The sequence below is a fragment of the Cupressus sempervirens genome, chromosome 8, assembly GCF_028749045.1.
Source record: "Cupressus sempervirens isolate cs-2001-9-10 chromosome 8, ASM2874904v1, whole genome shotgun sequence".
Taxonomy (NCBI): domain Eukaryota; kingdom Viridiplantae; phylum Streptophyta; class Pinopsida; order Cupressales; family Cupressaceae; genus Cupressus; species Cupressus sempervirens.
The window spans coordinates 579230738-579374916 of NC_143125.1; the positions used below are offsets into that span (position 1 = coordinate 579230738).

Sequence of the window (144179 nt, forward strand, 5' to 3'; positions counted from 1 at the left end):
CTCGATTGAGACCATGGAGAGCAAGTAGGCCTGCTCTCCTATACAAGCCGAAGTTGACACTGCTGCCGAGTACTCTCCTCTGAATGTAGGACTTACCAGAAGCTTCGAGAACCAATCTGACGTTATTTTTTAGTAATTTTATGAGAAAGGAAAAACTTTTAACCCCTGGGAAAATGTGTTCTGACCAATAACAATTTAGTATTTAATGCACATAAAATATTTTTAAAATAAATCATTGTAAACCTTAGAATATTACAAATCGATTTCTGAAAAAATTAATTGGGGCACGCCAGTAGGAACATTAGTTCCGCCTATATAATAGGTAGGGACTAATAATAAATGTATTAATTTCAAAAATGAATGATTGTAAAAAACAAAAACATTTGACCATGTCTCCATGTCTCCTCTATATATATATATATATATATATATATATATATGTATGTATCGAGTGGTAAGATTTAATCTAAGTGTTCAATTTGATGTTGGCACCAAGGTCATCATTTAGAGTACTAGAGAGAATGGTCAAGCATGGTGCAAATCAGGATTAGGATATCATTTGACTTCAACATTGCCATCAAAAATGACTAAGAAGATATCAATAGACCCCCCTTCCCCTCTAAGATCCTAATAGGGAACCTATGCTACCTCAGTCACACTTAGCCAAATTCTAGTCGATACTTATTAGTTCTTCGTATCCATGTGACCGTGGATCATAACCATATCGCACCCCACTTTCCTGGTGATATATCCTCCACCTTTCTTACGAGCTGAACCGTTCATCCGTCCATTTGTCCAAAACAAAAGCAGTCAATCTAAAACCATGGCATTATAATAACATTAAGTATATATAAATGCAAGATAAACAATTACATCATTTTTTGATAAGAATGAAATCATTATACTATGCCATCCATGATATCTGAACTAAGCAAATGGAAGCGGGAAATAAAAGCAATTACCATCTAGGGCATCATTTGAATCAAAACCATTGCTTTTAACATCTAAAATCATCTAGGGTACCAATAAAGCAAAACCATAGTTAGCATAAACGGGACATCACTGGGGCATCAATACATAAAAAATCAATTGTTATACGAAAACCATATACTACTTAGGATATCAACATAACCAAAGCATCAAAAGTACTAGTAATCCACATGGTTGCATCAAAAGTACAAAGTTCAATAATTCTATTACCAAAGGCATTGTTTCACATTATTCAGCTTAGAGTGAAATTATTCCTTTTAAGTACCTGACATTAAAATTCAAAAATTATTAAACACAAGCAACTTTCCCAACATAGCATCTTGTTGGGTGTCCAACATTTTGTAATATACAAAAAGGCTTGTGAGATCAAGATACACATACATTTCATGATTTGAATCAACTCTAATTTAACAATAATTGTTATCTTAGCATCATAGGTCATAATTCCAATAATTAAAAGGTTTGATAATGTATTAGATTTTTCTTCAAAAGAGATATTATAAGTTTGGTCCAAAATGGGATAACTTTATCTCACTCGTCAAATTATTAGTTGTAAGGTGGTGAGTCTTCCAATAGGGGAATATTAAAACAGTCATTCAAAAATTGGTAGGCAATAATCAACAAGGAGTTGTATGACACCTTGTGGGTAAACTTCATCATTTCTACGAGGTTCGTTGCTTCTTCATTGTTCATAATTATATACCGTACAAAAGTGTGAAATTGGCATCACCAATTACCCTTGATCTTTCATCTTTATTACTTGCATTGGTGGGTGAGGTTGTCCAGTTCAAAGAGCCAAAAGAAAAAAGAATTATGTATCTAGCAAAGCTTGAGAAAACAAAAAAAGTTGCAATCAAGGTCAAAAAAAATCTAAGATGTAAAGAGATTTTTGATACCAAAGCTCATCAAAGAGATTTTGATGTGGATGATAAATTTTACTTTTGGGACATGTATCATTTAATGCTTTGTGGGTTGGACTTTGAAAACTCAATCATTTCCTAGGTTGATAGTATTTTTCCCTACCATCAATCATTTCTATTGTCCCAAACCGGTATTGAGAGGGAGGTGAATCGATACAAACTTTTAAACAAGTTCGCTAAGCTCCTAACTAAATAAACTTTTAACACAAGTAATCTAAACAGTAGTAAAACAATGAATGCAACATAGTAAACCCATGTAAACTAACACATAGACACATACACCAATAAAACGTGAGTTTTATACATGGAAACCCTCGACGTGAAGATGAAAACCACAATGGGAGTAATATACCCTCTAGCTTTTTACTGTATATAATAGGGTTTCCAATTAAAGGCTATAGTTCTTCCTTTTAAGAAGACGTTATGTAAGGAATGTTCATAACCTATGAGGATTTAAAAACTTGTGAATTTTATCAGGTGAGAGGATTTACAAACACTCTTAGGAGGTACATTGTGAGAGGATTTACAAAAGCTTAATAAAGAAGCTTGCTTGATTAAGAGTTTACAAATAAATGCAATGGTAAGAAAGCAATCTAAGTGCTAAATCTAAGAATGGCATAACTTGCCTAGTAGATCTCCTTCATAAATCCTTGAAGATTCTTTGATCTTCTCCCTTTATGAACTGCACTAGTTCACCTCTTCCTCACTATGCTTAATAGTCAGTCTGTTGTTTAGCTCTCTAATTTGCAACTCTAATATCTTCTTCTCTTCTCCCAATCGCAACAATATCAACAACCTAAATGAAGTGTACAAAAGTATTTTTGCACTTCCCAAACCTCAGGCACCAAAACCAATTTCAAAATCCCACTTATACTCAAACTTGAATAGTCCATGTACTTGACACGTAACACCCATGACTACCTATAAGCAAGTGCCTAGCCTCGTAAGCCTACATGTCTTCCTGTGAGTCTGTGATATAACTTCTTGTCCTTTTCATCTACAAGACTCCACCCTTGGATGTCTTTCTTATCATGCTACCTTGTTGTACGACAGTCATGTCACATCAATGGGGGCTCATCGGTACTGATCATTGTTCATGACTACATCACTTCACATGTTTACCATGTCATGACTACTCAGACACATTCCTTCCACCTGGTGTAAGGTCCTACCAATGGCTTGCTTGAACCTTTCCGTCTCTTCCTTTATTGATTGGCAATCACTACTAATCACCTTTCTCTTAGTCATCCTACCAAGTTGACTAATAAGTCCAACAATTTATATTAACATTGCATATTAGTGTTGTTTTTCCTCATCTGTGAGGTGATTATTATGTAATCTTGTATTTCCCCATTTGCGAGGTGATTGTGTTATGTAATCTTGTATTCCCCATGAGTATACCATGTTTATTTTGTCATTGTTTAGATAATCTAGGATATCCTCCTTTTACATTATCTACGACTGTTGACTCTACACCCACCTAACATGGCACCATATCCACCCCTAAATTAAATTACCAAACCATTGGTTTTAATTGTAACTGATAAAACTCTCAATTGACGAGATGCAACTCCAATGTCATCCAACTTCTCAGTCATTGAACATTATCCTCTTAATGGTCAAATCAAATTTCTATCAAAGTTCTACGACCAAGTTATTTGTCCAGCATCTTATGTTAGAAAGACTATTATGATTAAATTAGATAGCAAAAAAATATAACATTGTACTCGGAAGTTACTCAAAACATATAAGTTAGAAACACATTGCACATAAAGTTAGTGACAACAAAATTTCATATATTATTGGGGCTTGGGGTATAAATAGAATAAAGAGCTTACAGCTTAAATATTATATACCACAAAAAGATGTCAGAAATATATAGATCAACGCAAACTTGAAGTACTCATGGGGTATGTTTGAGCTTGAGATATAGTGCCAACAATATGAATAAGCCAAGGAAAATATATAATTCCAAAGAATTCACTAGGAACTTTCAAAGCATAGTGCATATCAAGTGCATACACTTGCCCATAAAATATTTAGTTTGGCATGCCAGCTGAAAGACCACCCAAATACTAAATCATTAGCACCAAATAAAGAAGCATTCTGCCATGTTGAACAATCAATCTTCCGCACTACTACAATTCAATTATCAACCATGCAGGTAAAATGAATAGCATCTCAACACCTTTCAAGACAATTATTTTAAAATGAATAATGCACCTTGTTGAAATCAATTTATACGACTATGAACTTGATGTGTAGTCTGCAAATTACAGTCAAATTTAATGGAAGTTTTAATTGACGGTATAAATTTCAGTGGAAGATTATACAAACTCGCATATCAGGAAATTATATGATCGCCTGAACAAATAAAACAGATGCTTGTACATCTTAGAAAACATGAGTTCTCATGTGCGTGGAAGGTGCCGCGTCACCAAGGAATCCAAGTGATCCACAGTTCGCCTCAATGATTTTCTTTTCTTTGTCAAGAAAAGCACTGTATGTCTAAAAAATCATATTGCATCTTTGAGTACTGTCTATATATATGAAATAACCTGCAACCTAACTTCAGCAGGAAATTATACTCAAAACTGAAAACAGGTAATGCAGTAATATAATATTAAAATAGACCACCATTATGTTTCAAGTATTTGGAGTTTAATAAAGCTCATTTGCCACAGCTTTCAATGATTTATGCTCCATAACTTATAATGCCTCAAAAATTACACGTTTTTCCCACTAATACGATTTTGAATTTCTAGTACCAGTTATAATTCAAGTATTGTTTTCAGTCCTACTTATACAGACTACTGATATATTTTGAATTTCTGCATTTAGAAAGAGTTGAAGAACTTTATTACCCAGCTGAAACTTCTGCTAAATATTATACACAAACTTAGTTTTCTGAACACGTGGTAGCCATCAGAGAAGGCAAAAAAAATAGTTGTTGGCACTTCGTACACAATGGTCAGATGCAATGTACACATTCTCAAAATATCCAGAAATTTTTGGTTTAGAACTTTATTGTTTCATGGAGTGATATGGTGCAGGGCAGAAGGAAGGATATTGGAAAGCATTTAATGCTTACTTTTAGTGACTAAATAGGGAACAGGTAAACAAAATTGTCAAGATAAAAGAATACTCACACTATCATAACTACCCTTAATAGTGTTGCTGAAAGCATGCTGTATTTTGCAAACCGAAAACACTGCCTATGATGCCACATGGCTTCCTAAATATACATCTTATGCACAACAACACAAAACCCTGTCTCGCCTTACATCATCATGGGAAATGTTCTCCCATAGTTATCCAGTTACTATCTTGGGTTCACTTCATTGGATGCCATGTGCAAAGAGGTATTTTAATCTTAGTTGCCGATTCAGGTTTGGGTTTGGATTCGGGTTTGAGTATCTGAATCCTGGATTCATGAAAAAAAAGTTCCTGTTATGATTTGTATGAACTCTTGAGTATATGTGTGTGCGTGTGTGTACGTACTATGTATGTATATGGATTCGTGTATACTTATACAACCATGCCTACGTTCATGTATATGTTCCTTAATTTGCATGCCCTTTTTCAATCTCAGATACTTTCTTATTCACATTCAGATAATATTTGTTCTCCTTCATGCACTACGTGGCGACACACAATTGACTTGTTTCTTTCTATTTTCAACATTGTAGGGGGGTTCCATACTGCTGGTCTTAAATCTTTCTTCACACTGCTGGTGGTAAATCTTGATTTTGCTTTGGATTATGTAGTTATCATTTGGTCCTATGTAAGAAGCGAATGCAACGCCTGGTTACCCCTGTATTTTGATGAGACAGAACACTAACCATATAGACACTCTTGCATTCATGTCTTGTGCAGGCACCTTGCAAGTGTAGTTGATCAGTTTCTTCAGACTATTGGCACTTGTATTTTTGACTTGCAGTTTATTTTGCATTAAGTAGTGTCATTGGGGTCACTTGTGCAAATTCATGTGCCACCTTATTTTCAAGAGTCCGATACTTGCCTTTGTTTGCCATCCCTATTTTGTTTGAGTACAGTTGATAGGGACAATCATGGAAATATTTTGTCTTCTTGATGTTGATCTTGATTTTCATCCTGATTCCAGAGGAGGTTCTTCAGTTTCAACATTATAATAGTCATATTTCGACAAATATTTGTAGCTTCTAGTGCTTCAATGGTGTCCTTCATGTTCTTACTTTTATAAGATATTGTTTTGGAGGCATCTTGTTTCTCTCTCTATTCATGAGGATTTTTCCATAGTTCGACAAAGTTTCCTAATGGGGGAACACATTGCCATCAGGATGGGTCTTCGGAACGAGGGTACCAAGGACCTGAATTTGGGGACAGCGAGGGGGCAACAGTTACAATCACTAGCAAAGTGTTATTCGGAAAGGCGGGTTACAAGGAGAATCATTATAAATGCATTTTCTCCTCCACACATAGGCATCATAACAAGGTATCTAACTTGTCAGGGTCCAGATCCATCACTTTAACATCCTCATTTGTCAGCTCAACTTCCTTGTCCCCTACAATGCAAAGATAGCATTTCTTACTGGGTCCCTAGGCCCAATACATAAGGATGTCAAGCCATTAGATCTTCTGCACATGTGCCAAAACTCCATGCCATCCTCTACAACTCCAGAATATTAAACTACATGCTCAGATAGACCATTCCACCAAGTTTGGGCCCTTTTCACTGGTGGAATGGAGGGATGCACATTGTTTAAGTTCACTGGATACCCTACCTAGGGTTTAGACCAGTTTTCACGAAAACAGCAATAACTCCCTTGAAACTCAATGAAATGACACCAAACCAATCAAAAATGGAACATTATTCGGTCTTCCATCGATCTTAATCAGTTTCATACAATTTGGTGACCGTATGCATCCGTACAAAATGCTGAAACACAAAAAACGTGATGAAAAGAGCAGAAAATGACAGATATATTGCTCCCACTTCAGCATTGCATCATCCAACCTTTTTCTCATGTAAATGACGCTTATTTATGCCTATACAATCAGTTGTGGTCATCCAACCAACCCCAACTACCTTCTAAACATGTTTTCAAAAATTGTCAACAATATGCAAAAAGTTGTCAGCAATAATGACAACATTTCACAACTTTTGCATTTTTGAATCAAATGACCCCAAACTTACACAAATGGGTTCAAATGAACAATAATGGGCCAAAATGGACTTATTAACATGAAACATGAAAATAAGCAATCACCAATGCTTGACTACATTTCACCATCAGGTACTCTTGCACCATTTTTTCATGTTGAATCTCTAAATTTTGCAAATAAAATCTACCGTAAATTGGAAAAATAATGTTTGGGACTCAATATTCAATGAGGCCATCAATTGGAAAACAAGCTCATCAATTGTAACCAACGCAATTTGACATTATTCTAAATTTCTCCACAAAAAATTAAAATCACTAAGATTACAATTGAAACAATGTGGAACTGAAAAGAAAGATGAGCAATTAGTTCTCAATATTCTTTCTAAACTTGCTTCTATCTATTCAATTTTGTTTCTACCTTCTACACCACTAGAAGTTATCTTTGGTAATTACGTTTCTACATGCCACCATGAGTAGTCTTTGATAATTTTAAATTTTAGAGGGCCATATAAAATATTTTGGTTGTTCATTATTTTTGGGCATTCAAACATTACATTGTTATAGGAAGAAATGTTCCTTAAATTTCTCGTGTAGCTTCACCTATTCCTAGAATCGACAAGTTATTAAAACAACTTGTAAACAACACAACATTATTTTTCTAACATTCTCCAATAGTGCAAATATGGTAAAAACTTACACTTTCGACTATCATAAACCCAACTTTTGGCTCATGATCTTGATTCAAATGAAAGGCACCCCTCTTCAACCTTTTATACTTTTCACACAAATTTACCACAAACCTTGACAAGAACTAGAACACACTCATTTGTTCAAATCATACACTTTCTAGATTACAACTAACCTTTTCAAGATCTATGACACTAGTGTTTTGTTCAATTCCCATATTTTACACTAGTAGATTAGAAAAGGAAACTCGCACATGAATATAAATGTATAGTGTCATTGATCGTATGAAATTTCAATTATTAGAAACATAAAAAAGACAAATGCACACCATAATAGAAAACAAAACGCCACCAAAACTAATGAGTGGCCCCTTCATTGGTCATTGACAAGAGGAAGTGTCACCCCATCACAATTACACTTTTGTTAGGGACATCTTTCCAAGATGTTGGGACAAAGGGCATTAATTTGGGGACAGCACGAGGGGGTGTTGTTCTATATATACAATACATACGGTACTTAAAATACTAGTTATGAAAAGATGTATAAGACTATTAAGAAGTAAAATAGAAAAATTGAAAATGTCAAATGCCAAATACTAAATACTTGAACATTGAATAATGAACATTAAAGTTTTAAATATCAAACTACTAATTAGAAATTAGAATACTCGATACTAAATAAAATTTTAAATTGTCAATCAGCAAATGAAAGATTTATATTATATCAAAATAGGTATAAAATATCAAAATGTAGTGAAGGGAAGCCTCTAATCATCCCTCGGGAGGTCAAGCCTCAAGGAAAGCTCCTCTTCTTGCTCCTTGCCACCCCTCTTTTACTCACAATCAATCCTTTCACTCGTCGAATCACTCTTTTCTTAGCTCTTCAATCTTCTTTCTATAGCAAACAATTAGAAATGAAAATGTGAACCAAAATGGAGCTTGGAGGACCTTTTGTATCCTTGGAAGGCCTTAGGTGGACCCCACATCCACTTAGGGTTCAAATAAAACAAAAAATGAAATTAAAAAATATTATATTTTTAAAAGTCCTGACAAAAAGCATCCATCGACGAGGGACATCCTAGTGTCCCCACAATGCTCAAGCATCCCCCTCAATGCCCTAACAAGAGATAGGCGACAAAGTTGGGGACTCACAAATGACGCCCTCACGTCTCAAGCACATCCTTGTTTTGGGAATGATAGGGTTGGGGAGTGGGGGGGAGCACACACACCCATGTAACACTTCCCTGCATTAACTCCTACCTCCAAGATTGAATTTATTTAAAACATATATTCTTCACCACTGGGAAAAGATAGCTCTTCATCATTAGCATATTCTTTTCAATTGGTCTCTTCAGCTAATGAAGCACATTGATCTAGTTTATCACATTATGATCATGTGACCTTATGTGACCTCTTCTTGCAATTCAAAATTGCAACTCTTGTTTCATACAATAGAAAACAATTATTTTTTCTTTTTAAGGAGCATTATCTATTTTATACTTTCCCTTTCTTGGAAATGAACTCTATTGGTAATGTACATATAAAACTTCTTTAGGTTTTGAGTGTTTATTATGGTCTAGTAGGGTGGAGATTACTCCTTCAAGACTACTTTTAATCTTGCTTACTATGAACACCATGCTTAACATATTCATGGGCAAACTATTCAAAAGCGTTGCTTTAGAGTTGTCTTCCTTTACTTCCTCATTAATACCAGCTAGCTGATTTGGGAGAGAGTGAAAATTACTTATATGATCTATAATTTTTGCACCTTTATCCGTATTCAATCCATACAATCTTTGTTTAAAATGTCATCTTGCCGATTTGCACTTCAAATCCAAAAAAACTTAATTGCTGACACCCAAAACACTTTTGTAGACTTTATGAAATCCATATGGTGTAAGCATGTTTTTGACAAGTCTTCGATTATATTAAGCAACTTCATTTGCATCATTTGGTGTGACTGGTTGGTTTGACAACAACTCAAAGATCAAGTCTATCAAATTTCCATAATCCATATTGATGTTATTTTCTCTTATGGGATTTGATTAACAGTTTTTAGCATCAACGTTTCAGATCATACTACATGATCCATCATCAAGATGCAAGAGACAAAAGGAATTGAAAATACCAAAAGTGTTGATGCTAAAAACTGTTTCACAATCAAGTCTCAAAAGGGAAAATAACACAAAGATCTTTAGGTTTATTTGTGTAGGTGTTAATGAATCAAAGTTTTGGATCACACTTTGTGATCCATCATCCTTCTCTTCTTATGCTCTTTATCATTCACCCTAATGATGGATCACAAAGTGTGATCCAAAACATTAATGTAAAAACACCTACATAATCGAATCCAAAAGCAATTTGAAGATTATCTATGGATTGTGGAAATCTACTTCTTCTCAGCTCAAAAATTGATTTCTATTGAATGGAGTCGCATTAGTATTGTCCATGTATGAAAATCTCCACCTTGAAATTTCTTGACCAAACTTGCTTTATCCATGCTTGCCTCTTATTCGAGTGAAAATCAAAGGGGTTGGGCTCCAACAATAATGCACCTTGATTATTAGAGTTTTAACAAAGACGCACTACACTTGTGAGTTAAACTCACCTATTGAAAAACCTAGTGTATCTCATTGCTTGTAGAAATTCAAAAAAGAATTCTCACAAGTTCCAAATTTGAGAACTCATTCCCAAACCTATACAAGGAAGTCATAATGAACAATTTATAATCAATTTATGGGTGTTTTTCTCTTATTATTCAGCTTTCGAACACAGTTTGAATGGTCAAATTTAGTCGAAAGAAATGAGAACAACATGCTCATTTTCATGAGGCTGTTCCAAAGCTTTTGTTAGTAGCAAAAAAAAAAAAAAAGCATTGTCGGATAGTGTTTTGCTTCGCCCAAAAAGTTATCAAAAGTATTTGTAGCCCAATGTTATCTGATGCAGCAGAATCCTTTAACATTCAACATGAGCTTGCTCTTGTTGGACATGTAGGAGCATTCCTCCTACAATCATGGATAAGACGGCCACAGTTTCAAGAATCTCAGAACATGTTCAAGGTTTTGAAGACTACCTTAAAATTTATGGTTGTAAGTTAGAAAATGCAGCTAGTAAACTTGCTCTAATACCATGATAATTTTTAGAGCAGCGCACAAAAAGATTTTCCTCGTCTTCATTATTTCAAACAATTCAGAATATTATATTGTTACAGAAAAGTTTTCTTTAAAATTCTCTCATCACTTTTAAATCCGATTAATCCACCTTCAAAAAATTTAGAAATATGCGCATGCAGATATTAAAATGGCAGTTTTTTTATAGTTTGCAGTCTCTACAATGGGAAACATCTTTAGTACAACCACTAGTTGAACATCGTTTGGACATTTTCCTAGCATCTCAAATGGTTTATGAGAATCAAACAACATCAAGTGTATAAAACTACTTCCTAAAAACATGGGAAAAGAAAAGGACATTTACTGTGCACCGAGGAGAGCAACCCTACAACACAAATGAAAATGATTCAAGCCCTACCAAATATGTCCCCAGCAACCAAATTGACATTCTAAGTAGAAAAAAAGGGTTTATTAGTCACTTTTGGAAACGAGATGTCACTACTTATTATATTCAATACTTCTGTCTTTAACGATTCTCTCAAAACACCCATCATGTTTGGGTCTAGTACTGGGGATCAAAGAGCTTTAGACATAGACCTAGATTCAATTCCAACTAGCACTAGTAAGAGTTATAGTCATATGGTAAGAGAATAGTTAAATTTAATGAGTAAGAGTTTAAATTGTAAAAGTATTCATGAAAAAGAGACTAGAGATAGCAATTGTAGGATACAACTGAGCAGCTAGATTTCCTGTGCCTTTCATTTCATCATTCAACCTGAAATTAAAACAAAGTTGGTTTCATAAATTCCTATCCAGATGCCATATATTATGTGTGATTTTTTTTTCGAAAGTCTGAAAGACCTTAAAATGATAAATTGCATTGGAGCTTAAAAGGATAAAAAACAAAATCAAAATTAAAAACCTTCTAAAAATTTAAACCTTCTATGAGGAAGGAAAATGGAACCAATTTTGATTTTTAAAGCATTTCAAAGATTACACAATTAATCATATCCTATCTGTTTGTGAGATGGAATAATTAAAATAATCTCAAATAGTTATATCCCATCTATTTGTGAGACAAAGCAATTCAAAGAGTTCCAAACAACCAAAGATTACAAAAATCAAATCCTAGGGTAAGAAGCATTTACTTGTTGAAGTTGAATGCAAATGGTAGGGGGTCTCCAGCATTCTTTACCCTAGGGTTCACATTCTTTATTTTTATGGTCCTTATGGCAACCATATATTCACGCTGATTCACTTGGGCTTTTGTTTTTGGAATACAGTCTCCCTATTCTGCTTTGTATTTGATTTTAGAAAACTTACTATTTAAAATCTTCATGCAGTTTTCCAATGTTGCAGTCTACCATCTAAACCTACAATTTCATTTCTCTACTTGAAAAAAAAAATGTGTGTGTATGTCTATACATATATAGGGTGGAGGGAGGCACGGAGGGAGAGAGAGAGAGAGAGAGATGCAACATGCTGCTCATCTTTATTTAGAAATTTTTCACTGAAATATTTTTTTCTTTTTCATATTATGAACTATTTTCTTCTCACATAGTTTTTCTATGGTGTAATATATTTAAAAGTTTCTCATGTTTGCATCAAATCCTGAAACCAATTATTACTCATCCCCATTATCATTCATACATATTCATGAAATATAGATGGATCCAACTTGATTCTATTCCCAGCTCTCATTTTCTCTCCTAAAAAAAATTTTTGGGTACAGAAGGGTTATCATAATCTGCTTGGGATTGAAAAAAATATGAACTGTGTATGTTCATATTATTTGTTTCAAAATGAAGGAAAATTTATTATAGAGATTTTATTGTAGAAACGTTTATTATAGAGATTTTAAGCATCGGTTTTATCTATGGACTCAAATTGCACCTACCTATGACTCAAATGTTATAATGTTAATTGTTGATGTAAATATGGCATCCCTGGTTTAACACGCAGTTGTACACCTCATTTGAATGATTTGGTTTTTATTTATTTTTATGTTTGACAATTGACAATAAATTATCAATCCTATCAAAATTATTTTGTAGTTCATTTAATATAATTTCGACTAATAATGTATCAATCTATATCATAGCAGTCAAACGAAGCTCGTCCATACTAAACCTAAACCTAGATCTGAACCAGAAACATTGAGTGTATGAGATTCTTCTTATCCATTAACACTCTATAACACCATATCCCAACAAAGGTGAAATTGATATCAATATGCAATGACGCTAGTTCAATCTTAACTATCTAAGCCAAGCCCTGCTTGAAATTCTTCAAATTACCTACAATGTATGGGAAAATGTCACACTAAGAAATTTCTGTGCATGTAGTTCTCCACAAAAAATTAGTTCCAAGTATTTGGATAATTAATCAAGATTCTCGATTTTGCCTCACCTTCTATACATCTCTATGTATGGCATTTCCAGCCCAAGATGGTAGAGGACAATAGAACATATTTCCAAAAGAGAAGTTCAGAATATTGGTGTATTACCACACCTTTTAAAAAGTTTAATTTGCATTTTAAAAATATATAATTATCCTCACCTCCATAGCTAATAATGACTATAGTCAACTTGAGGTACACAAATGCCTGTAGTTAGGTCACCTATTTCCAATCACAGCCAACTCTATCCCAATTAGACTGAACCAGCTCGGCTACTAATTGGAAGTGATTGAGAGTTAACTCATACCACTCGGACATATCTAATTATTTTCTGGATCCAATCTATATATATATATATATATATATAACTTACTCCAACATATTAAATATTGAATTTTTGCCCCCTAATATGGAATTGTTCCTAGCATATCCAATCTATATATATATATATATATAAAACTTACTCCAACATATTAAATATTGAATTTTTGCCCCCTAATATGGAATTGTTCCTAGCATATAAGCATTAGGTTTTGAATAAACTTATTATTTATGAAAAAATTTGACACGGTTACAAAGCCACGATGTCACAAGGCTAGGCTTTTTAGGTAGTGGGGACAAATTGACCCAAGTTTCAAGCACATGTGGTGAGTAGTGGAATTATTTTGAGGTAACCATTTTGCCTACACCAGCTGAGTTTGCTAGAATCCATTTTTATTTTGTTCAAATCAAACAACCTAAAGCTAGCCAAATAGAGGGTGAGTTTTCTTTTTTCTGCAACCAGCAAGCTGCTCAAAGACAAACCATGCAATTGCATCAAGGGAAAAAAGCCTACATAAAAATCAATATAAATGTTTGATTGGTGCAAAAACAAGAATAAGGCAATTTTTCTTTACCCAAGCACACATGTTATGGCTGCATAACCTAAGCATGAATCTATGTCAACAATTTTTTTCAAAATACTATCATTTATTAGCTTAAAATGTTTGTTTTTTAATTCACCCCCTAAATTGTAATCATTGGAGGTTTGGAGAGCGTAGTCAAGTGTACCTTCAAGTACGTTTACTTAGCTAATTATGAATATTCAATAATTCTCGCCTACGTAGTTAATAATGATGCACCATCATCAGCTACATAAGTGCTGCCACTGCCTCATCAATCCTTACTTAATGATAGTTAACTGCCACCTCTCTCTGGTCAAGGCCATCTTTATCTCAATTAAACCAAATTAACCCACCTCCTAATTGGGTTAATTTGGTATGTCATCTGCTTGATTTATGCAGCCAAGGGGTCTGTATATTTATAATTTACTTCATTATATTGAATATTGAATATCTTATTCCATTCAAATAGAATTACAATTAGTTTATATGCATTAGGTCTTAGGTAGATGTGTTATTTACAGTATTACTTCAAATTGTATATTTTTTATTGTAGTGCCATAATGAAATCCTATGGCATGAGAAAGGATAAGCCTGAGGTTCAATGTGAAACTGAATCTTTTTATGCACCTGAGGCAGAGTATCAAAGAGGTGACCATGATGGTGGAACTCACACCACTAATTCTATGGGTGTAGCTGCAACTATAGATTGTCCCACCAGAATACTGGTAGATTTTGCTAAAGTCCCTTTTGAAACAAATTGCAACAGAATTACAAAGCAGGCCTACGACATCTATGGTCACAAGGTTGTGGTTGCCACTTTTTAGTCTTGAATTTCAAGGCAGCATTACCAATGTAAATGCCCACCTTCTGCATATTTGAGGAAATGTTGTGATGTAGGTGTGTTTTTGGGATCACAAGGTTGTGGGTGCCACTTTTTAGTCTTGAATTTCAAGGCAGCATTACCAATGTAAATGCCCACCTTCTTCATATTCGAGGAAATGTTGTGATGTATGTGAGCTTTTGGAATCACCAGAAGACTTGTATAATACTGAATAGACTTATCAATTAGGAACATAAGATAGTGGTTGTTGCTATGTCTCAAATCCACTGTAAAATAATGATAATGTGACTGTGTCTAATCAGTTAAACAAAAATATAGTGAAATAATGATACAGTGATTCTGAAATAAAAGAGAACCTTTTATACTTCCCCTGTTTAAGCCTGAACATAAATGGATACTCAACAAGGGGAATGATTCACTTCATAACTGAAAATATAATTATTTATATGTTGTGTGAGAGCATGCTGAAAAAACAACTCCCCAAGGAGATGTGAGAGCATACTGGAAATTGATCTATAATATGAATCTTGTTCACCATCAAATTCAGTTGTCTGAGTTGTCTGACTGTGGACACAGTTTTGTCTTTCAGGGCAAAAACAGTACTTTGATGGCAATAAAAGGAATAAACTTAAATATTGATGTTTCTCTCAAAAAGTTGATGCAGTTTTTAAAAAGCACATTTTTTATGTCCGTACTCAAAACTTAAACCTTCCATATGTTTAACATTGACAGTTTCAGGGTTGCCTCCTGCTGAAAAGCAACGGTTTCATAATTGCTTCCCTGTTAGTGTGCTTCCTTCATGCCTTACATTATGAAAGATAAAATAAAGACAATTCACTTCCAGTTCCACTTTTGGACACTTCTTTAGCATGGGGAAGACAATTTAAAATCTATTTTGGGACTATAGGAGGATGAAGAACACAATTTCCAGCTAAAACATTAAGAGCAAACATGGCAATTGCAATCAGCAGCCAGGTGGCATAATTTCTGATCATTGTACTTGTTTGTTTGAGTAATAATACTCAGGTAGATGGGTGATTGCCCTTATCCACTGATCTCTGTCCCACTTTTAAGGGTTTCAATGATGAAATTTGTTTCTTGCTTTGTTTATTTTCCTTACTTTTTTGTCTTCAGCAACAATTTCACACCTCTAGGTGAATCTCATTTGTTAAATACAAGTACCACAACAGACTAATTGTTTGGTCCTCAATTTCTACTTCAATTTGAGGAAAATTTGAATGAGAAATGCTCTGAATCTGAAATTTATTTGCAATATTTATGCCTTTGCAAAGGAGATGATAATTGAAGTAAAGAGACAACGTGGATTGTCAAAAATAAAACGTCATGCATTCTCATATCATTTTCACTCCCTTTGACCAAGGGATTATATGCTAGGATTGAAGTGTGAGAAAATAAATGTGTGCAAAAGCACCTATTGCAAATTCTGTAAGAGAGAGAAAGATACCTCAGACTTGCATTAATGAAGCGGTTTCCTTTTGATGCTGCATCAAGTGCTGTGACATAGCCATAGAATCAAAATACACAATTTACTCAGAGAAACAACAAAACATAAATTACTTATGTCACATGCACCTTGTTGAAGCCAACATGATGTATTAAAACCTCAAAAGCAATTTGATAAAAACCTTTTTAGCCCTACATTTTCAAGAACATACAGATTTATAGGAAACACAAAAGTATGGTTGGTTAAGTGTGAGATACAACCTGATTTCAAGTAGTAGTATCTATTTCTTATAGGAGTTCCACATTTAAATAAATAAGATGTCATTTATTGTATGAGATATATGGTTGTTGCAGAGGTACACCGAAGTTGATCCTTAATTTATGGTACACTGCAAAACAAATCACTTGTAGCACCTGATATCCAAAGCCACACCTCACACCCATAGGTTTAACAAAAGCATGCTGCTTTGTTGCACGTAATACACTCAGCATCAAGGGAAAATTGAAAGTCCCTTTCTGTAGGCTCTGTGACCTCTGATTTGCTGCACGTTATCCTATAACTACTCAGTTCTGTTATTAAGTGCTCTTATGTAGCTTACCTTTTACTGAAGGTAAATGACAGTATTCTCCGACACGAATGGGTATACAATAAGCACTCACATGCCACAGCACACAAACACATGGAAATAACAATCCCCATATGAAATAGTATTTGCATGAGGCAACTAAAATGCAGGTAAGCGCACAACAGAAATTTGAAAACCAACATCACACAGACACCAACACACTGTAATGAGCAGCTTTAAAAGGAACCCCTATTCATTCAATTAACAGAAAAATGATCCATAGTTCATGTTGGCTTCCAAAATGTATTACAGTAACTAGTGAAGATTCAACTGGTTCTTATGCTCAAAATTGTTGGAAGAAAGGCCAACGAACAGGAAATACTTTCCATTATGTTTTTCTTGTCACTTCAAGCTGCGCAAAACCTAGGTGGGTTTCTCTTTATGACACTGAGTGAAAGTATGCAACGAATCTGCAACTCAGCATCAACAATCGTATGCATATGACAAGGATTTGTGAATTAGATCTTAAAATACACTCCTTATGATCAATAGGTCTGACTCAAAAAACTACACAGTTGAATCCTGATAGCAATATCACAAGAAAGATTTCAAACAATTACACAAATATAAAATGGTTCCAAGTCTCAGTTTATGATCAATTTTGAGGCTACGAGAGAAGCCAGCCTGATTGGCACCTATTCAGGGTGACAGAGTCAATATGACATACTCATTCATTCACAACAATCAATACAGTCCAATGGTCAATCTAGAATTATAAACTGTAATTAGTAAACTTGGAAAGGGATCACACAGTGTTCCTATTTTGTTCTCTAACAGCAGTATCATTTTTTATTTTCAATGAAAAAACTTATGTTGTTTGAGTAACAATATCAATCAAAATAACAGAAGAGCAGAAAATGTGCACTGATCAACATCAAAATACTCAATTATTTTGCTCAAAAGAATACTGAGTCAGAAACTGGGATGACACACGCTAAACGCATGTATTCATATATGCTTCGATCAGAATATGTACAGTTATGACAGAAAATTGTATTCATCGACTGTACCCAAAAAAATAAAACAAAAAAAGCAATCAAATCGCTGCACAAAGTCTTCTCGGATTCCTCAAACATTTATTCCAGACACCTCAAATGTTGCCTTAAATCCCAATTTAAAGACGAGGGAATCCAAATTCAGGTTGCTGCGAGGAGAAGTTGTCTTCAAATTGAGCCAATAGCACTAGTTACACAAAATGGATGTTCTTATCATTACAACATGCTACAATGAAGTTTTGAGACTTTTCTGTTAATCCACTCATTGATGGCCATATGTTCCCACAAATGATGCCAAATGATTGATGTCAATGGCAACAGGAACTCAAAGTAGTAACATTAACACGTGTAAGTGACAGGAACTTTTCGACTTAACAGGGCAACAACCAATACAAGGCAGAAAAAAAATAGACAATCAATAAATCAGACAACAAACACAAATGTTCATTTTTTATTTCTGCAATATATAGTAAAGATGATTACAATAAACTGACATCTGTCTCTATTCAGACAACAGGAACTCAAAATAGTAACATTAACATGTGTAAGTGACAGGAACTTTGCAACTTAAGAGGGCAACAACCAATACGTGGCAGAAAAAAATAGAAAATCAATAAATCAGACAACAAACACAAATGTTCATTTTTAATTTCTGCAATATATAGTAAAAATGATTACAATAAACTGACATCTGTCTCTATTCAGACAAACTTAAACAGAATAGAGTTCATCCAATCCTCTATCTGACAATTTTGGCTCGGCTTCTTCAGGAATCAATGACATCTTCAGCAGAAAACAAAAATCATGTTCCCCTTCTTGTGCTCTAACAGACATCTTTCAATCATTTGTTCTATTTACAGTACTTGACACCACATCAACAAAGAACAAAATACCAAAATGTCATATCCTCCCTTGAACAAAATCTTATGTATGCTAAGATTGTGAAAGATCGTACATGTAATTCCAAGGTTCCAGTTTTATACGTGGATAATCTGAATGGTCGTTGTGATATGCTTGTAACACAAAGGGACTAAGTAATTCTCTTGAGACAACAAAAACAATACTGGGTTTTTGGGAGCTCTTGAATGATATCGCAAGAAAGTACTTCAAAGTATTTTCACAAGATATGTTCAAAGAAAACAAGAATAAGAGTTAAGATATCTATTCCAAAGGATGAATTAAAAGAGATTATGGATATGCTAAAGGACATAAAGATAAAGCAAAACAGAAATGACAGACCAAGGATACATGATATGTCATATGATACAAATTGGAAAGATGGAAAACCAGAGAGACCAAATCATGTTAAGGATACTCTTGATCTGTTGAAGAAAGTTAACATAGTTGAAGATGGGCCGTGGTGCAAAATTTGCAGATTACCTCATGCATCTGATCATTGTGTTGTAGCAGAGTCTATTTTAGACAAAGAGAATCAAGAAACAGAGGGTCAACATACAGTTAATGCTTTGTCATCCGAACCTTTGTGGGGTAGAGATGATGAAGAGTATTCCAATGAGGACCATGCTTCAGATTTGTATTTAAGAAGACTTGATCAGCTACATCATGTTTGTTGAGTTTGTAGCTTCAGTCGGATTGATTCAATCATGAGATACAATTGTTAATGGTAATCATCATTTAGACAAATATTCTTATATATATATAAAAATATTATATATATATATATATATATATATATATATATGGTTATTTTTATTATTGTTAATATATTATTATTGTCTAATGATGATTAACTGTTCTCATATTTATAAGTCTTCCAATCTGCATTTGGAATACACCTATAACAATGGCAGTGTTACTACTTTTGCAGAAAATAATCTCTGTTACTCAACATGACATCAGAGCAGGGTAAAGGAAAAGAATACAAAAAATAAATGATTTTACACAAGGAACCAGAAAAGCATTCAATGAATAAGGAGATAATATCATATTATACACTCTTGAACAGCATTAAATCAAATCTGGGAAGAGAACTGAGTCCAAATAAAAAGACCGTGGTTTCATAAAAGGAGATCATAGTTTATAATGTAGACTACAATTTATGTGAGCGTACAATATATGACTAGGAGAGAACACATAATGGATAAATTATATTGACCATGAAATTATCCAGAGCTTACGCAAGCAAGCGAACAACTCAAAAGGACAAACACACAATGAATTCCACCCATTCCATTTAATAATCTGATACGCATTGACCGATTCAACCCTGACCATTGTCAGATATTCACCAGAGATACATCGGATTAGACATCCACTCACCAAGGTAGTTCTCTGCAACACGTTTGAGAGAAAACTAGGCAATAGAGTAAGCAGGAAGATCATTGCATCAGCAATCAGAAAAGAACATGGTTCACACCAAAATAAAAAGGAAATATAATAAACATAATGAACAGGTCCTACACCAGCAAATCATATAATAAGCATAGCACGGGCAGACAAAACTACACGTCACTCCCAAGCATGTACATGAAAGAATCATGACATCACGAGAGGGATAAAATAAGGACCATAAAAGGATATTAAAATAGAATAAAATAAAGATTTAAAAGGGGCCAATACTAAATTATATGAAGATATAAAATGGGTGGCATATTGGATGCAAGAAAAGAGCCTAACCCATAGAAAAAGGAATAGAGAGCGAAACAAATATAATATAAATCATCGATGGCTAATACAAAAGACAAGGAGCGCTAATCAGCGGAGGCCACTGTGGATATATCTGGCTTCAGTCACAGAAATGCATGACCAAAGAATACACCAAGTCAGCAACATAAAACAATTTGGCACAATACTGGGGTGGACACTTGACATCTATGTTCTTGACCATGTCGACAAGCTATTGCCCATGTCGTTATGCTGGTTTGACAAATTCTTAATGCATCATAAGAGGAGTAACACATATTCCACATACCACTAATGCAAACCCTAGATCAAGAAGATTAGCACAAACTTGATGTGGTGGATCAGAAATTCCATATTACATACCATCACAGATATACACGAGAATAAACCTCAAGATAAGGCCTGGGGATCAAAAAGAATTGCCTTCAATGCAACGTCAGGGAATGGAAAAGAGTAAGAGTAATCATTGTCGACTTGTACTAAATTCTTCAGCGTATCAGGATATTATTGTGCAAACCTCTAAAGAGCTTCAAATTCCTTGTTTATGCTTGGTGAAACATCAGTGCAAGGGCTCTACCATTCTCCATGTGCAGTGGCTTCATCGATGAGTGTCGTTGTGTAGAAGCCACAATGGTGGGCATTGAGCCACCAGTTGGCAGAAACAAAATACCACGGACGGAAGGAATGTTGTCATGGACTTATTCTAAGACTTGACACCAATCTCAGTGTTGGATGTGATGCGAGTTCTGCTGAGTGTATCAAACTGCTGGAAAAGAGTGTCGTTTAAATTGTAAAATGAAGCATGCGATGCAAATGAACCTGCCTCACTGCAAATGGTAAATATGTATTGTGGAAAACACTGGAAACTACGAGTGAGGATATGAGTTGCTATGTGAACAAAAGAAATGATAAGTATATTCAATCTAAAGTCATAAGTATATGAAGTCACAAGAATATGCGATCAAAAATAAGGTGAATAGACTATCAGGATAGGAGAATGACAAACAAATGGTAAGTATAGTAAGCATCTTATATTTCTATAGGTACTTTGAGAATGGGAACATCAATCGGGTAGAATCTAAGACAGTCCATAGTTTAATCACCATCAAGGCTGTATAATGGAGACTCAAAATAATATATACAGCCAATATTAAGAGGAGAATTTGACACAAGGTAAAAGTAAGAGCAAAAAAGTAAGGATGTATAATTTCCATGTCTGAAATAACAGAAATGTCTATTGGAGGGGAATCCTAATGCTTAATAGTTGTAGTCCTTGGAGTTGGGATATTTTACTAAGAAAATATATCTATGGGAATGTTGTTGCCATGACATGATATTGAGCATACAAGTGTATGTTTGTTATCCACTACAATTGGCTTACTATATACCTTGGAAATTCATAAGCGGAAATTAAATAGTATATAAGACTATGCATATTCATGACACAATTCTCATATTTGTCAAAATAGAATATATGCACATACATAGTTGGCAAACAAATTTGAGTTAATTATTGAATGGTATATTTAAGGAGACATAAATCAGACAAGTAGAGAAGTGGAAAAATGGGAAAGAAGTATTTGAAATTGAATTTCTGAGAGCAATGTCTTTCTATTTCAAGGTATCCAAGCAAGGAACATTACAATGGAATTTCAAGAGTAAGAATTTTACATTGTTTGGGGGGGGGGGGATAATAATCAATGTTTCATTCCTATTGTTTGACAAATGCTTCTATCAAGGCACTTTCAGATTTGATGCATATGTGTTGAGATAATGGGTGTTGCACACATTGCATAATATTATTATATTGTATTATTTTATTTTATTATATAATGTTGCACCTAGGAGCACCTATATGGACGTGCAACATGTAAAGATTTCCATGGGATATACTTGATGAGTTGTATTGTAACATTGTAATAATATTTGATGTAATTACTTAATATTGAGGAAAAGAATTAAATTTCTCATATTAAATATGGAGTCAATGGGTTAGGTAGCACATGGTTTATGTTATACCATTTGGTGGTTTTGTGAAACTTGCTACTATATAAGCAGCCACAAGGGTAGTTGTAAAGATAGAATGAAAAAGCAAAAAAGCAAGAGTCGAGCGAGACAAGGCTTGACAGGTTAGTCAATGGATCATTTGTGAAGATTGAAAGCATGGCATGGGATGTGTGGATTCATGCTTGTTCATATAGATTGTTTGGTTATGGCTATGGCTTTGAAGGCTTCCTTGGTTGTAATACAATGGTGTTTTTGTTGAATAATACATAATGATGGATGCTTTTAGAGGCTAGGTTTTTTCCCTCAATGAGGGTTTCCCAAGGTATATCTTGTGTCACATTTTTGTGAGCATGTTGTCTATTCTCTTGCATGTGGATTTTAGTTGCATATTTATTTCAGATCTAATATGGGTTATGTGGAAACGGTTATATATTTTCTTGCAAGTTTCTTTGCAAGTGCTATCAGAGCTATGGTTTTGCTGTTGTAACTCTAGATTGAATCCATGGGAATGCATGAGAGGATAAAAGAAAAGGCAAGATATATGGGTTTTGTAGGTTGTTTATTACAGATTTGAGGGTTTTGGATTTATTGTTCTGATGGGATGTGGGCAACTTTTGGGCATGTGGAATTGTTGGTCAAAAGGATTTTTTGAATGTTTCATTTAAAAGAAGGTTTTATGGGGGAGCTTGCCAAAATGACCTCCTAGGTAAAAACAGAGCTCACCATTGGATCCGGGTCGATGTTTCTATAAATTTTGATATATATTATGTCCTAGTTTGGCTATGTGAAGAGAAAATGCAACGCTTTTTTAGTTTCAGCTTGTGATGGCCGTCAAATATAATACTGTAGATATTTTCGTCACAAAAAAAAATGCAGTGAAAAATGGTAAAAAGACTGTCTTGGTAAAACGGCCATAACTTTCTCTCAGGATATCGGATTTCAAAATTCTTACAGTCATTGGAAAACAAATTCAAAGCACTACAACTTGGTACAAGTTTGATTTTGTGACTTTGACATTTTGTCATATTTTAGGAGCCTGAAAATTAGATGTTTTTATTTCGAGTACAGATTAGGCCATAACTTGGGCATATGGAGTCGGATTTTGGACTTCGAGTAGTCAACGGAAAGCTCTTGGAGAGCTCTATACATTGGTTCAGATTTGATGTAAGTTTGGGATAATTTATTTAGTTATATATTGATCTGAATGGTTTATGATGTATATTGATTATGGTAACATTGTGAGTTTATGACATTGTATATTTTGGAGATTTGGATTTGATGTCATTGTATACTCAGTTCATATTTCAAATTGGCCTCATAATGACATAGTTATTAGTATTTATTTTGGATATGTATGATCACTTGTTGAATCTACAAGTTGTGCAATGGTATAAGTGGTTTATACTTACAAATTGCATTTATGATTTGGTCATGGGTTGTTTTTGCCCATTGATCTTATTACAAGGTAATTGGTAAATACTTTCTTATTAATAACAGAGACCGAAAGGTCAATTTATACAAAAGGAAGAGATGATGTTTCCTTAGGAAACGATCGTAAAGAATAGAAACATTCTATTCCAGAGAAAGCAAAAAACGAAAGCAAACTAAAGCTAAAGATATTTACAAGATAACCATTAACTAATAATAGACGTCTTATCTATTATTGTAATACCCTCTCTTAATGGTTAATCTATCTAACACACCAAGCTGTCCTCTGAATTTGACAAACTTATCAGGACCAAGAGGCTTGGTGAGAATGTCTGCAGTCTGATCTGAGGTAGGAACATACTACAGATCTATAGTCCCGTCTTCAACCAGCTGTCGTATGTAATGACAATGAACATCCACATGCTTGGTTCGTTCATGGAAGACTGGATTCCGTGCTAACTTGATAACGCCTTCGTTATCAACAAACAGAGTAGTCGGTCTTGCTGGTGACATCTACATATCCCCAAGCATCCGACGAAGCCAGACAGCTTCACATCCTGCCTTAACAGTCCCTCTATATTCAGCCTCTATAGAAGAGAGAGAAACTGCCTACTGCTTCTTGTTGGTCCATGTGACTGCACCGGATCCCAAACTGAACACATATCCAGATGTTGACTTTTTATCATCAACAGAGCCTGCCCAATCTGAATCTGTGAACCCACTAAGTTTAGGATTAGAACTGTGAGAATACAGAAGTCCATAATCAGAAGTGCCTTTCACATAACGAAGCACACGCTTTGCTGCCATCCAATGATCAGCCTTAGGAGCTGTCATAAAGCGTGAAATATAGCTTACTGCGAAGCTGATATCAGGCCTAGTAGCAGATAGGTAGATGAGGCTGCCTACTAGTTGCCTATACGTAGTATCATCAACGGAAGGAGAATCAGACTTGGCTGATAACTTGAGACCTTTCTCCATAGGTGTAGATGCAGGTTTGCAATCCTGCATTCGGAATTTGTCTAACAAGGCTCTGGCATATTTGGACTGAGAGATGAATATACCAGAAGACTGTTGCCAAACTTCAACACCTAAGCAATAATGCATGAGCCCAAGGTCAGTCATATCAAAAGACTGGCATAAGTGTTGTTTGATTCCCTGAATCAAAGATGCCGAACTGCCAGTGATGATCAGATCATCCACATAGATAACCAGAAGGATGATGTCACTGTCAGTAGTCTTGATGTACAGATTTGAGTCTGAAGAACTCCTCTTGAAGCCTTGATCACTGAGGTACGTATCAATCTTGATGTACCATGCCCGAGGGGCCTGCTTCAAACCATAGAGAGCTTTTACCAATCTGAGAACCTATGGTCTTTACCAGCAACCTTGAAATCAGGAGGTTGCGTCATGTAGACCTCTTCATGGAGATCACCATTCAGGAAAGCACTCTTTACGTCCATCTGATAGACCTTCCAGCCAAACTGTGCTGTCATGGCTAGGACTAATCTGATGGTGCTCATCTTTGCAGTAGGAGCAAAGGTCTCCTCATAATCAATGCCCTGACGCTGAGAAAAGCCCTTTGCCACTAAACGAGCTTTGTACTTATCCAAAGTACCATCTGATTTGTATTTGATTTTGTAGACCCATTTGCAGCTAATGGGTTTCTTCCCTAGGGGAAGATCAGAAAGGACCCAAGTGTTGTTCTTCAGCAGGCTCTGGTGTTCAGATTGCATGGCCTGTTCCCACTCTGGAATTCCTTTAGCCTCGGAATATGTTTGAGGTTCAAACACATTGTGAATGTTGGCCATAAGAGCAAAGTTAACAGAATCTATAGTTTTGCTCTTTTTCCGAGTAGTTCTCCCATCGATGAGCTCATCATCATGAAAATCAGCAAGTGTCTTAGCCCACCACTTAGGCCGGAGAGGAGAATAACCAACAGTAGTACTAGGAGATGCTTGATCAGCAGGATCCTGATCAGAAGAATCTGGATCAAACTCAGGTGAAGCATCTTCAAAACGAGGTGATCCTGCAGGAGAAGCCGGAGCTGATACCATATTACGAGGTATCACTGGCAGGACTGGAGCTGTAGGAGCTACTGGAGCCCTCCCATCAGGTGGACCTAATGGAAGCCGAACTCCCAAATCATGAACCTGCATAGGCTGGTCTGCTGGATCAGGAACAGGAGAAACAGGCATGAATGGTCCTCGATGCTCATCAAAGACTACATCGCGGCTGTATATGAGACGAGATGTCTCAACATCAATAAGGCGGTAGGCTTTGTGAAGACTGCTATATCCAGCAAGCATCAGTTTCTGACTCTTGGCATCCAACTTGGTGCGTGAAGCATCAGGGATCCAAACAAAAGCAAGAGAGCCAAAAACCTTCAGGTGACTGATTCTGGGCTTGCGACCTGACCAGGCCTCTTCCGGAGTTTTACCTTTGACCGCCACTGTGGGTGACCGGTTCAACAAATAAACTGCAGTGTTAACTGCTTCTGCCCAAAAACGCTTCGAAACATGTCTGTGTTCGAGCATGGAACGAGCCATCTCGGTGATTGTCCTGTTCCGACGTTCAACTACACTGTTCTGTTGTGGCGTGTGGGGTGTGGTGAACTGGCGTTGGATGCCATGTGTATCCAGGAAGCTAGAGAAAACATTAGAACAAAATTCCCCCCCCCCCCCATTGTCTGATCTAAGAGTAATAATAGATTTCCCAGACTCTTTTTCAACTAAGGGTTTAAACTTCTGAAATACAATAAATGCATCGGATTTCTTTTTAAGGACATACACCCACATTTTTCTACTGAAATCATCTACAAACAACAGAAAATACCTGTACCCAAGAACAGAAGGAGTGGCCATAGGGCCACAGATATCAGCATGAACAAGCTGAAGTACTTGAGAAGCTCGCCAAGAATCGCCACTGGGGAAAGGTGTGCGATGTTGCTTCCCAGCCTGACATGTGTCACAAACTCCAAGGTGTTGGGTTTGAATCTATGGCAAACCAAGAACAAGCTCATCCCGAGCAAGTTGTGAGAGATGATGCACATTTAAGTGCCCATATCGCTGATGCCAAAGTGTGTTGATGGAAGATCGCCGAGCAGCCATAGCTAAGTCCTGAGAATCAGTAAGTCTGAAAAGACCATGATCCTCAAGACCAACTGCAATAGTAGACTTAGTCGCCCGATCAGTGATGGTGCACTGATGTGAACTGAAGGTGACTGCCAAGTGTGGAGAATGTCGCGGCAACTGACTGACCGAGAGCAGATTTAGTTCCATCCCTGGAACGTAGTACACATCAAGGAATATGAGCTTCCTCCCAACAGACTGAATTTGAATGTTGCCTTTACCAACAACCGTGTACTCTTCTCCACCACCAAAGATAACAGAATCTGAATAAGGCTGGTAGTCAGTAAACCAGTCTCTGTGGTGAGTGAAATGTCGAGAGGCACCTGAATCAATGTACCATGCAGATGACTGTACATGATCTGCAGGTCTTTTAGCCATGAAGGCATAAAAGGCAGATTCCACCTGCTTAGTGTGCTCTGCACTGTTCGCTTTGGGTTGCGAACCTGATTGCTTAGACTGGGCAGCTAAGCGTTTCCGACATGCAACCTTCATGTGACCATACATGTGGCAATAGTTGCATTGAATGTTCTTCTTTTTGGTACCATCGGATGCTGGAGCAGAAGACTTCTGCTGAGATGGTTGCTGAAACTTGCCCTTATCCTTCTGAAAGGATTTCGCAGCAAAGGCTTGCTCAATGGAGGTGGAACTGGAGCTGCTACCGAACTGTTGTTTCCACCGATCTTGCTGAAGTAGCAGGGTGCAGAGATCAGTGAACTTTAGATCGACACCAGTAGATGTGATGTTGAGAGTCTCGATAAAATGCTCATAGGAATTTGGTAAACTCCGAAGAGTGATTACCACAATATCCTCTTCCTCCATCTTGCGACCGATGACAAGTAACTGATCACAGATTTCCTGAATCCGATTCAGGTGTGCCTGGAGCGAGGTGCGCTCATCCATGACAATAGAAAACAGAGTGTTTTTCAAAAAGAAGGCTCTGCTCTTGTCGGAAGTCTCATGAAGACCTTTGAGATGTGTCCAGATTTCGGCCGTTGTCTTGCCGGATGGAATCTGAGAAAGCTGGTCATTAGCTACGGAGAGTTTGAGAAGCATTACTGCCTCTCGATTGTTCAGATCCCATGTATCTTGATCAGGACCCAGAGAAGTCGGACGCTGCTTAACACCCAGAACAAGTTGATCAGTGTTTCGATATTCGAAGATTGCAATGATGTGTTGCTTCCAGGTTCCATAATTGCGACCATTGAATTTGGAATTATGCTCGAGCAGAATATTTGTCAGAGATGCCATGGCACGTTTTTCAATGAAAAACTGTGAAAATCTGTGAAGGCACGTTCTTCGAGGCAAAAATACGGAAGACCCAGAAGAATCAGAGAATGACCCAAAAGAGAGCTCGAAAAACCCAAAAGGAATCTGTTGTTTTCTGAATCCGCTGGCTCAAAAATCGAGGCACCCAGAAAAAACAGACGACAACCTAGTTGAGCTCTCGAAAAACCCACCAAGAATCTGCAAACAAAAAAAAATTTCGACCCCAAAAATTAGGGTTTCGAAAAAAAACGGCCCTAGCTGAAAAAAGCTTGAAAAAACTTCAGATTTCTTGATGAAAAATGGTCGACTCTGCTTCCCAGAGCACGATGACAGACTGAGACGGCTAAGAGCATGAAGATTTGATACAGAAACATGCAGATTTTCACCCCAAAAACGCGAGTCTTCAAAAAATGGCCACGATTTCCACGCGATTTGCAGACCCGTAATTCGGGAATTTCTCCAAACAGAAAAACCCTAGGTGGGTTTTGGAGAAATTAGCTGAAATAATTTTGAAAAAATTTAAACAAATAATTTCAAGAAGAAATTATAAATTTTTCTGAAAAAATTTAAGTATTTAGCTCTGATACCATATTACAAGGTAATTGGTAAATACTTGCTTATTAATAACAGAGACCGAAAGGTCAATTTATACAAAAGGAAGAGGCGATGTTTCCTTAGGAAACGATCGTAAAGAATAGAAACATTCTATTCCAGAGAAAGCAAAAAACGAAAGCAAACTAAAGCTAAAGATATTTACAAGATAACCATTAACTAATAATAGACGTCTTATCTATTATTGTAATAGATCTTTCATTATTGATGCATATTCAGATTGGTGGCTTGGATTTGGATTGTCTATGTCCTAAGTCACATGATTTGTTGATTTTTCTTCATGTAGAAGGGATGAGATGTTACTAGGTATAATCATGGTGGAGGATTGTGGTTGACTATTTTACGCTGACAGGTTGGACACATTGAGAGTTGGTTGCTCGATTCATGGATGTGATCATAGTGCCATGGATTTTTGGCATGACATGATTGAATATAAAGGTACATCCTTGATGTTCATTAGTTTGGATTCCTGATTTGATTATGGTGGTATATCTTCTTGGTTGATGATCATGGTTATGTGGTTTCTTTTAAGGAGCTCATGATGTGCACTTTGAGTTCTTTGATCATTTGATGCCTTGGTTGATTCTCATGGTTAGAGGATGATTTTTCATCATGATGTCATGGATAGCTTGGATACATGGTTTAGTAAGAGCTTGTGACAGTGATGAGGTGGCAATATGGGGATTAGTTCCTGGTTTGATTTGTATCTTCTTGGTTTGCAGATCTTGGTTTCACTAGGTACTGACACTTTGATTTTGTGCGAGTGTAGATTGGGAGGATCTTCATTTAGGAGATGGATGTTATGATGTCATGGTTGACTCGGTACCATGGTTGAGTGGGAGGTTTTGGCATATATATATATATATATATATATATATATATATTGGGTGTTTGCAGATGTTGGAGGTTTGTCTTAGATCTTGTGGTTACAGAAGCATCTTTGACATTTGCAAGGTACACTTGTTCTCTTGATGGTGTGTGAAGATGGTTAGATCTTGAGGACTCGTGGGGTTTTTGGTTATCTTCATGGTGTGTAGAGATGGTTTTCTTTATGGTGTGTAGAGATGGCTCCATCTTAAAATCTCATGGAGTTCTTGGTAAAGGTGTGGTTTATGCTTTCATTTGGCATGTACTCCTTGGTGTGAGGATGGTTTCATTATTATGTCATGGTATACTCTTGATACACATTTAGAGTTTTAACATGTTATGGTGTGTTCAAATGGAGCATGTTATCTCTTTAGTTGAGATGGTTAGATCATGGTGTCATGTTTATGTTTCTAAGGCCATGGTTGGAACTTTGACATTGATCTTGGTTTAGTTTCTTGGTATTGAGTACATTGATCATTTGTTGGATACTTCATGATATTGCTATGTTGCATTTAGAGTTGGCGTGTATTAATTGGTTAGAGGTGCTCATGGATACTTAGAGACGATGGTAATACTGATTTCTCTTGTGATTAGAGAAGTATTTGTTGGGACGATTGATGGTTTCAGCAGGAAGTCTAAGGGACATTCACCTGATATGGACTTGAGAGGAGATTGTTCTTAAATGAGTCTTGGTTGGAGACTTGGATATCTTGATGAGCATTTTCATTCCCCACTCTTAGTCTACTTAGCAGTTTGCTACTTGAGAGATCTAACTCATTGTTTCTTTCAAGTGCATTATGTTTATGCTTGTCTTTCATGGATATGGATCTTGAGCTATGGTATATGAGTTAGTCCTGGAGGGTTCATTTGAGGGATGGTTTAGCATTGGTTATCTCCTTGTGCATATGTTGTTATGCTGGTTGAGTTTGGGAGATGGTTTTATATTGGGCATATTCCTTGAATTAGGAATGGTTATTCCTTGATTTAGAAATGGTTTGTGAGTTTGATCTTCTTGTGAGAGGCTTATATCCATGATTAGTTATATGGTATGGTTTGGGTGTTGTTGTAGCTTATTGTTGAAGTTATATGGAGAAGATCATACTTGCACAATTTACATCTAGAGGTGTGTGAGGAAGGACAATGATACAGTTTATTATTTGCATAGTTTCTCTTTAGTCTTGGTTATCTTCCTAAATGTTCAGTTTCACTTACATTGGATTTGAGATTGGTTGGAGATTGTGATCACTGGTTTGTGCTCATTTATGTCATGTGAGAGATGGCATGGTTATTCCTTTATCTCTTTCCTTTGTTGATTGTGGAGAACTTGGGGGAGCATTGGAGACTTGTTATGAGAATAGTTCTTGCAAGTTATTGGTTTATGTATTGTGGGCGTCCTTGATACTACATCGATTTACTTCTTTGAGATGTGTGTGGATTGGTTATAGATTTGACATTATCGTTTGCAGTGGGAATTTCTTGTTATATATGTGGCAAGTATTGCTCTTAAGGCTTATGATTGCATATTATAGATTGGATATGTTGATTATGCGAGATTCACTTGGTATACCTTAGGAGGTATGGATAGTTGGATGGGTTTGGCATTTGTAGTGTGGGTGTTATTTCAGATATGGATATTTGACAACTATGGATATATGTGATTACCTTTGGATCAAGTTTTTTGTGCTTGGTATCTCAATTGGTACAGGATTTCATGATCTTCTAATATGACAAGTTGAGTGGCTTTCTCTTTGGATGGCTTTTATGTATGTTCAGTGGCAGTGGCATAATAGGTGACATCATTTATGTTTGAGATGCTGGATACTTTGATTTTGTTGTGGGTACCAGGGTGGAGCACATGGTTTACTTTGATCTATGATGGTGGATGTGCTAGGAGGGATTATTCCCTTGTTCATATATGTGGCTACAAATTGACCCTATGCAATGTATACAAGTGGGAGGTTGTTCAAATAATGGGTGTTGCACACAATGCATAATATTTTATATTGTATTATTTTATTTTATTATGTAATGTTGCACCTAGGAGCACCTAGATGGACGTCCAACATGCAAAGATTATCATGTGATACACTTGATGTCATATTGTAATGTTGTGATAATATTTGATGTAATTATTTAATATTGGGGAAAAGAATTAAACTTCCAATATTAAATGTGGGGTCAATGGATTAGGTACCACATGGTGGCTTTGTGGGACTTACTACTATATAAGTAGCCAGAAGGGTAGTTGTAGAGACGTTACGAAAAGGCGAGCAGGACAAGGCTTGACAAGTTAGCCAAGAAAGCATTTGTGAAGGTTGAAAGCATGGCATGAGATGTGTGGATTCATGCTTGTTCACATGGATTGTTTGGTTGTGGCTATGGCTTTATCCCGGAGTGTCAGAGATCAGATAATGCACATATTTCTAAGATATAACATATTATTTTGGTAGGCGTCAAGGATTTGATGCCAGTGCACATACCAAAAGAATATGAGTACGATGAGTATCATATGATTGCTAGTTTTTGTTGAATCATACTTTGGATTATATTGAAAGATAACATCTAAATTGATGGATATATGTTGATACGTCATTCCATGAATATCATATCGAGATGATATCTCTCCATATACTTGAGAGCATAATGTGTTCTATAACAATTCTCCCTAGCTAAGAGGGAGTGTAGTTTGTAGCTTCAGTCGGACTGATTTAATCATGACATACAATTGTTGATGGTAACCATCATTTAGACAAATGTTCTTATCTATATATATATATGGTTATTTATATTATTGTTAATATATTACTATTGTCTAATGATGATTAACTGTAGAGACATGTCTCTTCATGAGATATGTCTCTTCTCATACTTATAAGTCCTCAAATCTGCATTTGGAATACACCTATAACAATGGCAGTGTTATTACATTTACAGAAAACGATCTTTGTTACTCAACAATGTTCAGCAAGTTTTTTCTGATGAAGAAGAAATACCTACTCTTCGAAGGTTGACAAGTGCGGAAAGAAAAGCCTATACTACAATAGTCGTTGAGTAGGCCAAACATTCATATCAACGAAGGAGCAAACCCACAAGTACAGATGAAGGTAGTCCTACAAGCATGTTTGTAAAGCCCCCACATTGAGAAGATACGTCAAGAAAGATCAATAACCAAGGTAAACAAGTAGATACCTCTCAACCTCCTAGATTAACAAAGCAATCGACCAAGCAAAATACTAGTAAGCAGGTTTCTAACTATCACTTTTTTATGAATCACGCATTGTCTCAATTAAAAATAAATGTCCCACTGATGGAAATGATGAAATTTCTTGATTACAGGATAGAGACCGTAAAGATCATCTAGCATAGAAGAAGTAAATGATGAAAATGATAATAGATTGTATATTTAGGGACTACATTAAATAAAAACCCTAATCAAGTGAACCCTTTTTTTAACATTGTTAATCAATAATAGAATAGTTAAGAACTGGATGATTGATTCTAGAACAGCAGTTAACATTATGTTTCCTGATGTTATGAAAGAAATTGGTTTCAAAGTGGATACTCCTTGTGCAAAATGTTATCCTATGGATAATAAATCTGTTCTGTAATCGGTATCATGAAAAATGTTAAATTTAGGTTTCTTGCATTTCCTCATATTTCATATAAGACTGATATTACTATTGTAGAAATTCCAGCAAATTATGGCATGTTACTATCTCGACAATGGTCAAACCTAGTCAGAGGACACGTTCAACTAGATTTATCTTATGCTACTATTCCAGTAGGTGGTAAAGAAATCAGAATTGAAAGAGAGCGAAGATCGTGTTTTTAGTTGAAGATTTTAATCCTATTGTTGATGTTAAAGTATGTCAATCTGATATGGATAACTTTTAAGTAAATATAACTAAACTAGTTTTAAGTATTGTTGACCCAATTAAAGTACATGTGCAGGAGAATCATGGTAACATATGGCGAATGTACTTTAATGGGGCATGCAACAAAGAAGGTAATGAGGTTGGTGTCATTTTTGTTTCACTGTCAAGTAAAACCTTTAAATATTCATTCTTGCTAAATATTTACGATAATAGATAGTTTCTATTATCTTTGTTTAGTATCTAATTGTTAATCTTCTATAAATATTAGAATGTTTCTAATTTTTAGTTTTCTATTTCTAGAATAGAATGTTTCTAATCTTTATGATTGTTTCTCTAGAAAACATCGTTCGGTCTCTTGTATAAATTGATGACTTGATCATTGTTCATAATAAGCAAGTATTTTACGAATTACTTTGTAATTCTCCTCGGAGGTCTTATGTCTGTGCCAAAATGCCCTTGGTTTGACTAATGCAAGGGCTACATTTCAAAGAGCAATGGATGTTACATTTGAAGAATTGATTGATTTCATTTTAGTGCTCTATCAAGATGATTGTACTACTTACTCTAAGAAAGATGAATACCATTGCAAGTGTTTAGAGAAGAAAATTATAAGAGCCCTTTAATATGGAATTTCCCTCGATCCTAAAAAATGTCACTTCGGAGTCGCAAAAGGAAAGCTTTTAGGGCATATTGTATCCAAGGATGGGGTAAAAATAGATCCTAAGAGGGTGGCAGCTATTGATAATATTCAAATACCAAAAACAATTTAGGTTATCCAATCATTTTTTCGGCAAATCAATTTCATAAGAAGGTTCGTGTCCAGCTTTGCTGAAATTATGAAACTGAGGGCTAAGATATCATGGAACAATGAGGCCATAGATGCTTTTACAGCAATAAAAAAGACAATAAAAGAAGCTCTAGTTCTTAAATCTCCTGATTCTAAGAAACCTTTTCAAATCTTTTCCTTTGCATCTTACCATGCTATAGAAACAGTGATGCTACAGAAGAATGAAGAGGTTGATGAACAACCGATTGCTTTCTTTAGCAAGAGTTTGCAGGCTGTCGAGCTTAATTATGACATCGACAAAAAATAGGCCTATGCTCTTGTCAAAGCAGTCAAATCTTTTAGGCCTTAGTGGGAGCAAAGAAAGATGTTTCTATACCTAATGTTGAGATCAAAGACATCTTCTAGACAATCTGAAACTACTAGAAGAAGATATAGATGGATAAATCAGATTCAAGAATTTAACATCGATATTCAAATTACAAAATTGATCAGAGGAGAGGCTTTAGCTAAACTTATGGCTAAGACAAATTTGGAAGATATGCAGATCAACTAGGTTGATCATGAGCATATTGAAGTTAGCATTGAAATGTGTCATTGGTACAACAATATAGTTTACTACTTAAAGCACATGAACTATAATGATAATTTGAATAACAACCAAGAAAGGACCATTAAACTTCAGGCCGGAAAATTTGTCTTGATTCAAGGTGACTTATACTAAAAAAATAACAGGGATGTTTTACTTTTTTGTTTAGATACGTATCAATCTAAAGTTATTCTCAAAGAAATGCCCGGAGTTTGTGATGGTCACTTTTCAGCAAAGACTACAGCACATAAAATTTTACGTGCAAGCTACTATCGGCCACAACTCTTTAAGGATTGCCATGTGTATGTAAGAAAATGTGAAAGCTTGCCAGAAGTTTTCTGGAAAGTTATACTATGATGGTGCTTTACCCTTTAGAACCTTGCAAGTTGAGGAACCCTTCCAAATGTGGGGGATTGATTTCATCGGAGAAATCAGCGATAAGTCAAGTGGTGGTCATAGCTGGATTTTGGTGGGAACCGATTACTTCACCAAATGGGTAGAAGTCATACCTCCCCAACAATCAACAGGTAAGGTTGTGATTAAGTTTCTCACAAAAAATATCTTAACCAGGTTTGGAGTTCCCCAAAAGATAATTGCAGACAATGGTATGTGTTTCAGGTCTATTGAATTTTATGATATTTGTTGGAAGTATGGCATAATTGTGTCGTATCCATCTCTCTACCATCCCCAGGGAAACAAACAAGATGAATCCTGCAACAATAATATTTTGAAGATTATTAGAAGGATGTTGTGTAATAATAAGTGTGCTTGCGATTCTAAATTACACTTGGCATTATGGGTTGATAGAATTACATTTAAGAAGTCTACTAGCTTCTCTCCTTTCAACTTAGTTTATGGCAAGGAAGCAAGACTTCCTCTAAACAATTTGTTCCCAATATATAAGTTCATCATTGAAGAACAATTAGAAGATGTTGATTTTATGGAAGAAAGGTTGAATGCGCTTGTTGAGCTTGATGAAGCCAAGAGACGTGCGGAAGAAAAAATATTAACAAACAAAAACAAGTCAAATTTCTCCACAACAAAAAGAATCAAAACAGATCTTTTAAGGTAGGTGATTGGGTTTCAAAATGGAATGAGAAAGATCAAGATAATGGTAAGCATGGTAAATTTGAGGCTTTATGGTTAGGGCCATTCATTATTTTAGAAAAGGCGGGACAACACTCTTAATTTTTGCAGGAGACAGATGGACACATGCAGGACTTTCCTGTCCATCGATAGTACTTGAAGCCATTTTTCTCATGAGGACATTCAAGGGGTTCTTTTTCCCTTTTCTCCTTACTTTTCCATGCTTTTATTTGAAGTTTTGTATATTATTGCATAACTAATTCTCGTTTTGTTTTGTCTTTTGTAGGTCTACTTATATAGCAATGGTTGGAATCTCATCATGCTCATAAGGGGCACATGTCCCCAACAAGAGCCATTGATGGAGCCCTAATTTATAAATTAAGACCTCCATTTATGATACCTTTTCTCACCTACTATACTTGTCATTTTTATAGATCTTCAGCATCATCGCCATCTGAACAAGATTTTATTATCCTTACGCATGATTGATCAAAACAAGTTCTTTCCCTTATCCTCAAACAATAATATTGGAGATCTACATATTAAATTCCAATCATGGTGAAGGTTGTCTATCTCAAGTAAAAGCCAGGAGTTATATAGAAATGAGACATCTTGAAACAAACATATCTAGCTCTTGGGCGCTCTTCTGGAACAGATGCTACACTGCTATTATGGACGATGTATTTGTTAGATCGCAAGTAATAAGTTATGTGCTTGGCCCCCAAACTTTGGAGGACTTTGGTGTTGAATGGATAATACGTCTTCAGCATACTATTATTCCACAAAACAAATCTGCTTCAGAAAAGTGCAGTGAACATATAGCACAAGGCAATTCAGAAAGTTCATCCAAAATATCATTACTGGTGGAAGCTCCATTTGTGCATAATTTTGTGGCTTTACTCAACAAGATTGTGAACAAATAATGTGATGTAGATAACCTTGGTGCTGAAATTAATGAAGTAAATAATAGGTTGTTGGGAGTTTTTGTTTTAAAAATATGTTTAAAATAATAAATTGTGTCCATCTTTGTTAAATGTTTGAAAGAATTTTGTACATCAAATTTTGGAGCCTATGCGGTTATCTGATCAGCACAGTATAATAACTATGTCATAAAGGATTTGTCCTAATGTATAAGCATCATTTGAAAGGAATAAGAAGTAATAACGATACAGACCTATTTACTTCAGCATGATATGAAGTTGAAGGCAGTAACTAAGTCATTGTCTTGTAATCTGGAAGGTCACATGAGCAGGATCACCATTCAATTCCAGGAATATTCCCAAAATTGAACAAACCAGGGATGGGAATATTGCAATCTTTCAAATAGTAGTTTGATATCCATCCTCTATGCATAAAAGAAGAAAGGTCCAGCAATCCATTGAACCTTCGAGTCATTGGCGGAGAGTTTTCCATAGGAGACGACGAGATTTTCGAATGGAAGGGAAAATGCACTAAGCAACAACAACGAAGATAATCGAGATGATTGTTCTGTTAAATCATTCATATCTGCATTTTTCTATGTCGTAATTGAAGGATATTGGGCATTCACACCTTCTTAATCTCCCAAACATGTCCATATTGCCGATAGCATTTAGGGGATTCCACCAAGTTTGATGTGTATCGTATTTACAAAGTTAGTGCCATTGGTTGGCAAAATAAGGTTGTTTAGACATAGTTTTAGATTGCTAAATATGCGTAAGGCTGCGCACATCAGAAGTGTATAAAACGACAAATGGCCTACAATCGGGTTGAAGTTTGATTGTTTAATACATATATCACATCAATGATAAAGTTCCGATATCAAATGAAAAATTGGCAATATCTTTCAACGACCAATGATGAAAGCAAAATATAAAGGAGTTCAAATCAACCATTTATTTAAATCTTATTTGATAATTAACATCTAATATTTCTTTGAATTTATCCAGCATTTTGTTGTGAGGTTTTCACACCATCACCCCAAAATTTTTGGGGACCCCCTTTTTTTTGGTCACCTTAGCAAATTTGCAATTGCCCAGGGATTTGCGATTTGAAAATTTTACACCTTGGATGCCTTCGGGCCAGGAGGGATTTGAAGTGATTTGTTTTCACCCGGTGCGAAACTTGATTTTCCAGAACATAAAATTTTATCCTTAGGCCAAACAGGTTTCAAAAACAACATTTTTCGATGGTTAGAACAAATACCTAGCAGGATAAAATTTGCAAATTTTGGACTTAGATGGATTTTGGAAAATTTGAGATATAATTGTATAAGCTTGAGCATTTTCAAAATGAATTTGTTAGATTTAGTCGTTTTGAAAAATTTTGAATTTTTTGGAGAAAAAGGAAATTTTTGATAGTGAAATTGAAATGGAAATTTTCTGATTTTTTCCAGCTTGGGCGATTTTTTTGAAGACTGATTTTCTCCATCTTTAGCAGCGATTTCTCCTTCTAGAATTTGGCAATTTTATTTGGTGAAAGGACAATGTGATTTACGGTCTGATTTTTGGCAATTGTGGGCAAATTTGGAGAACCAAAATTCTGATTTAGAGCAAATTTTCTGCCCTAGGACAGCGATTTCCTTCAAATCAGGTGATTTTGGCAATTTTAGGTGAAAATTCAATGGCATGGGCAGATTTTTACAAGCAATTCATTGGCTAGGGCATCACATTTTGAAGAAGGATTGAAATTTCTGAGATCAGATCTAAACTTGAAAAAGGCCCAATTATTGGTAAAGATAGATTTCAGGTAAAATTCTATTCATTTTTAAAGGTAACGATTGGTTTTAAAGGCAGATTCTATTCCTTGTTCTTACTTGGTTCGTTTCCCTTATTTTCTTCTTGCACTCATCGTCCACCACTTCATCATTTCCATTGATAGGCTGAAATTGGGAGATATAAGCATAGATTTCATGATAGGACACTTGGAAAGGCAGAAATAAGCTAGACCACCCTAAGATTGAAGTTGGGAGATATAAATGTAGTCCGTCCTAAGATAATGAAGAGGAAAAAATAAGTAGTAGTCCCACCCCTAGGATTGAAGTTTGGAGATTGATAAGTGTAGAGATAGGACTTGGAGCGGCAAAAATAAGCTAGATTTCATCGATAGAAAGAAGGTTGGAGATTGATGAGTGTAGTCCATATCATTTAGAATGAAGGGGCAGAAATAAGTGTTTAGGTTGGTAGATGTTAGTGCAAGCAAGAACCCAAAGGGAACGAATACCAAAAAAAACAAAGAAGACATGATGCCTAAGACCACCTTCTTCTCGAAAGTGAGGTGAATAAGTAATACCAATATTGAGACAGTTAACATGGTACAGTTGAAGGATAGATTGAAGGAAGGACAATCCCCCATGGTGAAGAAAATCTACAAGAAAGGAATTATACATGCGGCGGCTTTCCCTCCTACCTTGCCTTGTCCGGAATTGGTAATAGAATGTCAATCCCGATTTCATATTGTGACCAAGTCCATCATTTTCGATGAAAGGAAGAGAGCGTTGGCTAACATCAACGGACAAGTGGTCGAAGAAGTATTCAATATTCCCCAGCATAAAAGCATGACAGTAGTAATGATGGATCAAGCGGACAAGTTATTTCAGGATAATCAAGTGGCTTACTTCATTCATCTAAAGCAAAATTGATTACATGAAGGCAAGAAGGGAGTTACCAAGTCATCAAAGCTCACCAAGTCAAATTTCAAACCGAAGTACAGCAATCTTATTGTGCTTCTTAGCCGAATCATAGGCATGGCTCAAGGTATGCAATTCGAGAACTAGATGTACTACTTTATTGATGAAATTGAAAATGGAAAAAGAAAATTTGATTGGGCTAGGATTATGAGTGAAAATTTAGAGTTGCAACTTAGGATAGTGCAAAATCAAAAGCAATTATATATGGGATCCTATCTTTTCTATCTGATTGCGAGACTATATGACAACCTTGGACTTAAGGCCTTAGGAGTGATTGGCAATGGGTCGGGGCAATGTTTGGTGCATGAGTGTTATCCATAGCTTCATTTGCACAACACCAAAGATTATAAGATATTTTATGACGCCTTTGTCATGAAGACAGTAAGAATATTACAAGGGACACCTGCGAGGAGGCTCTCATCGGAAGCAAAAGCAAAAGTTAAGAAGTATGAGAGTTAGTTCATCCAATTTTCGCATTCACATATATTAGAGTAGCAAGAAGTACAATTTGTCCCAAGAGACTTCCAAGGTACCCACCCAACAAGATAGTTTTGATGGAGTTGGCTAAGCAACTTGAGCATTATGACAAAATGATGAAACTCAAAGGTGAGATAGGATTACCTTCTCATTTAGAATAGAAAATGATACTTGCCCCAATCTTGTCGCCTTTGTAGTTGCGGAGAAAGAGTTAGAGCGGTATCATCTAGGATGGTATATAGCAAGACAAGGATTTGATCCTAATGGTCTTATCAAGGCATCTCATGAAAACACATTCAAACATATTCCTACTATAGAAGATTTTTGGGCCAATGCACAGGATGACTTTCATGTGAGAAAGCTAGCTTTCTCAAGATTGTTAGTGAGCATGATGAGGGCAATCAGATGGAGAGGCCTTGATATTCCCGATCAATTGGAAGATGATGAAAATGTGCTAAGGGAAGATTATGATATAGTGGATGGAACAGAATTGGGTCCAGTGGATTAGGATGATCATCAGGATTTTTCCTTAGAGGTAGTTACAAGGACAGTTGATTTACACACTGAGTCATAGTACAATGGGAAGTTAAGACAATTACAAAGTCGAAAGGTGCACCCTACTTACGAGAAGATGAAATCGGAGGAAGAAGGTCCAGCGGAGTCAATCAAACAAAAAGGTGGGGCCAATAGCCAGCAACAAAGAGCAAGAAGAGAATTTTGGAGGTTGAGAAAAGTAAAGAACATCAAGAACCTCCAGCAAAGAAACGGAATGCAGCACTATCAAGGGAGAGAATAATTGAGGCTAGAGGACAAGAGGATAATACAAGTGGACAAGGGGTCGCGATAGAGGTGAGCTCTAATTCGGAATCAAGCGGTTACAGTAACAGTACTGAGTATTCTCCTCTCTTAGAAAACCAACATGGAGATAATGTGACAGTCACTAGTGAAGAAGAGGATAGGTCAATTGATATTGAGGAAATAAGCTAGGTGCCCGAGGCTATTGGTGATGCTTTGCTAATCGAACCAAATCCAAATTTGGGGATATGCACTGCACCGCTATGGTTAAGGCAAATGCTTATGCCAAGAGGCGAAGTGGTGACTATCCGAACAATTGAAGATATTCAAGGGTTAGTGGAAAAGGATGATAGCGAGAAACAAAAAAAAATTGCAAAAACAGTGGCAAAGGTAATCAGGAGTGATGATGAAGGTCACCGAAAAGTTCGGATTGCTATACCAAAAGTTAGCAAGGCAATGGATGAGATTGTATCTCAAGAGTATGAGATAGTAGAGCATAACTTAAGAAGAATCACAAGATGACATGGAATGTGAGGAGATCCGAGAAGGCATGGTTTCAATTAGAGAAATGTTAAGGAAGGCAAACAAGAGGATTGTAAAGTTGGAGGCCGAAAACAAGTATTGGAGAAATTGTCAGCCTATCCAACAATTGCACCAGGCAGCCCTTCCGCAAGACAGCGGGACCAACATTGAAGAGATATCGGCTCAGTTGCGCGAAGTTAAGGATTGGATCAATGATATAATTCAAGATGGGTGAAATTTCTTGCCTTCCTTTATCTCGGCATTCAGGTCATTGATGGCTATTAGAGACAAATGCAGAACATTTGAAGGGGAGTGGAAGGATTTCCTTCCAATCAAGGACTTAGCCATTCCCAGTCTACAAGCATTTATCAAGCTACCGAAGAGATATTTGGTGAAAACCAAGTTGGTCGATGGAGGAATGAGTACGGTGGAGTCTTGGTTTGTTGCCTTGACCATCAGATTGAGGATACTTGAAGAGATACGGAATGAGATTGCACAGCACAGACCAGGCATTGACACTTCCATTTCAACCATGATGAACGATGTTGGGGCTGCACTTGATTCTGAAGATATCAAAGAGGAGAACATCAATGAGACAGAGTCTGGATAGAGATTGGATGAGTTGGGGAAAGTTGTCATCGAGAAGAAGCATTTGGGCACCCTTGCCTCCCTCAATGCCTTTATTGGATATGCGAAAGAATATGAGAAGGATCATGAGAAGACACTGCAAGCAGCAAGCAACATGATGAATTCAGCTGAGCTCAAGACGAAGCACACGCTTTGCCTTCCCATGAAGGAAGTCAATGACAGGCTAGCCAAGTTCATTGCTTTGGCTAAGAAGATGAAAGAAAAGGGTAGAATTATATTAGAAGATCATTTGATGTAAGCCCAAGTGACAAATTCTCCTTCTTGGGTAGGATAGGTGTCTGATTCTGATTGGCTACCATTTTGGTGCCTTCTCATTGGTTTCCACTTTTCCTTTGTTTTCAATGGTGCATTGATGAGGTGGCATCTGCTCATTGGTCGATGGGGTGGCAAGCCTAATTAGAGTTTCTGGAATTTGATCTAGATTGTTGATTTTGCCTCTTAATCTCTACCGTTGGTTGTATTTTTGGCCCCTATATAAGGCCATTTGCTCTCATTTGTAAAGGATTGAAGAAAATTGTTGCTTAAGATAATATCAAAATTGCTTCTCTTTATCATTGTTGTGACTTGCATGGTGATTAAGAACACTTGGTGTTATTGCATGGTTTCTACTTCCAATAATTAAAGTTAAAAAGGGTTGAAGAAAATTGTTGCTTAAGATAATACCAAAATTGCTTCTCTTTATCAGTGTTGTGACTTGCATGGTGATTAAGAACAGTTGGTGTTATTGTATGGTTTCTACTTCCAATAGTTAGAGTTAAATTTCATTGACGTTGTTAAAGTAGATTTTATTTCAAGAAAGTCATCAAGAGTAATAAGAGTAGATGGACAGTTGTATGGTGATATTAGTGCATGTTTGATAGGGATCTATAAACTAGGCCACTAGCATCCTAGTGGCTGATTAAGAAGCCTTGCTTGGTAATCTAGTCTTTTTCCCTTGAATCATTGCATCTATGGAGGTAGAGCCGCTGGTAAGCTTTCAAAAAATTCGATCCCCGTCCATTTGCTAATCTTTCCATCCATAAGAGTAGAGGTAAAGTAGCAAGTAGTTGAGTAGTTGGAGTTCATTTAAGAAGAAAGTTAGAGAGGTATAAGTCATTTGAACACACACCCTCCATCATCACCATCAACATCAATTGGCACTCATATACAGTGCAACACTAGATTCATCACCATCACAAAAAAAGTCCAATTTATCTTCGAATGAATAACATAAGCCCGCCTACATGATTAACCAGCAAATCACATTAATATAACTGAGTAAGTATCCACAGGTGTAAGGAACATTGGAGGTTTTCTCATGTCTTTTTGAGGATTTAACTTTCAAGAGAGGAATTGAGTGTTTAATATTCCATATCAAGTATTTAATTGCTATATGTTATGTAGTGGTACAAAACTGACATCAACACGTTTGAATGGTGGAATCTACATTGCATCTCCTAAATATTGTTAAGTCTTTGATCATGGATGAAAGAGCAACACTCAACATAATTTGTTTAGACAATTCCAATACTATTCTCCTATGCGGCTCACTAGAAAAATTTCAAATATTTTATCGAGATCTTGGTTGAAGTGCATTGGAGACCCCTGCCAAAATTCTGAAATTTGTCAAAATCAGAGATTGCGATCGTATCTAGGCAGATTTGGAAAGCGCAGAAGTATTCCACTCAATGGAAGCATTACTGAAGCATATGAAAACATATCACATCTGCATATAACTTTGGAAAAGCGAGAGCATCAAAATAATAGGCTATGTACAACAACAGCACCTTCGTATGGTCACGATCAATAGAGCTTGCGATCATATCACTAGGGAGGATATTGTGAAACAGGATTCCAAAGGGCATCATTCTTATGTGATGAATTTATTTATAGTGATTTTGGAAGTCTCCAATCACCCAATACCATAAACTAGCTCCTCGCTTAATCCCGCAGAGTCATTGCATATTTTAAAATAATTACAAAATTTTAATAACTCATGCGGTTATAGTTATTAAGCTAAGATTAGATATTTGAAAAGGTGACATGGTCTGGGATTAGTTTCCATGCTTCGTTAAGCACTTACCAATATTGATTCAAAGGTTCAACTAAGACACCATGAATTTCTATGAGATATACTTTGAAGGAAACATTGTTATTGCAATCTTTTGTAAATGTGATTCTATGAACAAAAAAATAAAACACCCTTGTTATTTGTTTCTTCAATTCGAATATTAAAATCTGGTGACTGACATAAAATTTTACGCTTTTATTTGCGAAGTATCAGAGGATTAAAGTTACTGGATAGGCTGCAACCTTGTAGTTGCCAAGGGAATTGGCAAATTGCTCTTGAAGATGATGGAAATCCAAACCATTTTGCAGCACTCAGAATTCAAAAATCATGGTTATTGTAAAGTATTTGTATGTTTTCTTGACCTTGTTTTGATTGATCTTCACTTTCAAAGTTAAAATTCTATCAGACTAATTCTGAATTGCATATGCACTTAAGTGTCTACATTTTGGATACTGGAGCAATTGATGATATTTAGATATCATCTATGTTCCCCCGAGTTTTTGGTATGGGAACGGCGGGACGGGGAGGACGGCTATATATATAGGGAAATTTTAAAATATACATTGAAATTTGCAAATATACATGTCATTCATATGAGCATGTCATTTAAACATTATAGAACCATAACATACAACATTTGAATGCCATCTAGGAAATAATATCTGATTTTAGTATCCAATTGTCAAAATGCATATCAATATCAGTGAACATTGAACAATGAACATTAACAATTGTCAATATCATAATGTCATAATGATAAACATGATAAATCTGAAAATCAAAATCAAAATATGCTCAAAGCTATAGGCCCAAAGGGTAGAGGGCTGCCATAACGTAATAAGTATCAATGTATCATAATCATGTTCATGTTCAACATAAAAAACAAAACATAGAAAAATGAAGCAACCTGCTGCTCCTATTCTACCTCTACTACCTTTTAGGGCATTTGGAGGGGTGGGGCCAACCTGGCCGACCAAGTTGGAGGCTTTAAAATATGTTTTTATGTTAAACTTTTTTAATTTTATGCAAACAAAAAAGGGGCACGGCCAGCCGTATCCGGTACGGAAAGGGGATGTCTGGACGTCCCCTTTTCGTACTGGGTACAGCTGGCCGTCCCCCTTTTTTCCCTCTACCGTCCCCAAGTTTTCGAGACGTCCCCTACATTTTTTCACTTTTTGGGGACGGTTGGGTAACATCCCCTACCCGTCCCCCCATCCCCGTCTTTGAAACGCCGGGTTTTAGGCCGGGTACGCGTCCCCGAGGAACATAGGATATCATCCTACAAGGTTATATTTAAGAAGTCTGCACTACATTCAACCCTGCTGCCCAAGAAATAAGGCATTGGTTTTATTTGTCATCCAATTATAAATATTTGAGTTGAGATCTTAAGCAAGTGGTTTATCCTTTTACTTTTTCATTTTCAGACCAAATCACTTATTGATTGTAGTTTATGAGTATTCTTGTATAAGAGCATTTCCTTTCAAAGCATTTACATTTATAATCATCCTAATTTTAAAACACTCATATTTATTACAATTCTAGAATATTGAAGAATTCTATTTGAAGTAATTATATTCTTAAGTTATTGGTGAAATTTTGAAGTCGTCATTTTTTCAGTATATTTCACAAATTTAAAGAGTAGTGCGAGTTAAAAGTTTTCCAAAAAAATCTTGCCATTTGAAGGACTATTGTTGCATTTATAATCATAGTCTCCTATAAACATTCTTGGATTTTAGTGATTGGTCTAGGATTAGGTGCACCCACCTTGGCTATGTAGAGCCAGAAGTGCAAAGGACTTGGATTGAAAGTCAATCAGTCATGTCAAGTTGGCCTTCAAGCCATTGGAATCCCAGCATTGAGTTGGTAAGGCTCATAGGATTCCAATCTATGGTTTTGGGAACCAACACGCGCGTCTATCTGTATCCCGCAAAAAAAAGAGTGCTTCCTTGCATTTTCTGGAATGATGAATGACTCTAACCACAAGGTCTCAAATTTACCGTGCTTACCATTGCCTTGATCCTTCACGTTCCATTTTAAAACCTTAAACCCCCTTTGAAAGACTTGTTTTGAGCTTTCTTGTCATGGAGAAATTTTACCTGCTTCTGCTTGTTAATATTTTGTTCTTGCACACACATCATGTTTTCATCAACCGTAACCAGCACATTTAACCTCTCCTCCATTAAGTCAATATCTTTCAATTGCTCTTCATTCGTAAATTTATATATCGGTAATAAGTTAGTGAGAGAAAGTCTTGCTTCCTTACTGTAAACTATGTTTTAAGGCAACAAGCCAGTAGACTTCTTAACTGTAATTATGTCTGCCCATAACGCCAAGCTTAATTTAAAATCCCAAGCACGCTTATTATTATCCAGCATCCTTCTAATAATCTTCAGGATATTCTTGTTGTTGGATTCGGCTTGTCTGTCTCCTTGGGGGTGATAAGGAGATGAATACGACACAGTTATGCCACCAATCTAAAACACATACCATTAAGATATTCTCTGTAAGAAACTTAATCACAACCTTACTTGTGGATTGTCATGTAGGTATGGCTTTTACCCATTTGGTGAAGTAATTAGTTGCCGCCAAGGATCCAATTTTGACCACCAGGTGACTTATCGCTGATTTATCCAACGAAATCAATCCCTCGCATCTAAAAAGGTTCCTCTACTTGCAAAGTTCTTGAAAGGGGGGCAGGGCGGACACTATTGTATTTAAGCTTCCTGGAGAACTTCTCACAAGCTTCACATTTTCTTACATAGACGTGACAATCTTTAAAAAGGTTTGGCCAATAGTACCCTGCATGTAAGATTTTGCACATTGTAGTCTTTGCTGAAAAATGGCCACCGCAGACTCCTCCACGCATTTCTATGAGAATAATTTCAGACTGATACATATCTAAACAAAAAAGTAAAACTTCATCTTGATTTTTCCAATATAAATCACCTTGAATCAAGTCATATTCTGCAACTTAAGGTTTAATGGTCCTTATTCGGTTGTCATTCAAACTATCATTACATTTCATGTGCCTTAAGTAGTAAACTATATTGTTGTACCAAGGACACATTTCAATGCTTACTTCAGTGTGCTTAGGATCCACCTAGTTAACCTGCGCTACTTCCAAGTTCGCCTCCACCATAGGTTTAGCTAGACCCTATCCTCTGACTAATTTTGAAATCTAAATATCAATGCTAAAGTCTTGAATCTGATTTATCCACTTGCATCTTCTTCCACTAGTCTCTCATTGTCTAAAAATGTCTTTGATAGCTATGTTGCGCACATAAGCAACTATTTTTGCTCGAACTAAGTAAGGCCTAAGAGATTTGACCACTTTGGCACGAGCATAGCCCTGTTTCTCATTGATGGCATAATTAAGCTCAGCAGCATGCAAACTCTTGTTGAAGAAAGCAATTGGTTGTTCATGACCCTCTTCATTATTTTGTAGCATTATTGCTACTATAGTGTGGTAAGATGCAAAGGAAAAGATCAGAAAGGGTTTCTTAAATTCAAGAGATTTAAGAATTGAAGCTTCTTTTATTGCTGCGAAAGCATCTGTGGCTTCGTTGTTCCATCATCTATGGCTTCATTGTTCCATGATATCTTAGCCCCTTTCTTCAACATTTTGGCTATCGGTTTAATGATTTCAGCAAAGTTGAAATCGAACCCTCTTACAAAATTGATCTGCCCAAAAAATGATTGGATAGCCTTAATTGTTTTGGGTATCTAAATATTATCAATAGCGGCCACCCTCTCAAGATCTATTCTTACCCCCTCCATATTCAAGGGCTCTTATAAAAACTCTCTAAGTGCCCACAATGGTATTTTGCTTTCTTAGAGTAAGTGGTCAAATCATCTTGATAGACCACTAAAATGAAATCAATCAATCCTTCAAATGCAATATCCATTGCTCTCTGAAAAGTAGCTCCTACGTTAGTCAAACCAAAGGGCATTCTGGCAAAGATATAAGTTCCCCAAGGAGTAGTAAATGTTGTTTTGTATTGTTCAGACTCCTTGACTTTAACTTGGTTATACCCTGAGAAACAATCCATCATGGATAGTAACTCATTTCCAGTTACTTTCTGCAATAAGATTTCCATATTAGGCAGAGCATAATTATCTTTTACGAATGAAATATTTAAGTTTCTAAAATCCACACAATCTAATATCAATATTTTTCTTGCTGATTGGAACAAGATTGGAGACCCACATTAAATGGCTGATAGGTTTAATAATTTCAGCATCTCTTAATTAATTCTTCCTTCCTTTTGGGGGTTAAAGTTCGGTTGATAGGTCGTTGTCTTTGTCTAAAGGGTTTAGCGTCAGGTTTTAAAGGTATTCCATTTTGGAACAAATCCTCTCTATAGGCTTTCAACTCGTCGTAACTCCAAGCAAATACATGCAAATACTTTCTTAACAATGAAATCAAGTCAGACCTTATTTTAGAAGATAATTATTTACCAATAAAAGCATTCTTAGGAGCATGTTCAGTTCCAAGATTAATTTCCTCAATATCATTCTGAATTTTGTTAGACTTGTTTTTAAAACTTTCTTGCTCATCAAAGATTCTTTCCAAAACTACTAAGCCTTTAGGGATCTTATTTGTTTTAAGTTGAACTATCTCTTTAACAAATAAGACTTCCTTACCATCTTGTTCTTCTATGTACCCATTCCAATCAATGTTTTGATCTTCATAATTTTCCTCGCAAGTCAAGAACCGGAGGAGATCTTTACTGTCCTCAAATACCTACCAGTTTTGCACATTATCAGCTATCGATGGCCTATTCTTCATCTCCACCTACACAATTTCATCAAGTGGAAAATCCATTTGTCTGATAGTGATGTTAGCGATTATGTCAGCAAGGAAATTACTAGATCTGTCAATCCATTCAATGGAAAATGCATCAAAAAATTCTATTAATCCTAAGCATAATTTCTATACTATTTTAACCTAGGATTTCTAGTTGTAAACTTGTTTATGATTTGAGATACAATCAGGTTTGAATCTCCTAGAATGGAAAGCAATTTTATCCCATAAATTGTTGCAAAAGATTTAGACCAATGATTAATGCTTCATATTCCGATGATACATTTATGCATTCAAAATTTAGTAAGAACCAAAATTTAAAGGTGTTACCTAATGGTGAAACAAAAATAACACCACCTCCATTACCTTCTTTTTTGCATGCCCCATCAAACTACATTCGCCATATGTTACCATGATTCTCTGACACATGTACTTTAATTGGGTCAACAATACTTAAAACTGGTTTAGTTATATTCACCTGAAAATTAACCATATTATACTGGCAAAATAAACATCGGAATCAGGATTAAAATCTTCAACTAAGTAATACGATCTTGGCTCTCTTTCAATTCTGATTTCTTTACCACCTGTTGAAATAGTAGCTTAAAATAAATCCAATTGAACATGTCCTCCTACCAGGTTGGACCATTGTCAAGATGGTAACATGCCATAATTTGCTGAAATTTCTACAACAGTAATATCAAGCAATGCAGGAAATCTAAATTTGATGTTCTTCATAATACCAACTATAGGAACACGTTTATTATCCATAGCATAATATTTTCCATAAGGTGTATCCACTTTTTGACTAATTTCTTTCATAACATCAGCAGACATAATGTTAACTGTTGCTCCAAAATCAATCATGCAGTTTTTAACTAATCTGTTATTAATCAACAATGTTAAGTAAAAAGGATCCACTTGACTAGGGTTTTTATTTAATCTAGTCCCTAAATATACAATAGGAGTTTCTTCATTATCTCTTTTATCATTTTCATCATTTACTTCTTCTATGCTAGATATGATGTTCACGGTCTCCTTCCTGTAATCAAGAAATTTCATCATTTCCATTAGCGGGACATTAATTTTTAATTGAGACAATGTGTGATTCATAAAAGAGTGACAGTTACAACCCTTCTTACCAGTATCCTGCTTGGTTGATTGCTTGGTTAATTTAGGAAGCTGAGAAGTGTTTATCTGATTACCTTGGTTGTGGTCTCTGAACTGCTTGTTAATTCATGTCAAGAAAACTATGTATCATTGTGGTCTCTAAACTGCTCTGTAAATTGATTGACAAAATCACACCATCCAATTATGTACCTATTAGGAAGACTCCTATACCATTCTGTTGCGTCTTTTGTTAAAGATTGCTCAAAAAGTTTCATGAAAACATCCTCGTCATCCTCCTCTTCTAACTCCTCAATCGAGTGTTCTTTATATTAATGACATGTTGCACAACAGATTCAACTCCATTGTCGGAAAACTTCGGAATGGTTGTTCTTAGATCGTTAGAAATAGGGTTGGGGTACCCTCTTATCCCATCAAAATCAAGTTGTCTATATCATTCAATAACTATAGGTTGAGTCATAATATGATTTCTCATTCCTTGATTTTGCATTCCATAACCTTGGTTGTTTTGATTGATAACTCTATTATTTTGATTGCCACCATAAGGCTGCCTGGAGTTTGCATTATTGTGGGGAATGCTTCCAGCATGCTGCCCTGAATTTCCAGCATGTTGGTTGTTGCTATAACATCTTCCAAAACCCTGATTTCTATTTTGCCCATTATCATACAAAGGATTAACATGGCTAGTGGCAAAAGGTGTGTCCAAGTTTTTTTCTGTGAGAAGGGTTGTACTTGACATTCTATTTACCTCTTCTTGAACATGTTCTCTCCTTTCTTCCCTTCACCTTTCTTGCCTTGGCTTTTCTACATTGTTTGCTTTATTTCACGAAGAGATAATATCCATTCTTGATATTCCCATTTTCTCTAGGATATCATTAGGCTGTATCTTTAGTATTCTTGCTAATTTTGCTTTGTTATCTCTAGATGCTTCAACCATTTTTTTTTAAGACTGCATCCCACTGTTGTAACTCTTCCTCATCTACATCATTATCTACTTGAGTTACTTCACATTGTGGTTCCTCATCAACTCTAGGAATTCAAAAGAATGGATTAAAATTTTCATCTTCCTTCTCGGGATTATTATGATTTGAGCTACTTCTTTCACTGTGCCTAATAGTCCTCTCATGGAAATCCCTGTGTCCTGAATAAATCATTTTTTTAGTTTTTAGTTTGACTTTTATTCTTTCTCAGCTTTCATTCAAAGGTTAATTCTGTGAATTTATCTTGCCCTTGATTACTGATCTCCTTCCCCACAAAAACTTCAAAGATAGATATCTAATTCCATTATCTTTTCTTATACAAAAAAACTGATCATTCATGAACAGTGTATATATGATAGAGTCGCCACCCTTCAAGGGAAATGAAATTAATATTTAGGTCCTTACTCAACAGAGTATATGCCACAAAATGCTTGAATTTAATATAAAGATTCTTGAAATGTATAATTCTGAAAACAAAAATCAAAGCTTTAACAGGAAATAGAATCTCTATAGTTTCAGATTTTAAAAACTTAAAAATTTATATGCTCAATTATATATGCTGAAGTGAAAAATCAGAACTTTAAAAATGTGAAAAATATCAAATGCTGAATTAAAAAATATTCAAATTTTTTCCAAGATCTGAATTTTATTTTAACGTTTTGATAAACAGGAAAAGATTGAATGCTGAAAAAATAAACAAAATCTGAAACTCACCACAATGTCTTTGATTGAATGGACCTTCATGCTGGTCTGAAAACAAAAAACTGATAGAACTTACTTGCAACTCTCCCCAGCCCTAATTTTGTAAGCAGCAAAAAGCTTGCATAAAATGGATTAGGGTTGGGGAATTTAAGATAGATGATGATTTAGTAGCTTCTTCTGGTGGTATTGAGTCGCAAGGGATTGCAAATAGTAATCAAGTTGTAATCACTAGATAATAGAATATCGAACTCACTATTGGGTGAACCACATTAAATCTTTGTCTCTTGTTTTCTCTTTTGTGTGGATTATTATTTTTTGATATTGGTTATATTTGCATATAATTGTTATTTCTGTCCCTTTAATCCTAACAAGTGTTATTAGAGCGAGGTTATTTCATTTATCCTCTACAAGGAAGGTCTCACGGTTTAGTGGGAGTCTCATGGTTGAGTGGGAGCAATAGAAGATGAGGGTAAGCTGAAGATTGAGAAGTTTAATGGGTAGAACTTTCAATTATGGAAAATGTAAATGGAGGACTATCTTATCAAAAGGATTTATGGTGGCCATTGCGAGGAAAGTCCAAGAAAGAGGCAACTATGACAAATGAGGACTGGAATATTTTGGACAAGAAGGCACTTGGAAGTATTTGTTTATGCCTGTCACAATCGGTGGTATTTAATATTATGAAAGCAAAGATGACTAAAGAGTTGATGGAAACCTTAGCAAAGTTATACAAAAAGCCCTCTGCTTCAAACAAGGTATTTCTCAAAAGCGTTTATTTAAAATGAAAATGGCAAAAGCTACATCTAACCATTTAAATAAGTTTAATATAGTTACCAGTCAATTATCTTTTGTAAATGTTAATTTTTCAATATATAGAAATTAAATCTCTCTTGATTTTGTGTTCTTTGTTTGAAAGTTGGAATGGCTTAGTCATGGTTGTAAGTAACTCTATTTCTAGTTCTTATACACTAAAATTTGATGATGTGGTTGGTGTTATTTTGAGCGAGAAAACTCGTAGAAAAAGCTCAGGTGGATCTACATCAGAAAGTGTCTTGAACATACAGAGCAAAGAAACAACAAATGAAAGAGGAAACAATTCTGGAAATCTTGGGAAATCAAGAGAAAAATCAAAGGGAAAGAGGTCTCAATCCAAAACACCAAGAGATTGTTGGTACTGTGGGAAAACGGATTATAAGAAGAAAGATTGATGGACTCGGAAGAACACTAAAGGACACAAACAAGGAGGCAAATGTGGGGAGTAATAAATCCGAAGAGGATGTTTTTCTTCTTTCTTTAGAAAATGTTGATGATTCATGGGTTTTAAATTCAAGGGCTTCATTTCATGCTACACCCCATAAAAGTTATTTTCTTGATTATGGCCAAGGGGATTTTGACTACAAGAGGTAAGACATGTTCCAAGGTTGAGTAGGAATTTAATTTCAATAGGGCAACTAGGTGGTGAGGGTGGCACAGTTACTTTTAATGATAAAAAATAGGACAATTTCAAATGGTTCCTTAGTAGAAGCAAAAGTGTGAAAGTAGGCACCTAATATCTTTGTTCATGTCATATTGTTCTTTTTATTTTAATTGTTTCAGAGAAAAATCGGTGTTCAGGTTCAGTTATTGCAATTAAGCAGGAAGAACATCAAATAGGTGTTGGAGATTCTAAAACAACAATATGGCACAATAGACTTGGGCACATGAGTGAAAAAGGCATGACATTACTTCAATCAAAGAAAATTTTACCATGTCTAAAATGTGTCAATATGGATTTCTCTAAAAAGTTGTGTACGGAAAACAAAAGAAAGTTTTGTGAAGAGTGTAAAGGAAAAGAAAATTGAGATATTGGAGCTTGTGGATACAGATGTATGGGGACCAGCTCAAGTATCTTCTCTTGGTGGCTCTCATTATTATTGTTACATTTATTGATGATGCAAGTAGAAAAGTATGGGTTTATTTCCTTAAACATATATCTAATATATTTCAAACTTGTAAGAAATGGAAATACTTGGTTGAGAATGAGACTGGTAAAAGGCTAAAATGTCTCAGATCTGATAATGGTAGTGAGCATTGTAGCAAAGAATTTGAAGATTTTCCACTAATGGTACTCGAAAGCAAAAAATTGTTCCAAGAACTCCACAAGAAAATGGAATGATTAAACACATGAACAGGACAATGATGGAGTGTGCAAAGAGTATGAGGTTGCATGTTAGGCTACTTTTAAACATGTTGGCACAAGCTATCAATATTGTTGTATATTTGATCAATAGAAATCTCTCTACTCCTTTCGGTTGTGGTATTCTAGAGGAAGCATGGATTGGTAAGAAAGTGAATTATTTTTTTCTCAAAACCTTCGGTTGTGAAGCATTTACACATATAGATTCTAAAAATAGAATCAAGATGGAAGCAAAATCTAAGAAATGTGTATTTGTTGGATATGGCATTGATAAAGTTGGCTATAAACTTTGCGATTTTGAAAATAATAACATTGTAAGAAGCAGGGATGTCATATTCAATGAGAAAGTGTTGTACAAAAATTTGTTGCAACAACATGAGAAGAAGAAAAAAGATTATGTAGTGTCAGATGATACTCAAAACGATGGTGTTCCAGCAATCCCTCATGCCCAGCAACAACAAATACCACAAACCCTAGTGAATGTTAGATGGTCAACAAGGTTAAGTAGACCTCCAAAAAGATTTCCTTCCTCATTGTACACTATTTTATTAACAGATGCAGGTGAATCAGAATGTTATGATGAAGTTGCGCAAGTGGATACAACGCTTTAGAGGGAGTCTGTCATGACAGAAGAAATGGACTCCTTGCTAAAAAATCAGACTTAGCATTTATGTAGGTTGTCTGCAAGTAAAAGGGTTTTGCAGACTAAATGGGTTTTCAGATTGAAAGAAAAAATAAATAAATTCAAATTAGCTACAAAAGGATTTGCATAAAAAATGGGCATTGATTTCGATGAGATATTTCCTCCTGTTTCTCAAATGACTTCTATTTGTATTGTTTTAAGTATTGTGGTCATTGAAGATTTGCATTTGGAGCAACTTGATGTTAAAACAAGCTTTCTTCATGGAGATTTGGATGAAGAAATATATATGGAACAACCACAAGGATTTGAGGTCAAAGATAAGGAGAATATAGCATGCAAATTGAAGAAAAGTTTATATGGCTTGAAGCAAGCACCTCGATAATGGTATCTTAAATTCGACAATTTTATGAATGAGCATGGTTACACTCGGTATCATTCAGACCATTGTGTTTATTTTAAAAGGTTGGATGATGAAAGTTGTATTATTTTAGTTTATATGTTGATGATATGTTGTCACTAAGTCAACATGGATCACATCAAGGGATTGAAACAACAATTAGCACACTCATTCCTATGAAGGATTTGGGGACATAAAAACAAATCCTTGGTATGAAAATTTGCAGAGATAAGAAAAACAAAACTTGACTCTATCTCAAGCCGATTATATTGAGTAGGTGTTGCAGCGTTTCTCAAAATTACTTTATGCTTCAGTTGTAGGAAGTTTAATGTCTGCTATGGTATGTACTAGACCAAATATTGCACATGCAATAAGAGTTGTTAGCAGGCATATGAGTCACCATGGGATTGAGCATTGGAATGCAATTAGATGGGTTCTCAAATATTTGAGAGGAACATCTAGTAAATGTTTATATTTTGGGGGCTCTACTACTGATTTACAAGGCTATGGTGACTGAGATTTGGCAAGGGATCTAGATACCAGGTGGACTACTACAGGACATGTATTTATTGTTGGTGGGACAGCATTGAGTTGGGTTTCTCAATTACAAGAGGTGAATGTTTTATCCACTACAAAGCCACAGAGTATGTTGTTGTTACAAAGGCAACCAAGGAGATGATATGGCTTCAATTGTTCCATTGGGACACTCACATATGGCCTATTATCTATACACAGATAGCCAGAAAGTCATTCATCTTACAAAGAATTGTGCTTCACACTCGAAGACAAAACAAATACAATTATGGTACCATTTCACTTAGTCAGTTTTAGATGACGGACAACTAAAGCTGGAAAAGATACGTATAGATGATAATCCAACAGATATGTTTACAAAGGTAGTGACAAGGGAGAAGATGAACTCAGCTTCAATTGGTCTTCTAGAGTAATTATAATAAAGGAAAATCTGAGTCCAAGGTGCATCATTCCAATGGGAGCTTTAAGGGTAGCAATGTGGCTACAAGTTCAATCTCCAAGTGGGAGGTGGTTTAGAGTGGAGCTTGATCAATCCCCAAGTGGGAGATTGTTGATATGTGGTGACTGAATAGGAAAGTATTGTACACTAATTGGTTGACTCGGCAAGAATTTTTGAGTTGACTTGTCAACCATTTTTCAGGGTTGACTCAAGTTTTAGGGTTAACTTGTTAAAACATAATAATCTAGCCCTAATTTTGTAAGCAGCAAAAAGCTTGTATAAAATGGCTTAGAGTTAGGGATTTTAAGATAGATAATGATTTAGTAGCTTCTTGCGGCGGTGTTGAGTTGCAAGCGATTGCATATTGTAATCAAGTTGTAATCACTGGAAAATAAGAATATTGGACTCATTGTTTGGCGTACGTAGCCCAAGGATTGGGTGAACCACTTTAAATATGTGTCTTGTGTTCTCTCCTCTGTGGATTATTATTTTCTGATATTGGTTATATTTGCATGTAATTATTAACTTTGTCTCTTTAATCCTAACATTTAATGGGAAGTTAAGCCTAGAAGTTTGTTGCAAATGTGTGTGGCCTTTTTTATATGTCATTGGGCCAAAAAATTTGAGGCAAAACAACCTTAGAAAACAATGTACAAGCATAGAGGATTAAAATGTCTTGGATTAAATATTTATAAAGAAATTAATTTTAAATTGAGGTAAAACCCAGTTTGTAAAATAAAAATTAAAAAGGAAAAAAGATAAAAATGAGCAGAAGTGGGCAATATTTGGTGTGGTGGTAGTTCTCTCTAGTGGAATTTAAAAAGTAAACTCAAACCTCTAGCCCTTGTTCAAGGATGCTCATCAAAGAAATGGGTCAAAGCAAGAATAGGAGTTTCAAATGGCATTCTTAGCAATGGGAAATTGCTGGACTGGTCGGTGCTAAAAGATAAGAGCTCTTTGCCTGAATCACAGAAAAGAACCTTTTGTGTCATCAAGAGTGCTCTTGAAAGTTTGAGACTCAGATTTGACTGTAGCTCCACTGATACTTGTGTTTTCCAGCTGCATTGACCTGACTCTTTCCCTTTGCATCTAGTTAAATCCAAATATATCTACTCCATCCTTACTCCCAATATTGTCATTCTTGATCATTTAAATGCATGTTGGATTTTATCCCTTGCCCATGTTGTCTGCAAGAAAATCCTTATCCATCTGTGGGCTAGGCCAGTTGAACCTAAGATTATTTACTTCCTTTGGAGAATGTTGTTACATAAGCTACCCTTTAAAAAATAAGGAGGGGATTCCAACATCTGTTTTGTCTGATTTCAACTAGAATCCATCCCCCATGTTTTCTTCCATTGCCCCTTTGCCTGTAATATTTGGAGCCTATTTGGATTTAAACTTGATAGCAATTTTTCTCTTGATAATATTATCTTTGGTAAAATCAGTATAAGCAGCAAAAATCTTAATGTGTTCTATATTCTTTCCTCTTTTATACTCTGGTCTCTCTGGAAGTTTAGGAATAATAGCATTTTTCAGGGTAAAGATAGAATCCTTACTAAATCTCTAAGGAGACTCATAGTTGTTGACATTGTTGTGCCAGTCACAGCAATTTTCAAACTCAAAGAGGAGCAATTCTGACAGATTATGCAGGAAGGCAACAGGACACTGCACAAGGACCTCTTTTATGGTTTCACTACCATGAAGGAGAAGGAGAAAAGTACACTCTTTAAGGAATTTAACATCCCACTTACACAGCTAGTCCAAAAGCTAGAGGAGGGGATCTAGAAAAGCCATGCAGCAAATAGGGAGCCTCTACTCATGACATTCATGTCTTCCCCTATGAGATTTGGCAAGTTTTGCAATTATGTATAACATCATGTCAATCTTGTCAATGCATATATTACTTAGTTTTAAGTCTCCTTTGAGCTTAACAATCGTTTTTAGGGTTGTGTCTTATAAGAACACAAATAGAACACAAAACCATATGGAAATGAACATATCAGATGCATAGGTTTGTAAACAAGGCATATAACAAAACATAGAGTCATAAGTTTGTATTTATGGTAAATAAAATGGTCAACATTTATTGCATTATTTAACTAGCCATGTTAATTGTTACAAAGTGAAAGTTGATACATTGTGAATTACCACGTCATTGGTGATTGTGTTGAATAGTAGGGAACCGTGCTGAACAGAAGTGTAATGTTTGCTGCTTGTTTTGTTTCAAATTTCATTCCACATAGAGAACACAAAGTGCAACATAAAAGATTACAAATAGATAGCAAACATTATGCATTTAAAAGACTTCATTTTGGATTAATATGTTTGATCATAGATGCACTACTGGCAGAGTACTCTCCGAGTTGCAAAAACTCGGCTGAGTTTTCTAGCTTGGCGCATATTTTTAACTTTTACTGGCACCAAAAACTTGAAGAATTTTTGGCAAGAACTTGTCGAGTACTTGTTAAGTTTTTGTTAATAAACTTGGTCATAGTTTTATAACAGCAGTTAAAGGCAAAAAACGGCCCAAATCAGTTTCATTTCTCATTTCTTCACTTGTATTTTTCTAAGAGGAGAAAAGTCTTCCAAACACTTGCAAACTGATTTTGATTGATTTGAAGCGGACATGAGGCAGGTTTGAAGCACATTTGCAGCAGGTTTGGAGCAAAGTTTTTGAATAGGATGACATCAATGATTTGAAGATGCAGGCTATGGAGGAAGGCGTGGATTTGGTTTCACGCATGACAACATTGAGTTGAATGAACAGTCGCTGCTAGTTCCAGGAGAAGCTAGAGGCAGAGCTATATCTAGGATTGAGGACAAGCCACAAACTGAGTTAGACATATCAAGCAAGAAGGCAATCATGGCCAGGGCAGAATTCTAAGATTAGACCCTCTAGATCTACCGCTCCCTTAGTTTTTATTAGAACTGAGAAGAGGAAAATGTAATTGGAGTGATATATTTATTTTTAGTCTTACATAACTTATTTACTATTTTCCTTTTAGCCATGAGTCTCCCTCAAGAGAATGTGATTTGTACCCACTTTGTGTTTAAATATATATCTAGACTAAGCTTGTTTGTTTTGTGTTCTCATTTATTGACTTATTGGATGTATCTTCTCATTGAATTTTGCCAAAAACTGCATTTCTAATTAAATTTAAGCAATTTTTTAGGTTGCCGAGCTTTCCCCGAATTTATTTTTCAGATCTTGGCAAGTTTTTGGCTTTAGCGAGTTTTCCAACTATGTGTTTGATTGTTTGTTGTGATTGATGCCAAACATTGTCTTCTGGTTGTGTTTGTGATTGCTCAAACACTGTGGTACACAAGTCTGCTATTCTTGTATCTATTCAGAGCTATAGTACAGTATGTATTCAAAATAGTGCTTTAGAATAGTAGAAGACAATTACAGTGCGGTGAAATAGAATTATACCTTTACGACAGTGGAAGACAGTTATTTATGGTAGACAGCTATGTATCTTGTGATCTTGTAAAGATAACGTTCTCGTATTACACTCTTATATCTGGAAGTCTATGTGGTCCAGATATTTATGGTTCAGTGATCAGCGTAATTCGCTATTTTCCAGTCGCAATAAACACTGCTTCATTTTGTGTTTTCAAAAATGTTTCTGCTCTGAAAATCTGGCTTGAAGGTGTGCTGATACTTAATGCACATGAATTCGGGTTTTGGTCTTGTTGTGGTGTTCTCCGACAATCTGTCTATTGTTCCTAATGATTTGATAATTGTGTTATACAGTTTTACAGTTATGTTTAGTTGTCAGTTCCTGTCTGGAGATATGTTGTGACAACTTCTATCGTGGACTGCTGACATGTGTCTCTGACATGGCATATGCATCTCATTGTGGCTTGTGGTGGTCTGGATTTGATCAGCAAGTTAGGTGGTTCTTTGGTCAGCATGTTTCTACATGTTTGACATTGCTTTAGTTGTTCTGGTGATTGTAAATCTAGCATTAGGATATGTGTAGCATGTTCACGGTCCCTCTCCCTCCTGTAGAGGATCATGTTTCCTGATTTAGGTCTGAAACATTGCATTTAATGATTATCTCTTATCCAGATGAGTTCATGCTATGTGTGACCTATGTATTTAATATTTATCTCTTATCCATTTGGATCCACTCTATGGTACAATCTAAGTGCTTCTAGGGTAGGACCTTATTGCATTTTTCTATTGCCTTCGCCAACTTGTAACTTAAGTTTGTATTATCATTTTGGCGTAGCCAACCTTGTTGTATTCTGTATTCTCCAATGAACTATCTTGTATATAAGTACGGTTTATGGTTTGGCAAAATGTAAGGTGACAAGCAAGTGAATACAGGGTGAACAAATGAAGATCCAGAGCTATCAGAGCACAGTACTGTGGCAGTTGCAACAAATAAAAGGCAGTTATAGTGTGTTGCAAAAATTGATAGTGTACAGATCAGCTGTGGTATCAAGAGAATCTTTCTTTATTACTAGGAGTTATATGTTCCTGAGACAGTGAGCCTTGGCTACGCAAGTTTTTTGTTGTATCTTGCTACTAAGGCAGTGAGCCACTATATGTGAGTCCAGAGCAGTGAGCTCCTATTTGTATTCATTGTTGTATGGCAGTAACCCTCTAGTTGCAAGTCAGGAGCAGTGATCTCCTGCCACGTTTTGTAATCACATCTATACATCAGTGAAAATTCTGTGCGAGCAAGTGCTTGCCATGATTTTTCCTAGTTTGGTATTCCACGTATAAAATCTGGGTGTTCATGTGTTGTTGCTTGTGTTCATTACTTGCCTATTGTTTTACGTCATGATTATTGAAGTAAGTTGACAAATTTTTGGTTTATGCTGATTCGTCCCCCCTCTCAGCATCTGAATTGCGTTCAACACTTCATCATTAATATTTTCAATCAGATTCAACCAATTGAAACCAATTGTATTACAATTTTCAGACCTGAAAATAGCTTTCAATGATGAATTGAGCACTTGGAAAATGTCAGCACCAAAATGGGCACTAAAATGGGATAAGGTGATTCACTACAAAAAATGCTCAAGCCACTGATCAAAACAAAATCTGCTCCAACAATACAAACTTCAAATCTGAAATATCAGTCACCAAGGCTGGGAGTTTTCAACCCTCCAAATGTAAATACAAACTTCCACTATACCCACATGCCATAGGGGATGGGAAATTGTACACCCCTCCTAAAAAGGATAACTTGCCTAGAAAATCAAGAACTTCAACAAATTCTCAAACAAACAATCAAAATGTTACACCCAGCTATGAGGGAAACAATGAACAATTACCCAGAATGATATCTCTCTCACCCATGAGTTATGAGCAGATATATAATTTCCAGTATCATTGAAAATGAAGACCAGCACACTGAAAAAGCACTCAATCATCACCAAACTCAAATAGCACTTGAAGAAAGATCACACCACACCAGAAACTTAATTCTTGTATCACAAAACCTCAAAAATCTTCATTATTAAGACTCAAAATCTCCAACACAAGCCAAAATCAGTACCAAACTGAACCTTATCACATCAATCAGCTAGGGTGGGTCTTTCACTACCAAAACCAGAAATATTAGAAAGGGTTTTCATCCTCAACCAGTAAAATTAGTCTCGGAGCTCATTTCGGCAGCATCTCCTTTAGTTAAGTTATTATATCCAAATGAGAGCTCAAAACTCATATTTATAAGAAAGAAGAACTAGAACAACACAATTTGAATTTGAATTTGAATTCATTTCCCTCTCACTTCACCTTTTCAAACAATATTAAATCTTCCCAACTTGGTGTCCCCTTTTGAGCTCACAAAATAAACCTTTTAAATCATTAGAAAATCTTGCCTTGCACTGATGTCACTTTTTGGGGTTAATGTACCTTTTTAAAACTTCAATTGACCCCTTTCCCTACACATAGAAATAGTGAACACTTTGCCCCTTAACTTGAATTATAAGTGACTTTATAAAAAGCACTTAAGTTAGATAAATAAAATATTATCAACCAGACTTAGAACTTATCAAAGCATTCCCAAAGCTACACTCTAAACGATGAGGAGACAAATGTTGAGACCAAGTGGCCAAAGGGTAACTTACTAAAAATAGCCATACACTAAATAAAGAAACTCTACTAATACACACTAAAATTACTAGTGCTCTCCACAAACCACTGAGTCCTCTAACCAAATCCATTTAGCCTATGGAAACCTATGAATAGGTTAATGGAAACCCCAAGCTGACAAGGTGCAGGAAGTAGACATTATAAGTGCATAAGCTAGCCTCTGCCAAAAGACATGCTTCTCTAGAGGAAACTGTAATGTCACTTATATGCAATAGACCTTTACGATTTCGTCTTCAACTAACATACGCAACGAGAAGAGAAATTTTCCTTTGGGTTTGTTCCACAAACAAGCATCCAATGAAGCTATGTTTGAATACTGTGCACATGCGGCTAAGCATCAAGCTTCACTGGAAACGCCATCAAATGCAGTTATTTATTGGGAGCCAACCATGAAATTCTATCTAGCTAAATTAATCATTTGAGGAAGATGATTAGTTATGCTTTCTAGGTTGTGAAACTGCTGAGGTGTAGTTAATAGTTTCATGGCAGATTTGGCATAAGGGGTTAACTATGTACTTGCAGTATGTTACAATACTCAAGTAATGAATTACCATACTGTATTGCTAAGCAATATGTAATGTACTGAACAATCTGAGAATTATTGAAAAAAAAAAATTCAAAAATGTATGGTACAAACTGAAAGCTATCACTTCTCTTCACTCTCTTCATGTCTATGCAATTACTAATTACATTACCTGCAAATTAAAAAATAGCAAGTTGTTCAGTTTTTTTTTCATTTTTTGTGCTTATTTGGATTCCTAATAAAATCCTCTGTTTTTGAAAAATTCTTATCCTTTTTGGTTTGCTATAGTTTGTGAAGATATTGCTGAGAAAGATCTTTGCTACTACATGTGTCTTTCAAGGGCTGCTCAAGTGTTACGCTTGTCAACTAAAATGTTTGCCCTTTTTATTAAATGCTAACTTGTTCTCCCAGACAAAATGACAAGTCCAGCTACCTATTGAAACTGTTGTTTTGCGTGAAGGAAAGCACTAATTTCTACCCATTCCACAATAGCAGAGATGTCAATTCATCCCTGAATTTGAAAAGAGGATTAAAAGTCAGGGTAAACGGCATCAGAACTTTTTAAGTGAAATATGCAAAAGACACTCAAAAAAATTTCATATGTATTTATGGTTGAAGGCATGCAACAAACATAAAATGTTTGGGATCATATCTTGCTTACCAGACTCTTGCAATTGACCTGCAACATCATTATAGCATCGCATGTGCTCTACAGAGCTACTGGTAACCTGTAAAATTAAACTAACAATTAACAAATCATATGGTTATAAATAACGAGTTTGTTAAAGCCATCACAAATATTGCCTACTGCCCAATTCCACTCATTTTTAGTGGTGTTTCATCAAAATGGATTTAACTTATCCAAAATTAAATAGGCCTTAGGTTGTGGTCTCATTGAGTAGAGCTTTCTAAAAAATATTCAGGGGGTGTTGCTGAGATTTTTTTTAAATGTATTACGCTAAGAAACCTGATGAATTTTCTAATGGGTTTCATGCTTAAATATTTCAGGCTCCACAATCTATGGATGCTGGTGATCTCATCTCCTCAATTTTTTTTAACAAATTTTATTCAAACGACTAAACATAATTTTAAAAAAAATTTAAAAACTAATTACAAGAATTTAAAAGTTTTCATATGATTAACAAGTAACAAAAAACACTAAGCTTGTGGTACAAATTTTAGCACCCCACCTTTACAACCCACCCAAATATGCAGCTCTAAAAAATAGGAGCTGCTTTTGAAAAAAAGATTCAATTTGATCCTGTAGTAACATTTTTTTAAGTTCATGGGACCTCTGGCTTCATAGAAGCCCCCCTTATGGTACCATACCCTTGGCTACATCTTTGGGCATTTGTCTCACTACTTTTTGCCTAAAGATATAGAAAGAAAAAAACAGTTTTATGCTTTAAAAACTATGACTATGAACCCCTAGGCAACTACCAAATAGCATTGCAAGGTGAAATCTGTGTTATTTAAATCTCATGGTTTCGAGGGAGATGTATGTTTGTGTATATAGTCCTATCTATATTATCTAAAATGATATCCTATTTGTTTATATTACAGATGTAAATAATGAAGACAAAAGTCATTATGCAAGTTGGGCCAGTTGAGCTTCAGTTGTATCCTCAGCAAATTTGAACATATTATATTAACAACTTTCTGATCGCCGAGAGCTCATGAGGGTAAATTGGAAGTAACGTGAGCAAAGATTATTATTCAACACTTTTCGTCACCATTATTATTATCATTGATATGGCATATTAAACAATTAAACCACCATTGGAGTCATTACAAGCAACTTGATAAGACGGCTTTAATATTCTTACGGCGAAAAAGCTTTGAATTATAAAAGTGTGCGCATTTTCGAGAGATTGTTACCACCACAGTTTACCTTTATAAACAAACTTCGGAAAAGAGAACGCAAGGAATGAAGTTTAGCAAATCTTGAGGACTCGATGATTTAAGAAACAGAAGTCCGGCATATTAAGGCCAATTCAATTCTTCAATAGACCCATGCAGACGTGGTTAATCTTGCCAAACAAAAGTTTAAAGCCTAGAAATTGAGTTGAGGCCTTGTTACACAAATCACAACATTTGAAAAACTGTACTGACAACCCTTAGGCGTCCCTTAAGGGGTTTCATAAATTATTTATAACATTTACTAAAGCAAACACCAATTGCTTACCATTTCAATGAAATCACTCTATGCTGTCACATAAGACTTCCAAGTACCAAACCCTATAAATTATGTGTCTCTGAGCTGCAAATTTTCGTTGTATTTGCCATTCACAAAGTTTTTACTTGGAAAATGAAGTAATTTAATACCTGGGAAAGAGCGAGACGAAGGGAGGAGAGAAGAGAGGTGAAGCTTCCAGCTACCTCAGTTGCATCTTTCTCAACTACCTCCAACGCCGCCACTAGATCAAGACCTCTTAAACCCTGCGCAACTTCATTTGCTTGTCCACTTTCGTCTTCTGCACTTGATTGCCCATTTTCACATTCTGCATTTGATTGCCCATCTTCTGCATTTGAATTTGAATTCATATTTGGGTAACAACTTTCTCTAGTTTCTCCATTTTCGTCGATTTTTTCTTGCTCTCTGGAATCCATTTTTCGTTTGATTTATAAAGATGTAACGGTAGAATTTAAATCTCTGTATAAATTTACAATAGACAGGATGGAAAGGGTCCTTGAACTGCACGCCATGTAGCTTATTCTAAATATAGACGGAAACGTCTAGCTAGCTCATAGGCAAGATATATTTCGAGGGGAGTCGGTCGGTAACTGTTTTTGTTTCTTTTTTTTCTTTTGGTTCGTAAGTTTAACAGTGTGCAGTCGGATTACAACATAAAGGTAAATTGTGAGATTCTTATGAGAGGTCTTGGGTTTGAATCTATTTGAGCATTTAAAAAATAATAAGAACTTAATCATAACATATAATAACTAGTCATGGTTTTGGACCTTTTATCAATTGCGTTGATATTTTTGTATCAATTATTTGAATATCTAATAACTTTTAAAATTACATAGATATTTACTACATCGAAAAATATTTATATTTTCTTTGTATCTCTATTTGTTTGTTGGCATTGACTTAAGTTTTCATTTTAATTTCTTTAAAAAATGATTATTTATATTTCCAAACTTATAATTTCAGCAAATATTTTATGTGGTGTTAATTAAATTATTTGTGAAAGTGTATCTTGTTTCTAATAAATATTAAAATTTTGATGTGTAGATGGTTGTCAAATTTAAGGTAAAAACATAAATGTTAACATCAACACACTCACACCATCCCACTTCACCTTTTCTACCATTGTAGAATGTCTCTAAACATTATATTAATAATGAATTGCATTCTACATATTAAGTATATTTTAATAATTGATAAATTCTAATGTTATTACATCTATCGCATAGGATAGTTCACATGGTTTTGACTTCAACTTGAGGACCTGGATAATGTCTTTTTTTCTTTAGGATCTGGATAATGTCTTTCTTCTTCAACATGTTGTTATTGCAATAAATTCATCGTTTATGTCTTAGATGATGATGTAGAGGAGAATGAGGTACCACTGCTACTTGCCATGTCCTATGTTCTCCAAGTCCAAGTAGGCACCAAAATAAATGGTCCTACTCACCCAACCTTTCAAGGTTAACAAGGACTTGTCTTAGACCTCCCTACATGGTCCAAACATCCAAACCACCCTTTGATCCATTAGGAGTCCTTTCCTCGTAGAGTTTGGCCTTCTACAACAAGGTTCATTAGGTACCCCCAATACCCCTCTACCAAGAATTTCACACCAACATGGCCAAAGACTTAAGGGAGTGTCCCCTCATACTTAGAAAATGCCAACTTATGCACATTCTTGTGAGGAAACAAGTATGTCACATCAAAAATATGGGAGATGCCCAAATCAGGAGGTAGTTTAATTTCATATGCATTAGGACCAAATTTGCAAATAATTATGCAAGGTCTTACCTTTTTCATGAGTAACTTGGTAGAATACCCCTTAGGAAACCTCTCCTTGAGATAAGTCATAACTAGGTGTCCAACCTTGATCTAGACACCTCTCCTCTTTTGATCTTCTTTGGACTTGTATTTACCAAAATTTGTTTCCAAGGTGGCTTTTACCTTGGCATGAACCTCTTTCATGGTGGTGGAAAAGTCTTCCCCTTGTGCACTTCTTCTATCCAAGCCAATCAAATCTATGAGCTCAAGGATCCCCCTAAGGTGAAACCCATATACTATTTCAAAAGGACTCTTTCCTGTGCATATGTTTACACTATCATTATAAGCATAGTCTACCTATCCAATGACCATATCCCATGTCATGCCATTTTTTTAGTGAGATGTCTCAATAGGTTGCCCAAAGACCTATTTACCACCTCAAGTTGGCTATCAGTTTGAGGATGGTATGCGGATGAGAATGAACCTTAAGTGCCTAGCTTCTTCCATATTGTTCTCTAAAAATTCCCCACAAACTTGGCATTATTTTCAATCAAAATATTCATTAGTAAAACATATATCCTAACAATCTCCTTGAGAGAAGAGTCCTACAATATATGATGCATCATTTGTGCTTTTGCATGGCATAAATTGTGTCAGTTTACTAAACTTTTCTACAACAACAAACACACTATCATAGTGATGCAGGAGTATCCTAGGTGTAAAGGCAATCTTGCATCACTCAAAAATATTTGTGTTTCTATCTTTTCAATGAGGGTATTTTAGTGTAATGTTATTATTTGTGGAATCTTACTAATTTTAGTAAGATGGTCATACAAACTCATAAAGTTCTAATGTCACAAGTGGAGTCTTGGATATATCAACCCACCAATTGAGTTTCATTTTCATATCATATGTATTGTTGAAGTTATTGAGGATTTGTGGTATAAATGCTTAGTATAAAAACTTTGAGCTCAATTTTGAAGGCTTTAGAGGCTCCTAAAAGGGCTCAAACCTTAACTAACTAGAGCTTGCATGAGACAAGTGATGTAATTTAGGAGCTTTCATTTATGAAAAGTTGTTATAATAGCCAATCGATTCTATGGTTAAAATGTTATGGCCTTTGGAAGTTGGGCTACCTAAAAATATAATTTGTAATTGTCTTGAGCCAATGCTATGTAATAAAATGTGAAAAAAATAGAATTTTAGGCTTGGTCAACCTCAAGGGATAGGCTAAACATCTAGAACCTTCTTGGGAGGTGGAAATTGCAGTTCTTGGTGGTGGTTCATAGCTATGTCTTGTAGATCTCTTTAAGGAAATTGTTTGTGTGGTTTTGTATATTGAATTTCTAAGATCTATAATTCCTTACTTTTGGAGGCAATAAGAAGCCCAATTTCTATTCTTGCAAAAAAAAATTGTGTCTCTATTTTTGTTACGTGTTAATGGTATTAAGGGGAGCACCCTTCATCAAGTGGTATCAAAGCGAGAGTTCATGGTTGTGTAGATAGATCATTGATTGTAAAGTAGTTTGCACTAGGACCATGGTTTAGGGCTAAATGTGTAGACATATCACCTATCATGAGGTAGTTTGCACCATGTCCATAGTTTAGAGTTTCATTAATAATAATAAAATGCCTCCATAGAGGGAACGTGGTAGAAGAGTCAGAGTTGTGATAGCTAAGGTTGAAGCCCTCCATAGACAAGTGTGAGCATTGTAAGAAGAGATTAGCAGAGGGATGAATCTTGTAGTAATAAATGAAAGTGAAGATGAACTCGAAGAAGAAGGAAATATTGATTAGGAAGGAGAAGATGAAGTTATAAACCAAGAAGAAGAAAGGCTTTCTGGGGCCATTTCCAAGATTGGGAAGAGACCTAAGATCGAGGTTCCCTCATTTTTTGGGAAATCTTAACTTAGAAGAATTGATCAACTTGATCAATGAATTAGAAGACTATTTTGAGTATGAAGTTATCAAGGATCCTACGAAAGTCAAGTTTGCAAAGGCCAAATTGAAAGATAATGCAAAGATTTCGTGGCAAGAAATTCAAATGAAGTGAAATAGAAGAGGACATGAGAAATGCACAAGAGGGGATCAAATGGTAGATAAATTGAAGAAACAATTCATTCTTGTTGATTATGAGCTTAATCTGCTAAAGAAAATGCAAGGGTTAAAGCAACCAAGAATATCTATTCAAGAGCATACAAAGGAGTTCTATTGAGTCCTCATCAGAATAAGCCATGTGAAAGCTAACAAGGAGAAAGTTGTATGTTACCTTAAAGGGTTGAAGTTAAGCATTTAAAGGAGTTGAGTCTGGTCCAAATGAACAATACTGAAGAAGCATATCGATTTTCCATAATAGTAGAGGAAAACTTGACAAGAAGTTTGAGAGTAGGCAAAGTAGAAGATCTAGTTGATAGTCTTATGCAGGTCAAAATGAAGATCAAAAAAAGAAGGATGAGACCAGTAGTAGTTGTAGACACCTAAATTTGATCACATGAATACATAATCATATTTAGTCATCTTCTAAGACATTTTTAATTAAATATTAAATATTTGATTATTTTAATATTATCTCCTAATTAATAAATTATAGTCTGATCAATAAACTAAATGAAAACTAATAGTCTAATTTATTAATTAAATCTCATTCATCTATTAAATTAAATAAATACATGACCCATTTAATTTAATCCCAAATTCCCTCTTCCATTCAATATAATAAATTAAATCCCTCAACCACAAACTAACCCTCAAACCTAGTAGTTACCCCTAACCCAACTCATACACCAGTAGTTACCTTTTTTAATTAAATAATATATTTAATTAATTAAACTCCTCTACTAACATTTTTTTCTAAAAAATCTATCCAATGCCCACACCCCTCGACCTTAATTGAGCTACGTCACCATCTTAACTAGGCCACATGACCCTCTCGATCTATGTCTATATTCCCTCTTTAAATCACTTGCAAAAATCAAGGCACAATTAAGTCTTCCTGACTCAAGCCCAAGTTTGCTCTCCTACCACATCTATTGGAAGCATGAATGCTGATGATATTCCTATGAGGGAGTATTGCAGATATGTTATCATGATGATATGTTACATTCATGACTATGTTTGTCATTGATGTCAAAATAGAAGTTTTATGTGGTATCTGACAGAAGAACAACGGAAAGATCAAGTTGGTACAAATAGATCATGGCATACATTTAGTAGCAAAGTTAAAGGGAGATACTACTAAGTGTCTAGTATATGCAGCTAACCTCAGAAGCATAAGATATTAAGTCTAGAAGAAGTTATACAAGTTTTGGTAAAGATTGTTATGAGATAGAGTTTACAGAGGCATGTTCTGGTAAACATGTTATATCTTGTAGAACAGTTGTTATTTTGAGAAGCTAAAGTTGTAGATGTGAAGAAGGCATGATGATGACATGGTTAAGTTCACTCGTCATAATGTTACGTGTAAAGAAAGATATTCAAGTTGCAAGGCAAAAGATTAATGTTATTGCTAAGTGTAACATGTTCTTAATATGGTCCCATAATAATTAATTGAGAAGGTCTAACAGCTGACTCAAGGAATTGTTTTATGGATTCGATATAAAGGAAGGACATTTTCTTTTATCATGTGTATCAAAGAGAAGTGATTGCAAACGCCATAAAGAGCAGAATGTGAAGTTGAGCAAAGTAGAGCGAAAGTTAAGGAAAATTCATTGTCGAGGTTTTATTCAGTGATCCAAAGTGGATAGTTGGATCCGAGGTTTGTGACCTGGTTTACAAGGTCTAACAATGATTGGTCCAGTTGACAAAACAAAGGAAAGAGAAACTTAATAGTAAATTACTTGTTTGGGCAGTGAGCTCTTCTTGTAATTGAAATTGCATGTTTGAGCAGTGGACTCTTCTTGCATACATTATACTACAACTCCTAGCAGGGTTGGAATCTCCTAATAGGGATTCAAAGTCTCCTAACAAGGACTCATATGTACTAAATGTTCTAATAGACTCCTAACAGGGTCCATCCTCTAACAAGGAATATTTATATTAGTACATCATCTTGTGGGTATCATTCCCACCAGGGTTTTCCCTTTGATCAAGGGTTTCCCTAGTTAACATATCTAGTGTAGTTGTCTATCTGCATCTTGTTATGGTCGATTTTTACCTTGGTTGAATGGATAAGATTTCTGAAGATTGAAAAATGTTTTAATTGTTAGATAATTGATTCACCCCCCTCCCCTCTTAGTTATCTTGGTGGACTATTGTTTCTAACAATTGGTATCAGAGCGTTAGGTCCTTGAAGATAAAGTTTAACAACTTTGGGAGATCCATGGCAAGCATGTTTAGGAAAGATAGTCTGAAGTTCGATGGAACAAATTATGATAGCTAGAAGGAAAAGATGAAGATACATATGTTGTGTATGGGTCCAGGATATTGGATCTTGACAAAATCAGCAAAGACAATCATTGTTGAAAAAGATTTGGAAACTTGTACCAAGGAAGAAAGAGATATTTTTATGTGCGACATGAGAGCTAGAGAAGCACTATTGACTACACTTCTTGAAATTGAATACAATCAGGTAAAGTCACTTGTTACTTCACATTTGATTTGGAAAGCTTTGGAAAGTAGTTTTGAAGGTGATGAACATTCTAAGAAGTTGAGGCTACAAAGTTGGATTTGTGCATCTCAAGATGCTAAAATGGTGGAAGATGAATCTATAAGAACATGTGTAGGCAGGATATCAGAAATTACTGCAGGTATTAGATCTCAAGGAGGAACCAAAGAAATGATGAGGTGATATGGAAATATTGAAGAGCTTAACACCACCATTTAAGTCATCAATTCAAATGATATAGTTGTTCATATCTTGTACCAAAGATTTCACAAAGGAGACATTGCTTTGGAAGACTTGAAGCAGTTGAGAATAAGCTTAGACAGTCTAGAGAATTGACCAGAACAAAAATGACTTTTAGTGCCGTGAATATTCAACCTAGTTTATCAAGGAGCACAAGTGCTAGAGGAGACTTTGATAGCAGTAGCAGATCTGCTGAGGATAGAAAGATTGAAGGAGTAGCCCTTCTGGTAAGAAGAGAAAAAGATGGTAAGAAAATCCTTAAATGTTGGACTTGTAATTAATTTGGTCATTATGCATCTAAGTGTCCTAAAAGAGATAGAAAATGTCTGTATACAAATGAAGAAGATGAGGAAATTTCAAACCTCGAAGAGATAGAGAATGTCTGTATACAAATGAAGAAGATGATTCTGATGAACAAGTAGCAAGTGCTAGTGATGATGAAATTGGATTTGTAGCTATTAAAGAATAAATTCCAAAGAAAGTAGCTTTGGTGTTACAGGTTGAAATAAAATTTGATTGGATAATTGACAGTGGTTGTTCACATCATATGATTGGTGATATGCACAAGTTTTTTGACTTCAACAGTCAGGATGGAGGCATTGTCAAAGTTGGAAACAATGTAGCATGCCAGGTTAAAGGTATTGGATCTATAACTCTTCGTGGTAAAACTAACACTGAGTATGTATATTTTGTGATGGTTTGAAGCACAATCTTTTGAGTGTTGGACAACTAGTGGATAAAGGTTATCAGTTGCAATTCACAGAAAAGACATGCATGATTAGAGACAAAGATAGAAAGGTGATTGGAACAGGAACCAGATCTAGATGTAATGTATTTCAGTTGAATCCTATTGAAATGACATGTTTGGTTGCAAAGGTCGATAACAGTTGGTTATGGCATAAGAGATCTTGTCATATAAAATTTGATAGTATTGTGAAGACTAGTAGTATGTTTGCAGTTAGAGATTTGCCTAAGATTGTAAAACCTACTAACACAATTTGCAAGAAGTGTGTTTTGGCAAAGCATAACAAAACTTCTTTTCCCAACAAGAAGTTTACTACTACAACTAAATTTGAGATTGTAGATATAGATCCTAGCAATCCTACGAAGACTAAAGGGTTCTATGGTGAAAGGTATTTCATGGTTTTAGTTGATGAGTTTTCTAGAATGATGTGAGTTGCATTTCCTAAAGAAAAATTTGAGGCATTTGATAAGTTCAAGATATTCAAGAATAGAGTTGAGAATGAATCTGGTATGAAGATTAAATGTTTAAGATCAAACAGAGGAGGAGAGTTTACTTCAAATGAGTTTAACATCTTTTGTGAAGATAATGGAATCAAAAGACAATTATCAGCTTTGAGAACCCCTAAACAGAATGGAATAGCAGAGAGAAGAAACAGGTCAATAATAGAAGTAGCAAGAGCTATGTTAGCTGAGAATGATGTATCCAAGATGTTTTGGAGAGAAGCTATGAATACAACAGTCTACACTATGAACAAAGTGCAATTCAAGAAAGACACAAACAAGACCCCTTATGAACTATGGTTTGGTCACTCACCTATAGTTAAGTATTTCATAATTTTTGGCAGTAAGTGTTATATCAAAAGAGATGATGATATTAGTAAGTTTGATGGTAGAAGTGATGAAGGTATGTTTCTTGTTATTCATTGAAAAGCAAGGCTTATAGATGTTATAATCTAAGAACTAAGACTATTATGGAAAGTGCAAATGTAAGAGTTGATGAGAAATTTAGGATACAAGAAAGAATAATTGGTTACAATTCAAATGATGATGTTGTTACTAAACCAAGGAATGATCAAGTATTCCTTGAGACTAATAATGATTTGTAGAATGAAGGAGAGCTAAGGCAGGAACAAAGGTTGGAACCTTCAGTAGAGTCAAGATTTGAGATAGTAACTCCTACTTTGAGTAAAAATATGACAAAGAATCAGCCACCCAAGAAAATCATCAAAAGTAGAGATAAAGGTGTGATGACAAGAAGCAAAGTTAATGAAGAACTATGTTTGATATCTCAAGTTGAACCTAAGAATGTTCATGAAGCATGTAAAGATGATCATTGGAAGCAAGCTATGAAAGAGGAATTGGATCAAATAGTAAATAATGAGACATGAGAATTGGTCCCAAACCAACAGACAAGAATGTGATAGGAACTAAATGGGTATTCAAAAACAAGATGAATGAATAAGGTGAAGTTGTAAGGAACAAAGCAAGATTGGTATGTAAAGGTTACTCACAACAAGAAGGAATAGACTATAATGAGACCTATGCTCTTGTGGTAAGAATAGAAGTAGTAAGGTTATTCTTAGCCTATGCAACACATAAGAAATTCAAAGTGTATCAGATGAATGCCAAGTTAGCATTTCTGAATGGAGAACTTGAAGAAGAGGTGTACATAGAGTAGCCTAAAGGTTGTCCTTTCACAGATGATGAGGACATAGTATGCAAATTGAAGAAAGCATTATATGGCTTGAAGCAAGCACCTAGAACCTGGTATGCAAGATTGGACAAGCATTTGACAAAGCTTGGATATAGAAAAGGTATGGCAGATAGTAATCTGTATTGGAAAGAAATTGATAATGGATTAATGATTTTGGTAACATTTGTTGATGATATCATATTTGGAGGAAATGATGATGAAAGTGACAAGTTTGTAGAAGAAATGAAGAAGGAATTTGAAATGAGTAAGCTAGGAGAAATGAAATATTTTCTTGGATTATAGATTATATAGGATAAAGAAGGAATCTTTATTTCTCAGACTAAGTATTTGAAGGATTTACTGAAAAGGTTTGGTTTGGAAACATGTAAATCCATTGGAACACCTATGGTAACTAGACACAAGTTATCTACAAAGGATGAGACACCTACTATTGAGCAGAAGAAGTACATATCTATGATCAGAGGATTGCAATATTTGACTCACACAAGGCCGGACATAGTAAATGTAGTTGGAATTGTTGCAAGATTCCAAGTTGGTTGATGAGGCATATTAATGTCTCAAATTTGATATAGTTTTTATATGGTCTGAACTTACTCTTTGAGCCATGTGAAAAAAATTTCCAATATATCTATTTTAAATGTGTTGTGAACTTATGCTGAATGCAGCTAGAACCTATTAAACCTATAGATAATGGATATAACATACCTTGCTTAATATTATATATAAAGTGTAGTATTTCATATAAATATTTTAAGCTATGTTTTAATATTTGAATGCGAGTATAAATGTTGTTGTGCATATGGTTCAAATGTTTCTAATTTTAAGGAAATGGAGAAGTGATGCAAAGAGTGGTGAGCACCATATTAAAAAGGAGTAATGAAGACCGGTCATAGCATGAGAAGTGCAAGTCAGTTTCAAGTGATAAGTTGTGTTTGTGAGGGGAGATATTCTAGGAGACCTGACTTGTTACATTATCTATGGACTGTTATTTTGTTGCTTAATCAATGTTCTAAAGTCATGGTTGACATTCTGCCTTTTTCTTCTGACAATGTTTGCTCCCGATTTTTTATGTTATGTTTGTAATAAGTTCCAATCCTCTATATATATGGGAAAAATAGGAAAAAGTTAGAGTTAGTTGAAAAGGATTCTAAAGTTTTTTTTCTATTCTCTATGAATTATTTAGTCATGTAACAAAAGAAGAATTCTAATGAAAGAGTGATTTTGGACTACTTGTTATGTTCTTAGTTAGTTGAAGCCAACCAAAGAGGCCCACTTGGGAGGTGGAATAGATTTAGGTAGAGTAGATTCAATTATTACAATTTCCTATTTAAGATAGATTTACTATATTAGTCCTATAGCGTAAAAAATATGAAAGTTCCTAGAACACTTATGGAAAATGATCATAGTGGATGTTTGAATTGTTAATTAGTTTAGAATTCCCTTTCTTTTAGTTTCCATAGTTCTCTATTGATAGTCTAAGTGTGTTTACTATTCTATGTTAGTAGTATAGATTCCTTTCATGCATTTTACTTTCCTGTGGCATAGGTGTTAAGATTCTCAAAGGAACTTAGTGCACATACTGTGTTGATCCATTTCAAGTCCTATGTGCCTAGGTTGACAATTCAAATGTATTTTCATAATGGAATAGATAGTCCTTAAAATGGATACAGTATCCTTGTGAGAGGAATAGTGGTGTGATTATCTTGACCTATTGTGGAAACCTCCATTTTTGACGTCGTTGTCGAGGATGGTGTCGAACTAGGAACCTTCATGAGTCCTCTATTTTTAGATTAGTGTGTTAGTTAGAAACCACAAGATTGAGTGATTGATTCACAATTCACTAATTCAATTGCATGCATCAAAGAGGCAGACAACGAGATGAATATGGGAGATTTCTTCCATGGGAACCTTTTAATATGAATGAAGAAATTGAAGAAGAAGCCAAGTTGCCTTTTTCGGACGCAAGCCCTATTTTTCCTAGAGAATCATCCTCAAGAGCAAAATCTTTGGATACAAGTCGTCTTCAACCTTTTGCTAAAATTTTGGCTAGTTTTCTTGATAGTACTACTCCAAATCCACCAGTTGTTAACAATCTAGTGCCCAATGTTCCTTTTCAGCAGCAACCTCATAATCAAATACCTCCAGTAATGGCACAACCTACTTTTCCATATCCTCTCCCAAGCCTTGTAACCAAAGCTAATCTTAAAAACATACCTCCAAATGCTCTTCCAAAGTTTTATGGCCTTGCAACTAAAGATCCTAATACCTTCTTGTTTGAGTTTGGCATACTCTATCATAGCTTTGACTACAACACTGATGCCCATAAGCTCAAATTATTTCCAGCAACACTGAAAGAGTCAGCTTTACGATAGTTCATGGGTTTAGGAGCCAATGCAGCAGGTACTTGGGATGAAACGCAAACTTTGTTTTTGGACAAATACAAAGAATATTGCAAAGCAAATGATTTGAGAGGAGATGATATCTTTAGAATATCACAAAAGGAGGAAGAAACATTGGAAGACTATGTTTCACATTTCTTGTATACACTACAGAAGAACCCCCAGCATGTGTTGTCTGAGGATTCACAAAAGCTAGTCTTTTTTAGAGGCATGAATGATAGTTGAAGCATTAGACTTGATGGCTAGAGGATATGTATATCAATCTTCTTGGGATGACCTCAAGAAAATTTGTCTTAATTACTCAAGATCAACAATGAAGAAAGGAAAAGGATATCGAACTACAACTACTAAAGGAATCAATTAGGGTATTTCAAAGCTCAAGGTATCTAATCTACTCTTAGATTTTAAGCAGGACATTATAAATGATGTTGCTACACATCTTGACACAATGACTGCAAAGAAGAAACATGCAGAAGTTAAGGTACAATTAGCTAAGTACAACCCACATTATTAGAAGAAGGAAGATTGCCAATACAAATTGGTCACTAGTGTGGAAAACCAACATCTTCCAACTGAGTACATCAAGATAGATGGAGATGATAAGCAAGTATTCTTTGTTGTTCAACGTTGGCCATGGGCCCAACATCAAAGTATGCCTCAAGACCCTTTGCAAAATTCAAATCTATATGGTAATCAATGGAAAAATTGTAATACCCAAGGTCCTCCACAATATAGTCAACCTAATTGGAATAATGCTTAGCAAAATAATCCATAACAACCTCAATGGCCTCAAAATTCCCAACCTTCCTAGCCAAACCAAAAGAATAATCAATGGCAGAATCAATAGAACCAATGGCAACCACCCCAGGGGAATTGGTAGTCTACAAATCAATGGAGAGGACCTCAATAGTGGCTTAACCAAAATACTAGTAATCCACAATTACCACCTCCGGTCCAACAACCTGCGCTAATGCCACCACCTGCAAGTCCTAGACCTCAAAAGCATACCTAGTCACCTGCACAACCTCAACCAAATCCAAATAACCAGTAGTCACAACAACCCATGCACTCTGCTGATGCTCAACAATATCTTGCTTACGCTTTGAATGTTACAAATATACATTTGAGATCTAGTACAACCCTACCAGTGCCTAAACCACCTCTTATAATTGAAATACTGAATACTCTTGTAGCATCAGAACCCACAGTTTTTAAAGAGGTTGACCCAACTAATGTCACTAGCTCAGCTTAAGCCTAGCCAGCAGTTGAACCTCCTTTTCCAAAGAAGCTCATACAAAGTAAACCTGCATAAACAAAGGAACAGTCTTTTGATATTATTGATCAGTTAAAGAACATGCATGTCCAAATACCCCTATTCCAAGCTATTAAAGATGTTCCTATCTATGGAAAATCCATCAGAGAAGCCTGCTTCAAAAATCCTGGGAGGAAGAAAAAGGACCCAACTACAGTCCATGTTGTAGGACAATTGGTTGACATTATGTTAGGAAAATTATTCATTCCTAAATATCCTAATCTAGGAAGTCTAGTTGTGAATGTGATTATAAATGGTCATTGTTAAAAATGCTTTAATTGATCTTGGTGCTACTATAAATATCATGACTAAGGATACTATGAAGAAGTTGAAAATAGAGCGATTGAGGGCTACTCCAACAATTCTGCAACTTGCAGATAGTTCTACTATCACTCCTAATGGGATGATAGAAGACATAGTTGTAACCCTAGAATCTCTAGAGTACCCTACAGATTTCATGATTCTCTCTCCCAAAGTCAATTTATCTAGTTACCCTGTCAGTTTAGGATGACCATGGTTAGCTACAATTGATGCAAATATAGTTTTAAGTCAGGGAATATGACCATATCTAATGGTCAAGCAACAAAGAAATTTGATTTATATCCTCCAGCACAACCACAACCAGATTTAAGCACATCTGTCTGGCCAGATTTAGGGGATGGAGAAGAAGAGTTAAATTTTATAGCACAGTTTATGATGTTACATAGACAATCTTTTCTAAAGCCACATGAAGAGGATTCAGTAATTCAAAGTATTCTTACTAACACTTGTGTGGCAGAAAAAGATGTATATGATAGTTCTGTGTTAGAATTAACCACATATGAGAAATGTAATGAGAGTTGTATTCTACTGAAGGAGCCAGAAATTATTCATCAAATCTTACCATGTGAATTAGATACAAGTCCAATCTCTGAAGCTGCTATAATTGACTCTATAACTACTATTGAGCTGTCAAAAGGTCATAATCTCTACGTCAATCCCAAATTATCTTCCACACAGATGAAACAATTAATAGAGCTACTTCAAAAAAATGAAAAAGGCTTTTGCATGGTATTATGGGGATATGAAAGGGTTGAGTCCTACATTATGTACTCATAGAATATACATCAATGAAGGGTGTATGCCACTCCATCAACCCTAGAGAAGGATTAATCCAGCCCTTAGAGAAATAGTTAAAACTTAATTGCAAAAATTGTTTGATGCTAGTTTTATTTATCCTATATTTGATAGTAGATGGGTATCACCCCTGGTCATAGTACCTAAAAAGGGACGAAAATGCTGGATTTGTATAGATTACAGAGAATTGAATAAGGCAACAAAAAAGGATCACTTTCCTTTACCATTCATTGATCAAGTTCTGGACACTCTAGCAAGAAAGAAGTATTTCTCTTTTTCTAGATGGGTTCAGTGGTTATAATCAAATAAGTATTACTCCTGAAGATCAAGAAAAAACTACATTTACATGCCTATGGGGTACTTTTTCATATTCTATTTTTTCATTTGGCCTATGTGATGCCCCTATAATATCCCAACGAGCTGTAATCAACATTTTGGCTGATGTATCACATGATTGTATGCAAATATATATGGATGATTTCACAATATTTGGAGTCACCTTTGAAGAAGCCATGATGAATCTTGAAAAGGTTATTATTTGATGTAAAGAACATAATCTAGCACTTAATAGTGAAAAGTGTTTCATGCTCATGCAAGAAGGAGTGGTACTTGGTCATTTCATATCAGTTGTAGGGATACAAGTGGATCCAACTAAGATAGAGGTAATTCTAACATTGTCCATACCTACAAAACCAAAAGATGTAAGATCTTTTTTAGGTCATGCTAGATATTATAGGCATTTCATAAAAAGACTTCAGTAAAATAGCCAGTCCTTTGTACACGTTGTTGACTAAGGAAGCTGAATTCATTTGGACACCCACATGTAATGAAGCCTTCCTGCAACTTAAGAAAATCCTCACCACAACACTAGTTTTATATGGACCAGATTGCTCAATTCCATTTCATATTCATACTAATGCATCAGACTATGCCATAGGATTCGTATTAGGACAAAAGCATGCTAATCATGAAACTGTTATCTACTATATTAGTAAAAGCATGCATGGACCTGAGCTGAATTACACAGTAACTAAAAAAGAGCTTTTAGTTGTAGTCTATGAATTGAACAAATTCAAACATTATTTGATTGGATATCCTATTTTTGCTCATACTGATCACTCAACTATAAGGTATTTAATGAACAAACTAGCTATCACTAGTAGATTGGCAAGATGGCTCTTGTTGTTACAAGAATTTGATATTACTATTATTGATAAGCTAGAAAAACCCAAAATAGTTGCAGATTATTTGTCTAGATTGATCATTGCTGATGAAGATCCAACTCTAATCAAAGACACCTTTCTAGATGAGCACTTGTTCCATATAGCAACTCATACACCATGGTATGCAGACATTGCAAATTATCTTGCTGCAAATAGAATGCCCCCACACTTCTCTCATAAATAAAAGAGAAAGCTTTCAGAGAAAAGTTTTCAATATTCCTGGATAGATAACAATCTCTTCTATGTAGGACCAAATCAAGTCATGAGGAGATGTTTTAGGGAAGATGAGATATATGATATACTGCATACATGTCATGATGAACCATGTGGAGGCCATTTTGTAGGGAAAAGAACATCACTGAAGATACTTACAATGGGATATTATTGGCCAATGTTACATAAGGATGCAGTGACATACACAATTAATTGTGACAAATGCCAGAGGATGGGCCGACCAACCAAAACTAATGAGATGCCACTCACTCCACAGATTGTAGTCACACCTTTTGATAAGTGGGGCATGGACTTCATAGGTCCAATTGATCCACCATCAAGTGGAAAATCCTACATCTTAGTATGTACAGATTATGTAACTAAATGGGTAGAAGTTAGAGCAATGAAAAATGCCAGAGATGAGAAAGTAGCTAAGCTCCTATATGAAGAAATATTCACCCATTATGGAGTGCCCAGAGAACTTGTCACAGATCAAGGAGCCCAGTTTACATCAAACTTGATCACCAAGGTTATGAAGGAATACAACATGAGGCACCATAAATCCAGTCCTTATCACCCTCAAGCAAATGGGCAAACAGAGGTTACCAGTAGAGAACCAGAAGCCATTTTGACTAAAACAATGCACATACACAAGAAGGATTGGATAAGCAGATTAACTGAAGTTGTTTGGACATATTGGACCACATGGAAGACAACAACTAGATTCACTCCATTTGAGCATGTCTATGGTAAAGTAGCAATGTTGGCCATTGAATTTGAACACAAGACATTGTGCACTACTTTAGAGTTGAACATTAGTCATCCTACAACACAACAAGAGAGACTCTTCCACTTGAATTTGTTGGATGAAATATGAAAGAGAGCTTTAGAAAGAACAAAAATTATTCAACAGTAGTGAAAGTAGTGGCATGATGCACATATCGGGAATAAAAAATTCCAAGCAAGAGATTGGGCCCTCCTCTATGATTCTCACTTCAAAGAGAATCCAAGGAAGTTGTAGACTCGATGGTTAAGGCCTTATGAAATTCAACATGTATTTGACAATGGCACAGTGCAACAAACAACCATTGATCCTGTTCAGTTTAAGTTACTTGTAAATGGCCATAGGTTGTGTCTTTATCATAAGCCATAGACTAAAGCATAGTTCTTGCAGTAATTCCAACCAACCAATGCACTAGCTCTTCTGAACATAGTTCTTGCAGTCCTCTTCCTGCAACCATACAATGATAGAATTTTTGGAACCTTCATAATAAAAATTCATTTAAATATGAGGCCCCATTCTTCCATTCACTTTTCTGTCTCTTCATATCAACCCATCTCATTTCTCTATCTACCATCCACCCACACTCCACATCGCCCATACACTATTTTTCCTACTTTTAGTAAACAAAACTGTCAGCACTTTCTACGGTCATTAGACTTCACCACCTCATTAACTTGCATGCAAACATACACTCTCAAATTTTTAGGTATAACAATTTCTTTTACTATTTATTCATTTTTATAATATAGGTTTCAATATTTATATCTAATACTACATTATATATATCATATAAGACTCAAGCCAGTTTCTCCTTCCCATGCCAAAATTTTTAAAGTGAGGACACTTGTCAAATTTTAGTGGGGGGCTGGGAAAGTGTAGTAATTTCCAAATGTCATCTCCATGTTATCCTAGTCATGTCTACATTAAAGGATGTACTTTGGCAGCAGTCTGATAGTTTTCATTTCACTAATTTTAAAATCTTTTTGTATCCATCGTACCTTTTATTGCGATTTTTGGAAAAAGATCTCTTGTACTTGGCATGATTGAAAGGACTAAGAGTTATTATGTGAACACCTTCAATTAGTCTCAATGTCCTCATCATTAATGTATCATCATTCTACATGTCAAAAACAAAGGGGTCTTGATTACAAGACTTGGTAATGGCATACTACATTTTTTTTCGTTTTTCATAAAGATTAGTTTTGAAGTTTAGAGAAAGAGGGAATTTGCAAAGGTAAGAGGGGAAAAAATTTATCATAGTAGCAAGAGTGGAAGCCATACATTTTGAAGATGGAGGGACAACTAAAGAGGTATGAGCTAGTCATTCATAATTTTTTACTCATGAACATTGAAGCAGTTCGGCAATTTCATGCTTGTGGATAACTCAGTTACTTCTTACAATTAACATAATTCAATAATCATGACGACATTTGACGAAGGGGAAGCCTCAGTTTGGGGATTAAGGGTGGTTTCTACGGAGGAAAGGATAACAAAGGTCACAAGATTACCAGCAATTGGGGAGCATTATCCAAATGAACATGATGCTAGGTCTTCAAGGGCACAGTTCACTCAGCAAGGTGACCCTCAACTGGACATTACAAAACAAGGTTTAAGAGACTTTCTCTTCCACCTCCATATCCAAAGTTAGCAACCCACATTATTAGGTATTTAACCTATGAAGGTAGGTTTTCAAACTTGCATGCTCATCATTTTAAATTGCTTAGTTGCATAAAGCATAACATGGAAGTTAATGTTCCCAACTTTCTTTACAATATGTTGTGTATAAGTGCCGAGGAAACTCAAAAAGGAAAGGCAATTTATGTTTCCTATCATGCCCTAATTGAGCTTCCTCCCCTATTTCATGGGCAAAATTTATTGAAGCCAAGACCTTACAGTCACAAGCCAACCCTATTCCTCAAAACCTAGAAAATGAGGAAGAAACCACAGAGCCAATTCAGAATCTAGTTGAGATGGAAAAAGAACCCTCTCCTGATAAGTCTGCTAAGCCTAATTTAGAGGATGATATGCCAAGCTCTTCTAGGGGTAAAGGCAAGTGTAAGGTTAGCCCTAACCTTGAAAAGGAAGTACAAAATCCCTGTGTTAAGGTAACAAAAAGAAAGAGGTTTTTTCTTGCAACAACTAATCTTATAGCATCTACTCCTCTCATGCCTAAACCAAAACGGACCCACAAAGTGGTTGAAACTAAAGAAGTTCTTCTATGTAGAAGCTCTCATATGTGAGGTCAAGTATCTCTAGCTTCTATTGAAAAACCAAATGCCCCAATTCCAAAGTCTCATACAAAGTTAGTAGTTGAAAATTTCCCAGATGATTCTTCTGTGCAATTAGAGCCCCAAAACATAGGAACACATGAAATTGAGCCTGTCAAGGAGACACCGTAAGAGAATCAGGAAATGTACAAATTAAATCCTACTGCTATTCTAGAAAAAGCACCTAGCAATGATCAACCTATCATGTCATCAGTCCCTGAATATTCTGATGTCTCTCTTATACCTTATAAATCTTCCTGGTACACCCATCATTTCCAACAAGTTGCCAGAGAGTAAAAGATGAAATCTGAAGCTCAAGAATTTTTGTCATCAATAATTTAGTCAATATTGTTTGGTCTATACAATCATTTAATTTTTTAGAAAGCCTTGTGGAAGCAAGAGAGAGACCAGATGCAAAAGGCAATATTTGACAGAGATGAGGAAATTGAATGGTTAAAAGAGCAACTAGAAAAGCAAAAGCAACAAATGAATAAAGCTTTGAAGCTAGCTGATCAAGCTATGACTTGTAGACCACCCCCAAGGGTGTATGCTATGTATTTAAAAGAACAATTTCTGTTATTCTAGTTGATGATGACAATTAGAAATATTGATTGTGAATTTAAGAATGCTCAAGATTTTTATAATGTGTATCAAACTTTGCCCTCATGGCAAAAGAACTTGTTGTGTGGGCTTAATTTGCATAATTTAATAATTCCATAAGAAATATAGTGGAATCCCCTGCTTTACATAGAGGATTTTCACTTAAGAGCTCTAATGTCATGGATGCACAATGAAACAAATTATAATAGACAGTTGGACACCTATAGAGACCTTGAAAAGTCTGAACCACTACCACTCCAGGCTGAATCCCATAAGCCTTATGACCTCTTCGGAGATTGGTTCAAATTAACTTGTGGAAGGCCAAAACTAGAAATCAGACAGAGAATTTTTGAAGAAAGGGAAAACGTTTATAGAGAGTATCAAACACTTCCTCATTTCACACAACAAAGAGCAATTGCATGGCTTAGAAATAGATGTAGTCGATTGCCAGAATCTTTCAAGAAGGCTGACCCACACAACCCTATTAATTTTGAGGCAATAGTAAATAGAGTGGCTAAATATATGCAATTAGGAAGGTAAATCAGGAAAGAGTTATGGATGCCACTAAACTTCCAACCTCCTACCCTTCTTTGGCCCTTGTATGAAAGTAATGCTACTAGGTTAGATCCATTAGTTGAAGAACACTTGGTGAGCATTGGAGATGATCCAAAGGATATTTCTACACGTTCAAAAGTGGGAAATAGGGGAAGACAATAGTAGGAGATTTCAAAGCAATGGCAAAGAAGTACAATGCTTGAGGGCAAACATTTGCATAGTGGGGGGCAGATGATGAGGCATATTAATGTCTCAAATTTGATATAGTTTTTATATAGTCTAAACTTACTTTTTGAGCCGTGTGAAAAACATTTTCAATATATCTATTTTAAATGCCTTATGAATTTATGTTGAATGCAACTAGATCCTATTAAACCTATGGATAGTGGATATAACATACCTTTCTTAATATTATATATAGTGCAATATTTTATATAAATATTTTAAGTTATGTTTTAATATTTGAATGAGAGTAGAAATGTTGTTGTGCCTATGGTTCGAATGTTTCTAATTTTAAGGAAATGGAGAAGTGGCGCAAAGAGTGGTGAGCACCATATTAAAAAGGAGTAATGAGCACCGGTCATAGCATGAGAAGCACAGGTCAGTTCCAAGTGATAAGCTGTGTCTACGAGGGGAGTTATTCCAGGAGACCCGACTTGTTACATTATCTACGAACCATTATTCTATTGCTTAATCAATGTTCTAATGTCATGGTTGACATTCCGCCTTTTTCTTCTAACAATGTTTGCTCATGATTTTTTATGTTATGTTTGTAATAAGTTCCAATCTTGTATATATATGGGAGAAATAGGAAAAAGTTAGAGTTAGTTGAAAAGGATTCTAAAGTTGTTTTATTGTTCTCTACGAATTATTCAATCATGTAACAAAAGAAGAATTCTAATGAAAGAGTGATTTTGGACTACCTATTATGTTCTTAGTTAGTTGAAGCCAACCAAGGGGGCCCACTTGGGAGGTGGAATAGATTTAGGTAGAGTAGATTTGTTTATTTCAATTTCCTATTTAAGATAAATTTACTGTATTAGTCCTGCAACATATTACTGTGAAAGTTCTTGTGACACTTGTGGAAAATGATCTTAGTGGATGTTTGAATTGTTAATTAGTTTAGAATTCCCTTTCCTATAGTTTCCACAGTTCTTTGTTGATAGTCTAAGTGTGTTTACTATTCTGTGTCAGTAGTATAGATTCCTTTCATGCATTTTACTTTTCTACAGCATAGGTGTTAAGACTCTTAAAGGAACTTAGTGCACATACTATGCTGACCCATTTCAAGTACTACATCCCTGGGTTGACAATTCAAATGTATTTTCACAATGGAATAAATAGTCCTTAAAATGGATATAGTATCCTTGTGAGAGGAATAGTGGTATGATTATCTCGATCTATTTTAGAAACCTCCATTGATCCTAGAGAAGCACATTATGCAATAGTGAAAAGGATATTTAGATACCTGAAAGGAACACCAGAGTTCAGATTGTGGTATGATAGGTCTAATGATTTCACTCTAAATGCTTATACTAATGCTGATTGGGTAGGCAATATGGATGATAGAAAGAGCACCAATGGTGGAGCCTTCTTTCTTAAAGGAAGATTGGTTTCTTGGCTAAGCAAGAAGCAGGATTGTAACTCACAAAGTATAGTAGAAGTAGAATATGTTGCAATAGTAAACAATTGCAATCAAGTTGTTTGGATGAAGCAGATGCTGAAGGATATAAGGATAGAAACTAGAGAACCCGTTGCAATACATTGTGATAACACAAGCATGGTAAATATGTCTAAGAATCTAGTGTTGCATTTGAAGACCAAGCACATTTCAATTAAGTATCACATGTTGAGAGAGAAAGTTGTAGAAAAGGAAATTAGATTGGGGTATGTGAGCACTAAAGAGCAGATTACAAATATTTTCACTTAGCCTCTTCCCAAAGAGACTTTTGAGTATTTGCGAGGTATGCTAGGGGTTATGCCCCTTCCTACATTAGAGTAGAAGATGCAAGAGTGCATCAGTCCAATGTAACAGAGCACCATTGTTTGTCTAGATTGAATGTTGATGCTTCCTATATGGGGGAGTATCTATGATGGATAGAGTCATCTAGGACTCTTGTTGGATGTTGTTTTGAATAGTGTCTTTGGAAACTTGAGCAAGTAAGAATTAGTTATTGTAGAGATTGTTGATTGCTAAAACCTTTGACATTGGGGTCAATGGGGGAGAAGTTTAGCATGAGAAACAAGAAAGAATAAGTATAACATGTTTGGGAAAAGCTTAACATGAAAATAGTTTGGGAGAAGTAAAACATGGAAAAATAGAAATCACATTGAGGTATATCAATGGGGGAGAATGATTGATGAAGAGGATTTGGAAAGAATGATTAACAATCTTTTGCACTTGGTATTCTTGGAACTAGATGTTTTTCATCTATGTTGTCATTAATGCCAAAGGGGGAGATTGTTGGAACCATGAATTCTGATGATATTCCTATGGGGAGTATTGTAGATATGTTATCATGATTATATGTTACATTTATGACTGTGTTTGTCATTGATGTCAACATAGCAATTTTCTGTGGTATCTGATAGAAGAACAACAGAAAGATCAAGTTGGTACAAACAAATCATGGCATACATTTAGTAGTGAGATTAAAGGGAGATACTACTAAGTGTTTAGTATATGTAGATAACCTCAAAAGCACAAGATATTAAGTCTAGAAGAAGTTATGCAAGTTTTGGTAAAGATTTTTCTGAGATAGAGTTTACAGAGACATGTTCTGGTAAACTTGTTATATCTCTTAGCATAGTTGTTATTTTGAGAATCCAAAGTTATAGATGTGAAGAAGACATGTTGATGACGACGTGGTTAAGTTTTCTCATCATAATTTTACTTGTACGGAAATATATTCAAGTTGCAAGGAAAAAGATTAATGTTATCGCTAAGTGTAACATGTTCTTAATATGGTCCTATAATAATTAATTAAGAAGGTGTAACAGCCGACTCAGGGAATTTTTTTTATGGATTTGATATAAAGAAAGGAAATTTTCATTTATTATGTGTATTGAAGAGAAGTGATTGCAAGCAACACAAAGAGTAGAATGCGAAGTTGAGTAGAGCAAAGCGGAAGTGAAGGAAACTTCATCGCCAAGGTTTTATTGAGTGATCCAAAGTTGGATACTTGGATCTAAGGTTCGTGACCTAGTCTACAAGGTCTAACAGTGATTGGTCTAGTTGAAAGGAGAGAGGAAAGAGAAACTTAACAGTAAATTACTTGTTTGGGCAATGAGCTCTTCTTGTAATTGAAATTGCATGTTTGGGCAGTGGGCTCTTCTTGCATACATTGTACTACAACTCCTAACAGGGTTGGAATCTCCTCATAGAGATTCAAAGTCTCCTAACAGGGACTCATATGTACTAAATGTTGTAATAGACTCCTAACAGGGTCCATCATCTAATAAGAAATATCTATATTAGTACATCATCTTGTGGGCATCATTCCCACTATGGTTTTCCCTTTGATCAAGGGTTTCCCTAGTTAACATATTTGGTGCAATTAGCTATATGCATCTTGTTATGGTTGTTTTTTACTTTGGTTGAATGAATAAGATTGTTTAAGGTTGATAAATGTTTTAATTGTTGGATAACTGATCACCCTCCCCCCCCCCCCCAGTTATCTTGGTGGACAATTGTTTCTAACAACATCTCCCTCTTCCTCCTCTAAACACAGAAGTCTATTTTACACCTCATTTAGTTAACTAATCCTCCACAAATCCAATCTCCTTGCACTCTCTCCTTGCAACCCTTGTCACGATGCTATGGATTTGAGAAAGCACAATCCATGTTCTCACCTCTCCTTGCATCCTAACCCTACCTCATGATCATTTTTCTTTGTATGTCAGTCAGTCATTTCACTTATCCTTGTCCTATAAATTGAATACTTGTATCCTTCACAAAGCATTCACCATTTGAGTAAACTTATTATACTATTTTAAGAGCTGAATACTATCAAAGCACTATTATTATACTCAAATTCATCCACTATTTTGCATCCATTGTTGAAGCTTGAACACACATACATGATCATTCAACCATATCTACACATCAAGGAGGCTATAATGATTAATGAGGTCTACATTCTCTTATGTTTTCTTTCTATTGGTTTATCATATTTGTTGCTTTGATTTTAGTTTGTGGACATTTAATTTAGATTTCATATCTTCACATATTGAGTGTTTATTGCATATATTTTGGTACATCAATGGGACCCCACAATAGAGCCATTCCTCCATCCTTTGTTAGTTTTTTTCTTTGATAACAAACTAACCAAACCATCTAACATTCATATTTTGAGTGCTTTGTGTAAGTTGTTTTTAGATTTTGTAGGTCAAAAGCGCATGAAAAGGCTCAGATGACACTAGTACTCAAATCAGATTTTACACAACAAGAAAGAAAATTTCCTTAGATTTGTAATACCACACCTATGAGAACATGCCAATCCACCAACAGGAACATGATTTCACACCTATGGGAATGAAACCTAAACCCTTAAAAAGTTAAACATGTGTCATTTTTGTCTTTCTAAAATCTAAGTTTCCCTTTCATTTTGACTCTCACAAGATTGTGAGTTGACTCTACAGAAATGTAGGTTGACCACATAGGAACATGGTATTTCCCTTGCAAGAATGAACCTTTGTGGGAATGCTTTATGAAAAATTTACATGTGGGATTTTGTTTTCTATTCGTTGTTTCATTTATCAATTTTTGGCACAATTTTCTAGGCTACAAGAATACGATCTTGCAACTATAGAAACACACTTTTGACCCGTAAGAACATGCCTACTTGTAATTCATGATGTGTTTGCTAACTATGGAGGGTACATTTCTAAATTTTACCTTTTTTCATCTTAGAATTGAACTCACACATCATTTTGGTATCTTAAAAATTAACAATACATGAAACTCAAAGACTATGTATTGGAGCTTATCGAACACAAGGAAATAATGTTGGAAGGAAATGTGCAAACCTCTCCTAATGCAAACTTGTAGATCTATCAAAATGTCTTCCCATCCCCTAACAACAATATGAGAAAGGCACTTGTCAACAACAACAACACAAATAATAACAATGACAATGATAAACACAAACAAGGTGATTTTTGAGATAACAAGGATTACACCACATGCTACATCAATTACGACAATCTAATCAACTATATATCTCAAAGAAAACCTTTAGTCAACATCATACATGTCAAAGGCATTGAGCACCAATGTGTTGTTACAACCTGGCATGACCAAATAAATGTTTCAAGTCCACCTAAGGTTGCTCCATCAAGAACCCAATACAACATCTTGGAATACCTTGGGGACACACCAACCCAAGTCTCCATCCTGGATCATCTCCATAGTAGCCCACTCCATCAAGAGATCTTAAATAACACCCTCCATGAATCCCATGTCCCCACAAATATCAATCATATAAAATTCACAAACCTTATGGGACATCTATCTGCATAATGTGCCCTCTCATTTAAAACCTCTAACATCTGAGAAGTGGAACCAAATCACATCCTACCACTCTGCACAACCATCATGGTTGCTAACTTCATCGTCAAAAGAGTCATGATAGATAATGGGTTGGCCTTAAACCTATGCACTCTAAAATCATCAAACTGGTAGGGTACACTAAGGAAGACATCATGGACAAAGTTATTAAGGCATATGATAACTTAGAAAGGACATTAGAAAGCACTATATCATTGCGTATCAAAGTTGGCCCAGTTATTCAAGAAATATTGTGCCACGTGGTTGATCTAAACCTACCATACAACATCTTCCTTGGGCAGCCTTGGATTTATCTAATGAACGTTGTCTCATCCACATATCATCATTTCATAAAGTTTATGCATCAAGTCACTAAGATAACCATCCATGTTGATCTTGAACTTTTTTCATATTGCAATGTGTTAGAAGCATCTTATGCTAGTCATTTCCTTGGAATCAAGGTTGGTACTTCTATAGCCAGCTCTTCTAACAATTTTTAGGATCCACACACTATCCTCACCTCCACCCTATCTAGAGTTAAGATCAACCACCAAGGATGTGGTGAATATAACCAAACATATGGCTTTTCAATAGGTACCTTGCCCATTTTCCCACATACAAAAGGGCACCCATCACATCAAGGACAGAAAAAAAACATCACACCAAAGCTCAAGCATGTTGGACCTTGCACATTTTTCCAATAGAATATTAAATAGGCAAGAAATGGCCCCTGACATCAACACCTAGTTATGCAAGGAACCGCTTCCAAAAAAAGAAGGCTTGCTTGAATATCTGAAAGACAAATATCCTTATTCACATCAACTTACAATAGAATAGTGGGACTATCAAAGAGCCGACATAGGCTAAAAATAAATCAAAATTAAACAACCTATAGAGTCATATAATCAAACAAAGTACAATGGACTTGGTTTAAGACTACCCACACCTAGGGGTATTAATAAGAATGATCAAGCTTTCCTTAAAATCTAGAATGAACTCGTCAAAATTGAAAACATCCCAAAAGAGGTGCAAAAGAGAGCGTACAATGATATCCCTAATGACATCTTCCTAGGAGAGTTTATACTCTAAGAGCTCACAATTAACCTCATTAACCTCCCACTTATACATTACGAACTCATAGATTGGGACCAACAAAGCATATTATGCATTGTCGAGTTTCCAAGCGAGGACATGCTCCAAAGATTCATGGAAGTAGAAGTACCACACAAAAAAGAAAAGTCATCATCACCCTATGTTTGTAAACTAGAACCAAAGGGATACTTTTGTGAGGAGGAAATCTCTAGTTGCAAAATTTTAATTAAAAGTAAAAATCAGATGAAAAAAAAGAGAGAAAGAGGTCTCTTGGTGAAAACTCCTCTAAAGCACCATCAGACCCAATCCAAAAAGAAAGTGAATAAAGGATGTACCTGAGGGTGAAAACCTCCTTAAGGTGCCTAATTCATCCTTCCCTTATAGGATAATATACCAGATGTATCATCTATATTGACTGAAGAAACAAAACCAATCAACATCAGTACACTGAAGATCTTCAGAATTATCTACATCTTTATATCCTTGTCAGAACCACAAGAGGATGCCCTCGTTGAAGTCCTTTGAGAGAAAATTGGTCAATTCATATGGTCATGTCAAGACATTCCAATATTAGACCTAAAACTAGTTGTACATCAATCAATAGTAGATCCAAATGTTGAGCCAATCAAATAACAGTTGTGAAAAATGCATCCAAAGGTAGTGTTATTGGTAAAAGATGAAGTAGAGAAATGCTCAAAGAAAAGGTCATTAGGCCTATTGATTAATTAGATTATATTTCAAACATGGTACCAATCACCAAACTATCTGGAGATATTAGGATTTTAACTGACTTCAAGGATTTAAAAAATCTTTCCTTAAGTAAGACTTTCCATTACTGAATATAGACATGATTTTGGATCTAACAGCTAGACATGAGATGTTGTCTCTCATCGAAAAGTTTTTAGGATATAACCATATTTGTATTGTAGAAGAATATCATTACAAGATAATATTCACAACCTCATGGAGAACATTCTACTAAAACATGATGCCATTTGGCCAAAACAATGTCAACGCCACATACCAAAGAGCCATGATAGTTATATTTCATGAGAAAATCCATAAAACACGTGAAGATTTCATAGACAATATTCTTGTCAAATCACTTGATAGTTGGATCATATGTATGACTTAGAGGATTCCTTCAAGCATCTTGAACAATATCATCTCATTTTGAATCCAAAAAAGTGTGTCTTTGGTGTCACTTCAGGCAAGCTTCTTGAATTCATCATCTCATGGAGAGGCCTATTAACCCTACAAAATTCAAAGTAATCATGGACATGCCTCCTATTGGAAGCATGAATGTTGATGATATTCTTATGGGGGAATATTATAGATGATCATATGTTACATTGTTGACTAAGTTTGTCATTGATCTCAACAGAGCAATCTTCTGTGGTATCTGACAGAAGAATAACATAAAGATCAAGTTGGTATGGATGATTAGTTGAATATTCTCACTATCCAAGGATATGGGAGATACTTCTAAGTATCTAGTATATGCAGTTAACATCAAGTGAAGAAATGTTAAGTCTGGAAGAAGTTATGCAAGTTTTGGTTATGTCTATTCTAAGATAGAGTTTATAGAGGCATGTTTTGGTAAACTTGTTATATCTCTTAGCGGAATTATTATTCTAAGAATCAAGGTTGAGGATGTGAAGAAGACATGTTTATGATGACGTAGCTAAGATTTCTCATCATAATGTTACATGTACGAAAAGATATTCAAGTTGCAAAGTAGAAGATTAATGTTATCATTAAGTGTAATGTGTTCTTAATGTGGTCCTATAATAGTTAATTGAGAAGGTGTAACAATTGACTTAAGGAATTATTTTTTATGGACTTGATATAAAGGAGGGACATTTTCCTTTATCATAGATGAAAAAGAAGAAGTGATTATAAGCAACACAAAGAGCAGAATGAGAAGTTGAGCATAGCAGAGTGGAAGTGAAGGAAACTTCATTGCTGATGTTTTATTGTGTGATCCAAGGTTTGGTATTTGGATCTAAGATTCATGATCTAGTCTACAAGGACTAAAAGTGATTGATTTGATTGATAGAAAAGAGAAAAGAGGAACTTAACAATAAATTACTTGGTTGGGCAGTGAGCTCTTCTTGTAATTGAAATCACATGTTTGGGCAATGGGCTCTTCTTGCATACATTGTAGTACAACTCCTAACAGGGTTGGAATCTCCTAATAGGATTCAAAGTCCTCTAACAGGGACTCATATGTACTAAATGTTGTAATAGACTCCTAATAGGGTCCATCCTCTAACAAGGAATATTTATATTAGTACATCATCTTGTGGGCATCATTCCCACCAAGGTTTTCCCTTTGATCAAGGGTTTCCCTAGTTAACATATCTAGTGTAATTGTCTATGTGCATCTTGTTATGGTTATTGTTTACTTTGATTAAATGGATAAGATTGTTTAAGGTTGATAAATTTTTTAATTCGTGGATAAATTATTCACCCCCTACACCCCTCTCAGTTATCTTGGTGGGCTATTGTTTCTAACACCTCCACCTAGAACACAAACAATTTTGCAGCCTCTGCAAAAAGTTATAATTAGTAAAATGATTCATCTCCCAACTTGTAGACAAGTGCCAACTATTCACATGCCTATTGAAGAAGGATCAAAACTTTAAATGGGATCTCATATGTCAATAGAGCTTCAAATAAATCAAGTAGTATCTAGAAAATCCACCTATTCTAGTGTCACCAATTGTAGGGATCCCCTTAATATTGTACACCCCCACTACTTTGATAGTACTAGGGGCACTCTTAGTCCAATTGGATGTTAATAGAAAATAGAGAGCAATATACTACATTAGTCGTACCTTAGTCATCTATGAGCTTAATTATACACTAATGAAAAAATCATACTTGGGAGTAGTATTTTCCACTATTTTTTTTTTCATTACATGTTAAGCCACACAGTAAAGCTCATATCTAAAATTGACTCACTCAAATACATGCTCTCCAAGACAACTCACAGAGGATGTCTAGCAAAATGGGTCATTCTTTTCATCAAGTTCGACATCGAGTATGTGGATCAAAAGGTAGTAAAAGGGGAAGTCATTGTAGATTAGTTGGTTGATGCACCTATAGAAGATAACTATCCATATGTCATTGAATTCCTTGATGAATATCTTTGTATGATAGAGGAACAACCCCCATAGACACTTTACTTTGATGGATCTTACACGTCAAACAAATCTAGAGCAGGGATAGTACTAGTTACCCCTCAACGTGACTACATCCCCAAATCCTTCAAGCTAAGATTTTCATGCACCAAAAATATATCTAAATATGAGGCTCTCCTTGTAGGACTCTGAAAAAGCCATTGAATGGAACGTAACAAAATTACAAGTTTTTGGTGATTCATAATTGATCATCAAACAAGTCCTCTATGAATGTCCAATAAAAGATGACAAGCTACTACCATATAAAGACATGGTGTACAAGATGAAATAACACTTTACCAAGATCTAGTTCACACAAGTACCATGACTTTAGAACAAGGTCATTGATGCAATGGCTACTACTATCTCACTCCTTGACATTCTATAAGAAGCTTCACAATATCAATTCTTCGTTGAGCAATTACATGATCCCACATAAAAAAATGATGATTAATAATGGCATGCATTTTGGTTGGTCCCTAATCCCCATGGTACCATGAGATTCATTCTTACCTAAAAATGGTATTATATACCCTCATCTCACATGATACTAATGCCTTAACCTTATCCACAAATCTTCCCACTACGCTATTGTAACCAACACCCTATATCATCGTGGCTATCATGATACCCTTTCTCAATGTTTAGATTTGAACAAGGCCACTATCAATTTAAAGGAGGTACACATCAGAATTTGTGGTGCTCATACAAGTGGCATAGTCCTACCTAGGAAGATCTTAAGTGATGGGTATTATTGGCCTGCGTTAGAACACGATGCATGTGAGTTTCTCAACAAATGCTTACCATGTCAACAACATGCCAATATGATACATACACCAACAGAAAATTTACAACCCATCCACCAACATGACCATTTATATGATGGGGTTTTTCCCTAGTTAGGGTGATCGCACCCTCATCTTCTAATGGACACAAATGGATCATTATGACAATTAATTATTTCACTAAGTGTGTTGAAGTAGTCTCACTTATCAACGCCATAGGAGTTCAAGTGTGTAACTTCATTCTCTGCCACATTGTTTGTCCTTTTAGTATCCTAGCCACCATCTTCATGGATTGTGGAGGTAACTTTTAAAATCTTAACATGGAAGTCTTATGGTCCTATCTCCACATCCATCACCATTTCTCTAGCCCATACTTCCACAAGGTAACGATTAGGATGAGCCAACCAAAAAAAACCTCCTTAAAATCCTAAAGAAGTTTATCAATGATTTCGGTGGTGATTGGAATTTACAAATCAACCCTACCCTTTGAGATTATTGCACCTCATTTCAAACATCCATAGGCATGACCCCATATTCCCTAGGCTATGGTATTGAAGTTGTCCTACCCATATAAGTTGAACTCCCTTCCTTTCCTATCTCATTGGAAGGTGAAAAATTAGATAATGACCATAGATTTTCTAGACTCACTCAACTTAATCTACTTGATGATAGAAGGCAACAAACATGTGACTGACTAATGCTCTATCATAAAAAACTCAAGAGAAATTTCAATAAAAAAGTTCATCCCCATCAATTACAAGTAGGATACATGGTACTCAAAGAAAACACAAAAGTGCAACCAGATCAAGAAAAGAAGGGAAAATTTGAGCCCATGTGGCTAGGGTCTTATGTTGTCACAGATGCCTTTGAATCAGGAGCATATCAATTATCTATTTTAGAAGGCAAAATTCTGAATAATTCCACCAATATCATTCACCTCAAGAATTTCTATGTTAGAGCCACTTAGTGTACCTTGCCTAAAAATCCTGAAAGAAGCACAAAAACATCATAAAATATCTTGAAATTTATTATCTTGGTGAAAATATAGTAATTCATGCACCTAATGATATATATATATATATATATATATATATCTAAAAAGAGAAAAGAGAGAAATGAAAAAAGAGAAAAGAACAAAAAAAATCCAACAATAAAAACTTGGCAATTCAAGCACCTTTGATAGGTCACTTGGTGAAAACCTAGCAATATGCACCAAGTGTACTTGGACCTACCCATTATCTACCAAAATCTCATCCCCCAATCCTCACAACATTCCACCATCCATTTACCCATATCCCCAAGATGTTCCACTATCGCATGATAGAAATACTTGTATCAAAAGAAAAACATTTGCACCATGTATGATTTCATCCCAACCTTAAACTATACTATATCCCATGTATCATACCAGATGGTTACTATCCCACAATCCCTAACATTGTACTTTAACATTCATAAAATTGTAAGTCTTTTTATCCCAATTTAAATATATCATTTATAGTGTCATCCTTGGTTAGTTTCATCGTATATATCATCCCCCATCTGAGTCATTTGTTCAGTCCCCTTGTACATATCCCAATTTTGTGTCAATTTGTGTCAAATTAGGTCCTCTAGTTCTCATAGTTCCACACTTTAGAAAATCCTCATGCAAAATGCTCTATCATTAAATTTGTATCCTTAAGAATTCCATTTTCTATTCAGCCATGGCCCTAGGTGAAACCAAAAAGTCCTTGTAGGATGTATCCTTCCTCACATCAGACTTTGTTTTGTTGGTATCTAGTCATAGCGATATCTTTGGAAAAAGGTTAACTTTTATGGATTTTACTCTTTTGTTTGATGTTGGATTTTAATTTTGGTTCTTGATTATCTCTTTTGAGAAATTTGGTCATCCTCTACTCAAGGTTTCAACAATCATTCATATCATGGTGTTTTGCAAATGAGGCAATCTAAGAGTAAGGTCTTGATCTATCTTTCATTTGTTTTTCTTTTCTACCTATGAGTTAGTCAGATGTAACCTTGGTATATCCAAACATATGATCATTTTATCATTTCATGTTACACTTGGGAAATTTTGTTTGTTTGTGGGTCACCCAACATTTTTTCCACTATGATTCCTTTCGGAATCCATGTGTGATGTTGGGGCAATATTTGTGTGTATGTTTCATGTTAGTCCTATGCAATGATGACAAAAAGGCATTGATGTTCATGGTAACTTTGGAAGGACTCTAAAATTTCTATATCAAATTGAGTGTTCAAATACATGGTGTTAGTTTGTGGTCAATGATCAAGGAAGTACTGTACATAAAAAAAATTTGGGCTACTATTTGTCAATGGCACAAAATTTTGGGCTAGTATTCACCATTCGCCAATGGCACAAAATTTTGGGATACTATTCGCCAATTGGCTATTGCTTATTATAAGAATTTGGTATAGCTCTGTTACCATGTAAGAATTTGCCTAAGGGAAAAATTCACCTAGGAACTAAGAACTCAAACATAAGCACAACTATAGACCAAAAATGGATATGATTAATTAATCAGAGTATGTCCTAATACATTGCTCTATTCAGTATATGACGTGCAAACACACTAGGAGTGCTTGTATATAAAGGCCTCTCAAGAAGCACCTAGAATGTCTCTAGAAATAACCAGGAGATAAGATAAGCATCATGACAACTAAGCACATGCCTTATCCATCATTTTAGATGAGTGGATAAGAATGACAAGGTTGTAGACACCATGTGCATAAAAGAGGTGCAGACTCCTATGTTGTCAACATGACAACTCACAAGAGTACACAAGAGTACACATACTCCTAGGTGGCTAATAAATAAATTAAAAAAAGCATGCATTAACCTAAGTAAACTTAAGTAAGTGTAAATAATAAATACTTATTTACACCAACCCTTATATTCTCTAGTTTATGACCGACATGTTGTAACTAGTTTTAACCCTAAAGCAACAAAAATACATGTATAAAAGGGCTTAGGGTTAGGGATTGTTTCATAAGGTGTGATGTGAAAATTGGTTCTTGTGGTAGTATTGAGATGTAAGGGATTACGGATTGTAATTAGGTTGTAATCATTGAATCATAATAATATTGGACTTGTTTGGTGGACATAGCCTAGGGATTGGGTGAACCACATTAAATCTTGGTGTCTTGTGTTATTTTTTGTGTGATCTATTATTTTTTGATATTGTTTATATTTGCATGTAATTGTTATTTTTGTCTGTGGTTAAATCCTAACACATGGTGGTTCTCTTTAGAGAGAACCCCATGCTCAAGCTTCAAATGGATTCCATTTCATCCCCCATTCAAAAGGAAACACAAAAAAATTTGACAAGAAATTCCATCAAATCATCTTATCAAAATTAATCCTATAATCCCAATCTTACTATATCCTACCACAAACCCAAAAAATCTTACAAGTTTCCAAATCCATCCATCCACTCCTATAGTAAAGGTTCAATTTAAAAAGCCAAAATCCTCTATATCTCTTCCATTCATCCCTCTTGACTACAAATATGTCTACATTGTGCAAGTGATCTATCCACACCTGGGAATTGTAGTCGGTCAGTGATTTGTTGCATTATCCCTAGTATCATGGCATTCCACATCCCTTCACATAACTCATTTTCACCACAAGACATCTTTCTTGCATATTTATGCCATCCATTATTTTCAGTTGCATATTAGTTACCTCATCAACTCACTCATTCACACACCTTCACTCGTTTTTAGTTACATCCTCATTACATGCTCCCCCATTAAATATTCATTTGTATTTAGTTACCATTTGATTGCATCTTTGCATTATCTTTCTTAGGTGCATTTTATTTTTATTTAGCTCCCTTGTGATTCTATTCACATGCATTCTCATATTAAGTACATTGATTATTTGATACATTTATTTTATCATCATCTAATTGCATCTATCATTTCATTACATCATCATTTATCACTTAGATACATTACATTTCTTTATCATTCCACTATCATCTTATCCAGTATCATTACATTATCATTGTATTTTCATTTATCATTTAGGTGCTTTTTTTTTTGCATTATCATCACATTGCATTCATCTCATCCAATCCATTTTGAATCCACTTCATTGCATTGTCATTCTTTAGTTGCATTTCATTTTTATTAACAATTCATTTCTTTTATTTTTACTTGGATCCATTATTATGTTCATTGCACTTCTTTTTATTAGTCTATTTCATTCATTATGCTTTTTGTTCATTCTATTTTTTCTTAAAATACATTTGTTAAATCCATTACATTACATATGATTACACTTTCCTTCATTCCATCAATTCTTAAAATTTATTTCATTTAGATTCATTAATCCATTTAAACATCCATTTCATTTGCATCATCATTAAATACATTAGTTCTTTCATTCTAATAACATTTCATTTCATTAACATCATTTAGGTGCATTAGACCATTTATTCCCTTTACATCACATCCATTCATTCCATATATTTTCTTTCAAATTAATTCTTTCATTTCATACCATTTATATCATAATCTTTTCATTCATTTTAGTTCCATTTAACACATTCACCTCATTCTCATTTTTTTGCATGTTATCCATTTAGTTACATATAAATCATGTATATACTTTATCATCATAAAAATACATCTCAAAAACTATATAGGTGATATACATTTGCATCTCATCCATACAATAATAAACCATGTGCATCTCATCGATAACATCATAAATCATGTATACATAAACATCTGTATCTCATACATGTGCATAGTAAGTCATCTACAACTCATCCATATAGAAATAAAAATATATGCATATCCATCATCTACATTACATCATATTTTTGCATCATAAAATCATATCAAATACATCACATCTTGCATAAACATGTCAGTCTCATAAATACATATAAATAACATCACATCCTGCAAACACACACGTTAGTGCATCATATAGGAATCATATCAACATCATAAAACATCATAGAAATCTCAAAACAATGCATAGAGGGACATATCCATAACACATATCCATCCCACCCAATCAACGCTCAATATATATATATCATAATCCCTGAAGCAATAAAGAATACATCCCACCCATGAAAGAATAAAGCATGTCTGAATGTCCATAATGTCCATCATACTACATTAGGGTATGTGCCCTCGACATATACATATAAATAATGTCACAAATACACCAAAAGACATATCACACATCATCCAAAAATGCATCATATCACTACCCATATGTAGGAAGTTAATCAACTACATTTGGATCCGGTCCTAGAAGGTCATGTGTTGGACTTGGCAATGGCATCCCTCCTCTCCTATCCTCATCTCCACCCTGAGCTCCCTCCCATGCTTTTCTTACAATCCCAAAACTCCAAGCCTCATCCATCACCATTACTACATGTGTTCATTGATGGCTTTCTCCTGTCCACTATGATCCACCAGCCCCAAAACTTATGTTTCTCACACCACCTGCCCCTATCGAGTCCCCCGTTATTCTAGACTCTTTCAATTACTAATAATGCTCTATCTGGTTGACCAATACTAGTATACAATATATACCTCTGTAGAAACCAACCCTCTCCTTCAAATCCTCCATCTCGACTTGTAACCTATGTATCCCATAAAAATTAATTTGTTCCCTCCTTCACCTATCATAACATGTGCTCTCATAGTCACTACATCCATCAAAAGTGTATCTCTCTCCCTCTGTAGTGCATCCACCCTCACCTACAACCTATATCTCTCCCCCTAAACTGCCTCCAAACTCTCCTATAATATATCTCACTTCTTCCAGAGCCCATCACACTCTAGCTACAATCTATCAAAATGACCCTACAAAACATCTCACTCTATCTGGAACTGATCCCTCTCAGCCTACAACCCACCCTTCTCCTGTTGGATATCCCACAAAATATAGCTAATCATTGCATGTGCCTATTGTAGAGATTCATATTGTGTTGTTAGTCCACTATCCTCTCCTCTAGTAAAAGAGCCTCCTTCTGACCCCCCTCCCACCTGCAGGCACTTGTATAGAAGGTGGTACTTGGGAACCCTATCCACCATCTATGTCCATCTATTGTGTACCAACATCATCCTCCCTCCTCCTCTCATTTATCCTCTCCTCCTCCATCCACCCTCTATCCTTGATGCTAAAAAATTGGGTTCTCTATTTGCCTAGCTCTACGAGCCTCATACTGACCTTACCTTGTTGTCTAAGCGTCCTCTCTCCTCCTCCATGTAACTTGTACCACCTATGACCTCCCAGTAGGCCTAGGCCTCTACCACTATTCTAGATACTCTCATGTAGACCTTGCCTCAACCAAACCAATGGACCAATCTCAAGTCTATTTTTGTAAATCTCGGCACTCTCTGAGTAAACCATCCCTTTGTAACCTCAACCCAAAATTAGTAGTGGGATTGCATGTCATACACTAATACCACACCAAATCTACAGGTATACCTTGCAACCAACAAAACTATCTTAGCACCCTATCTAGTTGGTATTGCTATTATGTAACCCATTTGTCGAAGAAAAAAACTTAGCATAATGGTGTAAGGGAGTTGTAGCCACTCCTTAGGCCATGGCCCAAACCCCATATAAAAAAGGCATCTATGCCACAACTTTGATGTCATCAAATTTAACCCACCAATAGTCTAGGTCATTGGTGTGTGATGGGTAAGGGGCTCTTCCTAGCTGTATACCACTAGCTCATTATCATGTCTCTCCTACCACCCCACTTGCTTGATCCCAATGAGATGCTCCCAAGCCCACACTTACAAGAGCATCACTAAAATAATTCTCCTCTCTATACTAGGATCAACTCTATGATATACAACCAACAAATGTAGAAATAAAACCACCTATCAAGCACTGCATCCAAATACTAGTTAAGGGTAAACTATTCCTATCTGATCCTAAAAGGGACACCAGGACCAACTAACATATGTACTCTGTACTCCATAGTCACATCTCAAGTTGCCCAAACCTATGTCACTTGAACAAGCAATTGAAAGGTCTTGTATACATCCTCTAGAGTCACTATCATCTCCCCTATATGGAGATAGAAAGTAGTTGTCTATAAATACCACCTCTGACATAAAGAAGTCACCATCACTATGTAAGTGTATCGATGAGACATCTAGGCCAAGTAGCCTAGTCTATAACCTCTACACATGCCTACTCATTTAGTATGAAATTATTTGCAGCCCACAAAACTATTGCATGCCACTCCCACAACACCAATGTGTCTATTGACCATTACATTCACAAATCATACTACGATCAGTCCTTCTCCTACCTTTATCAAAACACCTAACAATTACTCTACCCTCTAATTTCCTATATTCTAACCCCCTTAGGCAACCATCTAACTTACTTTCTCAACTACCCAACTCGTATGCTAAGTTTAGCACTTTTCCACATTCTTGTGGGCATGTATTCATGATCCTACAAGACATATTTCTCATTACGTTCAATGCAACCATGTAATATAGCAGGAACACTTTAACAATATTTTCCTCTTAAGTAAAAATCCTAACCCATTCCCATGTTAACTACAACTAAATTCCCTTTACCCTACAAGATTTCATTCCCATGGGTGGGAACATAACCCCACAAGAAATCCACATTGGGAATGTGTTCCCGCATCAAATACCTATGAGAAGGCATTTCTACAACATAGTCCATAAACTTCCAATATACCCCTTAACCCATGGCTTTTTGTGGGACTGTGATCGCATCGGTCTCGCTCATGATCTTGCCGAACTCATGTTTGCAAGAACACATTTCCTATTGACCAAGAATACAAAAATCACAAAAATGCATAATTGACAGGATTTTTTTTAGGATAAGCACTTTGTCAGCTAATCCCCAAACCTAAACATGTTACATAATCTCCATGCGGTGAATTAGTCATCCTTACAACCATCGTGCAAATAAATATTAAACTCTAGAAAACTATACCCCTTTAAGAAAATTAGATGCAAATGAACCACTTTAGCCCTTCCAAACCCTTACAAAGGACCCCTTCTAACACCATATTCTTTTTTATAGCTACCAGAAGCCTATTTTTCACTCACACTCGACTATTTTGCACCTTGATCACAAAATCAACCCTTTCTTAACCCTTATACATCTATTTTTTGACCACACCTTTCATAAATTTCAAGGTGTTATCGAATCTCATTTTCTCTCCTCACTGCCTTCTTGAGGAGGTATCATAGAGTATAGTACTTTTCAAGACTGGGGCAACTTTGTTGCTTTAAAAACCCTCTTCATATCATCTATTATTTAAAAGCGTCTTCAAAATAATGTTGAGTGAAATACTATTTTGTCAACACTATGTCAAAGAGGGAAAAAATGTAGACACCTAAATCTGATCACATGATTATGTAATCATATTTAGTCATCTTCTAAGAAATTTGCAATTAAATACTAAATATTTAATTAATTTGATGTTATCCTCTAATTAATTAATCATGCTTTGATTGATAATTTAAATGACAACCAATAGTATGGTTTATTAATTAAACCCCCCTTCCTATATTAAATTAAATAAATTTACAACCCTTAATTTAATCCCAAATTCCCTCCTTCCATTTAATTTAATTGATTAAATTCCTCAACCAAAAACTAACCCTTAAATCCAATAGTTACCCCTAACCCAACTCATGCACCGGTAATGACCTTTTTTAATTAAATAATTTATTTATTCAATTAAACTCTACCAACTTTTTTTTCTCTAAAAAATCCATCTACTAGCCACACCCCCCCTTAATTGAGCCACCTCACCATCTTAACTGAGCAACATCACCCCTCCATCCATGCCTAAATACCCTCTCCAGAAAACTTGCACAAATCAAGGCACAATTAAGTCTACCTGATGCAAGACCAAGTCTGCATATCCCTCTTCCACCTTTGAATGCAAAAGTCTATTTTACACCTCATTTAGTTAACTAATCCTCCACAAATCTTGTCTCCTCACACACTCTCTCCTTGAAACACTACAAAATTGAGAAATCACAATCCATGTGCTCATCTCTCCTTGCATCCTAACCCTTCCTCATGATCCTTCTACTTTGCATCCCAACCATCTATTTCTCCTATCATTGGCCTAAAAATTGAATTTGCATATCCTTCACAAAGCATCCACCATTTGAGTAAACTTATTATACTATTTTGAAAGGTAAAGACTATCAAAGCATTATTATTATACTCAAATTATCATACATCCATTCACCATTTTGCATCTATTATTGAAGATTACGCACCAAATTTGAGCACACATACATGATTGTTTGAATATATCTACACATCAAAGAGGCTACAAGGATTTATGAGGTTTGTATTCTCTTGTGTTGGACTTCTTTTGGTTTATCATATTTCTTCCTTTGATTTTAGTTTGTGAATGTTTAATTTAGATTTCATATCCTTTACATACTAAGTTTCTATTGCATACAACAATCAAAATCAAAGGGGAAATAATTTCAGTAATTTCCATGATTATAGTAATATAGATTAGAGAGGATGAGGACAGTGATTAGGAAGAGAAGGCTTCCATAGAACATGTTTTCATTATGGAGAAGAAGGTCACAAGGCTTATGAATGTCCTCAATGCAAATAAATGACATATAGGAGAATTAAGGGCCACACTAGCGTTACATACATGGATAGAGATGTCAAATCATCACACTCTAAAGATGTTGAAAGAGGAGAAGTCATAGTTAGTATAAGTGTCCTACTGCATGGTGAGAATGAACCTGAGAAAAAGAGGATCTTGTTTTGCACCAGTTGAAAGTATGAGGATAAGTGTTATGATATGATTATCAATGATGGAGGCACTATCAATTTAGTGTCAGAGGAGATGGTCACAAAATCAAAGATCAAGAGGCATTAACACCCACATCCTTACTAGATTGTTTGGATGTAGGATGACCACAAGGTCATGGTTAATGAACAATGCCTAGTGAAGTTCATGATTGGGGGCTATCACGATGAGGTACTATGTGATATTGTACCTATGGATGCATGCCATATGTTGTTGGATAGGCAACGAAAGTTTGACAAGCACGGTGTACATGATGATTGTGTAAATATCTATTCCCTAGAAAAGGATGGAGTGAGACATAAGTTAAAGCCATTGGAGGACATAAAATAAAAGCTATCTATCAATGCAATAATATGTTTAGTTGATACAAGAATATTCCCAGAAGATATGTGGCATGAGAATACATATTTTTCTTTAATTTCAAAATATGGTAAAGAAGAAATAGAAGATGTATCTACAAAAGTTACAGATTTGTTGAGTGAGTTTCAAGATATTATATATAATAATGTGCTTGATATATTCCCACCAGTAAGGAAGACCCATCATTAGATGGACTTGATTCTAGGAGCTAGTTTTCCAAATAAGGAGATCCATAGAATGACACTAGTAGAAAGTGAAAAGTTGAATAGACAAGTACATGAGCTCTCACATAAGGGGTTGATTTGAGAGAGTTAGAGTCCATGTGTTGTACCAATATTATTAGCACTAAAGAGAATGGAAATAGAGGATGTGTACAAATTCTAGGGATATCAATAAAATCACAATCAAGTATAGATTTCCCTTGCTGAGGATAAAATATATTATAGATTATTTGAGTAGAGCTGCATATTTCATAAAGATAGATCTAATAAGTGGATATCTCCATATTCAAATAAGGGAAGGAGATTAATGGAAGACTAAAAATAAGGGTTATATGAGTGGCTAGTCATGCCTTTTGGGCTAACCAATGTGTTAAGTGCTTTTATATGGTTCATGAATGAGGTACTGAAAGAATTTCAAGATAAGTTAGTCATTGTTTATCTAGATGATATTTTGATCTTCATTAAGACCTTGAAGGAGCATATAATGCATATTCCTAGGGTGTTTGCAAAGTTGAGGAAAGAGAAGTTGTTGATTAATTTGAAGTTCAATTTTGTGAAGAAATAGTTAGTGTATCTGGGGTTTGTAGTTTCAACAAAAGGTCTAAAAATGGACCTAGAGAAATTGAAGGCTATCATTGAATGGCGTACTCCAAGGAGTTCTACTAAGGTAAGATCTTTTTATGGTTTGGCTAGGTTTTACAAAAAATTTATTGAGATTTTTAGCAATGTCTATAGACCCTTGACTAAAACATTGAAAAGGGATATGAAGGAGTTTAAGTGGACTACAATAGAAGATAAGATTTTCAATTTATTGAAATAGAAAGTTACATAATATGTTGTTTTAGAAAAGAAGGTAGATCTATTGCAGTATTTAGTGAGAAGTTAAATGATTCCAAGAGGAAATATTTTATTTATGATCAAGAATTTTATGCTATAGTTCAGACTTTGAAGAAGTGGAGACACTATCTTATTTTTAAAGAACTTGTTTTGTATACTAGTCATCAATCTTTACAATATTTGAATATTCAAGAAAAGGTAAACTAAAGGCATTTGAAATGGGTTGAATTTTTATAGAGTTACACATTTGTTTTGAAACACAAGAGCAGGAAGTTTAACAAGGTTGTAGATGCTCTTAGTAAGAGGCAACGTTTACTAACAAATATGCAGATTGAGGTGGTTGGGTTCAAGGAACTCGAGATCTTATATCTGGATGATCCTAATTTTGGTGAAACCTACAAAGCTTGTACAAAACCTATTACTCTTGACAAAACCAAGTGGTTGTATTTCATCATCCAAGATGGTATTCTATTTAGAGGAAGTAAATTGTGTTTTTTAAGAAGTTCTACGAGAGAGAATCTCATCAAGGAGAAGCGTATAGGAGAATTGACTACACATTTTGGTAGAGATAAAACCATTTATGTAGTTAGTGAGTATTATTAATGACCACAATTGCAACAAGATGTCAAGAATTTTATACAAAGTTACATAGTATGTCAGATGGGAAAAGGAGAAAATCAAAATATAGGGTTGTATCATCCATTATCTATACCAAATAAGTCATGGGTGGATGTCAGCATGGATTTTGTTCTTGGTTTACCAAGGACTTGACAAGAGAATGATTCAATTCTTGTGGTGGTTAACATGTTTTCAAAGATGAGACATTTCATTTTCTGCAAGAAGACTAGTGACGTTGTTCACGTGGAAAAAATATTTTTTAGAGAGGTGGTGAGACTACATGGCTTGACAAAGAGCATAATTTTAGATTGAGAGACTAAGTTTCTTCAACATTTATGGCATACATTGTGGACAAAGTTAAAGAAACAATTTGAAATTCAACTCATCACATCATCCCTAGACCATTGGATAGACAAAGGTGGTGAATAGGAATTTGGGAAATTTGTTGAGATGTTTGGTTGGAGAAAAGTCAACGGGATGGGAATTAATTTTACCATAGGTAGAATTTGCACATAATAATTCTATTAATAGGAGAACTGGTAAATCACCATTCTAGATTATATATGGAAGTAGTCCCAGGAATGCTTTAGAATTGAAGAAGTTGGACAAGGGGGAAATAAGTAGAATTGAAGCTGAGGATCTTGCTCAACACTTGAAGAATTTCTATTAGGAGGTGAGGAAGCGCATTACAATGATGAATACACATTACAAGGCTAAGGAAGATGCAAAATGAGGCATAAGGAATTTTAGGTTGGGGATTAAGTCATTGTTCATTTGAGGAAGGAATGATTTCTAATAGGTACATATAAGAAGTTGAAAATGAAGAAGTTTGGGCAATGTAAAATACTGAAGAAGCATGATTTTAGAAATACCTATGAAGTGGAGTTTCTCACTAAACCAAATGTTTCACCGGTATTTAACATTTTAGATTTAACAAAGTATTATGAAGGAGGTGTTGAAGATGAGGTCACATAAGCGCATTGGAGTATACTAAAAACTACTACAACTACAAAGGAGATTGACGATATACTTGAAAATCATGTTGGTAGAAGCACAAATAACTAAACATGTGAAGATTTGGTCAAATAGTAAGAATCTATTGAAGATTCATCATGGCTAATGAGGGAGGATGTTATCTATCTCAGTTTTCCTTTGAATACCAGAGACTTGACAAGGTTACTTTTCAAATTACCCCCAAGTGTATGATGAAGCTCATCTTGGATGTAAGGGAAATCTTGCATCACACAAAAATATTTCTATTTCTATCTTTTCAATAGGGGTATTTGAGTGTAGATTTTCTATTTATGGAAGCTTACTATTTTTCATAAGTTGGTCATACGAGCTCATAATGTTCTAATTTCATAGTTGGAGGTTCATCCTGGATATATCACCCTGCTAGTTCAGTTTCATTACCACATAATATTTTTTTGATGAAGTTATTGATGATTTTTGGTATAAAAAATTGTGCTTAATTTTGAAGGCTTTAGAGGCTTTGAAAAGGGGTCAAACCTTGGTTGACTAGAGTTTGTGCAAGTTAGACATTGTAGATAAGGACCTATTGTTTACAAAAAGTGGTTATAATAGCTAATCGAGTCTATAGTTAAAAAGATATAGCCTCCAAAATTTGGGCTACCTAAAAATATAATTCATAATTGTCTCGAGTTAGTTCTATGTAATAAAATGTGAAAAAAAAAGAATTTTAGGGTTGGTTGGCCTTAAGGGTTAGGCTAAACATCTAGAATCTTCCTAGGTGGTGGAAAATTGCCTATTTAAGAAAGACCTATAGGGTTGTCTAGGGTAGTCCTAGGTGGTGGTTCACACATCTATGTTATAGATCATTTTAAGGAAAGCATCCATGTGGCTTTGCATATTGCATTTCTAAAAGATGCAATTCCATACTTTTGGAGATAATAAGAAGCCCAATTTTTTTTCTTGCAAATTGTAATTGTGTTTCTATTTCTTTTATGTGTTAGTGGTATTAAGGGGAGAACTCTTCATCACATAGCCTCTTAGATTTCTTGGCAACCCAAGCACAAAATATATGCTTATGCTATCCCAAAGCCTAGTAGGGACGGGTAGAGGTTGATAAAGCCTTGCATTGCTTGAAACATGCTTAGTTTTTTTATAAATTAAGAAACTTGTCATATAATTTTTTACATCAATTTGCATCTTAGGCTAGTAGTAATTCCTAGTGGGTGTTCTAGCATCTTTTCTAATCCAAAATGACCCCCTAATGCACCATTATGTCACTCCTTAATTATATTGTCTCTCATTAAACAATTGGCCACATATAGCTAACTCCCCTTAAACAAGTGACCATCTCACAACCTCATATGCTTCTTGGAAATCCTTATCTTCCTTGTACATTTCCTTGAGAGCTTCAATGTCCATATGCTGCAACTGAACTTCCTACATTATAAGCACTCAACTGATTAAAGCATCTACTACTTTGTTGGTAGTCCCCTTTTTGTGTTTGATTGTAAAGGTAAAGGCTAGGAGTTTCTCTACCCACTTGTTATGCCTTTAACTAAGCTTCTCCTACTCATTGCAAAAAATAAGAGCATGATTATCTATGTAGACTATAAAATCCTTTAGAAGTGATTAATGCCTTCACTTTTTAAGGGCTTGAACTAAAACTTACAATTTGAGATCATAAGTTGAATATATTTTCTTAGCCTCATTCAACTCTTTTAAAAAGAAAGCAACTGGATGACCTTCCTAGCTTAATAGATCCCCTATAGCCTACTTGCTAGCAACACATTCCATAGTAAACAACAAGTGGTGAAATTAGGAAAGATTAATATGGGAAAATTTTCTACTCTCTTCTTCAATTGTTCAAAACTCTTCTTTTTCTTGTTTGTCCATGTGAATTTGTTCTTCACACCACCAATGATGGTATCTAGAATAGGAGCACACACTTGACTAAAGCCTCATATAAACTCCTATAGAAATTTGACAAACCATGGAAGCTTTTAACTTCTCTAACTAATCTAGGTGTAGGCCAATTGAGGGTTTCTCCCACCTTGCTTGGATCCATTTTCAAACTTCCTTTGGACAACACAAAACCAAGGTAAACAAGCTCAATCTTCATGATTCACACTCTTGAAGTTTTATCTTCAACTTATCTTTATGCAATATTTTGAACAAAATATTGAGGTGACTTAGATCTTCCTCCTTGGACCTTCTAAAAATAAGAATATCATCAAGGTAAATTGTTGCAAATTTTCCTAGGAACTCAATGAACACTCCACTCATCAAGTGCATAAGGGTACTAGAAGTATTGTCAAGGCAAAAAGGAACAACTAGCCATTTATATAGGCCATCATTGGTCTTGAAGGAAGTTTTCCACTCACCCCCCTACCTAGTTCTAATTTGACGATACCTTGATTTTGAATCAATTTTGGAATAATAACATGAATCTCCAAGACACTCCATAAGATCTTCTATTCTAGGCATTGGAAATATATATCTAATTGTGATATTTTTTATTGCCCTGGAATCAATACATAATCTCCACTTCTCATCCTTTTTAGGAATGAGAACAATTGGGACTGTATAAGTTGTCAATCCAACTTCATAAAGCCAAGATCGCTTGTATGCAAAGATAATCTCTCACCAGGAAGAATGAAATAACAAAGCAAGGGCTTGGGTTTTGGAAATATGAATAATTATATTATTAGACAAATCAATAAAAGATATAATGGCTGATCCTTATAAAGGAGATTCTAAAACCTAAAATAGGAAACCCTAGAAATAAATCATCTAATAATTAATATAATTAGTAAATGTCACTAATGCATAAAGTGCTTTCTTAAGAGAGAAGTAAAGGTAGCTTAACAATCAAGTCAAGATGACTGAATAATTAAGTTATTACTTTATTCTCACACCCCCTTAAGATGAGCAACAATGGAGCTACAAATAATTGCATAAAAAAAAAAAGGAAACTACAATGTAAAAAGAAAACTTGGGTCTCAACAACATGGCCTGATGAGGTACCCAATCAAAACCAAATCTTTGTAAAGTGGAGAAATAGAGAGAATCTCATGGGAAAAAATCCACTCCAAGAAGATATGGAAAGAAATCTAAAAAACTAGTAAAGGACTGCAGAAGCCTCCAAACTAGAGAATTTCCCAGAAAATAGGAACATAAGAATACTTATGAAGAACACTGCTGAAGCATGAATAAGATACACATATATGTTAAAAATTAACTTTTGATTAGAAGAACCTAAATGGAAAATGAATGTGACCAAGTATAGAAGACTATAATTTTCATGAGTTCTCTCATACGATACTACTAAAATTAGGATGTAAGCAAAGGAAAACAACTGAAGTAGAAGATACAAATGTTGTAAAACACTAAATCCTGAAGAGTTGATTAATCAAACATAAAAATGGCCATGTAGAGAAGAGTGTAATTTGAATGAGTTCTCTTAGATGACACTACTTGAATTTATTTAATTAAACTACTCTACTAACCTTTTTTCTAATAGATCCATCCACTAGCCACACATCCCCCTTAGTTGAGCCACCTCACCATCTTAACCGAGCCATATCAACCCTTCCATCCATGTCAAAATACCCTCTCCAGATCACTTGCAAAAATCAAGGCATGATTAGGTCTTCCTAACTCAAGACCAATTCCACTCTCCTACCACATACAAGAGAGTGAACTGAAGGCATGTACAATAAGGCACAAAATGTGGTAGATATGATAGAATCTCTCCAAGGTGTGCTTGCATAATTGATGACTAGACTATTCTAGACCTAGTCTCTTCTAGACCCTAAGCTCACTTCTAGGGCCTTAAAATTCTTTAAAAACCTAGCCTAAGACTTCCCTAACTCAACTGAATGAGTGATTTCCTCTGTGCTTCACCTTGAGGGATGACTATCATTAGGGTGCCTTAAACCTTCACTCTTCCTTGGTTGACTCCAAGGGCAACTTCATCAAATGACCTTCACCAGTTCTACATGGGGTGTATCCATCACTATACAATCCACATGTCTCCAAAATAACTCCATTTGAATAGGTCATCTAGGGTTTTCCTATCAAGTTTAGGATTTTCTTTGGTTTTGGTCTAATAGGCCTAATTGGTCAATTACCCCTAGTCAATGGGTTTTTCCCAATTCTTTCTCAAAACTTCCAAACAACCCTAGAAAAAAAGAAAGATATTTAGATACCCTTTTTAGTGACCTTGAACATTTTCATGGTCTTAGGTCCCTAATTCTCCTTTACAGTGGGTTCCTAAAATTTAGGGCTAGTAGGGCTAAAGTTGTGATGATTCATGATTTCTACTTGGAAATCTAACTCAATGGATTGGAGAAGTCCCAATATCACTCGTAGGTGTCTATATGAACTTTAGGCTTCCAAAAACATACTTGATTTAATGCCATCACTCTTTCCCCTACACAAACACACCAATTTTGTACTGTCAACCACTTAGCCAAGCTTGTTGATATCGCCTAGGGCATGATGTTAAAAATAGCTAATCTTTTTTTTAGAGCTCCTCCTTTCACACACAACTTCCAATTGCTTCCCTAACATATTACTCTCAGTCATAATGATTTTTATGGTAGAGAATTATGAGGGAGCCATAAAACCAAAAATTGTCAACTACTGCCCCAACAAACTATCTATTTACAAAACAATTTTAAAAACCTACTTTAATGAACTCAAATAAACTTAGTTACTGAACACAAAATGCTTGAATCTATCTACTCTACACAAATCCAACACTAACTCACACAAATAAATCCATAAAAACACATTTACTCTCAATGCAAGATGATTGTCACTCCCAAAATAGAGTTCTTAATTCTATTCACATCAAAAAATCCACTACATCACACACTACCTTGGGAAATGGGATCCTAGAAGATTAAATATTCCCTACCCTTGATTTTAGGTCATTATGGAAACTATCCATAATGATGCCTTGAAGAGTATCCAATCTTGTTGTTTGTTGTCATGCAATTTTCAAAAATTGCAAATTGTTGTCAAGCAACATTGTGACAACTTTTACATCTTTTTCCTAAATACATGCTTAGGGTGTCTGATCAACCTAGAATAATGTAGAAACATCCTAGGAACTAATTTAGGCATATTTCTATCCTTTCCAACACACTACCTTGGGAAATAGAATCCTAGAAGATTAAATATGCCCTACCCTTGATTTTAGGCCATTATGGAAACTACCTATAATGATGCTTCGAAGAGAATCCAATCTTGTTGTTTGTTGTCATGCAATTTTCAAAATTTGTAAAATATTGTCAAGCAACATTTTGACAACTTTTACAACTTTTTCCTAAATTCATGGTAAGTGTCTCTAATCAACCTAGAATGATGTAGAAACATCCTAGAAACTAATTTAGGCATATTTCTACCCTTTCCCAAGCCTTAAAGGCTTTTGGACCTACATTTCCCACTTTAGGCCTAATTTGGCACTACCCACTACTAAAGAAGCAATCAACTAGGTTGGATTGATCTTAGTCTAATACACCTAGGAACACACAAGCAAGACCTTTTAAGGTCAAAAAAACATCACTGACTTGGCTATGGTTAGTACAAGCCAAAATTGAACAAGTTTGAGGAATAAGCCTAGGTGCTCCTGCACCAAGATCCCAAGAAGATGGACAAAATATGATACTTTATCTCAGTGTTTTTGCATAAAAATGCTTATAAAACATGCCAAAAAGGATTAAAAGAGACATGAGGCTACTAAAAAAGAAAGAACATCCAAAGATGAGTCATCCCATGTAACATAAATAATCTCCAAACTTGAAACAACCAAGATATCCACCAAAGTACAAAAATGCAAAAATAAAATAAAATAATATACTTAGATTAGAATCTAGGAAAACAACTAACATCAATGGAAAGAGGACATAACAAGATTTCCAATGATATAAAGTTTTCCAAAAATGAAGATCGTATGCTCAAGATATGTCTCTCTGAGTACAAAATAGAACCCCTAACTTTGACAACAAAAAGGCCAAAAAATGCATCAAAACTCAAAAATACCTAAACCCCTATGATGGGCCTAGAACCTATTGTGACATCGAGCCTAATCTAACTTAGAGGTTTATTTGACATGGTTTCTCACTTGATTATTTCTTCAGGGGTTTGGGGACAATGCCCCAGGTGCACTTCTTGTTGTGGTATAGGGTGGGGTCGAGGGGAAATGCCCCCATGGGGTTTTTTGGGAGTAGCACTCCCGAGGAGAAAAAAATGACCTTATATTGTAAAAGGCATCAGGTTCTATTTTAAAGGCGTCAGATGCTATTTTTCTATTGGATGACTTATTCTAGCCCTAAATTTGTAAGTGGTAAAATGCTTGTATAAAAAGGCTTAGGGTTAGGGATTTCATAATATATGGTGATATTGTAGCTTCTTGCGGTGATATTGAGCTGTTAGGAATTGAGGATTGTAATAACTAGATAGTAATAATATTGGACTTTTTGTTGGTAGACATAGCCTAGGGATTGGGTGAACCACATTAAATCTTGGTGTCTTGTGTTCTCTTTTGTGCGATCTATTATTTTATGATATTGATTATATTTGCATGTAACTATTATTTCTGTCTGTGGTTAATCCTAACATAACCATCTTTGTAGTGATATCTCATTTTCCAAAAAAAGAGGTTATATGTACAAGATGCGAGTAAAAAACCAAAGGATGTTTGAAAATGGCCAAAAGGACTAGTAGGATGATGCTACAGTGTTGACATCATCAAAACATGAGGTCAAATTTGATGGTCAAATAACTATCAAGGAAAAAGAAGCCCCTACTAACATGTTGTTGGCATGGCATGTGGAATCAAGTTAATTGGAAACTTACATGGCAAAGTGGACCCTAGGTGTTGACATGGCACTTCTAGAATAAGTGCTAATATGGCACATAAAAATGACCTGACTTGTCAAGAAGCGGGTGATAAAGCCATGTGCAGTGACAAAGGAGCTTGCACTCACATGTCATTTGTGTGCAGGCCTGCATAGGGTTCCATATAGTGGAAGATGGGTCCCAAAGGGACTATTATCAGTCAACGGGCTAAGGCTGGTACCTATCAAAAATCCTATAGATCCGTTGTTGTTGGTCTATGGGACCCAAGAAAAAGGCCCACCCTTTTGAAAATATACACACACACTCCAAAAGTAGCACCTTCCTTTTAATTTTTTCATAAAAAATTGTATGCATGCTAACTTTCCACCTTTTAATTTTTTTATAAGGCCAATTTTATAAAAAAAGTGTTTTTATTTTTTTGAGGAAAAAATAATAAATCATCACCTCAATTTTTGACGACCTTGGGTTAATTTTTTTCCTCAAAAGTCAATGTCATCCTAACCTGACAATTTTTATATGAAAATAGGGGTTTTTGGGCCCTACAAATCCAACATTGAGGTATGTTTGGGCTAAAAATGCACTAAAAAGTGATCCCTATATTATAAAAAGATAATCAAAACTATGATCCATCTAAGAAAACCTCCATTACTCCATAAAATTTTCAAAAAACCAAAACAAACTATAGTAGGTCAATGCTTTGACACCATATTGAAGTTGACAATCAAGCTTCATGAAGCCAAGATCACCTACATGTGAGGATAGTATATCACCATGAAGAAAGGAATAACAAAGTAAGGGTTTAGGCTTTGAAAATAAGAAAGATTATATTTTCAAATAATTCAATAAAAGATACAATGATCAATCTAGATCTAGAAACCTAAAATAGGAAACCCTATAATGGAATCATTTATTTATTAATTATTAAATGTTAGTAATTCATACATTGATATCTTAAGAGAGAATTAAAGGTAACTTAACAATCAATCAAGATGACTTAATGATTAAGTTATTACTTGATTCTAACAAGGACAACATGGGGAATAAGGGTTTTCCTAACCAAACCTTTTTATAGAACATGTTATGCAATTTATTCATTTTGAAGTGAGGTCATCTTGTATGCAAGTTTGTTTGGTAAACTAAAACCAGAGGGATCAAATCAATCTGATGATCGATATCTTTGATTCGGGGTAGTGAATTAAGTAGATATTCTTCTATAATCCATTTATACTAGTCTAACAACTACCTCACCTCTTGAGGAACTTCCCTTGTCCTTCTCATGTTGCAATTTGGGATTGTCTTTAGGCTTCATCACCAAAGCATACTCTAGACATACATCCTCCCTTAAGATGTTCATAAAATCCTTAGCATTAACAAACAATGTACTATAACTATCATCCTTTCCTACTAATTCAACCAAAGGATCCATCCTATACCTCTTAGCAATCTTGATAACCATATATGTATTCCTTTCTCCATCATGTTGGGCCTTGACATCAAACTCCCATGACCTTCACAACAAAAGATGACAATAATCGATTAGAATAATTTCATAGAGTATTCTATCTTCTGTAATCCCCAACTTCAAAATCCACCCATATATGTTCATATACTATTAATTTCTTATCCTTATTTAGCCAAGAGATCCTATGAGGGTTAGTGTGAGGTAGTCTTTATAATGTCATTTTTTCTACCATCTTAGTGGATACTACATTCTTAATGGAGCTTGAATTAGTGATTATTTTTTAACTTCACCAAATGCCTTACCTTGAGTTTTGAATAGAGACTTCCTCTGTGGTGGTTCCACCTACATTAACATCTTCAACAAGGTCCTCTTGATTGTCAAGCTTTCTCCTTCAAGCATTGGAGTTGCATTTCCAATGGGTGAGTTCACACTTTGGAAATCTTTATCCTACAACAACTGATTTATTATATCTCCTTCTTGGGAATTGGTAGCTCTCTCAATAATTTTTTTCCTTATATAACCTACTTGATTGCAGTGATAACACTTTCTAATGAATACTTGTGTCCCCTTGTTTGATCCACCATCTCTACCTCCATTATTTGATCTTCTTGCTTCCCTAAATCCTCCACCTCTGAATCTAGAAATGCTATTGACTTCTTGGGAGTTAGATTCCTCCTTTTGTTTGAATCTTCCAAAGTTACTCCTGCCTCCACTATTCCTACCTTTGCTTTCTCTATTGGTTTGATCCCCTCTTCCTTTAAATTTGTCTTCAACCATAGAAGCCAATTAGAAACATTCATCTAAGGTTCTAGGCATAATCATACTAATTTTTTCCTAAATTTGGTATGTTAACCCATTGGTGTATCTAGTCACCATCTCTCCCTCATCTTCATTATGCCTAGTTTTCACCCTAAGTTTATGAGACTCCTCAATGTAGGTTTCCACATCACAATCCTTCATCCTTAGGTTATGAAACTTCCTAATTATTTTTTTGTCATAATTTGTAGAAATGCCCCTATTCTTCAACATTTCCACCATCCTATTCCATTTATTAATAGGATTCTTCCCTTGTCTCTCCCTCTCATTCTAGGTATATTCCATCGTATGAGAAATATCCTTTCAATTTTGTTTTGGAAAACCTAACCTTCTTCTTCTCATCACACTCTTTGTATTCAAAGTATGTATCAAGAGCCTCAATCCAATCAATTATCTCTTCACCATTCAACTTACCATTGAATGCAGGTGTATCCACCTTTGTTTCCCTATATGCTTCTTTAATGACATCTACAAAGGCCTTTTGATATGTAGTAAGTGCTTAGGTAGGAGGTATTTCTTCACCCTCCTCTTCTCCTTCCTCTTTGGACTCATCAAACTCCTTAAGATCCTTCCTATCCTTAGCCTTCAATTTCTTCATCATCCTTTGATGCTTGGCTTCCCATTTCTCTTCAATCCTTTTCTCCATTTCCTCAAGGTCTTGTGCTTTCACTCCCTTAGGAGGCATGTTGTGAGTCTCTACCTGATCCTCATCTCCTGACATATACTATGCCAAATATTGACTCTGATACCAACATGATGCAGAGGAGAATGATGTATCACTACTACTTTCCTTGCCCTATTTTCTCCAAGTCCAACTAGGCATAAAAATCAATGATCCTACTTACCCAACCTTTCAAGGTTAACAAGGAATTATCTTATACTTTCCTCTAAGGTGCCAACATTGAGACAACCCTTTGATCCACCATGAGTCTTGTCCTCCTATAGTTTGGCCTTCTAGGAAAAGTTTCACCAAGTACCCCCAATGCCCCTCTACTAATAATTTCACACCAAAATAGCCAAATTATTATGTGAGTGTCTCCTCATACTTAGAAAATTCCAACTCATGCAATCAAACCCTTTTATTACACTTTCCAAAACTCACAAACAAGTATTCATAATTTGGCCTCATAGGAGACCTATTAGAATTGGGCTTATTTAGTGACTATTTTGGGGTTTTCTCCATAAAATTATGAACAAACCCTTTAAAAAAAATGGATTTGGATACTCTTTTTGAAAATTGAAGATATTCAAGGACTTTTGGATTTGGATTATGGATCTATACCCCTCAACCAAACTAGGGCCAATTCTACCAATTAGGCCTATTATAGGCCACTTGCTACTAAATCTTCATTGGTCAAATTTATTAGGTTAATTACACATGTTACAAGGTCTTTACATCCCATTAGACTCTCTATATACCAATAAAATTCTCTCACTAATCACCAAGTCTGCAAAAAATGAAGTTTTCTTCCCTAACTAGGCCTATTACATAAGGATGTCAAGCCTAAGGCATCATCTAAAAATAAAAATCATGTATGTGTAACTCAAACACCACAAAAATCTATTATTACACATCCCACTCCAACATTCCACAAAGGAATTTAAATTTTCAATGGTGAAATGTCAAAGTATTGCCATTTTCTGCCAAAATTCTAGGTAGTGAGGGTTACATGACTAGTTTGACTACAAACTAATGGATTGCTTAACCTATATAACTTAAAGCCTTCAAATAAAGTGAAAATTCAATTTAATACACATGGACATACAAATATGATAATTTCAAGGCCTTTCCAATCCATACTTGTTTGGACAAAATCAGAAATAAAGGGAGAAAAAATAGTAAAAATTGCTCACAGAATTGCAAGAACAAATTTTCCTCATTCACCAATTTCAACAAAAAAAATTCCAATGTTCATGGAGACATTTAAATACCTCTCATGAATAACCACTTTTCACCCATGACTAGGTAGTGAGGGTTACATGACTAGTTTGACTGCAAAATAATGGATCGCTTAACCTATATAACTTAAAGCCTTCAAATAAAGTGAAAATGCAAGGTAATACACATGGACATACAAATATGATAATTTCAAGGCCTTTCCAATCCATACTTGTTTGGACAAAATCAGAAATAAAGGGAGAAAAAATAATAAAAATTGCTCACAGAATTGCAAGAACAAATTTTCCTCATTCACCAATTTCAACAAAAAAAATTCCAATGTTCATGGAGACATTTAAATACCTCTCATGAATAACCACTTTTCACCCATGACTAGGTAGTGAGGGTTACACGACTAGTTTGACTGCAAAATAATGGATCGCTTAACATATATAACTTAAAGCCTTCAAATAAAGTGAAAATGCAAGGTAATACACATGGACATACAAATATGATAATTTCAAGGCCTTTCCAATCCATAATTGTTTGGACAAAATCAGAAATAAAGGGAGAAAAAATAGTAAAAATTGCTCACAGAATTGCAAGAACAAATTTTCCTCATTCACCAATTTCAACAAAAAAAATTCCAATGTTCATGGAGACATTTAAATACCTCTCATGAATACAACCAATATAACCACTTTTCACCCATTGGAACTAAAATTCAAGAAGTTGTTAATAGTTTTCTATGCAACTTTGCACTTTTTTGCATTTGTCAAATGAAGTGACCAAAATCCCTACTAGAAATTCCTAGTAGACCTAAAAACAATGAAAACTACCTTTGGGAATGTTTGACCATATTTGACCACTAAGCCTTAAGAATTCCATTAGGCCTTTAGAACTTAGTTTCCTTACATCTAGGTCTTACACAACAAAGGATTGAAGCCTTTATTTCAAAACATGGAAAGTACATACAAAACATCCTAGGATATTCATGGATCATCTCTATGTGATATTTAAGTAAATGAAGTCCAATGTGCATGGTTTTGAGTTCAACTTCAAGATCTGCACAATGCCTATTTTCTTCAGCATATGATTGTCACAACAAATTTTTCTTTCATGTCTCTGGTGAAGTTGAATTTTTCAAAAAAGTGGAATCATCTCCCATTTTCATGAAGCATGTATTTCATTATAGAGTACATGAAATCGAGAAAGTGAGCCATTGTAGGATGCTATAATTTTTAGAAGCTCCAAGGTCTTCTAAACTAAATTATTCTACCACTCTTTCTAGTTTCCTCCATCATAACTTAATCATGGTTGAAAATGTATAATGATATCAACATTACTCATCTCTTGATCTTGTACCCTAATGTTGATGCAACATTATTTTGAATACCAATTATTTTACTAGTCTATTTATTAGGGGATAATTTCACATAAATATCTATTAAAGCATCAAAAGGATCCCTAACAAGATAATTATTTTAACTTTTATAATTAAATTTAAATGTACAAGATAGTTATATTCAAATGAACTTATTTAGTTATAATTTTAAAAAGATTGTATTCTCATGCATCCTTTTGATGCCAACATAGCCATTTTCTAATGTCACCCTTCTTGTTCTTTTCAATTTTTCCCATGCTAACACTCATTATAATTATTCTATATCATTGATTCTGAAACTACGTAGTTTAATGTAAGGTAAATGACAATAACATTAATAGTACATTGGTATCATCTATGTTAACCTAACAAATCACTTATAAGAAACTAATGTTGTGGGTACATCCCTTAAAACTTCCCTTACTTGACTACTACCCCCTCTTATTCTTTCCAATTTCAACCATTCTATCTTTGGCTAAAATTAACATCTCCTTACTTTCGAAACTACATAACAAGATGTTGCACAGTTTACAATAATCTCAACATTACAATGGTATAACACTATTATGAGAATAATTTGCAAAAAAATGCAAAATAGTATAGTAAACAATGAACAGTTATCATCCCCACCGCCCCTTTATAAAAAAGTTCTCAAAGGGCTTGTTTGGTAGTGAGAATTAGAATAGAATAGGCAGTTGACAATTCCTAAAATCTAAAATCCTCTGTTTGGGTGTGCCAGATTGGAATTGAGAATAGGAATACATATTCCAATTTTTGCTCAAAAACAAGAATTTTATATTCCACTTAAATAGGTGGAATTGGAATATGTATTCCTATTCCAATTTTTTATTTTTCACAAAAGATAATCTATCTAGTTTGTGAAAAATTGCTACTCAAGTATTTGCATTGAATTTCTAAATTCCTTATAAACCTGACAAAACTTGTGCCCATTCTCTATAGTTGGCTCAAATTTTGGACTCTACTGATCTCCATGATCATTATCAATGTTGCATCGATGGGGTGGCATCCAAGCTCTTCCATTATGATCGTGCTCTTTGGAGAAGCATGGGATCAATTTCCTAAGGAAATAAGCTTTTCTGTAGTCATAAAATAGGTGTTATCTCTAAAGGATTTGAGAAAATACGCAAATCAAATCCATGAAGCCCAAGAATACCTGCATCTACAAAACCTATCACAAAGAAGAAAAAGATAGGAAGGGGTAAGGGTTTGATCTGAAAAACATGCAAATTGTATTCAAATGAAGAAAAGATTATTCAATAGATTTTTTAATTACAAAGAGATCAATCCTTATAAAAGGAGATCAAAACCTGAAAAGGGTAACCTAAATCCTAAAAAAGCTAGGTTGCACATTATAATTAATATAAAATATTAGTTATATGCACCTAACAGATAGCTTAAGAAAACTAGAGTAATAGGAAACTTATTTAATTAAATCAAAGTGATTTAATTAATAAATGTAAATAAATAATTACTCTCGCACCCCCCCTTAAGGGAAGCTTAGGAGGTAAGCTAACTTAGCACAACTATGAAAGCAGAAAAATGGGTCTCGACAACTAGGCCTGATGAGGTACCCAATCACAACAAAATCTCTATGAAATAGAGAAATAGAGAAAACCACATGGGAAAAATCTTACTCCAAAAAGAGATAGCAAAGAATGTTTCAGAAAATAGGAACAAAGAGTGATCATGGAGAAAACCATTGAAGCATGAAGAAGTTGCAAACTCTGTCAAAAAGAAACTACTGATTTGTAGAACCTCAAAGTAGGAATGAAAAAAAGAGTGTCTATATGGTAGATGATCCATCTCATCGAAATGCATACATATCCAACCACTACAATCACCTAGTACATAGGATCAAATACTAAATACATAGCTCACTCCAACGAACCAAGGAAGCATTAGAAACAACAAAAGAACCCCCCCTTAATGCAGGTAAGGGTGAGGTGACAAGCAACTGAGAAAGTGGGCCAAAAAACTCCTACAACACAGGAACCAACCACATCGAGAGTGAGGTACATACACCTATAAAGGCATGTGTCACCGACACATCATGGGGCTAATGTCGTGGAAGGGACACTCACTTGACAAAGAAAGAGGGCACTAAAAGGAAATCAACTATCCCCCCATGGCACTTTATAATATAGTGTGAGTACAATAAATCACAATGATGAAAAGGATCCCGAAACACATGGAGTGGCACTTTAACTCAGTGTGTTTGCATAAAAATTCTTACAAATGATATCAATAATGATTAAAAAAGGCATAAGACTAATACAAAACATAGTATAAGTCATGACGAATCATTTGAAGTAAAGAAATCGATCCCTAGACCTAAAACAACCATGATATCCACCAGAATTTAAAAAAGTAGAAGACTGAATAGAATGTTCCTAGAGCAGAATCTAGAACAACAACTAGCATCAATGGAAAGAGCACAAAAACAACTTTCCAATGATATAAAGAAGTCCCAAATCGGAGATCGGATGCTCAAGATATGCCTCCCAGAGTGCAAAATAGAACATATGGCTTTGACTACCAAAACATACAACCAAACTGCATCAAAAGCCAAAAACACCTACACCAATGTCTTCATCTCGGAACTAGCTTTCTGACACATTTTTTGGATTGAAATAATACGTCTATATGCTCAAGTTATGGAGAAAATAACTATAGGGCCCCTGGAATGCAAGAAAATTATTAGTTTTAAATAAAAAATAATTTAAAAAAAATAAAAAAACATAAAAAACACCGCACCGCCAGCAGTGCGGCGGCCGGGTAGTGGGTGCGGAGGGTCACAGGGCTATGGTGGGGCCGTTGTAGGCTGCCAGTGGTAGCCACAACGGTAATTTCTAGTGGTTCCACTGCGGTTTGTTAATTGTCACAGCTTAAAACAGTGCAAAATAATTTTTTTTGTGATTTTTTTATTTTTCTGCCTCGAAGTGCATGCTAGGCAATTTTTTTTTGCCTCCTGGATCAATGTTGTCCAAAATGGACAAACTTTATATGGAAATGAGGGTTTTGATGACTTCTGGATCCATCCGTGACGTCCGTTTGGCCTCAACTTGCTCTAAAAATCAGTAACCCCCCTATTTTCTTAAAAAATACCCAAAAAATTCTAGATCTGTTCTATCAAACTCTCGTTCTCCTTTTTCTCCAAATAATGAACAAGCTACAACAGATCTGGCTCTAATACCATGAAAGATTTGAGCAAATACGCAAATCAAATCCACGAAGCCCAAGAATACCTGCATGTACAAAACTTGTCACGGAGAAGAAAAAGACAAGAAGAGACAAGGGTTTGATCTAAAAAACATGCAAATTGTATTCAGATGAAGAAAATATTATTCAATGAATTTTTTAATTACAAAGAGATCAATCCTTATAAAAGGAGATCAAAACTCGAAAAGGGTAACCTAAAGCCTAAAAAAGCTAGGTTGCACATTATAATTAATATAAAATATTAATTATATGCACCTAAGAGATAGCTTAAGAAAACTAGAGTAATAGGTAACATATTTAATTAAATGAAATTTATTTAATTAATAAGTGTAAACAAATAATTACTCTAACAATCTCTTCCCTGAACCAAAGAAAGAGGGGTTTCTCTTCAAAATATTTCAATCACTTCTCCATATACTTTGAACTTCTATTTCTTCTCATAAACATAATATATGAATCTATGCCAACACTTTCATATTCCAATTTACCAATCTCATAAAAACTTTGAATTCATTATAATATCTATTTTGAATTAGTCTAGTGGCTTTAATAGGAAACTGGGTGCTTTTATGGGTCACGACATTCACACTCCATCTTAGAGAACTGTGGAACTCCATTGATTGGCATTCTATCAAGTTGATTTGGAACTAATAACTTCTTTGAAATTATAACATGTCCCATTGCACAACCAAACATAGGATAAACATATTCCCCATCAAATTCTAGGTGAATCAAATGGATCAAGAATAACAAATGCAAGAATAGTACAAATTGTCCTTATTCCTATGGCCAAAGAAGCCCTAACGGATTGTCCTTCTACCAAAATCTGTCATCAAAAAATGTTGATGATTACATATTGTATATAGATTGTAATTTGTTTGTCTCATTTTACTAAAAAGTACATATAATATAAATTACACTTAAACAACTAGAATCATGTCAATAAACATTAGTAATGTCCAAAATGGAGGTATCCTTGAAAATCTTAAAATATACATAAGCACTTAGGAGAGACATGATAAAAAATAAACCTCACCCACATATAATCAATTTTAGTAATGATAAATGAGATTCATAGCTAAGTGTGAGCGAAATTACAAATCAAGAAGAAAATAATTTTTTTTGTGGTGAGGAGTAGTATTATCTCTCTTCAAAAATTAGGGAAGTACACTTTCACACTTTCTATAATGCAGGTTGTTATTAATGAGTCCAATTTTGCAACTCCTTGGAAAGATTGTGTCTCAAACAATGTGTGCTCCATAAATTCAAGTTGTTCATGATTTCTTGATTTCTTGACCCGTGAAAAGTGAAGTGTGTGAGTTCTAATTTACTTGACTAAGTGATTGCAAGAAATTAAACACCACATGTCATTGATAACAATAACTTACATAGTAAAGATAGTTAGTTGACCAACAATTTATTAAAAATTTGAACCAAAGAAAGTAGCTTGGGAAAATGACCAACTACATTGAAGACTAATTGAGATTATTAATTGTGTGCTAAAAAAAAAGGAAAATATTTGAACAAAGGCTTTGATTTTATTACTAATGATATTTTACACTAATGCTTTACTTATCTTACAACACACAACTTTCTTCAAATAATATGCAATGGTTAAAATCATGCAGGCTTTTAATTGGAAACCATACAACTTTTAGGTTATCAAATATATTTTAGAAAACCATGTATGTTTGTAACTAGATTTTTTATTTTATTTAGATTATTATTATTTTATTGGTAATTTATTTTCACTAGAGCTTTAAACTAGAGGGGTCATAGCGGGGTACCCCATCCCAATGGTGGCATCCTAGATATATTAGATTGTCAATACAAAGTTGATATTCAATGTGTTATTTGTTCATCCATCAAACCAACGCCATTGAAGGAATCATCATGTTCTTATGTACCACCAAATAACCGTCCTCCATAAAACATCCTTGGTCTTCACATGCCACATCCATACCTTATTACCCCTTGTATCCTCTATACCCTATTCTCTACACTCTTTATCACTCCTATCTACTCTACCCCCTTCTATGCCTTCCTACACAACTTCATTGCAATCTCCTTTGTCCACTATGCATTAATTTCCACTCCTCCCTACCACCTCAACTCTTGGCTCCATCACATGCAATGAACCCATATCCCTCTATGTCTACGTCACCTCTAGTCACTTCCATCTTTCTCCTATACTCATGTTACCCTCTTCATCTTCTACCAATCTACCAACACCTTTACTATAGCATCCTAAACTTGGTTCACCAACCCCCTCCCCTTCTTCCACCTTAGATCACTTTTGTGTGCTACAAGTTGCATCATATAACAACCCATGTACACTTCATCCATTTCCAATCACAATGCCTCATTATTTATGCCTTCAATGCTTATGAAACACCATCAAGGATTCAGATACATGACACCTTTTTCAATAGGGGATCACTAATTTTATTGCATTGTGGGATCATGCTCAAATTTTTAGATTATTTAATAAATATAAATTTTACTCAAAATAAAATTTAATGGCTTAAAATAATTTTACATATATTGAACCATATTGTAGAATATGTATACTTAAAATGCCAAATAGTTCTTAATTTTGTAACAATTAATGTTATTATGGAGTTTATTATACACTTAAATAAATCTAGAATATTTTCAAAGTTAAACTAATCAATTAAAAAAGTTGAAGGTATCACTTATAAGTTGTTTTGGATGTCAACAAATTTAGACAATTCAAAACTCCCATTGGGAACCAATGGGTTTCTTCAACCCCAAAGTTTCACAGATGAGTTGAGGAATCTTTCAAATTTGAGGCTTTATTAACTTAGAAATATTGTATCACATGTGTTCATATCGGGGGTTTAATATCCAAAACTTCCAAAACAATATATTGTAGAAATATTAATGACACATAAATTTTATAACTTCAAAAACACTTTTAGAAAGAAGTGGCTAAGTAGAAATATGGAAGGAAACTTATTCAACTTCAAGCCTTTATCAAGATTTACAGTCAAAAAGGACCGAGTCCAATAATACTTATATAGGTATTCAGAAAACTTTTATCTCCTTCATTAAATTATTATTCTCATTCATTTATTTTAACTTAGTAATGTCAACCATGTCAAGTTTTGTATTGTCTATCAAAATAATTAGCAAACTAAGATGACATCAATTAGAATTGTCATTGCTTTGAAATTTGATGTTCACACATTTTATCCCTCTTTCTAATGCAAATACGATTATATTTCATCACTAAGCATGTTTTATTTTGAAAACTTCATGATTCAAAGTACTTTCAAATAAAATAAGCTTATGATTTTTTCAGCCTTGAGATCATATAAAAATATTGGGTGATTTTATTACCAATTCTGATGAGCATTTGGGTAATTTTATGCAAGAATGTGCTAGTTAAAGTCCCCTTAGGTGAATTGCACTATTCTACACCAATAGGTTCATTATGAATGCCATCTCATTGTCTGAAATGATATAAATTAAATTCACCTTTGATGAACTAACTGAATGAAAACTTAATTGCCTTTACAATTCCCACGAAGAACACTTAGGAATGACAAAAAATTCCACTCATAACTCTACTAAAGTATCTAATAATCCATCATTTCTCTAATATCCAACATCGAGGATCACACATACAATCAAATTCCCATTCATTCCACACTATACAACCAAGGAAATTACTTTCATTTATACAAGTTATAAAAACAAGCAATTAGGTCAACATATTAGGACTTCCCCAATGCACAAATAATTAAATGGATCCACGCTAAGATGCACACAATACCTCTCATAATTTTAATTATCAAATTACATTCCATGATCAATAATTAATGCCCACTAATCCAAAGAACACCCTACAACATCCTGTTGGCTCCTTAAAGCAATAATCCACAGTCCACATGCTAGTAATTGTCTCAGCATGAACCAAGTGACCCACGAATCTTGAAGCATGTATTATTCCAAGTCTCCTACCATGCTTTATTCTCATAAACCCTAATTCTAAATCACTAACAAGTTCTATCCAAAATACAACTACTACTTTTGGCATATTTCTCTATCACTAGCCTACAACTAGTCTTCACTAAAACATCTATAACTTACATAAATCATCACAAAAATATTTGTGACCGTATACATAAGGTCTAGTCTCATCCCACAATACATATCTGAGCTCACACATCTACTAATTTTATACACTATCTATATTATTTTGATCAATAGTCTATAACACATTGAATTTAAGTCTGTCAAATTCTTCTCAGAAACTCTTGAACATATTTTGACATCAATGACAAAACATGTGTGTCAATAGTTCATCTTACAACAATTCCAACTCAACGAACTCCTTTATCTTCAACAATCTCTCTAATACTCCACATACCTTGATTCAATGTATTAAATGCAATAAAATGTGATAAGTTTGAGATTCATATGCTAGGTGTGGCTCATGATCCAATTCTTATCTATCTCTATTTACTTCCACCTACAACAAGTGCCATATACTCATATTTTGCTCTATTATTATAACACAATATTTTGTCCTAATTTTTATATATTATTTCCTTTCCTTTAGAGTGTCATTTTCATGTTACTTGGGATCGATCCTATGTCATACAAGAATGAAACTCAATTTGAAATTTTTATAATTAAAAACCTATAGTCCATCCCCTTTTAATTTTTTTCCATGAGCTAATTTGGTATAGATTTTCATTAAATGCTATTTTTGGTATTCAAACACATTCAATGTGCAAACCTTTTATTTATTGTTACTAGAAAAAACATTTAGAGAACACACTGATTTTTGAAAGGGAAAAAAACATATTTGCATATAAGTAGTTTGGAGGTTGGTGAATGTTGTTTTCGATATTTCTCCCTAGCATTATCAAGCCCAACAAAGGGGTTGAGCTAGGAGAAAATGTTCCCCATCAAGTCTAACAGTTCCTTAAGGATATTCCTAAACATTTCCTTGACCAAATAAAGGTATCGAAGGAGCAAAGGTGTACAATTTTTCAAAGTGCATATTTAGACAGATAGACCACAACCACAACATAATTGAAATGTAGTGGTGTGTGAGAATAAATCATACAAGATTATAATTTTATAATCTCTCAAACATCTATTAAATTAAAGGTATTAATTTATAATCATAATATACATATTCAACTAGAATTCTAAAATTAAATAACCCTCATATTATATTACTTTTACAATAATTATTATTCTATGAACCCAATACTATTAATCAATTACATATTTATTGTTTACTTAATTTAGGTACATTTGTGTTCCATCAAATCTTTAAATAATACAATTTCAATTAAATTTAGGAAAAAATGATTTATTGTACAAATTCATACAATTCAATCTTTCAGTTTTTTGTGGGTGGTGGAAAAATATATTAAAAATAAATGAATCTAGAATGTAATCTCTTAATAATAACAAGTGTCATGTAGTGGTTAATACTTGCCATTGTGTTTAATAAGATAACTATAAGTATCACTATTATTGAAAAATAGACTAGTAATTATGACATTGTTCTTGTATAATATATAATTGTATATAAGATGTATGAGTTAAAAAGTAATTTAAATAAACTATAAGTAAATTTTAAAGAAATTATTGAGTGATGACTCAATTGAATATCTATCAAAAATAAATTAGTTGAACTATATAATCAAGAATTTATAATTTCTTATTTGAAATACTACATAAATTATATATATAATAAAACTGTAACATAGAATAATCATAACCATAGTAACATAATTGTTTACTACTTAATTGATTATTTTATAACATTTTCAACAATATTTTTTTTTAAAGAATTCTAAATGACATGAATATATTCAACAAATATTTCCAACTATCTAATAACAAATAAGAAAATATTGATTTAGAAGGAAGGGATTTTTAACTTGTTGATACACCAATATAATGAAACATTACTTGAAAATAAATGTAACACCTCGCCAAGGAGTCCAAAAGAACTAACCTAGAATTTTACTAAGTTTTCCAAGCATTTTTTTAAAAAGATAACATATAACAACAATTATAAAATAATGGAAGCATAACATACATTCATACATAAGCAACACATAACAGATTACATTCCTTAAGGATCCCAAGATGTTGAATCACATTTAAATTTAAATAATACTAAATCCAATAAATAACACATCCACATTAAAGATTAACTACAAGTTCAAATCCATTTAAATAATATACATTTATTTCGAATGCCACTTGGCCATAATCAGAATTTAGAATCATCCACTGCACATGTCATAGGGTATGAAAGGCTAAAAGAATATATATCATAAAATAGATTACATCATCTCTTGAAGATCCATGAAATTAAAGTACATACAATAAGTATAACCATCCATCATAATACACAAAGATAGAATTAAAGGAAATGCAGAACAAGGAACTCCAGCCATGACATCAACTGACAAATCTCAATGGTAAAAGTAAAAAGCACTACCACCCAACCTCGTGGTAACCCAAAAAGGTCCACTCCCACCGCATTGAGGAGATAGTCTCAAGTCTCAAACATGATAACAATTCCAAAAGTCAAAAGTAATATCTAGGTCAAGGGAAAACCTAAAAGCAATCTAACTCAGGGTACCAAGATATAAATGACATCAAAACCTAGAGGCAAACAAAGAGACATAGGGATTCTAATATGCAAGCAAGAAAGTGCAATCACATGAGTCAACTCTAAGGTTACCCTGGTAGTTTGACTTGACTCCAACCCCTTAGTGACACTATGTGGCACTAGTATCCTTCTGTACTTACAAGGCATATTAACGATGTATGGTTGCAACCAAGCCTCCTCTCTACCCCCATCCTAATATGTACTAGCACTTGAGACATTGGCAAAGAAATACAAAAACTCTTATTAGTTCATTTTACTCTCATTTAGTGTAGTGTTTTCACTTATTAAAATAATCTACAATGTGTTTCCCAGGCACCCACTTTGGGCTTTGGTCTCATTGCAAGCCACTTCCAGACATTACATACAGATAACCTACCCTAAGCTCAGTAAAGAAAAAAGATCTCAAAAGACCAAAAACCATACATCAATTCTCTACACAAGTAACTTACAAGTACTAAAAATCACTTGGTCAAAGTACAACATCACTAATATGATTATCCTAATAGGATTGATCTAAGAAAGTACACATAAACCAAATCATAACATCATAGGTAAACACCAAAACAACACTTCCCAGCCTCTGGTAAAACATCCTAGAACTAGTCAACACTCTAAGTCAACCCCAATTCTGACATAGAAGAAAGCATTCAACAAACAGTGTAATATCATAGTTTTGTCTAATTTTGAAGACACATAGTTTGAGTTTACAGTAAGGTTTAAGTTTCCATTTCGTTGTACAATTTTGGTTTGATAAAGTTTACTATATTCCTTATATAACTTAACCCAGTTTCACATTTAAATATGAACACATCATTACCATAAACTCACAAAATTGACATTTTCATAAAGATTATTGATTTAAAATAATAGTTAATAAATAATTATTAGTAACTATTTAACACTTTTAAAAGATAAAATAAATATCATAAATAAAAGATTATCTTTTAAACATCCTATTAACAAATTAATTAACTTAAAATTGTTAATAACATATTACATACTTTAACAATCAATAATATTTTTAATAATTAAAAAAATTAATTATAAAATACATTATTAATAAATTTTTTAAATTAAATTAAATTTTAAATAACTTAAAATTTTAAATAATATAAAATTAAATATTATAATTTTTTAAATAAAAACTCCAATTAAAAACAACACATTTAAAGACCTGTCGACCTGCGATGTAACGCGGTCGTAGGCGTTACTGCTACCATAGGCAACAGTACTAGTACTACTGCTACATACAACAGTAACGACTATCGTGCGCAACCTCTTTGATCATGGCACAAGTGGGGGTGTGGGGTTTGGTTGTTGGATACAATTGACTAATTGTGTGTTGTCTTTGATGTTACACAAATGTCATATCAGTTTTCAGTTAGTGCTTACCGAGCTCACTTGGTCAACAAGACAATTTTTCGTTGTTTGTCGAGCATTCCTGAAGATTACTCTACGAAGACAATATCTATCAAGCTCTCTTGGGTGTCAAAGGAGATTATGGCAGAAAGTAGTATTAACCAAGCTCTCATGGTTAACAAAGGAAAGTTGGTTAGAGTTAGTATTAATCGAGTTCACTCGGTTGCCAAAGGATTTTGCAAGTTCGCAGTGTTAACCAAGCTTCTGTTGGTTAACATAGGAGATCATTTCAGGACCAGTGTTTACCGAGCTGGGTCGGCTATCAAAGGATTTTGTTGATATGAAGTTTAATTTATTTCAAGTATTAATTCCAACTGACTATGGTGATGTTTATTGGTCATTGTAATTTGTGTTGAGCTAACTTGACAATCTGAACGATATAAATATAAGGTCAAGTTGTGATTTTCAGTAGTATGCAAGTGCATTGATTAATTGAAGAGGAAAGTGTGTGAGTGAACTTGAAGGATCGTCAGATATCCTTGTGGAGCATCAAAGTAATATTCGATCAGGAAGGATCTAGTATGAAGTAGAACATAGATCTGTAATCAGCAATTAGGTGCATCTCAATTAGGTCCTTTCATTGTTACCTTCTTACCATTGTAGCAATGATCCAAATCTCTTAACAGAGTTGGTTTAATAGCCATTTGTAAATCCTCTAACAGGGTGATAGTTCCATTGAATTTTTTTAAGACCTTGTACAAGGCCACTCCTAACAGGGTGATTAAACCCTCTAACAAGGTCACATCTAATAGTGTGTTTTGTAACCTTTAACCAAGTTGGCTCCTAATAGGGCTCACTTCAGAAGAGTGAAAATCAATAACTAGTTACATTGGTGGTTTTTCCCATATTGGGTTTCCACATTAAATCTGGTGTCTCTTGTGTTCATTTCTTCTCTCTCATGTTTGCAAATTATTACTATTGATGTTAGATCTGCTAAAGTTAAATATACTCTACATTTATCGAGTTACAACATTTTTAGTATGTTTATCGAGTGACAACAGTAAGTAGTTTTGTTGACATCTAAGGGATCTGTGGAAATATTTTTTGGTAACTGGTTCACCCCCCCCCCCCCCCTCTCAGTTACTCCATCTATTTTCCCAACATTGGTAGCCCCACCCCAACCTCGTTCAATTAAAAAAATTTAATATTTTTTTAATAAAATAAAACAAAACAACCCTTCCCATAACTTTGCTTTTAATATATATATTTTAAGAAATTTATGAAAATACTTTGATAGGGAAAACCTAATAAATCAATCGATTTTATATTCTACAATTTCAATTTCTTTTCAAAACCCCTCCTGATTAAAATACCAACTTTTAAATTTACACAACGATAGTTTTCTAATTTCTCAATTCTCATAATATAGATGAATTCAATACAAATATCAATAAAATTCACAATAGAAGATTCATCTTAAAAGAAACTCTAAAAATAGATTTAACAAACACGATGAAGATAGGAATTTTGAAGAACATAATTCATTGTGGGAATAAAACACAAGATTCTACTTGAATTTGATGCTAATATGCAACTGCACAAAGAATGTGAGAAAATCCTCTTTCCTCTAAAACCTTTCTTTCTTAAAATCCTTCCTCCAAAATCCCCGATCCTTGTGAAATGAACTCCCAATCTCTAATAAGGAGTTCTCCCCTAAATTTGGGGCACTGATTGTGCAATCATGCGAGGGAACTTGTTGATCACAATCTTTTTAATATTTTCTTACTTTTTTGAATATTCATGTACACTTTTTGCAATTTTAAAATATCTTTATTAAATTAATTTCTCTTTCTCTCTTTAATTATTATTTTTTGGTAAAAAAATTTATTAACTTAAGTAATAATAATATTTAAAATTTATTTAAAAATGATCTCCTAAATATATTATTATTAAATTAAATAAATATTATTATTCTCTAAAATTAGAACTATAAATTTAATTCTTTTATTTAATTAATTTCTTGATTAATTAAATATAATTAAATATTGAAATTATCTTAGTAATTTTCTATTAAATTAAATCATTAATTATTCTTTTAATTTGACCTAATTAACAGAAAAATCACCATAGACCCACAAGATGAAATATGAAAACCCATCATAAAATACAACATATAAGATCAATCTCAAGGGTTATAATCATGAATTTATGTCATATGACAAATTAGGAAGGGTAGTCATCTCAGATACTTGTCCTAAATTCTAGGACAATTGGTTTAAGGTCAATATTTGGACTCAAGAATTTATCTCCCCTCTCTTACCACTAAGATATTGTCATAGGGTACACTCATCCTAGCAATTCAAGGAAGTCAATACTCGGTACCTGCAATCTACATAAAATCCATGGATGTACAAACACATATATTCTAAACTAAACAGGTAATGGCAGGAAGTGGTGCATCATGTAGATCCCAACTAGCAGGTGACTACGACTCCCTTCCTTAACCATATCAGAAATGTCAAACATAAAGAAAATATACACGTACACCATACAAATGCAAGTATGGGGTAAGTAACCATAGAAAACACGTATAAATAATCCATCTAACTAACATCATTAAATAACTAGAATCACTGTAAATAATCATCATCAAAGTATAATCATGCATACATTAAATAACTAGCACCAAAATAGTCTCATCATCTAATCAACTGAGTATGAAAACAATATCCAATAATCTAGAAAACAATGTCACTAATCATCAAGCATAAACATAAACTGGCCTAAAAGAGTTCAACAATAATAACTGAAAGTAAACTAGGGTTAGGCACTACAATGAAACTCTTGAGTTAGAAAATTAGAATATGAAAATTATAGAAATAATGCTGTCTGAAAATTTGAAATTTAGGATTGTGAGAAAAAGGGTTCTATGGTATTATCATGGGTACACATAGCTATCAAATCTTTTAGTGAGTCATTTTAAGTTATGAAGGGAGACCAACGTTTAACGTAATATGTTTAAAATTTAATAATATTTTTGATTGTTTAGTATTTTTCTATTTTATGCCCTCCATTTTGATGTAAATATACTTTGGAAGTAAACAATTTCTAAAAAAATCTATTGTATTCATATTAGTTCCTTATAATATATGGCCTAACTATTGTTCCAAAATTATAATTATGTGAACTTTGATCTAATATATTATTAAAAAAATTTGAAAAGCAAAACTGTTGGAGTGAAGTAGTCAACCTGGAAAAAGAAAATATTAATCAATATATACCAACTAGGTAATCTAAGGTGAAAAATTTACATTTTTTTAACATAATCTTGTTGTTACTCAATAGTATTCAATTCTCATAGCAAGTCCAAAATTGTATCATAAAACAAACACCACCTACTCCACTCCAGACATGTTGAAATCTTCTCCCTCTACTTCACAAAAGTTCACATATAATACCGATCGGAAGTCCCACTATTCCAACTAGTCTTTTTCACCTCCCTCTTCATAATCCCCTGATGGAGGGTTAAAAATAGGCACTCCTATGGGTCAATGCACATGATCTACAAACACTAATGTCTTCTCCTCAAAAGTGTTGAAAACCAAATAGCAGTAGTCAAACAACATCAAAAGAAGCAAAATCATTTCAGAATCATTTAAAGAAAATACATAAGAAAGCTTATTGAGTAATCTCTAAACAAATTTGACTATTTATTAATAATTTAAAAATAAAAATCCTAACCTTTGTCTCCCATCATAAAGCTCTAGAAATGAATTGATTATAGTCATAAGAATAATCTTTTAAAGGCAATCATTCTTGTTCACATGCTAAACCTAAAAAAAGAAGTTTCTAGTACAATACTATTCTTGTGGACATACTAAACTTTCAAAAATTGAAGTTTCTATTCATAAACAAAACATTATATAGAACTATTTCTTCTATTCCTTAAAAAGCACCCTTATAAGACATTTTTGTTTGAACCAATGATATTAGAGATAAACATTTAAAAAAAAAAAAAAATTGTAAATTTTAACTTTTATTAGTAGTAGTTTAACTTGAAATAAATAATAAGTTATTGTGATTGGTGAAAATTAATTGATTAATATGACACAAGTCATTACAATAGTATTACCTTATGACAAGTACTACTACTAATAATATCTTCAATTTAGATATTTTTCTCTATGTAAAGTGAGAAATGTTTTGAAATTATTTAATTAAACTAATTGTTAAATACAAAATCAATTGTTGTTGTTGTAGTATAGTGGTGAGTATACCGTCTGTCATGTGGGAGACTCAGGTTTGATCCATGACAATATATTTTATAGTTTGTTGTTTTTAAACGGATTCTATTTTTGCCCTTCTTAAATGAATTTTATAGTACGTAATTTAGCAAACATAAGTTTGGTTATAGCATTTTCACCCTTCTTAAATGGATTTTATAGTAAGTAATTTAGCAAACATAAGTTTGGTTGCTGATATGTTTGATGTAATTTGGCAACTATAAGTTGGGTTAAAAAAATGTAAAAGGTCAAAGGATTTGAAAGTTGAAACATTTATTATTATTATATGAAAATATCAATAATACGAAGAAAAAAATTGTATTTGCTTGTACCATAATTTAGTCAATATATATTGAAAGTATTTAATATTTTTTTCTCATTTTTAAAGAGATTACTTGTAATAAGTAATTTAACAAACATAAGTTGAATTGTAAAAAACATTTAGTCTAATTTAATAAATATAAGTTAGGTAAGAAAGACATAAAAGTTCTTTTTAGCCCTTCTTAAATGGATTTTATAGTAAATAATTCATCAAACATAAGTTTGGTTGCTATAACATTTGATGTAATTTGGCAACTATAAATTGGGTTTAAAAAACCATAAAAGCTCAAAGGATTTGAAAGTTAAAACAATTTTCATTTTTATATGAGAGTACCAATAATAAGAGAAAAATATTGTATTTGCTTGTAGCATAACTTAGTCAATATATTTTGAAATGATTTAATATTTTCCTCATTTTAAAATGGATTACTTGTATTAAGTAATTTAACAAACATAAGTTAGATTATAGAAAATATTTAGTCTAATTATATATATAGTTAGTTAGTTAGTTAGTTAGTTAGTTAGTTAGGTAAATAAACACATAAAAGTTCAAAGGATTTGAAAGTTAACATATTTTTCATTATTGATATGAGAATATGGATATTGTAGGTAAAAAAATTATTTAATATTTGCAAGTAGCTATGTTCAAAGTAATTTAGTGAGCATATGTTGTGTGATGGAAAATCTATAAGTCATTTAATGGTGGGAAAAATGTAAAGGCTTAAGGGACTTCAAATTAAAGACATTTCTAGAGACTTTGGATGAGGTAAAATACGAATATTTCAAATAATCAATTTTAGTTGCCATTTTTAAAAAAGTTTCCAAATTTCCAAATTTGGATTTTTGTTTCTCTTTATTATTTATATTAAGAAAGATAATGATGAAAAAGTAACTATCTTCATTACACGTTAAGCTTGTAAAGTTGGAAGAGATATACATCATTTTGTCAATGTCGGTGTAATTGAATATTCATTAATTACACTTTATTAAGTTTATTTAGGATAATGAATTTTCATATTAGTTTTCATTTAGACACATAGGAGTTTGCACTTTATTTTAACACACGGTATTGGAGAAATTCACTAGAGGTAGAGTTAGTTGCTACCTTACACCTCTTTATTTGTGAGATCCACCATTTGTGTTTTAATTACATTATCATCCTCTCACTGTTGCATATTTTATACATACTCTGATGTACAATGGAGGATGATCCACCATTGGTGCATGTGATTACACCTTGTCTATTTCATAGGTTATCACTTGCACATCTCCTAGTAATCATGCATTACTTATATTTTAGGCACAACTATGATGTATACATCCATTAACATTTGATCATTATTGAGTTATTCATTTGATCAAATAATTTTGTCTCTATTTTTTGTGCTATTTATTGAGCTTTCAGATCTTGGCATGCTATTCATTTCCTTAGATAAATTCTTCCATGGTATTAGAGTCATAGGAGCATTAATTACATAGCCATTAGAGAGCCATTTTTGTCCCAATTGAACTAGAACGTCACAATTCCAATCTAGGATCAACACTTTGTGAGAGCATTTTGAGAAAGACTAGACCTCACCATTCCATCTGGGTGGCCATTCCAGTGAGAATTGGTTATAAATTTTCCTACCTTGGGCAAAGTCAAATTTGATGCAATTATTTTTGCAAATCAGGCCCCTAAGGCCCAATTTATAATCTAGTAATGGTTTTTGAACCAAAAAAAGTTATATATGAAATTATTTTTCATTTTTGTCAATTCTTATTTTTGGATTTGCCATCTAGTATTATTTTTTGTCCATAATTTTTCCTACCGAAAATTTTCTTATCAAGCATTTGGTATCCATTTGGTAGTTATAGGGTGACAAAGAATACTCATGGTATGAAAGTAAAGTTCTCGACCCCTAACAATTGAAAACCACATAGAGGACACATGGACCAACCAACAACCAAAGTGGCGACTACACCAGCCAATGCATCTGCCATATGGCTCATCCCCTCTGCTAACTTGCAACATGTAGGCCACAAAAATCTAGACATGTCACTTGCATATGCCAGCCACTCTAGCCAATTAAGAGCACTTATAAAAATAAGTAAGAAAACATGTAAGCCAGATGCTTTACTTTAACATGTCATTATGAAATGGTTTGAATTTGATAGTCATCTAGATGTCATAATGAGTTTTTTTTTTGTTTGCTTTTGACAACTGTTTGGACTCAAATTTACCGTCATGACTATGCCAGATTTTATGACATTTATTTTTTATAGTCACCTCATCATCATTTTTGGAAAAATTGTAACTATTATGATGACCATTTGGACATTAACAGGTGAGGTTTATTGATGCCAACATAGTTGAATAGTTTGGACCCCTTACTATTTGCATTTTTGAATTTATAGTCCAATTTTAAGTGGCCATAACTTCGTCATTTGAACACTTTTTTAAGTGCAATTTTTTTTATAGATTTGGCTAGAATTTCTTGAGCATTTCAATGGCATGGTGATATTTTATAGTTTTGGTGCACAAATTTTGTAAAATTTATAGTTTTTTTATTGTACCTATTTAATCCTACATTTTACAACTTTAAAGGCTCATGTAGACACATTTTTAGGTGCCATTTAAAAAAAAGTGAATAAATTTTCAAGTACTATCAAGATTTGCAATAATATTATAGCCTTTTTTGGGAAATATATATCACTTTTAGAAATAGGTCTTCTTTGGATTTGTATGGCCATTGTAATGCTCAGATCTTGATTTAATTCTAAGAAATGTCGATTTGAGTGTAAAATGGCCTCACAGAGGTAGTTGTAAACATCAAAATCAAAAGTCTACTTTGACCTAAAATTATTATGTTGCAATTTCACATAAATTACATTTAAAGTACCAAAATCATTATTTGGGGGGGCAGGGGGGGGGGGGGGGGGGGTGGGGTGTCTTTTGTGTTTGTGTCTCCTTCTCTCTAGTTATCATTAATTTTTGCATCATAGGTTCTGTTGCATATCTAAAATTAATTCACATAACTATGCTACATGGAAAGATAATATATGGAGCATGTAAATGGTAAAATGTCTAAATCCTTGTGTGGATGATACAATTAAAAAATGAAATGATGATGTTGTTACAATGGATAATTGGAAACCTATAAGGCTTTAGGAACATTGAGACAACATGCCTCTCAAGTAGTAATGTATTGCATCAAAACCATCAAAATTGTAAGAGAAGTTTAGGACAAACTTGAAGATTTATTAGATAAAGTGGATGAAGAAATGTGGTTCTCAAGTGAGAATGATCTTCTCAAATTGGAGCATAGGAATTTTGAAATGATACAAAATTATCTCAATAAAGTCAATTATTATAGAGCATAAATTGAGGATTATGATATCCACATGAAGGATGAAAATTTGGTTTATCATTTGATGAAAGCTCTTCCAATTTGAATATGAATTTTTTTGTCTCAAATTACAATACTAAAAATTTGACCATGGGAAGTTCCTTTACTACACCTTTATTTGAATCATTTGTAGAAATAATGATCTTAGACCAAGACAAATTAATGAGCATTAGGACTCTCGAGTATTCAAAATTCAAGGCATTAGTGGATAATGATGGGAATTAAAGTAATCAAGGTGGTAAAGGTTCCAACAAGAAGAAAAATATGTGGAAGGCCAAATCATAATACAACACAAAACAATGTTCCTCCTCACAACAAGGTAACTCTTTTTCCAATAAGAAGGGAATTCATTCCAAAAAGAAGGAGAAATTTAATTTTTTGCCTATTTCGAGAAGCCTAGTCATGATGAGCATCATTTGAAGGATAAGAAAATTGATGAGTTGACAAGCATAATCAAGGAGTGTCCTATTTATCTTCCAAGATCCTATAAGGGAAAAGAACCAATACCTTCCACTTCAAAAGATAAAGGGAAAGCTATTGTGGAAAGAGAAATTAATTCAAAGGAATGGAATTAGATAGGGATGCCTTAGCCTATATAGTGGAGGACAGTTGAAACAATCCATTTGTTTTCTAGTGTTTTTGTGAGCAAATAAGGAAGATAATTTGATAATGGGGGCTCTTAACTTTGGTTATAGACATGATAAGGATGATGCACAATGACCTCCTAGATTCAGGTTCCATCCCACTGATGAAGAGCTGATAACACATTATCTCATTAGAAAGGTTCTAGACATTAGTTTCATTTTGGGTATGTCTGTAGAAGGATATATGTTTTTAAATTTATATATATAGATATACAAGATGATTTTAAAATTAAATAAATAAATAAATAAATAAATAAATAAATAAATAAATAAATAAATAAATAAATATATATATATCTCTCTCTCTCTATATATATATATATCGATCGAGAGAGAGAGATACATATATATATATATATATATATTTATGTATATATATCTCTCTCTCTATATATATATATATATTTATGTATATCTCTCTCTCTCTATATATATATATATGTATAGAGAGAGAGAGAGAGAGAGAGAGAGATGTGTGTGTGTGTGTGTGTAGAAAACACAATCAATTATGCCCTAAGAATATTGTAACCATTGTTGCATTTCAGTAGCACAATTTGTGGCACCAATATTTTGGGGATGACTTCCTGTCAGCACTAAGTTGCAAGACAAATGCAACTCCCTAGCCCAATTTTACAATATGCCCATTTCCATGGCATTGACATATTCATTTAGCATATCCACTAACGCTTAGCCACACAACATGTAAAATATATATAGCCCTTTGTTGTACACAAATTGGATGTGGTATTCTGACTAAAGGCTTTTCACACTCTCCTCTTTACATATACACAAATCAATGATAAAGGGAAACCAGGGCGATACACAATGGAAGCCTTTTTTGTGTTAGTGGAATGAAAAAAAAAAAAAAACTAAAAGTTAATAAATTTTGATTGATTGTGTTATTAATTATGTGCCCACCTAGTTTTTCCATATATTCATTCATTTATTTGGGATATAGGAATGAATATATATTTTGTCTCTTGTTGTGACCTTGTGATATATGTCTCTACAATGATCTTTTTCAGTGGAGAAGGAAGAAAGGAAAAAGGAGAAGGAATGGTGTTGTATCTATAGTGTAGTACAAGTGGCTTAGATGCAACCTCTTTAGTGGCTAGTAGGAGCAAAAAGAGGCTAGTTTACTCACTAGTAGTGGTATTAGTACTAATAGTACTAACTATACCATACTATCCTATACATAGGAAGGCTAAAGTATGATCATAAATAATAACTAGGCCTAGGCCTATTCATGCCCATTATATGATCATATAGTAGACAATCCAAATAATCCTTTATCGATCTTAGCTAAAGCACCACAAACTCCTTTTTGTGGATAAGGAAGAAAGGGAAAAGGAAAAAAAGGTTGTGTACACATAGTGCAGTGTACATGGCTTACATACAACCACATTAGTGGCCAACATGAGCATAAAGAGGCTACATCATCTTGAATGATGATATGTGTATACTGAATGCTGAGTGCCTATATTGAGTACTCCAAAATCATCCATTTCATACTTGTGTTACATAACTGGGGGGGGAGTAATCAGTTATGTCCAGTTATTCTATAGACCCTTCAAACACTTTAGTACCAATTATACTTCCTAAACATAAATAGAAAATACTCGGTGATCTCATCCAACTTATCAATTAACTATTTCAATCAATTTACTTCAAATTGCTAACTTATTATTCTTTGCATAACTGAATATTGTAAAATAAATTAGTTATAACCTTGTAGTTACTTAGTTATTACTGAGTTGTGGTAATATGTAAAACATGTAAAACAACTTATAATACAACTAACATTCATACATTTGACACCAAGATTTTAACATGGAAACCCTTTAGTGGGAAAAACTACCTAGGACTGACAACCCAAAATTTTCACTCTTTTGAAGTGAGCTAAGCTAAGAGCCAACTTGGTTATAGGTTACATACACATTGTTGATGTGACCTTGTTAGAGGATTTTACCCAAAATATCATCTAGACTTTATCACTTCTTGATCATGTCTAAAGAGTAGCCTACTTTAATAGACTTACAAACATCACTAATCGATGTCACCGTATAGAATTTCAAAGGCTTGTTAGGTCCACTCAATTTTTTGAGATTTTTTGCTACAATTGTTAGAATGTAATAGTAGAAATGATATATTAAATAGAACAACTACCTCTTCTTGTTTAGATCTCTAATCTTTTCTCTTTCTCCTTCTGATATCCCACTCAACTAATTCACACCTTCACTTTCACTAACTCTACTCCTCTCTTTCCTTCGCTATGCTCTGTTGACCTTGCCCTGTTCTTTTTCTCAATACTTTTCATTCACAATGACACCAAAAATATTATCAATAGTATAATCAACATAATAAAAAAACAAAAATTATCTTGATCTCCTCCTTAAATAGTCATGTATGGGCTTCTAGATTGTTCCATCTATTATCATTTTATGACCATTATTGATCTCATATTCAATGTGCTTAACCACATAGAAAATAGAACTTTGTGTATAACTTTACATAGAACTTTGTGCTCATACTTATCCTTCTTCATTCTCCATCATCAAATCTTTATTGAATTTTCCCAATCGTAGATCTTGTAAAAAAATTTGACTACAACCTTTGAACATCTTGAACATTCGTAATTTCCACCATAACATGGCCTTGGATTCTAATTCTTCCTACTTATTCTTCCATCTATTACTTGAAAAACATAACATTTCACTTAGGCAATATATCACTCGGTTGATACTGTATTTTCTTGGGAGATACTAAATTTCTTCATACTTTGCCAAACTTCTTGGCCAACATTGTAGTCACTTGATAAATACAATCTTCCTTTATTAACCTTGTGGGATGGTTAATCTTGTGTGATTCAATAATTTACAATATTGGATGATTGTAAAACAATCAAATTAACATTACATTATTAGTGTCCAACTCATTCAAGTACCCATTGAATACCATACTTATCAATTATGTCTTCAACATACTTTATTTAAATCCTCTTAATATATCATAATGATATAGTACTCTAGTAACTTAGCATAATGTCTAGCCAACTAAGAATTGACATAAATGACAAAATAACAACTAATATGACCCTCTTGCATACCTTCATATCATTATTAATTACATTATCATTTGGGGCTAACAATCTACCCCTTTGGAATTGATGACAACACATAACATATGATTCTACATTATAAAACATTACATAAGATAATCAAATGCATGTATTGTCAACATTACAACTTTTAAGTTCTTTGACTTCATCTATAGGATCTTTGTAACTCAGTATCATTAGCAATCTTCAACATCAAAAACAATATTTTTAAACATATCTCGCCCTTAGGATATGATCTTATTCTCTTATCCATTCAACCATCTCTAGTCTTTTTGTATACTTCTCCCCTTTATACATTATTCTTCAACTTTTGGTATATATTCTCCCCCTTTGACAACAATGCCAAAGGTATTATAAATTTCAATATGAAACTTATAAAACCTTGTAGTTATCCTTGTATCTTACATGTACAATATACATCAGTTTCATCATAGTTATCTTCACAACTTAAGAAATTCACCTCAAGGGTGAAAATTTGTGTCAACTCCTCAAAGATATTACAATTCATCAATGAATTGATGCAACATGCCTCTTCACGTAGTGAATTTTGGATACGGGCAGAACCCCCAGTTCACCTCTTAGATACTCAAAAGAATCCTTAGGCAATAGATTAGTAAAT

The 144179-nt window shown here is 34.5% G+C and overlaps 1 protein-coding gene across 2 annotated transcripts; it reads right to left on the reverse strand.

Annotated features, from left to right (window-relative positions):
* Positions 1–4084: 4084 nt before the first annotated feature.
* Positions 4085–65782, reverse strand: LOC149543748 (uncharacterized). 2 transcript variants are annotated; one of them, XM_089798445.1, is made up of 5 exons: positions 65266–65782; positions 63602–63668; positions 16439–16487; positions 11581–11625; positions 4085–4388 (listed from the first exon to the last, which is right to left on the reverse strand). In XM_089798445.1, exons 1-5 carry the CDS (start codon positions 65548–65550, stop codon positions 4322–4324), a joined length of 513 nt encoding a protein of 170 aa, XP_089654571.1. In that variant the 5' UTR covers positions 65551–65782; the 3' UTR covers positions 4085–4321. The 2 variants fall into 2 exon arrangements, with proteins under 2 accessions (XP_089654571.1, XP_089654572.1); XM_089798446.1 differs by lacking the exon at positions 11581–11625 and having other exon boundaries at positions 4085–4418; positions 65266–65757.
* Between the last annotated feature and the right edge of the window lie 78397 nt (positions 65783–144179).

Bases quoted from the DNA above. Each gene is read 5' to 3' on its own strand.
- LOC149543748 (XM_089798445.1), bottom strand. From the start codon at position 65,550: ATGGATTCCAGAGAGCAAGAAAAAATCGACGAAAATGGAGAAACTAGA. The intron at 16,488-63,601 runs GTAAGCAAGATA...GCTATGTCACAG, and splicing joins AGGTCAATTGCAAGAGTCTG to CACTTGATGCAGCATCAAAA. The intron at 4,389-11,580 runs GTATCCTACAAT...GACAAAGAAAAG, and splicing joins GGAAATCTAGCTGCTCAGTT to AAAATCATTGAGGCGAACTG.